At 39.0% G+C, this 143133-nt stretch overlaps 13 protein-coding genes, 2 long non-coding RNA genes and 2 pseudogenes across 15 annotated transcripts in view; 5 read left to right on the top strand and 12 right to left on the bottom strand.

The window, feature by feature from the left end:
* Positions 1–5362, bottom strand: part of LOC144633961 ((E3-independent) E2 ubiquitin-conjugating enzyme UBE2O-like) — a 17117-nt gene extending 11755 nt beyond the window's left edge. The window contains exons 1-5 of the mRNA XM_078492896.1: positions 5153–5362; positions 3382–3555; positions 2901–2998; positions 1966–2026; positions 1–137 (exon numbers count right to left, since the gene is read on the bottom strand). The exon at positions 1–137 is cut by the window's left edge and continues 4 nt beyond it. Of these exons, the coding sequence (XP_078349022.1) occupies positions 1–137; positions 1966–2026; positions 2901–2998; positions 3382–3555; positions 5153–5341 (659 nt within the window). The 5' untranslated portion in view covers positions 5342–5362. The remainder of the gene's footprint in view (positions 138–1965; positions 2027–2900; positions 2999–3381; positions 3556–5152) is intronic.
* Positions 5363–8806: 3444 nt separating this feature from the next.
* LOC144633619 (adenosine receptor A2a-like) lies at positions 8807–9742 on the bottom strand. Its single transcript, XM_078492461.1, has one exon. The coding sequence runs from the start codon at positions 9737–9739 to the stop codon at positions 8807–8809; it is 933 nt and encodes a 310-aa protein (XP_078348587.1). The 5' UTR covers positions 9740–9742.
* A 4025-nt stretch (positions 9743–13767) lies between these two features.
* Positions 13768–15267, bottom strand: LOC144632979 (adenosine receptor A2b-like). Its single transcript, XM_078491735.1, has one exon. It carries the CDS (start codon positions 14847–14849, stop codon positions 13923–13925), a length of 927 nt encoding a protein of 308 aa, XP_078347861.1. The 5' UTR covers positions 14850–15267; the 3' UTR covers positions 13768–13922.
* Positions 15268–21908: 6641 nt separating this feature from the next.
* On the bottom strand, positions 21909–22822 carry LOC144631282 (melanocyte-stimulating hormone receptor-like; annotated as a pseudogene).
* Positions 22823–28191: 5369 nt separating this feature from the next.
* LOC144631565 (adenosine receptor A2a-like) lies at positions 28192–29121 on the bottom strand. The gene has a single exon (XM_078490015.1). It carries the CDS (start codon positions 29119–29121, stop codon positions 28192–28194), a length of 930 nt encoding a protein of 309 aa, XP_078346141.1.
* Positions 29122–77447: 48326 nt separating this feature from the next.
* LOC144632142 (polycystin-1-like protein 2) lies at positions 77448–107174 on the top strand. The gene is made up of 12 exons (XM_078490743.1): positions 77448–77973; positions 93005–93830; positions 95343–95922; positions 96295–96501; positions 97269–97394; positions 97813–98037; positions 99714–99956; positions 100349–100921; positions 101771–102001; positions 102649–104340; positions 104877–105042; positions 105712–107174. The coding sequence occupies exons 1-12, from the start codon at positions 77448–77450 to the stop codon at positions 107172–107174; spliced, it is 6858 nt and encodes a 2285-aa protein (XP_078346869.1).
* LOC144632008 (adenosine receptor A2a-like) lies at positions 79054–80830 on the bottom strand. The gene has a single exon (XM_078490592.1). The coding sequence runs from the start codon at positions 80538–80540 to the stop codon at positions 79593–79595; it is 948 nt and encodes a 315-aa protein (XP_078346718.1). The 5' UTR covers positions 80541–80830; the 3' UTR covers positions 79054–79592.
* On the bottom strand, positions 81990–83438 carry LOC144632009 (adenosine receptor A2a-like). Its single transcript, XM_078490593.1, has one exon. It carries the CDS (start codon positions 83036–83038, stop codon positions 82106–82108), a length of 933 nt encoding a protein of 310 aa, XP_078346719.1. The 5' UTR covers positions 83039–83438; the 3' UTR covers positions 81990–82105.
* Positions 84064–85156, bottom strand: LOC144632010 (adenosine receptor A2a-like; annotated as a pseudogene).
* On the bottom strand, positions 86353–87397 carry LOC144632144 (adenosine receptor A2a-like). Its single transcript, XM_078490746.1, has one exon. It carries the CDS (start codon positions 87283–87285, stop codon positions 86353–86355), a length of 933 nt encoding a protein of 310 aa, XP_078346872.1. The 5' UTR covers positions 87286–87397.
* On the bottom strand, positions 90628–91757 carry LOC144633740 (adenosine receptor A2a-like). The gene has a single exon (XM_078492601.1). The coding sequence runs from the start codon at positions 91609–91611 to the stop codon at positions 90679–90681; it is 933 nt and encodes a 310-aa protein (XP_078348727.1). The 5' UTR covers positions 91612–91757; the 3' UTR covers positions 90628–90678.
* Positions 93181–107479, top strand: LOC144632143 (polycystin-1-like protein 2). The gene is made up of 11 exons (XM_078490745.1): positions 93181–93830; positions 95343–95922; positions 96295–96501; positions 97269–97398; positions 97817–98037; positions 99714–99956; positions 100349–100921; positions 101771–102001; positions 102649–104340; positions 104877–105042; positions 105712–107479. Exons 1-11 carry the CDS (start codon positions 93181–93183, stop codon positions 107172–107174), a joined length of 6156 nt encoding a protein of 2051 aa, XP_078346871.1. The 3' UTR covers positions 107175–107479.
* A 2264-nt stretch (positions 107480–109743) lies between these two features.
* Positions 109744–116796, top strand: LOC144633944 (monocarboxylate transporter 13-like). The gene is made up of 4 exons (XM_078492873.1): positions 109744–110026; positions 113194–113780; positions 114463–114832; positions 115421–116796. The coding sequence occupies exons 1-4, from the start codon at positions 109837–109839 to the stop codon at positions 115684–115686; spliced, it is 1413 nt and encodes a 470-aa protein (XP_078348999.1). The 5' UTR covers positions 109744–109836; the 3' UTR covers positions 115687–116796.
* Positions 116797–117227: 431 nt separating this feature from the next.
* LOC144633996 (uncharacterized) lies at positions 117228–118975 on the bottom strand. The gene is made up of 2 exons (XR_013567132.1): positions 118646–118975; positions 117228–117408 (listed from the first exon to the last, which is right to left on the bottom strand). It is a non-coding gene; the product is annotated as an uncharacterized LOC144633996 (long non-coding RNA).
* Positions 118976–119059: 84 nt separating this feature from the next.
* On the top strand, positions 119060–128877 carry LOC144633968 (chitobiosyldiphosphodolichol beta-mannosyltransferase-like). The gene is made up of 15 exons (XM_078492903.1): positions 119060–119409; positions 121004–121084; positions 121747–121853; positions 123375–123526; positions 123939–124028; positions 124590–124656; positions 125364–125413; positions 125513–125634; positions 126209–126247; positions 126510–126572; positions 126677–126787; positions 127249–127310; positions 127423–127475; positions 128209–128284; positions 128596–128877. Exons 1-15 carry the CDS (start codon positions 119211–119213, stop codon positions 128725–128727), a joined length of 1404 nt encoding a protein of 467 aa, XP_078349029.1. The 5' UTR covers positions 119060–119210; the 3' UTR covers positions 128728–128877.
* LOC144634002 (uncharacterized) lies at positions 124280–140614 on the bottom strand. The gene is made up of 3 exons (XR_013567138.1): positions 140473–140614; positions 127243–127391; positions 124280–126278 (listed from the first exon to the last, which is right to left on the bottom strand). It is a non-coding gene; the product is annotated as an uncharacterized LOC144634002 (long non-coding RNA).
* LOC144633967 (fascin-like) lies at positions 136978–142446 on the top strand. The gene is made up of 2 exons (XM_078492901.1): positions 136978–137967; positions 140495–142446. Exons 1-2 carry the CDS (start codon positions 137160–137162, stop codon positions 141151–141153), a joined length of 1467 nt encoding a protein of 488 aa, XP_078349027.1. The 5' UTR covers positions 136978–137159; the 3' UTR covers positions 141154–142446.
* Positions 142447–143133: the final 687 nt, after the last annotated feature.

The raw sequence follows: 143133 nt of genomic DNA, 5'->3' as shown, positions 1-143133 counted from the left end.
TCTACTGTTCCTTTGATCTGAGCTTGGTTGTGAATGACTGGTTTAACTCCTGATATCCATCTGGCTTCTTTGAAGGCCCTAGCAGGACCAGCCACTTTCTGCCCAGGGTAAAAGGATGCTGAATAGAATGGAGAATCCTAAAAGACAAAGAAAAGTCTAATTACAAGTTGTTCACAAGCTAATCAATACAAGGGAAGCTGGGTCAGAAGTGCACTGAAAAAAAAAAGGTGACTCATAAAGAGGTTCCAAGTGTACCAGTACATAAGGGTAGTTCTTGCACCAAAATGCCTGAAGAAACTCCAGGATCCCCAACAGCTGAAGGTCATCTGAGGTATGGTGAAGGTTACCAGAGATGACCTACACACCGCTTTAAGTCATTTTTGAAAAGGATCTGAACAGTCTATTATATAATATTTAACAACTATTCACCAAAGTGGAGGTATGGCACCCACTAGCCACCGACACTAAGGTGAATAGTTGTTTTTGTATATACTCAAATAGTGAGATAATATAGCCCGAAAGCATGACTTTTGACTTGTTAATTACGTTAACAAGTACAGTTTTCACGCGCAAGTTGCTCGGAGGGGAATAGCAAAGGATATTTAGAGTTTGAGTAGCCAATCAGCGGGTGCCAAAAGCGCTATCCACTGTTTAAGTATATACTAATATGCACTATCATTATGTACAAGTAGCAAGTACTGTTATCATACATACATATTTGTATACCATAAGTAGATTTTCCAAAGGCAAGGAAAAGTTCAGAAGCATGGTGAGTGTAGTTTGCAGATTTATATGTGGCTATTTTTTAACTAATATTATTGCATAAGGAAAATTGTCAGGGTGAGACAAACATAAAAAAGGCAGCTTGCCCTTCGGGCAAGCTGTTATTTTATCTTACTAGCCCAAAGCTCTGAGAAGCTAGCCCGAAGGTAATTTGTATAATTAATTATATGCAAATTTAAAATTGTTCTTCCTTTGGAGACAATAAATACATAAATATTCAAAAAGAAAAAGAAAATAATCTTACCACAAGAATTAAAACAAACACATAACGATTTTGTGGCAACTAACTTTGTAGCTTAATGTAGAAGATTGCAAATATGAAGGATCCTGAAGGATACATTTCAAGAGACATAATTCATGTGCATACATGACGTACCCAATGCCTGCAATGCATTTCAGGTCGTTTTCAAAAACGGTCAGCCATTTGCAAGATTTACGAAGTGATGGAGTACTTTACGGCAAAGCAATACCATGGATTGGAGAACTACGACTTCTTTTCTTATTGTGAATGCTTTAGAAGCAAAGATCTTCCAATATAACTTTCTGGAAAGACACAATTCCTCAGAAAATGGCCGTTACTCATCTTAACAGAGAGAAATAAAGTCGCCACGTTCAAGTTGGCGACTATAAAACCAGGAGTTTTTGTCTCCAAGGATGCAGTGAGTCACATTTTTGAGCCCCAAATTTTTCCCTCTAGTCTAATTTGTCTGATGCACATTTATTTCTGAAGGTTGCCATAAAAAAAACAATGTTTCTTGCCCATGTGTTGCTTGCCCGTCGGGCAACTCGTGATCAGAATACGCTAGCCCGACGGATAATTCCACTAGCCCCGGGCTATCGGACAGCACTTTTGTCGCGCCCTGATTGTACAAAAACATTGTACATATTTCTTCCGAACTGCAAATCACATTGTATGACTGCAGTATATAGATAAACAGGAAAGCATAGAGGAGACCCTGCTAGGGGTTATCCATTCCTCTGTGTGAAAGACAAACTTTTTTATGTCACAACTTTGAAAGGTCAGCCCTTTGCTGTTAAGTTTCAGTCTTGTCATTCAAAGTCACTTCTTCAACCTCCATGTTGTACTTGTCGACTTGTTGGAATTTTACCCTAACAGGTCAGGGCCACATAAGATAAAAATAACAATTTTGGAATTACATGTATACAGATAGATGGAATTACCTCATCTCGCTGATCACTGAGGTCGTACAACATAGAAGATTGTTCTCCCTCCAAGCTGCATCTGTATCATACATAAGAAAAAAATTGTTTCATTCATGCAGGTACATTGTATTTGGCATTTGAAGACAGAAAGAGCTAAATAATTAGGAGCTTTGTGATCTTTGTGACATTCTGAGAGAGTTATACATGTACATATGACTGGATTTATGAAAACCAGGTTAGTGAAATTTTCACCATTGTTAGCGCAAATCGACGTAAATGTGTTTTTTTTTCTCGCCAGACACTATCTCCAAAGTAGACGATATAAAAACTAAAGTGAATGTCAGTCTTTTTTTCTCTCCTGCTCTCTCTCTTCTACCTTTCAGCGCTGTAGTTCATTTTTTTTTCCTTTCTCGGCATGTTTTTAGGCCACATCGCAGTGTAATGTACTTGGTCAAAAACACTCAGGTCACCGGCTTTTCTTTGACCATGTTTTCATAAATCCAGTTAAACATGCATTTTATGTAAAGATGCTTATTCCTTCATCGACAAATACATTCCATTACTACATAACATGTATCAGGGTCCACGGTTTAAAGAAACTTGGCCATCATTTCTCATAAACTATTCTGTATACTAACTTACAAAATGTACATGTCCTACAGCTGTACATGTACATTTTCAAGCTTTAATTTAAAAAGTTGAGAATCAATGACAGAAAAATGGAAGCTAAATTTTACACACAAATGTAAAATTTGAGATTTCAAGTCAATAAATCTCAGTGAGCAACATTTACTAACAGAGTTGAATAAGATTGGTGTTGGTATTGTTAACTGTCTTTCGAATCATGTTTTACATTTCATATTAATAGTGTCATGCACTGTTTTGTGCACTACTCTTATCACTTTTCAGAGTAAAGTGTATATTTATTTACACAGCAATGTATGTACAGGTACCTGGAGCCGTTCTTAATCCTGAGTACAACTTCTCGATACACCTCAGTAACGATTCCAAGCCATGGACCCATGCTAACATGCACTCCTGGAATGAAATCCTGAAAAAAATCTCACTGTTTTGATTTCTGGCTTGAACTTGTTTCAACCATATTTGATTTTAATACTTGATTAAGGTTAATTATTGACTGTGGTCAGGTTGCATAACTTAACGTCTTGTGTTCGCATCTCCTCATGCTCAGTCTGTTGTTTTAGTCACGTGCAAACTCTCTGTTAGTTTTGTTTCCCTCCCTCCCTCCCAGGGGACAATAACTTGAGTTTGTAATTAACACAAGTTTGTTTCAGTCCAAATGTGTCCTATCTGAGTCACTCATACATGTAATAAGGTCGATAATTCTAAGTTTTGATTACAATCAAATTAATGGCAATGAATGTGAGACAGGAAAAAAAATTCAAACAAAAAGAAATGCCAACAACAATATACCTGTAGAGGAGAAAGTTCTTTGCAGTCCACATTGTGAAAGATCTGGTTGGCCACAAGGACTTTAACACTGGCAATAACTTCTACATTGCTGACAAATCCTTTCTGGGTTCCTTTATGCACATTGGAAAACTTGACCACATCACCAGGTAGAAGCGATCTGTCAGCTAATTTGACCTGCAAAAGATAACCATTCCCCAGTCAACAGATGTTTGTCTTTGTGCATTCTCAAAATTTTTCCATGGTTATTCACCGAAGTGGAGGTAGCTAGTGGTGGATATACCCCTAAAGATACCAAGCGGCAAAGCGCGAGGTAAATATTCACCACTTGCCAACAACACCAAGGTGAATACTGTAGTTGCTTTAGTATATACTAAAACAGTGAGATAATATATAGCCTGAAAGGATGATTTTTGAGTTTATTCCTGTCAAAGATTACAATTTACTCCCGCGCGTTGCTTGGAGGTGAATAGCAAAGGATATTCCAAGGGAGTTTGAGTAGCCAATCAGCAGGGGCCAAAAACGCTATCCACTGAGTTCTTTTGAGTTGAATTTACCAATCAATCACCACTATTTGATTAGTAAAGAGAGATTTTATGCTGACCAATACATTTGGACTTGTACAGGTAGGATTAAACAGTTCCAAGACAGACCAAGACAGTATCACCTACAGATAGTTGATGACTTTTACTATTTCTTTTACCCGTCAAGATTCTCAATACAATTTCCATTGATATAATTTGTAAAGGTAAAAAGGCATATGATTATTTAGAGGTTAATCAGCTAAAGGCTGGGGTGCATTGTGGTACACCCCATGCCAACGATATGCCAAGGCTCTCAAACGACTATGCCATTCCAAGACAAAATAAGTCATCTGACACACCAACATAGTCCAAAGACTACAATTTACTACATGTACGCCAGTATGTTGGCTACTATTGAAATCCACACCAAAGATCTCTGGTGTAACCTACATAAAATATATCCTGGGCTAAGGGCCTTTTTGCATTTAAGTCTTTAAAAGGTATCTTGTTATATAACAAACCCAAAATAGCATATTTTTCCACTTTGAAATGTAGAATTCACTTATTGAGTGATGCGGCTATTTTTGTGAATCCTGCAATATTGTTTCAATTTATGTGAATTTCAATGAAACTCTTTTTCTTATCTGGCAAGGCAATGAATTATTCTATAAATAGCCACCATATAGCATGTGTCAAAGAGTTTTTTCCTGTTGTAAAATAAGTTCTCCTTTTCTGGCAACATGGCCTTTTTATCTCTGAAAGATTGATTTGAGCTTACACTGAAATTGAAAAAATTATGGCACTTTGTTGAAAATCTACTTCTCTGGTACATGTAGCTATAAATATCATGTTTACATTAGCGTTCAATATTGAATTGAAGTACATAATTATCATATATATTACAAGGTAGAAAAAGTTATTATGGTAGCTAAAGCAACATCGACTAAGCCAAGTAGCATCAAATACGAGGACAATATTTAGCTCTGACGAAAGATAAAAAGAGAGACCTTTTTGAAGTCTTACTAGGAAAGTTTTTAATATTTATCGACCACGTTTCAAAACAATCTCGCAGGGTTGAAAGCACTTTTAATATTAATACCTTACTTAGCGCGAAAAAACACCACATTGATCACAACCAACACGAAAAAAGGTGTAAATCTCGATGTAAAAAAAATCACACGTCACTCTCAAAGTAACAAGATCAAAACAGGTCAATCAATTTAATTTGCCGGGAAATCTTTCCGGCTTACCTTGGAAAGCGAGAGGGTTTCTTCGTTGCCGGAGGGGTACCAACACACAACGATCTGTCCCTTTTTGAGCGCCTCTTCTTCACTGTCTGATTCGTCAGTAGTTTCCTCGGCATCTTCTAAAACCAGGCCTACAATTCCCTGTGAATTCTTGACAATATCCTCAGCGTATATGCCACTTTCCTCCGCCATGACTTTTCGCCAGTGAATAGGGTGCCAGGCCTGCAGCCTTGGTAACCAGGCATATACATGTAAATAGATCCCAGTCCCCCAGCGCATGAAACCCTTCCCTCGTTGGACTCTCAGTTGATATGTCAGGTCGTTGTCATGACAATACTTAATGTTACTTAGCAACCTTTTAATTTGCAGTTACGGTGGACTCGTTTACCGCTGTTCAAGTAAAGTGCTTTCAAGAATCGTGCGAAAGACTTTGAAGTATTTCGTCCCGCCTTTTTATATGTAACAATACTAAGACCAAGAGTTTATACCAAAATGATAAACACAAATTAGAGAGGTACAACAACGACAAAAACACGAACAACAACCACTGTTAACATTTGAAAATAGGAATCACCACAGGCAGACCACCCTATGTATTCGTGGTTAATTATTGTTGTTGACATGAGACGAACAAAAGAAATTTTGAAATCTATAAGGGCTACTGAAATAAAGCTTTAGAAATAAAATATCTAAACTACATTTCGCTCTAAATATCTCAATAAAGTTTAATGAAATGTTTATCGACTCATGTGTTGTATTTTTTCGCCTGCGCGGGCCGTTTTAAGCGCTTTTTTAACTGATTTAGCCGGCCGAAGGCCGGTAAGAGAAGAAAGAGGAGACAAGGCTTGCAAGTCGGCGGCCGCCAGAAGCGACCTCCTCCACTTCAAACCGGAATTAACGCCAAACTAATGAAAAACTCACCTATCTGACGACGGCTGTCGATCGGTGAGTTGTTGCTCTATCTCTTCGCCGAATTTTAGCTTCATCCCTCCAACATTTTCCGAGAAAATCCATGCTGAAATCATGCAAACGGCTTTCTGACTATGATCGGTGCTCGACATAGCGACCAGGGAAATTCCAAACAGGCCGGCCGTTTCAAATTAACCAATCAGCGCTTGGCTTCCCGCGGCAGCCGGCCGCGGTTCAAAACCCCAACCCTGCCCCGCACAGGAGTTTTGACACTTCCGCTGCTGTAAACGGAAGTTCCAACTCCTAGAAAGGAGTGGACTGTTGAAGCCGGGTAAGCTAAATTGCTGTCACCTTTAAAAACTTCGCAAGCTATGCCCGTCGAACAAATAACTTGAAAATCGGAACCTCCGGCAGATATCTGAAACGACCTTGGATTTTCCTGTCCCTGCCTCTCCAAATATCGAAAAATTATGTCCTTCGAGCGCTGCTTTAACACAATCGAGTTGTTCGCTTGTAAGCTCAATTCTAGCCGCCATACAAGTCTGCATACACGTGCATTTGACAGGTCAAAAACTTTCCCGGGACGGTGTTTACATGGTAAGATCAGCTGATTGGCCGAAAGTGACTTCCGTTTACAGCAGCGGAAGTGTCAAAACTCCTGTGCGGGGCAGGGTTGGGGTTTTGAACCGCGGCCGGCTGCCGCGGGAAGCCAAGCGCTGATTGGTTAATTTGAAACGGCCGGCCTGTTTGGAATTTCCCTGGTCGCTATGTCGAGCACCGATCATAGTCAGAAAGCCGTTTGCATGATTTCAGCATGGATTTTCTCGGAAAATGTTGGAGGGATGAAGCTAAAATTCGGCGAAGAGATAGAGCAACAACTCACCGATCGACAGCCGTCGTCAGATAGGTGAGTTTTTCATTAGTTTGGCGTTAATTCCGGTTTGAAGTGGAGGAGGTCGCTTCTGGCGGCCGCCGACTTGCAAGCCTTGTCTCCTCTTTCTTCTCTTACCGGCCTTCGGCCGGCTAAATCAGTTAAAAAAGCGCTTAAAACGGCCCGCGCAGGCGAAAAAATACAACACATGAGTCGATAAACATTTCATTAAACTTTATTGAGATATTTAGAGCGAAATGTAGTTTAGATATTTTATTTCTAAAGCTTTATTTCAGTAGCCCTTATAGATTTCAAAATTTCTTTTGTTCGTCTCATGTCAACAACAATAATTAACCACGAATACATAGGGTGGTCTGCCTGTGGAATCACTTTATTAGTGATAGCTGCAATGTAATCGTGGCAATCAATTTTCAATCGTTAGGCGTGACCGTGATATGCCAATTTAAATAATATACAGAAATAAAATCGTGATTGCCGGGGGGGAGGGGGACTAACCACGGGAAACTGACGCAGCCAGCTTTACCCTGGGAAGGGATTTTGCATTTGACACTACGGCGCTGCCCCTGGGTCGAGAATGTCATGTCTCTAACAGAAACAATTTTCCCAAGGGGTTGAAATTTGACATTCACTAGGTGCCCAGGGGTGGGAAATTTGACTCTGGCTTCCATGGAAATGTTAAATTCCCCGCGCTTTCGACTTCCACTTTATTTTATTTTTAAACAAAAACAAAACTGCAAATAAAATTCGTTTTTATTCAAAAGCGAACAAAACTATTTATTTTGAATTATGGCGTAAATCTACTTAAATTCTCTCTTACCTTATTATAGGAAATTAACGCGTCATGAAATTAACGCGAATTTTAAACATTCGCGTTAATTTAAGTCGCGTTAATTTTAGTTAAGTAAGGTATTAATATTAATATTAGTTGTGGGAGGCGCGGTGGCCTAATGGTTAGCACGCCGGACTCCGGAGCGAGCGTTCCGGGTTCGAGCCCTGGCCAGGGTCACTTGTGTCGTGTTCTTGGGCAAGACACTTAACTCTCATAGTGTCTCTTCACCCAGGTGTATAAATGGGTACCGGCGAAATAATGCTGGGGGGTTCCCTGCGATGGACTAGCATCCCATCCAGGGGGGAGTAGAAATACTCCTAGCTGCTTAATGCTAAGGAAACCGGGATAAGCTCCGGCAGTATGCGCCACTTTGGCTCGAAGCTGACCTTATTAATTTTAGTTAACGTTAATTTCCGCACCATTAATTTAGTGGAGCATTAATTTCCATGACGTTAATTTCCATTATTTTGGCCCCAATTTCTCGTTGCAGTCCAGAAGTTCTTGACTCCAAGGAAAAAGCATTGTTTTATCTGCCACTATCATTGATACTGCGAAGAACGTTCAAAGTGGGAAAAGTACCACGAACATTGTTTGCGTTTAAGATTTTTCGCCTGCAAGTGTTGAAATAAACTTGTTCCAGTTGTGTACGTCGCGTTAATTTCCTTCATTTTGAAATTTTACCCCCTCTTTCGCGTTAATTTCCTTTATTGGGAAGTAATTTTTCCTTCAATTCGCGTTAATTTAAGTCGCGTTAATTTCAAATACCTTAATTAACACAAGCGTTAATTTCCTATAATAAGGTAGTTTCTTTTTTCATAGGAAGAGACAACTGAACTCAGTCCATAAGCAATATAAATGTCTTCAGGGTATCACTGCCAGATATACTCAGATTAAACACGCTATCTTGAGACCAAATGCAGCCCGAGTTGTCTGACTGGCTGCTTGCAGTCCTTGTATTATACACAGGGTGATTATCGTATCAGCAACATCAACGAAGAATTCTGGCAGAACATGGCTAACCCTGCCGTTATTGTAATGCTCGATTTCTGTGCCAAGGCATGTTACGCAGTATGTCCATGATAGCGTGTCGAATGTGTCTCATCTTCCAACAGTAAATTACAGGGTTCAAGGACGAATTAAGATAAAAAAGAGTAACTGAGAAAAGAAAAAATCTCTTTAGAGCGATACTTGGGCCGTTAATTTTAATGCTGACAAACCAGATAAAAAAAGGCAAATAACAAACCAAAAACACGAGATAAACATAAAATATACCGACTGCAGATTTAACGAGGCTAGCAAAATGTGACATTTCGTCAGACTGTGCTACTTGCTGTACTTGCAGGGCCTGAATCTGATTCTTGTGGCATAGCACGGCTATATAAATCCTGATGTAAACCAGTGTTGTAAGAACGAATCCAACAACTCCAATAATTGATATAATACGGAAGTAAATATCGAGTGGAACCCATAACATTAACAAAGAAACAAATACACTTATTACCCATACTGAGATCACCACAGCAACAACACGCTTGTGAGTCACAAGTTCCTGATATCTGAGATGAAGATGAATAGCTAAGAACCTGTCTACACTTACAGCCACAACACCAAAGAACGAAGCTGTGAGAAAGAAATAGGTAATGATGTAAATCACCTTATACGTGCTACATCCAGCTCTGTTTTGTTGTATCCACCTGACCTGAAGTGAGATATTAAGTGGTTGGACCAATAAACCAACACCAACATCAGAAACAGCAAGACTCAGGAGCAATGTTTTTAAAGTCTTCGGCAACGACGAAGTTTTTCTTATCGCGTAGATTGTAACAATGTTCAACATGATGGCGGTATAGCATAGAAAACTGTTGAAGACACAGTTTGAGATGAACGTCGAGTGAAGATCTTCATATTCTGATATTCCGGGGTGGTACTCCAGCAATACTTTGCAAAATGATTTTTCCATGATATTGACTCAAGGGTTTTAACACACCAAGGCAAGCGTATCACATAAATATTGTCCTATGAAGCTAATCAGTTTCCTTTCTAAGCGCCGCAGACAGACTAGATCACTTTGGCCTTAATGATCCTTTTACATGCTCAAGTGATGATTCTGAGGAAACGAAGGAGTAAAGTATTCCGAAACTCGCCTTTCCAGAAACGTTTTTCAACAGGAAGACATTGTTCAAATTTATGAAAATTAAATTAATTTTTCCGGCTAAGTGAGTGGCGTAGAATTCAGTTGTCAGGTGTATAAAGTGACGTGAGTGTAAGGGTTTATCAGAAAACAAGCCATGTGTTTGTTAACCCTTAAGAGCTGTTTAGAACAGTTAAGTTATTTTAGACCCTTACAACATGGTAATTGTGATATCGTTAAGAATACTTCCTAAAAAACTGAGCAGATCCTTAGCTACGTGTTTGATCAAAAAAAGTTAAGTTAGCAAGTGCATCTTAAAATTTTGTACGTTATGGTTGCTGTCAAAAAAATACAAAACAAATTGAAAGTGACTCTTAATTAAGAGTCACGCCGTATGCTAATCGCTACAAGTGGCATATGCCGTGTAGCGAGCGCGACTGAAAACAACGAGAGAGATCCAGTGTGGCTGGGTATTTTGCTGGTGGTAATGCACTGTTCGACGGTGAATTCTGGGTATTTGTCAGGACATTAATCGCAAAGCTTGTCAAAAAAAACAAAACTGCTAAGGTCTTTTCAAAGACATAACAGAATGAATAAATTGAGCACTAAAATAAGACTTGTAACTAGATCATCAGCACGTCAAAACCTGACAAAACCAAAACTTAATGAAATATTTGTGTCATTCTCAGGTTTATTAAATAGTCGAGAGAGATATCAATAAGAAGTTTTACATGATAATGTCTGGTTAACCTGCCAACTTATGTCAAACATGGTTTCTCCAGAGTTCTTTTAGTTCTTTGTTTCCGTCGAAAATTTCTAAAGTCAGACAAAAATAATACATAATACAACTAGTAAACGAAAATTAACTGAAGTTAAATGTGAAGCCGATGGGAAGCACGGGAAGCCAACTCACGACCGGTTCCGATTTGCACTTGATTGACGGAGAAGACAATACTTTGCCCTGATTGGTTAGTGCACATTGCGGAAGTTTTATTAACCAATCACGAAGCTCGGATTGGGGAGCGCACAGACCGCGTACATCGTATCACGTGATCATGGGTAATTGGCGAAGGCATTAACATTCGAGGGTCGTGTCGTTCTTTCCGCCGAGTGTTAACTGCGAAAAAACTGGTGTTCCTTGTTAAAAAAAAAACTGGGACGCGGTTATTGCTTTTCAAAAACATGTAAAGAGAACGAAATTAAACCGAGATAGAATTAGAGTAGTAATAATCGTTATAACGCCGCCGCCTCGTCAATAACTGACAAAGCAAGACGTGTGTTATGACTATTTGGACATTTGACGATCGGTAAGCAAAAATATCTTATCCAGCTGCAGCCCACTGCCGAATGAATATCATTTACTTGACTTGGGGCGATTGATCAAATAAATTTACTTATAAAAATGTTGTCCATCGGAAGCATTTCATGAAAATTCCACAATTCTAAACATGGCAAAATTAATAAGAAAAACCCCGAACATGCATTTAACGTTTCACACGTTAGTCGATGGTAAACTTACAAAGACCTGCAAATGTCACTCTGACAAAGTTTCTCTAGAAAAGTAAAGTAGTTCCTCTTTTTGTTTGTTCCCGAATTTTCAAGTGTTTCGTTCGCTGGATGTTTTCAAGCATTAGAGAATTTAGTCGGAAAAATGTCGTGAACGAACCAGAAACGAGCAAAAAGTAAATAGCTGATGGGAAGCGCGGGAAGCTTCACGTAAGCTAACCTGTGACTGTTTCACTTCGCACTTGATTGGCTGAGAAGACAATACCTCGGCTCTACAACTAAAATACCTCAACAATTAAAATGATGCATAGAAACTGAAGGTGCGAATATCAGGCGGAACCCACAACGACATTAAATAAACGTACTTATCCGCCATATTGAGGTCAGACCAGAATTGATGAATAAAATTGCTGAACCAATAAACAAACTCAACATCAGAAACAGCAAGACTCAGGAGCAATGTTTTTAAAGTCTTTGGAAACGACAAAGTTTTTCTTATCGCGTGGATTGTTACAATATTCAACAAGACGGCGGCAACTGTTGAAGACTTAATTTGCGATGAACGTCGAGTGGAGATATGATATTCTGATAACTGATGCATATTCTGATATTCAGGGGTTGTACTGCAGGAACAGTTCACAAAATGATTTCTTTCTGATATTGTCTCAAGATTCTCTAACACACCAAGAGTTTCACAAAAATTGCAGAGTAAGACTTAACTACAACTGGCAAAATATAATATAACTAACAGAATAAAATAAAAGAATAAATAAATGAGTTTAATAAAGCCGGCCACCATGAGAATGAATAAGTATGAAACGATGATAGATGCGATTGCTCGAAATAGGTTCGCAGATAAAAACGTTGACATAGGAAGCATTTCATGACAACTTCCGTTCTTAAAATGACAAAGAAAAAACCGGAATCTTTTATTTAAAAAGCGTTTTAAAAGGTTAAATTGATTGCAAAGCATGAGAACATCAATCAAAGAAGGTTTCCCCTAGGAAGCTTTTCCTCAGTTTTAGTTGTTTCCTTAAGTCAGAAAGTGTCATGTTTGCGGCCTGGGGTATTGTAGAGCATTGTAATAAAGGGATCGAAACTGATAAGTGTGAAAATATGTTGCCGATGGTTAGGGCTTGATAAATTTCGCTTAAGCAAACGAAAGGGAAAATGACTGCTATTCAATCAGTTTTAAAATCCCTGACGAGCGAAACTGTCGGAATTAATCGTCTCTTACGCTGCCATGGCTAAACATGGAACAACAAATCCAAAGCCGTTTACGTTCCGCGCTTTTTACTTCAACTTTATATACAGCTAATTCGAGAAAGGTTGTCGAAAAAAAGCACAAAAGTGCACGCGACAAGACCGAAAGGTATTATGGGTAGGAGTAGAGGGCGTACTGCACGTGCTGAATACCTTATTCTTACTAATTTTCGCGCGTACTTAATTTCGCGAAAATTCGGGAGCCGAATTTCGCGAGTATTAATTTTTGCGATTGCAAGAAAAACTAGAGCAAAAGTGTATAAAATTTCGCGATTTTGTCGGTGTTTTCTGGATCAGAAAGAGACTAATTAACTACTGAAAGGTCTTGACCGATTTACAAGCTAATGGAAACAGTTATCAGAGGAAGTGTGTTAGTCAAAAACAAGACGGAACAACATTTTCAAGGATAGTTAGTTGCAGTTACTAAAAATTATTGTTTTGATATAACTGAAATAAGGTATGATTTTAATTTTCGCGTGTTTAAATTTCGCGCAATGTTTTTTCGCGCGTAATAAATTTCGCGATTATTTTGAAAACGCGAAAATCGCAAAAATTAGTACTCGCGAAAATTAGTAAGAATAGGGTACTAATTATACTAATAAGATGGTGACATAACAAACGCTAATTTGCACGTTTTCTTTCTCTTCAGACATGTGGAAACAAGGTACTTTTAGCCACGCTGCAAAAACTCAAAAACATGCGACAGAAAAAGCAAAATTACAGAAAAAGGCCTCCTGAGAGGAAAAACAAAATCTTCACGTACAAAAATACAAACTTGTGCATTTCCTCTAAGCCACTATACAATATTGAAGTGAATACCCAGACCTCCTTTCGGTCTTGTCGCTTGCACTTTTGTGCTTTTTTCCGACTATCTTTCTCGAATTACCTGAATAATTAAACAAAAAACAAACACATTGCGAATAAATTAATTTTTATTTGCAAAAGCGAACAAAAATTTACCCACTGTTTTTTTTAGTATGGCATAATTCTACTTAAATGGTCTCTTTTTCTAATAAAACTACGCTTTAAGTGAACTCAGTTCATAACGAGTATAAATGTCTTTAGAGAATTATTTCTTCAGCCATATATACTCAGATTAAATACGCTCTCCTAAGACACCACGGACCTCATGCAGCCCAAGTACCGACTGCATATAGTCTTTGTTATATACAGAAGGTGTTTATCAGCAACAGCAACTACACTGATTATAAAGAATTCTAGCAGAGCATGGCTGGCCTGTCGGTTAGTGTAATGTGCGATTTCTGAGCCAAGACATGTTCCGCAGTGTGTCCATGATAGTGTGTCGAATGTGTCTCATCTTCCAACAGTAAATTACAGGGTTTAAAGATGAATTAAGATACACAAGAGTCAATGAGAAAAGAAAAAGTCTCTTCAAACTCCGACCATAAATTTCAGTGGCGACCAAGCATATTAAGTGAGGCGAGTAACAAAATAAAAACACGAGATATACATAAAATATACCGACTGCAGATTTAATGAGACTAGCAAAATTTGCCATTTCTCCAGTTAGTGCTACCTGTTGTACTTGCATGGACTGAATCTGATTCTTGTGGCGTCGCACGGCTAAATAAATCCTGATGTAAACCACTGTTGTAAGAACGAGACCAACAACTAAAAAGATGCATAGAAACATGGTGCGAACATTGGGCGGAGACCACAACGGCATTAAAACAAAAAATGCACTTAACACCCAGATAGAGATCACCACAGCAACAACACGCTTGTGAGTCACAAGTTCCTGATATCTGAGATGAAGATGAATAGCTAAGAACCTGTCTACACTTACAGCCACAACACTAAAGAACGAAGCCGTTGCAAGCGAAAACACGAGATTATGAAAAACCTCATAGGTGCTACAGCTGGGAATGCTTTGTTTTAACCACTTGATCAGAAGTGATGAATAAAATGGCTGAACCAATAAACCAACACCAACATCAGAAACAGCAAGACTCAGGAGCAATGTTTTTAATGTCTTTGGCAACGACGAAGTTTTTCTAATCGCGTAGATTGTCACAATGTTTAACATGACGGTGGTATAGCATAGAAAACTGTTGAAGACACAATTAGCAATGAACGTCGATTGCAGATCTTCATATTCTGACATTCTGGGATAGTACTTCAGCCACAGTTCACAAAATGATTTCTTCATGATGTTGTCTCAAAAGTCTTTAACGCAGCGAGAATATCACAGAAATTGCAGAGTAAGACTTCAGACAATCAGTATGTCAATAACGTATAAAATAAAATAGCTGGCAGAATAAGATTGAGGATAAAAATAAGAGTTTCATGAGGCCAAAAAGGGGAATGGACAAATGATGAAATGATTATGGACGCGATTGATTGAAATAGGTTCGCAGATAAAAACGTTGACATAGGAAGCATTTCATGACATTTCCGTTCCTAAAATGACAAAGAAAAAACTGGAATCTTTATTTAGTTAAAAAGCGTTTTAAAAAGTTAATTGATGGCAAAGCCTGAAAACATCCTGAACATCTGTCAGGTCTCGTTGTTTTCAGGCGAAAGTTCTGAATGCTATGTTTCCGGCCTCGGGTATTCTCGAGCATTGTAATAAAAGGTTTGAAATTAGTGCGAAAATATATGTTGCCAAGGGTTAGGGCTTAGTAAGGGGAAACTTAAAGCTTTTTAATTCCTTTAGAAATCCCCGACGAAAGAAACTGCCTGCCATGACTAAACATTGAACATTAAAAATCCAACCCGTGAGTGTTCCGCGCTTTCAACTTCCACTCTCTTTATTATTGAAAGACCAAACCGCCGTGAAAAAGTAAAAGTTACATAGTCTTGTCCTGCTAGTATACGGGATATATTTCTAAGGTTTGTTACTTATTACGATTTCTCTTCGCAATCCGAAAAAATACTACTGAACTCAATGTTTTAAAAGTCAAGCTAAGCTAAATAAATCCCTTCCTCGTATTTACATTATTTCAGTATTATATTACTGAAGGGCCTGTTTACATGATTCCGGGTGACTTTTTTACGAGTTCATTCCATCCCGATATATTTTTCCTGTATCTTTTGACATGATACCGAGACGAAAGTCGAGTCATTCCGGAATGAGATCATTCTGGTTTTCATTCCGGAATCAAATTTTCGTTCTGGAATGACATTTCATTCTGGCATCATGTAAACACAGAACGAATTTCGTTTCGAGATGAAACCGCATCTCATGAAACCAACTACCGAGGCCACAGTTTGAACTCAGAGCGTAAAAACGTAAAAGCATTTCCTGTTAAGCCCATCGAGGCAGCCCCGCCTCTAGTCAAAATTTAAATTGCATGTTAAAATCGCAGATATGGCCGTTAATGGACACAATAACATGTTTGCTCAAAACATGCGCCACCTTGTTTTGATCTCGCGCGAAAACCGTAGGCCAAAACCGCGCACGTGAAAATGCCTTAAGGTGGCTCTTAATAGTTTAGTCAGAATTACACATTCCCGTCTTGAGTGTTCTATCGCAACTATACCAATAATTTTTAGGAAACTCTTTTAGTTTAAACTTGTACAAGTTTTACCAATGAACAAATCGAGGTCATTGTGAGGTCAAAATCTGTTGCCATAGAAACGTCATATGAAGTCAAATATACCCAATTTTGGACTTTTGGGGCTAATAGCTTAAAAACTACTCGGTTAAAGTTCTTGTTTTTAATGTATTTTATCTCACTGACAAAATGAACATTTTTGCAAATTTTTGGAAACATCTGTAGGTAGGATTCGGAGCTACGTCATTTTTTCATAAATTTAAGGTGGCGCTGAACCCACCTATAGAATATTCTCTAAACTGTTGAATGTGCCTTTATCTTCCAACAGTAAATTAGAAGGTTCAAAGATGAATCAGAGTTATGCAAGAGTACCTGAGAAAAACTCAATTTTCTTTAAAGCGCTGTTCAGACCGTTGATTTCAATGGCGACAAAACGGTGAAGTAAGGCAAATAACAAAGCAAAACCACTATAGATAAACGTAAAATAAACTGACTAACGACTCTAGTAAAATTTGCCATCTCGTTAGTCTGTGTAACTTGTTGTTCTTGCAGGGCCTGAATCTGATTCTGATAGCGTCGAATGGTTAACTAAATCCTGATGTAAACCAGTGTAACAACAAGGGCAAAAACAAATCCAACAATATATAAAATAATGGCCTTAACATCGATCGGCACCCACAACATTAACAAGGAAAGAAAAACGCTACATGCCTATATTAAGATCACCACAGCAACAACAGGCTTGTGAATCACAACTACCTGATATGTGAGATGAAAATGAATAGTTTAAAGTCTGTCTGTCAACACCAAAAACAAACCTGTGGAAAAAAGGCTATGATGTCAAAAATCCTATACTATAGGTATTACAGCCAGGAAAACTTCAGTGAATCACGTCGCACTTTCTTATTCGATACTTTTGGACCTGGATTAAAAATTAGGATGAATCCATGTGATAGCATTTTTCCAGAATGACCCAAACTAAACATTTCAATTCTCAAAATGGCTGGTTTTGCTGGATCTGGAGTGGAAATAGGCTTTTATCTACGTAGTGGCATTTCAACACAATGATCTAAAATCGTCATTTTCAGAAGCTCATGTAGAACTTTCTATTAAAATGGATTCTTTTAGACTTGGAGTAAAAATTAGGATAATCCATGTGATGGCAGTCTTCCACGAAGACACAAACTGTACATTTAAAGTCTCAAACTGGCAGGTTTTGCTGGATCTGGTGTGGAAAGAAGCTTTAATCTACGTTGTAGTATTTCAACAAAAGGGGTGCCAAAATCGTCTTTTCAGTCACTTATGTAGCAGTTTCTTATTCGATTCTTTTGGAAGTGGAGTGAAACTTAGGATGAATCCACGCCATAACATTTTTCCAGAATAACCCAAACTGTTCATTTCAAGTCTCAAACTGGCTTGTTTTGCTGGATCTGCAGTGAAAAAGGCCTACGTCTACGTGGTAGTATTGTAACACAAGGACCCAAAATCGTCATTTTCAGTGGCTCATGTAGCACTTTCATATTCGATTCTTTTAGACCTGGAGTGAAAATTAGGACGCATCCAAGTAATGGCACTTTCCCAGAATGACCCAAACTGTACATTTCAAGTCTCAATTGGTCTTGTTTTGCTGGATCTGGAGTGACAATAAGCTTTCATCTACGCGGTGGTATTACAACACAAGGGCCCAAAATCGTCATTATCAGTGTCTCATATAGCACTTTCTTATTCGATTCTTTAAGACTTAGAGTAAAAATTAGGAAAACTCCACGTGATGGAATTTTACCAGAAAGACCCAAATTGTACATTTCAATTCTCCAACACTTACTGGCCGGTTTTGCTGCATCTGGAGTGAAAATAAGCTTTAATCTACGAGGTGATATTTAAACACAAGGGCCTAAAACTTGCGGCTCATGTAGAACGATTCACGATTCTTTTAGACCTGGAGTGAAAATCGGGGAAGAATCCAGGTGATCGCACTTTACCAGAAAGACCCAAACTGTACATTTCAATTCTCAAACTGGCTGGTTTTCATGGATCTGGATTGGAAATAGGCTTTAATCTACGTGGTGGCATTTCAACAAAGGGGGGCCAAAATCGCCATTTCAGTGGCTCATGCCGAGCACTTTCATATTCGATTCGTATAGACGTGGAGTGAAAATTTAGAAGATTCTACGTGATGGCATTTTACTCGGAAAACCCAAACGGTACATTTCAAGTCTACAACTGGCTGTTTTTGCTGGATCTAGAGTGAAAATAAGCTTTAATCTACGTGATAGTATTTCATCACAATGGCCCAAAATCGCCATTTTCAGTGGCTTATGTCAGTTGCACTTTCGTATTCGATTCTTTTGGACCTGGAGTGAAAATTAGGAAGAATCCACGTGATGGCGGTTTTACAAGAAAGACCCAAAATGTACATTTCAATTTTCAAACTTGCCGATTTTGCTGGATCTGGAGTGAAAAAGAAAGCTTTAATCTATGTGGTGGTATTTCGACACAGGCGGACCAAAATCGCATGTTCAGTGGCTCATGTGGCACTTTCTTTTTTTCGATTCTTTTGGACCTGGAGTAAAAATTAGGATGAATCAACGTGATTGCATTTTTCCAGAAAGAAAAACACCTGTATATTTCAAGTCTCAAACTAGCCGGTTATGCTGGATCTGTGGTGAAAGTAAGCTTGTATCTACGTAATAGTATTTCATCACAAGGACCCAAAATTTCCATTTTCAGTGGCCCATGTTGCACTTTTTTTATCGATTCTTTTGGACCTGGAGTGAAAGTTAGGATGAATCAAAGTGATGGCATTTTTCTAGAAAGACAAAACCTGTAAATTCCTAGTCTCAAACTGGCTTGTTTTGCTGAAAGTGGAATGAAAATAAGCTTTAATCCATGTGGTGGTATTTTTAACACACAGGACCAAAATCGCCATTTTCAGTGGCTCATGTACAACGTTCTATTAAATTGTATTTTTTAGACGTGTAGTGAAAATTAGGATAAATCCACGTGATAGTATTTTCCCAAAAAGACTCAAACACATTAATTTCAAGTCTCAAACTGGCTTGTTTTGCTGTATCTGGAGTGAAAATAAGCCTACATCTACGTGGTAGTATTTCAACACACGGGCTCAAAATTGCCATTTTAGTGGAACATGTGTCACTTTCTCATTCGATTCTATTGGACCTGGAGTGAAAGTTAGGAAGATTCCACGTGATGGCATTATTCCAAAAAGACCCAAACTGTACATGACAAATCTCAAACTGGCTGGTTTTGTAGGATCTGGAGTGACAATAATTAAGCTTTTATCTACGCGGTAGTATTTCAACACAAGGGCCCAAAATCGTCATTTTCAGTGGCTCCGTATAGCACTTTCTTAATCGATTGTTTTGGAACTGAAGTGAAAATTAGGATGAATCCATGTGATGGCATTTTTCGAAACAGACCTAAACTGTACATTGCAATTTTTAAACTGGCCGGTTTTGCTGCATCTGGAGTAAAAATAAGTATTAATCTACGTGATAATATTTCAACACAATGGCGCAAAATCGTCATATTCAGTGGCTCATGTAGAACTTTCTATTAAATTGGATTCTTTTAGACCTGGAGTGAAAATTAAGATGAATCCATGTGATGGCATTTTTCGAGAATGACCCAAACTGTACATTTCAATTCTCAAAAATTTGCTGGATCTGGAGTGGAAATAGGCTTTTATCTACGCGGTGGTATTTCAACACAATGGCCTAAAATCGTCATTTTCAGTGGCTCATGTTGCACTTTCTTATTCGATTCTTTTGGACCTGGAGTGAAAATTAGGATGAATCTTGGTGATGGCATTTTACAAGAAAGACCCAAACTGTACATTTCAATTTTCAAATTGGCCGGTTTGGTGGATCTGGAGTGAAAAAAGCTTTAATCTACGTGGTGGTTTTTCGACCCAGGGGGCCCCAAGTCGCAATTTTCAGTGGCTTATGTTGCACGTTCTTTTCCCGATTCTTTTGGACCTGGAGTGAAAATAAGGATGAATCAAAGTGATGGCATTTTACCAGAAAAACCCAAAGGGTACATTTCAAGTCTCCAATTGGCTGGTTTTGCTGGATCTAGAGTGAAAATGAGCTTTAATCTACGTGGTGGTATTTCAACACAAGGGCCTAAAATCGTCATTTTCAGTGGCTCGTGTAGAATTTTCTATTAAATTGGATTTTTTAGACCTGGAGTGAAAATGAGGATGAATCCACGTGGTGGCATTTTTTCCACGAAGACAAAAACTGTACATTTAAAGTCTCAAACTGGCAAGTTTTGCTGGATCTGGAGAGAAAAGAAGCTTTAATCTACGTGGTGCATGGTGTTTCATCACGAGAGCCCAAAGTCGGCTTTTTAGTGCCTCAGGTAGCATATTTTTATTCGATTCTGTTAGACCTGGAGTGAAAATTACGATGAATCCACGTGATGGAATTTTCCACAAAGACCAAACTGTACATGTCAAGTCTTAAACTAGCTGCTTGAACGCAGGAAAGCGCACTAAGATGGACTGGAGATAGCGGGGAGGGCACGCTCTATGGACTAAATTGACCGCGAGAAAGTGGGAATATCTACACAGCAACAGATATATATGTAGACGGGATCAGATATCCGGTTTCCATTTTGGTTCTCCTCACTCATGAATATTGTGTCCTGGGCGTCGCACCTTAGAGTGAAATAATTGCAATTTACTCTTTTGTATTAAAAGAAAACCATGTCAAGGAAACTATCCGAGCCTACCAATAAAAGCCCGCAGGTCTCCTGTCACAAAGCCGCTTGGGTAATTTCAAAAACAAAAGAAGAAAGGACCACACTGGGACCAAAAAAAAGTTAAAAGAAAATAGAAAAAGGACTTTGTTAAAGCCACCGTCTCGTCTGCAGAAACTGACAAATTAAATTTGCTCAGGTTTATTCAACAAGCGTAGCGTTTGTAAAATCTAAACATGTGTTATGCATTGGCACATTTGATATTCGATACGAAAAAATATTTTTATTTGCCAAGAGAGGCAAAAAACGAATTAACATCATGGTAGTTCCTAGCTCCTCAATTTTTTGTTGTTTCCGAAAGTTATAACAGCTATGTTTCCGGCCTCTGGTATTCTCAAGCATTGCAATAAAGGGATCAAAATTGGTGTAAAGTTTTGTAACCAGAGGTTTGAGCTTGGTAAATTTGGCGTGCGCGAACGAAAGCAAAAATAACTTATTTAAAATCCCTTTGTAAATCCTTGACAAAAGAAAGTATCCGAATGGTCTATTACACCTATAACCCTGTCAAGGCTAAACAGTGAACAACAAATCCAACGCGTGCACGTTTCGCGCTTTCAACTTCCACTTGCTTTCCTAGTTGTATTAATAAACAATAAAACACTGCGAGCGAAACTGGATTTTATTTGTAAAAGCGAACAAACTTATACATACTGATTGTCTTTCGTTTTGAAACCTGGCTTAAATCTACTCAATTTATCGGTTAATTTTTAAATCGTAACACTACCATTGAACTCAGTTCATAAGCTATATATGTATGCCTGTTTAGTGTTATTTTCCGGTTATTATATTGTTCAAGTTAAATGTTATCGCTTGTCCGCCTGTAGCCCGAGCTCAGGCTACCCGCCGTCCTTGTTATATACAGAAGGCGTTTATTAGCAACGACAACACCAAATGTGAGGAATCCTGGCATGACATGGCCGGTCCTGTATTTAGTGTGATGCACGATTTCTGAGCCAAGATATGTTCCGCAGTATGTCCATGATAGCGTGTCGAATGTGTCTCATCTTCCAACAGTAAATTACAGGGTTCAAAGTTGAATTAAGATATATAAGAGTAACTGAGAAAAGATAAAAACTCTTCAAAACAATACTCGGGCCGTTAATTTTAATGGCGACCAAACAGATAAAGAAAGGCAAGTAACAAATCAAAAACACGAGATAAACAAAAAATATACCGACTGCAGATTTAATGAGGCTAGCGAAATGTGCCATTTCGTCAGTCTGTGCTACTTGCTGTACTTGCAGGGCCTGAATCTGATTCTTGTGGCGTCTTACGGATACATAAATCCTGATGTAAACCAGTGTTGTGAGAAGGAGACCAAGAAGTAAACATCGAGTGGAACCCACAACGTCAACAACGAAGGAAATATACTCAACACCCATATTGAGATCACCACCTCAACAACACGCTTGTGAGTCACAAGTTCCTGATATCTGAGATGAAGATGAATAGATTAGAACCTGTCTACACTTACAGCCACAACACCAAAGAACGAAGCTGTGCAAAAGAAATTCGTAATGATGTAAAAACCTTTATAGGTGTCACACCCAAGATCATTTTGTTGTAAACCCTTGACCAGACGTGAGGCGTAAAATGGTTGAGCCAATAAACCAACAGCAACATCAGAAACAGTAAGACTCAGGAGCAATGTTTTTAAAGTCTTTGGCAAGGACGAATTCGAAGTTTTTCTTATCGCGTGAATTGTTACAATATTCAACACGATGGCGGTATAGCATAGAAAATTGTTGAATACACAATTTGTGATGAACGTCGAGTGAAGATCTTCATATTCTGATATTCTGGGGTGGTACTGCAGCAATTCTTCACAAAATGAATTCTCCATGATATGGACTTAAGGTTCTTTAGCGCACCAAGCGTATCACATAAAAATTGTTTTACGTTCAGAGCTATTCAGTTTCTCTTCTAAGCGCCTCAGACAAATTAGAACCGTTTTCTTCAAAATAATTTCTTTCCCTGCTAATGTGCTGATTCTCAGGAAACGAAGGTAGTAAAGTGTTGCAAAACTCCTCCTTCCAGATAATTTTGTCAGCAGGCAATAAATTGTTCAAATTTATAAAATAAAATTAATTTTTCCGGCTAAGTGAGTGGCGTGGAATTGCAGGTGTATGGAATAACGCGAGTGCCAGGTATATCAGTAAACCAGGAAAACTTAAAAAGCTGTTTAGAAGATTTTACAATTATTTTAGTTTCTTTAAACTTGGTAAACGAGATATCGGTAAGAATAATACCGAATAAACTGAGCGGATCCTTAGACATGTTTGAAAAAGAAGTAAGTTATAGGACGTGCATCTGAAATTTTATCCGTCACGGATATTCATTTAATGTTGTCAAAACACATACAAAACAAATTAAATGTCTCTAAAAAGTCGCGCCGCATGCTAATCGATGGTACACCTGCAAACTGCTATAAGTCTCATGTGCTGTGTGGCGAGCGAGAGCAGTTAAAACACCACGAGAGATCCACTGCTCAGTTTTGCCGGCGGTAATGTATTGTTCGACGGAGTGAATTCTGGGTGTTTGTCAGGACATTATTGCAAAGTTGGTCAAAAAAAGACAAAACTGCTTAGGTCTTTTCAAAGACATAACAGAATGAAAAAATTGACAGATACTAAAATATGGAAACGTCATATAAGGTCAAATATACCCTATTTTGGACATTTTGGAGATAATAGCTCAAAAACTACTCGGTGAAAGTTCTTGTTTTTGATGTATTTCTTTCTCACCGACAAACTGAACATTTTTGCAAATTTGTGGAAAAAATCTGTAGGTAGGAGTCGGAGCTACGTCATTTTTTTATAAAGTTAAGGTGGCGCTGAACCCACCTATAGAATATTTTCTAAAATGTGTAATGTGCCTCATCTTCCAACAGTAAACCACAAGGTTCAAAGATGAATCAGAGATATGCAAGAGTACCTGAGTAAAACTCAATCTTCTTCAAAGCGATGTTCAGACCGTTGATTTCAATGGCGACCAAAACGGTAAAGTAAGGCAAATAACAAAGCAAAAACACTAGATAAACGAAAAATATATTGACTACGGATTTAACGACTCTAGTAAAATTTACCATCTCTTTAGTCTGTGTTACTTGTTGTTCTTGCAGGGCCTGAATCTGATTCTGATAGCGTCGAATGGTTAACTAAATCCTGATGTAAACTAGTGTAGCAACAAGGGCAAAAACAAATCCAACAATATATAAAATAATGGCCTTAACATCGATCGGGATAAAGAAAAGTGCGACATTGGCCACTGAAAATGGAAATTGTGAGCCCTTGTGATAAAATACTATTACGTAGATAAAAGGTTACTTTCACCACAGATCCAGCATAACCGGCTAGTTGGAGACTTAAAATATACAGGTTTTTCTTTCTGGAAAAATGCCATCACGTTGATTCATCCTAATTTTTAATCCAGGTCCAAAAGAATCGGAAAAAGAAGTGCCGCATGAGCCACTGAAAATTGCGATTTTGGTCCGCCTGTGTCGAAATACCACCACGTAGATAAAAGCTTTCTTTTTCACTCTAGATCCAGCAAAACCGGCCAGTTTGAAAATTGAAATGTACATTTTGGGTCTTTCTTGTAAAATGCCATCACGTGGATTCTTCCTAATTATCACTCCAGGTCCAAAAGAATCGAGTAAGAAAGTGCAACTGACATGAGCCACTGAAAATGGCGATTTTGGCACCTTTAGAATTGAAATGTACAGTTTGGGTCTTTAAGGAAAAATGCCATCACATGGATGCATCCTAATTTTTACTCCAGGTCCAACATTAAGTATCGAATAAGCAAGTGCAACATGATCCACTGATGTTTTCCATCTTAGAAAATCTTTGGTAAAGTTCGGAAAATGTTCGCAAACACTTGTACGACCTTCGAAAATCTTCGGAAAATCGTCGGAAATCTTCGGAAAATTGTCAAAAACCTCGTTATTAGACGGTTAATATAATAAAAAAATAATACATGGTTGCTCGGAGCTATGAAATTTATCTTCTCGTGTTCAAATCGATATCTCACGAGTGAGCGCAGCAAACGAGTGAGATATCGATTTAAACACTCGAAGATAAATTTCATATCTCCGCGCTACCATGTATTATCCTCTATGTATGCTTCCATAATGTTACTTTCAGTGATTTCTTTGAAAATAAACAGCTTCACATGTAGCCAAAAGATCCCAAAATAGGAATGATTTGTTTTCTGACCCAGCAAACAGAGCGCAGCCATAGCAACACACACATACTTTATGAATAAAGAGTAATTTATTTAGCTATATATAACTGAAAGGAGCTTGATACTTAATTTATTTTCTTTCCGGCTTATGTTAAGCACCCATATTGAGATCACCACAGCAACAACACGCTTGTGAGTCACAAGTTCCTGATATCTGAGATGAAGATGAATAGCTAAGAACCTGTCTACACTTACAGCCACAACACCAGAGAACGAAGCTATGGAAAAGAAATTCATAATGATGTAAAAAATCCTATAGGTGTAACACCCAGGATCGTTTCTTTGTAACACCATGACTAGAAGAGAAGTATTGAAGGGTTGAACCAGCAAGCCAACACAAGCATCATAAACAGCAAGACTCAGGAGCAATGTTTTTAATGTCTTTGGCAACGACGATGTTTTTCTTATCGCGTAGATTGTTACAATGTTCAACATGATGGCGGCATAGCATAGAAAATTGTTGAAGACGCATTTTGCGATGAACATCGAGTGAAGATCTTCATATTCTGTTATTCTGGGGTAGTACTGCAGCAACAGTTCACAAAATGACTCCGTAATCATATTGACTCAAGGTTCTTTAACGCAACGAGCGTATCACATAAAAATTGTTTCACGAAGCTAAACAGTTTCTTTCTTAGCGCCGCAGACAAACTAGATCACTCTGGCTTCAAAGATTCCTTTACATGCTAAAGTGATGATTCCCAGGAAACGAAACTTTCTGTAGAAACGTATTTTAAAACTCACTCTTCTAGATGCTGTTGTGACAGGAAATATTTTATTCAAATTTATACGTGGTTCTTAAACTTTCCGTCTTATTTACTGAAAACCAAGAAGTAAATGTCATTGGTGTGAGTGTCAGGTTTCTTAAAGAAGCCACCTGTTTGTGAAAACCTAAAAAGCCGCTTATATTTATTTTAGACACTAAGCGTGCATAAACCGAGCAGATCCTTAGCTACATGACCTACATGTTTGATCAAGTAATTGAGTTAGCATGTGCCTCTGAAAATTTTATCCGTCATTGACATTCATTTAATGCTGTCAATAAAAAAACCACAAACAAACAAAACAAGTGTCTCTAATATATAACAAGTCGTATGGTATGCTAATTGATGGTACACCTGCAAACTGGTTTCAAGTTTCATGTGCCGTGTACGTAGCGAGCGCGACTGAAAATACCGAGAACGTTCTATCGCTAAGCGTGGCTCGGACCTTCAGTTGCCTGCAGAACTAACGCTCGATTAATTGCAACGGGGTAACAAACCATATATCATTAAATTAAGTAATTCAAATTAGGGGTACTAAGTGAAAATAAGCTAGCACCTGTGTAGGGAAATATTCATTGATATATTCGTTCAGTTAATATTGTTGAGAGGCAAAATTACAGTTCGGCTACTGTTACCCGGGTCACCCAGACAAAGTTAACCAATCACAAAGCAGAACGGAAACAATAAATTTCAGCATTTTTTCCTTCAGCCAATGAAATGTCGAGTACAGAAAATGAAATTTCAACTTATTCGTTCGCCACGAAAACACATCAATGCTAAATTTTGGCTGTATGGCGCTGGATTTTCAATTAACTTCGATTGCATCCCTTTTGAGCTTGAGTAGTTGTGACAGCACGAATTGGAAAGTAATTATCAGCTATGATAGTAAAGAGAAGTTCGAAACTGTGTAAAAACAGGGAAAGCAACGGCCGTGCCATATGTCACCACACGTAAAAGGGGGGCCCCAAAAAACAAAAAAAAACTAAAAAAACCAGAGAGACACTTCTTACTATTTTTACAGTGCGGCTACTGTTACCGGGATCACCCAGACAAAGTTAACCAATCACAAAGCAGAACGAAAACACTCATAATAGGAGATCTAGATATTATAACCTTGATTTTATTTTAGTTAACTTTATATTCGCGGATGTATAGTGTTTTTATATTTTACTTTTTTAAATTTGGCTAATGTTTATTTTGCGGGCCATTACTTTATCAGTTTAATTACTGTCAAACGTCACCCTCGTAAAATTAAGTCTTACTCACTAGTCTTACTATATTAATGATGCTACTCTACATAGCTGATAAAGCTGAACCATAGGTTATGTTTTTTCCCATGTAACCCTTGTTGTTCTCATAACGACCTAAACGTTATTAATAAAAATGATAAAGCAAACGTGTCACTTATACCATGGTCACTTCCGGTTTACACAGCACCATCGTTCTGATTGGTTGGAGCAAGTTGCACGAGCTTTATTAACCAATCGCAAGGTTCAGGGAACGTAAGAGAGTGCTTTGACAGACTGGGGAGAGCACGGACTGGAAGCAAAAGGATCTTGCGAAAAGAGAGAGTATCTATGGAGGGAATACATGCTATGGCAATATCTTTCCACGAAATTCTGCCAGGCATGTTCACAAACCTGCTGGTCGTTTTGGTTTTAGTCCAATCTATTTCTATTCACGTTAAATTTGCGTGCGAACTGTTGTACATGAAAGTAAAAATTAATTGCATATTTCTCCGTTGTAAATCCATGACGAAAGACACTGTCCGATTCTTCCATTTCGAACCCTCACGTTCAGGGCATGCTCAAACAATGAACAACAAACGTTCGCGCTTTTAACTACTAACTTACTAGACAGAAATGTTTATTTATAGTAAAATTGATTTTTATTTTCAAAAACGAACACAACTTTACAGCTTTCTTTCCTTCATTCTTTTATGGGAAACTTAGTTTTAATGTCTGCCATTTACATCTTTTAGAATCACGAAAATACAACAGAAAACTGTGTACGATAAATTACTAAGCTATATAAATCTATTCTAGTATAATTTCTTTAGTATTATACGACTCAGTTTTCATAGGGCACTAGCCCTCGTTTGTCCTCATGCAGTCCTAGTTCACACTGTTTGCTTTTCTTGTTATATACAGAAGGCGTTTAATAAACAACACAGAATCCTGGCATAGCATGTCTGGCACTACGATTAGTGTGATGCCTGATTTCGGAGCCAAGACATGTTCCGCAGTATGTCCATGATAGCGTGTCGAATGTGTCTCATCTTCCAACAGTAAATTACAGGGTTCAAAGATGAATTAAGATAAAGTAGAGTCAGTGAGAAAAGCAAAAATCGCTTCGAAGCGATACTCGAGTCGTATTTTGCAAGGGCAGTCCAATATATTAAGGTAGGCAAGTAACAAAGCAAATACACGAGATATACGTAAAATGTACTGACTGTAGATTTAATAAGACTAGCAAAATTTTCCATTTCGCCATTCTGTGCTACTTGTCCTTGCAGGGCCTGAATCTGATTCTTGTGGCGTCTTACGGCTAAATAAATCCTGATGTAAGCCGCTGTTGTAAGAAGGAGACAAATAACAGTACTAATGGATAGAAAACCCGAGTTAATATTGGACGGTACCCACAACAGCATCGAAGAATATAGCGCACTTAACGCCCATATTGAGAACACCACAGCAACAACACGCTTGTGAGTCACAAGTTCCTGATATCTGAGATGAAGATGAATAGCTAAGAATCTGTCCACACTTACAGCCACAACATTAAAGAACGAAGCAAAAGTAAAGAACAGCGCAATGACGTTAAAAACCTCATAGTTGCTACAGCTGGGAATGCTTTGCTGTAACCACTTGACCAGAAGTGAGGTGTAAAATGGTTGAACCAATAAACCAACACCAACATCAGAAACAGCAAGACTCAAGAGCAATGTTTTTAAAGTCTTTGGCAACGACGAGGTTTTTCTCAACGCGTGGATTGTTACGATGTTCAACATTATGGTAGTATAGCAGAGAAAATTGTTGAAGACACAATTAGCGATATACGTCGATTTGAGGTCCTCAAATTCATATATTCTGGGGTAGTACTGCATCAGTTCTTCACAAAATGATTTCTTCATGATGTTGACTCAAAGTTCTTTAACCCACCGAGTGTATCTTCACATAAAAATTGTTTTACGAAGCTAATCAGTTTGCTTTTTATACTCCTCAGACAGACTACACGACACTTTGGCTAAAATGTTTTCGTTACCTTTTAAAGTTACGATCTTCAGGAAAAGAAAGTAATAAAGAATTTCAGAACTTGCTCCTCTAGACGTTGCTTCACCGGACAGAAAATACATAGTTTTTATACGTGGGTGTAGAACTTTCCGCCTTATAACTGATTAGAATGAAACCAAGAAGTAAATGTCACTGGTTTGAGTGTCAGGTTTATTTAACAATGCCGTGTGTTTGTGAAAAACCAAAAAGCTGTTAATTAAGAACAGTTTACACATTATTATTTTAGATGCTTCAGACGTGGTAAGTAATATATCGGTAACATTATTATACCCAATAAAGATGCTTAGTTACATGCTTGATCAAAAATAAGTTAGCAAGTGTTTTTTGCAGGGAAAAGCATTTAAAGACTAAAAGGTGAACTAAAATGATTGTTGATTGACTGTTGACACGTTAATAAAGTTCTTATTATTATGTTATGCTAATTGATGGTGCACCTGCAAAATGACACAAATATAAGGTGGCGGTTTTGGCACAAATCGAGACAACTCGCTCGGCTCGCCGGCTCGCCTCGCTCCTTGTCTTGATTAGTGACCAAAACCGCCACCTTATATGTGTGTACAAAAATCGCGAGCGGCACGCAAAAATCGCTACTTACGTGAGTTGCGTGACATTTTCAGAGAGAGTCTGGAAACCATATTTCTAGTTCTCAGGCCCTTGGACGAGCAGAAAGAAACATGGCGGCCTAATCAGGATTTAGTGTTTGGGCCGATAAAAAACGAAACAGAACAGATATTACAAAAAAAATACGCTCAGTTAACGCGCTGTAATTTTTTGTGCCCCCACAGAAGCTGGCGAAGTGAAGCGAAGAGAAGAAATCGAGAAATAACAGGATTTGATCACAGAAGTTTATCGATCGATCGAAAGAACTTTCCCGAAACATCGGACTCAATCGGGCCTGTTTATTTTTTTTCTGCTTCAAGCATTGCTTCCACGACTTGATATGTTATCTGTCTGACCTCATTTTGCCAAACGGGAGTAGAAAGTTCGGTTAAAATAAAGCAAATCGCTTGGAAAAGCACCAACATTTTAGCCTATTTACCAAACTTTACCAAGTGTCTAATTAATGATGACATCATCCTGATGCCCAAAAGCGCATGCGTACTTGCTCAAAATGGGTGAAAGGGTACCACAAGTGAAAAACGTGACAAAGTGAACTATATATAAGTAAACGCGGCCGTAACTTTTTGTTAGTTCACAAATTCTGGTGAAGTCAAGGGAGGTAGTGGATGGCCAACCACTTGAATCCTGTTATTATGGCTTGTGCGGATGGTGAATTACGGGGTATAGGGGGACTCCTTTCAGTGGGAGATACCCCTGGGTGAACCCGCCTCGGCCCCACTGATAACGTGGGGGTGCTCAGAAATTCCTCGGGATTTCAAACTTCGGCAGAGGTAAAAATGCGGGACAGCCGCCTTGTCAGCGGCGGGGAAAAAGTCCTAGCCGGGGCTAGGCAAGAAACAGCCAACGAGCACCCCCCGTCCAGGGTTTTGCCCTTTCGTTTGACCTGTCACGCAACGTCACGTGTGACTGTCACGCTCTGTGTCACACAATGTCACGCTGTGTGTAACACAATGTCACGATTTGTGTCATGCGTTAATTTTATTTTTTGCACACTCAGATGAAATTAAATCCAGTGTTTATTTTCTCAAATCTGATTTCGACTCGGCTGCAAGAAGTTTTTTTATCTCCTGTCTCAGCCGTTCAATGTCAGGACTTCTTTGCTTTTTACTTTCTTTTGGAAGTGTGCCTTTTCGAAAGATTTCTTTTTGAAATCTATAACCCTGTTTCTCATTAAGAACGCTCTGAAACTCAGCATCTGTTATTTTGCCGTCAACAAGAGATTTGGAAAGAATTCGGTTGACGGTATCAAACTTTGACATAGCAAGGGCCATGATTTTGCAGTGCTTAATAAGTTTGGGCTCGAGTTTTTTGTAAAAACCGGTTAACACTGCAGCGCTGGCACCGAACGTAGCAGCGACGATGCCAATCGGAATAGCCGCAGGTATGCCAATCCCTGTCATTGCAGCACCCACCCCCCCTGCTGAAAGGGCACCAGAAACGCCACCAGCAATGAAGCAAGCGTAGTTGATAATTGTCTTGGTTCGCTTGTATTTTTTTGCAACCAGTCGATAGTGGTCAACTTCTTCGCTTAAGTATTTCAAAACTTCATTTGCTTTTTGCAAACGGAAGTCATTCGGTTGCGGCAGAGCGGGATATAAAGTTTGTGTTTCATCGTGTTCATTCAGAGCCTCTGCACGAACACCGTAGGCCGGGGCACTCGGGAGAACATTAGCAGATGACATGGTCGTATACATAAAAGTTATTTTTGTATTTAATTTAATTCAATTCCAGCTCATATGTAAGATTTGAGCCGTTAAAATCGAATGGATTTCCATCCTCATCTCTAATCGAAAGAGTCAGAGATGTCACTTGTGCATCAGCCATAACGTCACGCAAGACATTGGGCTGTTCACTTTTGTAATTTATGTTTTCGTAAGCCTTTCCTCGGATGTCGAAACAAGCTTAAACAGAAGATGGTTTACCATTAAAGAGATTCTGTTCTCTGTCAACTAAATCGCAATGAATGAAATAAGTTGTGGGAGAATTTAATCTTCTTATATAAGTTATAGTTCCTAAATGCGAAGTGTAATTGTTTCGCAGTAGTAAATTAGACATATTTGGATCAACAATTAATTTTTTAAACTGGGCATTTGTGATTACAAGCTGGCCAAGTGGAGTATTAATATCTGTGGGCAATTCAATACGATGTTTGGAAAAATTATTTTTCAATTCACTTGCCAACCTTTTGAGAGTGTAATGACCAGCCGGAAAGGGCACATCGACAGGCTTTTCATGATCGTCCAAAAACCTGATAAATCCATTTTCTTTAAGATTAAACCAAGAGTTAGGGATATGAGATGACAGAAGTCTGATATAGCTCGGTTTTGGAATAGGGTGGTCAAAATAAACAGTGTTCGGATTTTCTTTTGTGGTGACTGTCAGCACAACCATTTTTATATTAAATAAAAATAAAAAATGTTTAATATAAAAGAGGACCATGGATGCGAAAACAAGAGATTTTATGAAGTGGATGAAAACCCCAGAAGCAACTAAAATTTCTGAAGCGGCAAAAGACAATGCGTGGAAACCTTTTCTTGCAAAATATCCGAATGCAGACCGAACAAAATTTGAAGCACAGGTTGAATTTACTGACAACCACACAGCAACGGCAGACATTTATTACAAGGCAGGGCAAGGCAATTTGATAAATGTTTTTGGCTCAGACAGCAAATATTGGAGCCCAGAGATGAAAAAAGCACTGGGGGTAAATCAAATTTCAGGCGGTTTTCCACAACAGCTGTCACCAAGCGGCGCAAAAGGCTCATCTTTGCCAATTCCCGCGGTTGGATTTCACGAAGCCGCACCGAGTTTGAAAAAAATATTTAACAGCAAAATTAACATCTACGTAACACCAGATCAATATTTCACAACGAAATTAAGAGAGATTTTTCAAAAAACAAAACTAAAGCATACATCAGCAAAAGAGTCAAAAAGGTGGCTTGCTGGCCCTAATATGTCCTACTGGCCTCAGCAACTTAACTTTGCTGTCTGGTGCGCGACAACAGGCAGTGGGATAAGTCGTGAAATTTTTGATGAAGAACACTCAGCTCTCAGTTTGCCGCCTGTTGTGCGTAATTTTTACCTTTTTCACGTTTATTTTACAATAAGGCGAATATTGTTTCAGATGGGTGGAATTCAGAGCGTAAGCGCCTTGCCTGGCGACCCAACGTTTAGCCAATTCGACAACAAGTACGACGTGGCTTCGTACAAAAGAATATGCGCTGAGTTCGGTGTCGACCCGTCAAGCGATTTTCGTTTCACAAGAGGTGCTAACCACGGACTGGGTGACGTTTATATCTGGATCTCAAATATTGGTCCGAAAAATTCTGGAGCAAAATACCCCGATTACGATAAATTTTCGGACGAAGGGGGAGCTGCAAGCAAGGGTAACTTAATTCAATACATCGAGCCGGATGACGCTGCATATGCACAGGCAGACTGGTTTTGTCCTAACGCCGCGGAAGGGTTGACCCAAGCAGGTTTGTCGAGAGTAAACCAGTCGATAGAGGCTTTTGTCTACTGTATTTTGGGTTCGCAGGTCAACGTTCAAAGTAGCATACTTGGCACAGGCGGCCGTGCAAAGGAAGCGCAAAGTGAGTTCCTTGTGTTGGTTGAAGACGCTATAAGGCAACCTGATCTGGCAAAGTCGGTCCAAAGATACCAACTCGCCATCGACGAGGCTAAGGTTCGGCTTAACCTTGCAGTCTGCCCAGGTGCCTGGCTGATGCCCGCTCGTAAGGTGATAAAAACACAGAAAGCGTTGTTGGCTACAATAACCAGCTTAAGCAGGCTGTTGTTGGGATGAAATTAGGAGTGAATGATGAGGTTAATAAAGCTACAAAAAAAGCAGCTCTTAAACTGATGGCGGGAGGAAAATCAAAAATCAACCCACCAAACAGCCACCCTTGAAATCCTATACACAAGAGCGCCACAGCAAAAAAAAAATCAGGCACCCGCCGCAAGCGCTGCTGAAACACCAGCTAGCAACGCGCAAAGCGCTAAAGCTACGAAGGCCGTAGCCAATGATTCACACGAAATAAACAAAGCAACTGTCGCTGTTGGCGCGGTTGGAGCAGCAGCTTTGCTCTACACCCTTATGCGCTAACGTCTCTTTTTGATGTATTTTTCAACAAGAAAAGCAACCACAGCAAGGATAAGCAGCCAGGTGTGTTCAGCAAGAAAACCGATGGCTTGACCAGCGGTTTTGAAAAGAAAGCTAACAATCGAGCCAATAAGACCGGGCAGAGCTGACGCAACCTTTGAGCCAACATCACTTAGGCCTTTTCCCAACGCTTTGCCGGTGGCCTTCAACGCGTTTGTAATGGCTCCAATAACAGAACCAATCGTGACACCAGCAGCAAGAAGTATTGCTGTTACTGTCACGCCATATTTTTTGAAGATCTCTTTGATCCTCTCACGAAGTGGAAGCGCCCTTTCTCTTTCGGCAATCTGCGTTTGCAAACGCCCGAGCTCCTCGGTTCTTTCTGCAACTCTGTCTTCAGCCGCTTGTTTTTCTGATGGTGAGGCATTTTCATCTTCAATAATTTTTTGGTCTTCCTCGTTTTGGCGCTTGAGCTCATCTTCTTGCTCACGAAGTTCATCAAAAGTTTTTGTTTCGTTAAGCCTTTCTTGCATTGTGCTTATTTCAGTATTTTTTTCTAAAATGCTTGCCCTGAGTTGGTCGACTCGTGTTTGATCTTTCTCTTTCTGCTTAGCTTGTTTTTCAAGAGCAGCAAATTCTGTTTTTGCGTTTTCAAAATCCTTCTCAAGATTTTTTTTCAGTTGCTTAAGTCTGCGCAATTCTGATTCATTTTCAACATTTGACCCAAGTTGATCCATCTTGGCATTTGTTCGCTCGATTCTGATTCTCAGATCTTGCGCTTCTTGGGCGGCTTTTTCTTTTTCAAATTCAATTTTTTGTCTTTCTTTAAGTTGTTTTTCGGCATCTCTTAATCTTTTGCGTTCATTTTGTATTTTTTCTTTTCCCTGTGAAATCAGAGTTTCGGTTTTTGGACCAAGTGCTTTTTTAACGAAAGTTTTGTTTAAGAAATCAGAACGCAAACCGCGTCCGTCATCTAATACTATCTTTGTTTCACCACCCTTTGGACCTGCCACAACAATTTCCATTGGCTTTTTTGATGAAAAACGAATTGGCCCTAGTTTTCCAAAATCCACTTTTTGGTACTTTTTCTTTATAAAATCTTTTACATTTTGTATTTCTTTTTCTTGATCTTCAGGTGATAAAATGTCACTCGTAATATTTGTAGGAACGTCTCTTATGTCCAATAATGAAGTATTTGAGTTCCTTCTTAAATTTTTTAGTCTTTCTTCTATGTCTTCGACATAATTAGGTAACAATGGTGTTTCTTCGTATGATGTGTCTGGCAGCCCGCTCTGTTCGTGCTGCATCGTTTGCATTTCATGTTGTTCACCCCCATGGTAGGGTGTGGATACAATCCCGGGCTGAAATGGTCGGGTTGTGTCGACCTCTTGTTCCTCTTCATCATCGTTATCACTGTTGTGGTCAAGATCTTGGTCCAAATCAGGGTCCTCGAATCCAAAATCACCAACACCTTCCGCCATCACGTAATTTATATATATTTTCAAATTAAACTTTTCAATTTAACAATAAAACCAATCGAGAGATGGCTGCTGTTCAAGAAAACCTTCGACCGGGACGCACAGAGAAAATACTCGGCGCACTGAAAGCCGAGCGCGCTGTAAAACGAATCACTTTTTACCGCACTGAAGCCAATCCAGAGGAAACGTTGTATGTTTCAGTGCCCAAGCTGAACGAAAACGAGGTCATTGTGCCTGGCTCGCTGGCGCTGCGCTTCAACATCGACTTGAGCGGAGGCCATGCCAACAACTTTCTGGTCGACAACGTCAGCAGAGCCCTTGTTGACAAGTTTGTTGTAAAGTACGAAGGCACCGTCATGCAGGACACGGTTGGCTATGACATCTACAAAATATTCGAAGATTTTTTCCTTTCGCAGGAGGAACGCGACGACAGGGTGCCAGAGGGCATTCAGAGCGAGGACCTCAACAAAATTCGCTCAAATGCTGGCGATAAGAAAACTTCAGATGTGGACGCAGAAAAAAAGCTGAATGAGATATATGGAAATAAATACCGGATCCGCCTGGATCACCAGATTCTTACTGACCACGGGGCATTTTATCCTCAGGCACTATACAACTATCTTGTTTTTGAACTGAAGCTCGCGGCAGCCGAACATGTTGTAAGAGGCTCAGATGCAACAAAACTGAAATACAAGCTGACAAACATACAGCTGGAGTACGAAATGATAAGAAGCAAGGAAATTGCAGATGAGGCGTTCAGCGCTTACTCGGGCGGCAAAGAGTTCGCTTACGACCACATCCAGCGTCCAGAAGTTGTTACTTTTGCAAAAGGTTCAGAAACACGTCTGAATCTTAAGGTCAACCCTCAGAGGAGGTCCCTAAAAGGTATCTTGCTGCTTTTTATAGAGCAATACGCCAAAGGTTCAAGGATCTCAGAAAAGTACATTAACCCAGACATTACAAAAGTAAGCGTCACTGTCAACGGCTCGCCAAACATGCTGTACAACAACGGAATCGAAGGAATGGACATATGGGAAGAAGTTAAAAGATTTTACATGAAAGAAAAAAATAAAACGCAGCACATTACACTGCAAAAGTTTTATACAGAAGACAAGTTCGGTCTTATGATTGATCTGCGTTCCATGGCTGACCACTCGATGCACGGAAGCGGCAAGCGCCTTGTGAACACAAAGGACGGTGTTCAGCTTGAGATAGAGAGGAAAGCAGCGGCTCAGGTAATTTGAACTGCCACATTTACGTAATCTGCGACGCCCAAATGAATATAATTGGCAGGCAGTTAGATTCTGTGCTTTTATAATATACGAACGAAGATGGATCCTGCTAACATACCCTTTAACGCCCTCATTGTGGGACCGACAAACTCAGGAAAAACAAGGTACGTGGTCAATCAGCTTTGTGGCCCTTTCCGCGGCAAGTTTGACTATATCGTGCTCATCTGCCCGACTTTCGCGCACAACAAGACTTATTATCGCTTTGCTGAGGAAGATCTTCGATTTTTTGTTTTAATTTGCGAGCAGCACGAGGTTGAATCTTTGTTAAGGCTTTCAAGATTTCTTTTTGAGGGAATGAACACGCTTATCATCCTCGACGACTGTGCTGCTTCGAAAGATGTAAAAGGAAGAACAGGGGAGTTGGTGAATCTTGCTTTCTCTGCTCGTCACGCAGGTTTGAGCGTATGGGTGTTAACTCAAAAATTGACAAGCATAACATCCTCATTCCGCGAAAATGTTGCGGCAATCGTTTTCTTTTACACCCCCTCTGCCAAGACCACAAAGGCAATCTTTCAGGATTACGCTGGCGAACTTGCCAATGAGGATTACAAAGAAATCATTTTAAAGCTAAAAAAAAATAAGTTTTCGCATCTTGTCATTTCTCATCGCCACCCTTACGGCACAAAATTTTTTTATTGAACATATTTTTTAGAGTAATAAATGGCTGACCCGTTCCCAACAACCTCACCCGATGCTGCATGTGAACAAGAATTAGCATTAGCTTCCGTAATGGAACTGCTTGGATCTGAACCAGAAAGTACACAAAGCGCAATGGACACCAGCTTAATTCAAGCGGCTATGCAAGGACCAAACATTCCTGCTTTACGCGAGAAGCTTGCAATCCTTGTTTCAACAGGCAAGTCCAAAGAAGCAATCGGTGTGCAGCTGACACACGAGCAGGTGAAGCGCTTGACAGATAAAGAAGTTGAAAAGTACTTCAAGAGATATGAGGCATACGTTGGCACCAAGACAACGGAAAATCTTATTGACAGCGCGCTAACTCTTTTAACAAAATTAGCAAGTCTGTTGGTGCCCATGAAAAATATTGAAGCTTTACAAAAAGAGCTTAAAAATGACTACATTATAAACAACGAGCTTTCCAATCTTGTCGGCAGTTTGTCTTTCAATTACGGCAAGCTTCTTGCTCCTGCTTCTGCTGCTTTGATAACAGCCAAATATATTGATTACGACTCAGCAAGTTCATCAAAAAAAGAAACACCTACTACTGAGGATTTTTCTGAGCAATGCTAAGAAAATGCTAAGTAATTACTGAACAATGCTCATTAAATGCTGACCAAAAACGTTTGCTAAGCATTTTTCATTTAAATATTAATTTTTTTCTCATTATATAATGGCCGAGCTCGAACAACGTGAATCGCAAACTCCGATTGCTCAAGAAGTACAGAACAGCCAAAATGGCTTGAGGGCTTCGCCCTCACAAGTTACTTCAACAACTCCTGCAACAAAGCCTGCCAAAAATCCAAAGCGAGTAGCTGCTGGCAAGCTTGCAGCTGAAAAAACAAAACAGGCTCGTGAAGCACAAAAAAAAGCTGCTGTCGAGACTGCTGCAATAATTGCAAAAGAAAAGGAAGAGAAATCTGCTGCTGCAAAGCGAAATGTAACACCACCGGCCGTAACGGAACCTGCTCCGCCAGAGGCTGAAACTAAATCCAGCGGTCTCAGCACAAATCAATGGATCTCTTTGCTTGGTATGGGCGTTGCAATTATAACAACTTATGTCAAACGTGAAGACATCAAAGCCTTTTTTAATAAGAAAAGCCATAAAGGCGCTGAGTTTCAAGTTACACAAGATAGTGCAAGTGTTGAAAACTCAGTAAGAGAGAGCTCCAAAAGCGAAGCTGAGGCATCAAAAATCCCAAAAACAAAACAAAGAGGAATCCGCCCGATGGATTAAAATCTTTTAAATATTTATTTTTATTATATATCAAAACGCCATGTCGATCAATAAGCCCTTGAAAACCTCGTTTTTAGTGCAGAATGCACTATTGTGATGGTTTGGTGGGTTGGCGTTTGCTAAACCCCTAAACCACTAAACCACTAAACCACTAAACCACTAAGCCACTAAACCGCTAACGCGGTGTAAACTTTTAATCACCAATTAATTAATTAATATCAATTAATTAATTATTTCTGTAAAGGGGGGAGGGGATGGAGAGCACCTGACCGTGTGCCCTTGGTAAATCGGGGAGTCCATTACGATACTTACAATTGAAGAACTCAAGGTATATATTTGTTTCAGAAAGCACTATGCTCTCCTTGTGGTACAATTCTTTCTGGAAAAAATACTTTGTGCTAAACGCATGCGCAGATCAGTCTTCATCACGAACATTGCGTTTTTCTTCTGCAGAAGGATTCGTGTAGACTCCGTGGCCCCAAGTTAAAACCACAAATTAATTGAATTAGACAATAAGGCGTCATAGCAGATCATGTGAAATATTTCTTGATATGGCAATGCTGTTTTCTTAGAAAAGGTGATCTAGCATCTCATAATTAATTGATAACCTGATAACATCTGTGTTATAATCAATGTCGCCTTCTTTGCAGAAAATAAATCACGTTACCATAAACATCATGTTACATCCGTTTTTGACAAAAACAAAAGTATGTTACATGTTTTTGACAAAAACAAAAGTATCTCGTTTGCTGTTTCAATAACAAACTGAAATTCAAGCTATCGAAAATTAAAATAACAGTGACGTGTTTAGAAATTTTGTATTAAAGCCTAACGTGGTGTGCTTTTCAATGCGGTTGAAATCCTGTAGAATCCGTGGCGTTAATTTAATTAGACTTAAAAGGCATCACAGCGATCTGCGAGAAAAAAACAACAATATCATGTTACATCCGTCACTTCCTTTCCTTTTATTTGTTCTCCATCGGTTGAACTAACCTCCGTTTTATTTTGTAAAACCTCTGCCGCTTTAGTGTTTGAACATGCTTTCGTGACGGTTCCGACATTTCTTGAAAGAAATCTTCACACTACGTGCTTCTCGGCTTCATGCTTGAGTGAGCGTGTGACGTGTTCACAGCGCTTTCGTAAATCGTAATTAGGTATGCAAAAACTTGCACCGGGATTTTCGGCGTGAACACCTGATAACCAGGAAACAAATATCCTAGCTGTACTGCGTTTTAAAAACCCTTTCGAAAAAGATGTTTTTTGATTAGATTTGTTCTTTAGTTTTGAGAATCGTCTTTCGTGCAGTTTAAACCGTAACTTAATTAAATTAAACAAATGTCATCGATGTCGCCGTAAAACAAACAAAAAACAAGAGTTTCATGTTACGGCATTTTCAAGGAAAACAAAAGTATTTTGTTACAAACGAACGAAAGTGTCGTGTTACGTTTGCAAAGATTAACGTAAGGAACACCTAGGAAAGAATACAAGTAGCCTGTGAACAGTTTTTCCGAAAGTAAAGTAAAGCAAATAAACACGAACATATATAAAACATCATACTTTCAATTGTTCCATATTGCATTCTGCACTTACCAAATCATCGAGATTTTTATTTTTAGCAACCGGTATTTTTTCGATTTGGATTGGTGGAGTCTGTCTTTTTGTTGAAAAAAATATTTTGCCTCAAACATCAAGTGAAGTTGAGGAAGAAGAAGAAGTTGCCGACGAAACCCTCGAGCGCCAACGAATCTATAATGAAGGGTACAACGCAGGCATCGAAAGCACAAAAAACGTTGCAGCAGGCGCCGCATGAACAAGCAACTTTTTAATTAAACATTTGCGATTGTTAGGTAACGAAACACTATGACTGACACGATGACCGACACGAAGCCGATGAATTGGGGACAATTTATTTCTTTTGGTTTTGACCTGTTTGAAGAAAATAAGGTAAAAACGGCAGCTGATTTTAAAAAAGCAAAAGACTTCATGGAACGAATTGATCCAGAAGAATTAAAAAATTTAAAGGATTCAAACAAAAAGTTAATTGAAAGTCTGAATGTGATATATAGTAATTCAGAAAAACAGGAAAAAGAGAAGCTTAAAGAAATAAAAAGTTTGTTTGATGCTACATTAAAAGACCTAATAGACCAAACGTCTTAGGGTGCTTGGTTTTTACCTGCAAAAGTTTTACTTTTTACTTAGACAATTTACCTTTTTTTTTTCTTTATTAGAGCAATTTAAGGAGATCAAAAAATTCATAAAATTATTTTTCAATTTAAATATTTATTTTTATTTTATATCAAAAGCCATGTCTGACAACAAGCTCGTAAAAACACTCATGGATGCCGCCACTCTTACTGGCCTAGCCGCCGGAATCGGCTGGGCTGCCAAAAAAGGTGTGAAAGAAAACTTCACATCCGACCCAAGCGGCAGTTTTATGAACTATGTAAAGTTCACAGCCGTCATGGCTGGCAGCGTTGCACTTAAGCAGTATCTCGAGGACCAGAAAATCCTCCCCACCAATTAAAAAAAAAATTCGCATAATATAAGAACAAAGACACACAATGGCAAGCATCGCGATTATGGCTGGCGGAGCTATCTTGAACGCTGCTGCTTTCATTGGCGGCAATTACCTTGCTCGAGCTTTGGGTGGTGGAGATGACGCCGCTTTGAAAGAAAAAGAAAGGCACGACAAAGCTCTTGAGGCTTACCAGGCAGCTTACGCTAAATACTCTCGAGACCGCACCAAGCTCCTCGACTGGATACAAACCAACGCGGAAATAAAAGAGCAGGCCAAACAGAACTTCACAAACACTGACTACGCTTTCAAACTCTACAACCAGGCACATCCTGACAAAAAAATTATTCCTCCGAAAGAACCCAAGTTCTCTGACTTTTATCAGCCAAGTGAGCAGCAGAAACAAGGTGAACTGATGTTTGTTGGCGCTGGCGCGCTTGCACTTGGGTGCGCTGCCTTTCGGTTTCTTTAAACTTTTCTTTTTTTCTTGTATACACGCATGGATGCAAAGATCTCAAAAGTCTACTATAGCCCCCAGGGCTACTGGAAAGGAATTGCCGCGATAAAAAAATTAGCCGAGGCCGCCAAGGTTTCCGAAGATGCTGCAAAAAAGTGGCTAGTTAAGCAGGCCCTTTGGCAAATCTACCTTCCGGCACCACGATACGTTCCTCGCCCAAAATTCGATGTTTCTACTCCAAACGCGGTCCACCAGGCGGACCTTCTTTTTCTGCCACACGACAAACTGCCGAGAGGGCGAAAAGTTTACAAATACGCGCTGACTGTTGTTGACGTTGCCAGCCGTTTCAAAGAGGCCGAGCCTTTGACCTCCAAAGATTCAACTGAGGTTGCAAAAGGTTTTCAGACAATTTACAGGCGAAGTGCACTAAAATGGCCACAGATGCTTCAAGTTGACCCTGTTCGCGAATTCATGGGAGCTGTTACCAAAGAAATGGAAAATCACAAAACCTATATTAGACGCGGGCGTGTTAATATCCACAGAGATCAAGCTATTGTTGAACGTTTCAACCGCACACTGGCAGAGCGCCTGTTCGGTTTTCAGTACGGCGAAGAGATGAACCTGGCATCTGGCCAGCGGTCGACAGCGTGGGTGAAACGGCTTCCTAAAGTTGTTATCGCTCTGAACAACGAAGTTACCAGTCTTACTGGAAAAAAACCTTCTGCTGCAATCAAAGAAAAGGCTGTTTCGTCTAAACCGTCCTCAAAATATACAAGGCCTGTTGGCAAGAAAGAAAAAAAAATACCCTCTCTCGTTAATGTGCGCTATCTCTTCCAACCTGGCGAGCTAGAAGGCGGCGTAAAAAGGGCAACAGATCCGATTTGGTCATTAAAAGTCTACAGCATCGAAAGGTCTGTTACTAAACCTGATCAGCCAGTGCTTTATTACTTGCACGATGGTCCAAAGCGCGGCTTTGTGCGTGAAGAATTGCTTATTATTCCTCCAAATACACAGTTACCACCAGAAAAGCTCTAAACGTTATGTTTATGTAGGCTTATACCCGTAAGCATTTGTATGTATCCCATCATCCGCTATCCATCGCTTTGAGTCAAAAGGCGACAGCGAGACCTTGTTGAGATGCATTCCGTAAATCTCATGACCCTCGCTTCTAAGTATTTTCATTCCATGCCATAACTGCTTTGTTCCAAAAAGCGTTTCTAAATAATTTTCGTGCAAGATTTTCTTTTTTACTACACACTTTTTTACTCCTTTTGCTTTCTTTATTTTTTTTGGTCTTCTGTCAGTATTGAATACATTTTTGGCCTCAAACAGACACACTCTGCAATGGGCTTTCCTGCGCATTCGTCTTTCATTTTTCCCAATACCTTTTTGTTTTTCTCACAAAAAAGTGGATGATCTTTGGGATAGTCGCTTGTGTCGTATTTTTCTTTGTCAACCCTCATGTCTTCGTAAACGTCTTCTGTTTCTATCTCTACCAAAAGGCTGTCTGTGTCTGTATACAATAGCTCGCAACGCGAGCCGTATATCTTTTTCAGATGGTTGTAAAAGAAATCATACATCAGTATCTTGCTGTTGTCAAGGATAGTCATACCAGTGTAGACAGGCTTGTTAAGAAAAAGCAAGCTTTTTCGCATTTCAATTCCGACCAGATCGTTTGAAAACAGAAAGTGTCTTGAGTATAATGGACTAGCAACTAGTTTTCTTATTTTGTTATTTTCGTCGCTTCGCACTATTTTTATGTCAACACGGTTACGCAGGTTTTCCATTGTTTTTCCGAAAACTGAGTTATTCATGAGCTTGTAAAAGTTCTTTTCAAAGTCGTTTTTCGCTTTTTTCCTGAATTCTGTGTTCATCCTGATGTAAGGCTCCATCCAACATTCTTGTTCGAACTCTAACACCCTGTGCACCTTTTTCAGCTTCATTCCTTGTTTCAGATAAAACTGCAAGTTTCGATAATGTACAACATAATTAGTTTTGCCCTCAAGAGTCAATACGAGCTTTTCACTGTCAGGCGGATCCAAATCAAGGTCTTTTATTAATTTTTTTTGGTAGGGTGAAAACAAGTCCTTATTTATTTTCTTTTTCTCTGGTGCTAATGGGTAGCTGTTGTGCTCTTTATGCAGTTCTGCAGGGTATTCGAGGTCAACTTCCAAAATCCAGCCAGTTTTTTCAAACTCCTTTTTTCTCATAATTTCTTTTTCTGTTGGCATAACTCTTTTCCATCTAAAACCACTTTTCGGCAGTGGCTTGCTCATTGCCCATCCATAAAGGTTGTTCGCATCAAGGTACATTATGTGTTTTTTTGGCTTGCTTGGGTCGTAGCCTTCAACACAAGGATTGTTTGCCTTTGCGTATCTCTTGCTTACCATGGAAATTCCTCCTCTTATTCCTCTTTCCACAAAAAGATGCATGTCGTAGTCTGTCAGTAGCTCAAGCTGTACTCCTGTCTTTTTCAATAGTGCGTCCCAAGAAAGTCCAGGAGAAGTAAAATAGTTTGCTGGATCGAGCTCATACTTTTCTTTACATATATTGCGAAAGTTCTCAAAAACATCAGCTAAAAGAGTTACATCCGTTTCAACATAAAGGTCATGGTAATCTCCAAGCGTTTTACACCCAAAAGTTTTCCACACACTATTTGCATGCTCGTATTCTTCGTCAGTTACGTGTTCATCGTTAAGCTTGCTATAAAACTTTTCTTTTTCAGGCAAACTTGTCTCATTAAATCTTTCCCATGAGTCCATGTATTCGTAAGGATAGATCCCCTTTTTGAAAAGAAGTTCAAAATTTTGTGAAGAAAGAGATTTTGTTATTTTTAATGACTCCTTTGGTGTCGCACTTACAAGTGAATCCAGGCTTCCTTGAAGAAAGTTTAAGCTGTCAATAAAACGCAAACCACCTAATGAAAATGTAATGTATTTCTCCATGTTGTTGGCAACACATTTCACCTCTTTCTGTGTCGCTTTCGACAGCTTCGACATCGCTTGCATTAAATGGTGGGCATCATAGCCCCTCAGGTTGTGAAATACAACTGGTATTTGGTCCGTTTTTGGTTTTATTCGCATTTTCAGGTTGCATGCGTTGTGCGCGGCTCCGTGGTACTTGCCTGTTATGTGGCAATGGTCCTTTACTGCATCTCTGAAGTTTTGCCTGAGCAAAGGTTGTCCGCAGCATAAGCAGTCATCTTGTTCTTCAGCTTCTTCTTTGTGTTCCTCTTCTGTCAATCTTTTCAGAATCATTCTTTTCTGAATAAAAATCGAACTGTCTAGTTCTTTCTTTGCATTGTAATAACATTTTTTGTGCCATTGTCCGTCGTAAGTGTACACTTCGCTGCCTTCTTCACTTACCCACACAGGTAAAGAGTCTAAAAAGTAATCTTTTATCAAACTTTTTTCACAAATATGACAATCAGTTGCATTTTTAAATTTTCTCCAATCTTCTGAATTCATAGTTAGCGGTTTTGGTTTTAACAAATCATTTCTTATTGTTTTCTCTTCCTCTTGAAGGCAGTTCAAAAACACTTCAACAGCGTTTTTGCCTCTGTAAACCACTGGCCGTTTGTCTATGCCATCGCTCCTTACTACAGTGTAAGCAAAACCACATGCTTCATGCTTTTCTGTCTTTTCTGTGTAGCTTTTTTGATTGTTCTCTGGACTACGCTCGCAGCCAGGAATCTTTCTAACCAATGCCTCAAAGTCGGCATAAATTACGTAAGGAACTTTCATCTGTTTGTTATAGTTATGAAAATAAAGGTAATTTTCACCTTTTTCAGGCATCTCGATCCTTGTCGGCCTGCCATTAACACCATTGCAATATTTTTTGTGGTTCTCGAGCAAGTCCTCTCTTGTAAAACCTGTCAAGCACATCATGCAAAAGTGTTTTTTATGTTGATGTTTGCTCTGATCGTAAAGCAAAGCGCTTTCTTTTTTTACAAAACAGTAGTGCTGGATTTCTCCTGACTCAATCAAAATAAGGGAAATACGAGGAATGGTTTTTTCTTTTTCGCTCATTCTGTGCACAATCACACGATTGTATCTCCAGCCGAACACATTTATCGCAAAATTGCTGTTTTGCGCCTCAAGCTTGTCAATCTGGTTTACAGGTGTAGGAAAGACAATTCCTTCATAGTAAATTCCGTCGTTAACAGGGTATTTGCTTGTTCTTTGTGGATTTTTCCCATCACTTGGTGGAAATAAAGCAGCTCTCAAAGCCCACTTCAAACATTCGTTATCCCTGTTTTGCACGTTAATAATTGCTTTCTTTTTTGCCAATTTGGCAGGAAGAGGTAAGTAAGTTCCTCCGCGCAATGGCTGATATCTTGCAACATTTAAGAGGGCGTCTTTCTTAGAAACACCCACTCAATTTCGCGTAAAATATAATTTTGCCTGAAACTCTGTCAACTGAAAGACGTTACCAAGGTAAGAACTAAAACAGATTTGGTTTGATTTGAAATGATATTCTGGCCGCGTTAGAAGCCATAAAATATTTTCCCTTGTCAGCCCCCGTCACAACGTCTCGAAAATTGAAAAATAGGCACTTTTCGTAACACTGTAAAATATTTCTTTCGCATCATCTAGCCGCAAATTTTATATCAACTTGCTCATAAACCTTTCTAGTTTTCCAAGAAAGTCACAATTTGCCTCTCAATTCTCCTGGAAAGGCAAAATGGAGCGTAATATGACCACTACTAATCGCCTTCGAGCGAAGACTGTAAATTGGCTTCGATTTAGAGGCTATTTTTTAAATTTTGGGACCAACCTAATACTTCTAGCCTATACAGCCGACTAGAGTAGTCGTTAATCTACAAATATGTGCAAAATCCCATGTACGTTTTCAATATTTCAAAAGTTGTGACCGTTTTTATCAGCACATGTACCAGCATTTTCGATTTTTTCCCCTATATTGAAATCGAACTCTCTCGAGCAGATTTTGACACACATGCAGCCTACCTGCTTCTCATCTCGGTTTATGTCCAACGTTAGACGGTTAAAAATCCCCAGATTGCTAAATCCCATAATAACTCCAGCAAATTGGTAGGTATTGCCTTCAAAACTTTAGCACCACGGCATCTATCGAGTCCCTTGTTGGCGATCGAAAGCCTGAATCCAAGGCTGCATTTGGCACTAAATAGCCCATTAAACACCGTTTCAGAGCCGTTTTTCTTCAAGAATCAGTCAAAAGACACTCCGACACTGGTATTCAGAGAACATAGCCGCGATTTGAGGTCTGAATTCCGAAGAAACATCACCATTTACAGCGTACATCTCGACAATATCGATACTGTGTGATGCTGCTTCCGCAGAGGTCCGCATAAATGGGGAGACCGCTGATCGCTTGTGCCAACAAGGCAATATCACAATATATTTTTAAAATCAAAATTTGGAAAGCATGCGCAATTTCGAGTTTTAAAGAAATCAATCCTATAAATAAATATATTTTAAAAGCGAAGCCTCGAGCCAAATGGCCCATACTGTTTCAGCTTATCCCGGTTTCGATAGCATTAAGCCGCTAAGAATTTTTCTACTCCCTCCTAGATGGAATGCTAGTCCATCGCAGTCCCCCCCCCCCCCCAGAATTATTTCGCCGGTAACCATTTATACACCCGGGTGGGTAGAGGTGCTATGAGAGAAAATTGCCTTGCTAAAGAACACAATATAGCAACCCTGGCCAGGGATCGAACCGCGGACAGTTCGATCTGAAGTCCGGCCGACTGTAAGATATAGCATTTTGAATTTCGGAGTTCACGCCACACAAGACCTAAGATGGCCGCCAGAAGGCTGTCACGTTTTCTTAAAAAAAAATCCTCATCTTGCCATTTTTAATACTCTGGACACTTGAGCGTTGAGGTTTTGCGGAAAGAGTTTATTTGAATGTTTACTTTTTCGTGAGGGTGATCGGATTTGTAGCAGAATTTAATGCCAGATCACATGTCTGTGCTCTTCAAATTTGCGTGAAACAATTTGACGGATAACTAGAGTACAGAATAATATACAGATCTGAGACTTGGACAAGTAACGGTAGTTTATATAGCAGTTTTCTACAACCTGTAATATTTTTTTTTACTTAATAGTTTTGGTTTTATTTTTGGCGGCGTGACAGTGAAATCACTTATAGGATGTAGTATTCTTAGCCTGCCTGCCTTTTGATGAGAGGGATGAGAGGACTTAACGTAATAAAGCACAGCTATGTCAAGACTACTCAACAACTGTCTGTTACTCGTACGGGAAGTTTAACATGGTTTAGTCAAAAACACATTCACATTCACGAATCATATCCGTCCCCTTATCTATCAGAAGTGGCTTTTTTTCTTTTGATTTTACATGAATCTCAAAGTGGCTACAGATGGCTTTCAGCATGACCACATTAAAATTTTTGAAGCTTGTTGCTGTGGTAACGTTCACAGAGGTCATACGTGTCGTAGCAGATGGGATGCGAGACGTTGATTTCTCTATTAACCTCGTCTACCAGAACTTGTCTGTCGGAATTTTCCTGGAGGCATCGGACATCTTTCTCGTCATCGGGTGACATTCCGACCACACCCTGATCCTTGCGACGTTTTGCTGCTAGTCGGGAGAAAAAGCGCTGGATTTGGCTCTTCGTCAGCCACTCTGTTCTTGTAAACATACGTTCATTGTCTTCATTTTTGGTATTTCGCATGTCTACTGCAACTTGGGAAGGGCATAGGCGTACCGGAAATTTTTGCCAGGGGGGACGGTGAGACATTTGCCCAAACTGAAAAGTTCTCACAAGTTGCATGCCCAAATTTTTACGAAACAGTCGAGAAGAAACGAGGTTCATACGATGCACTAACATAGGCTTTCAAATGAAGTGAAAAATTCTTATATAAGAATCTATCATATGAGCTCATACAGCACGTTAAAAGAAATAGCTGTCTCTACCATTTCAACGGCCGAAGATATTAACCATACAATCCATGTCATTGTTGACTACAGAGTTGGAACATGCCCATTAAATGCTAATAAGTGCGATGGCAAGTAATAATTTAGGCCAAGTAAAAAAAAACAAATGTTTCTCGTCCCGATTTCTATAAAAAAATAGAGCGGCCGGGTGAATTTTTTTTATTTTTTAATTATTTATTATTTTGTTGCATTCCATACCTGTGTTGATCGAATATGTGAATATTGATGTAGAAGTAGTAAACTTGATTTAAGTGTCAATCGCTCTAGTGCTTTAAACACCTATTGGTGGCACTAATGTTTTTTCCTCCATCGTCAAATTCTCCAGGCTAGAAGCGAACTTCCAAAATAAATCCTGCAAGGTAATTGACTTATCCAGTACAAACCTAGTGTAACGAGGATTTAAAGTTTTGGGCCTTAGTTTGTATTAAACGCAGACAAAAGATAGTCTTTCTCCGTACAAAGTGAAAGTAAACATTGTTGGGTTTTGTTCGTTCTAACTTTTCCAAAAATAAAAAAGAGAGGCGGCCCCCAAAAATGAAGCGGGCGGAAACGAGAAACACTTGTTTTGTTTTTGTTTTTTAATTGGCCATACTGACACATCGACACGTTGTCTCCCCATCACATGCTGCGGAGGTAAGTTTTCCATCTGCGCAATGCTCTGAATGATCGTTCTGCAGAACACGATGTAGCAGGTATCACTCACGGATATGAAGAACGTAAGGAAACTCTGAAAACTTATCAAATAGATCATTCTCTTGCATTTCTGAAACAGACATGTAGCCTAATCCGCGCACACGACGAAAACTCGCGCACATTTTCTGCTCGGCTTCCAGAATGTCTCCGTCGATTTTATAAAATTTAGTAACGCAGAGAAGCTTTCTATATCAGGTGTTTAACTGTGACAGATATTTACAGTACAGTGCCCAACAGTAAAAAAATTACAAACATGTATATCAACAAATGATCCCCTTAAAATAGAAAATATCTATCTCTTCGAAAAAAAAACTTCTTTAAAAACTGGCTTTGCCCAAATTTCTCTTGCTGCCCAAAAAATCTGAGTTACCCAAAATTTGAGGGGGGTGCAGCCCCCCCTTCCCCCCTACCCGGTCTGTACGCCTATGGGGAAGGGTCCTCCTTTCGCCAAGTTCTTTCTCCTAGTGTAAACCGTGCCGTAAGGTATTCTTTAACCTTCTGTTGCTCCTCGGTTTGCTTAGGGCCCATCCTGTTTGTAAAGGATTGATTTATTTAAAACTCGAAATTGCGCATGCTTTCCAAATTTTGATTTAATTGCCTTGTCGGCACAAGCGATCAGCGGTCTCCCCATTTATGCGGACCTCTGCGGAAGCAGCATCACACAGTATCGATATTGTCGAGATGTACGCTGTAAATGGTGATGTTTCTTCGGAATTCAGATCTCAAATCGCGGCTATGTTCTCTGAATACCAGTCTCGGAGTGTCTTTTGACTGATTCTTGAAGAAAAACGGCACTGAAACGGTGTTCAATGGGCTATTTAGTGCGAAATGTAGATGGATTCAGGCTTTCGATCGCCAACAAGGGACTCGATAGATGCCGTGGTGCTAAAGTTTTGAAGGCAATACCTACCAATTTGCTAGAGTTATTATGGGATTTAGCAATCTGGGGATTGTTAACCGTCTAACGTTGGACATAAACCGAGATGAGAAGCAGGTAGGCTGCATGTGTGTCAAAATCTGCTCGAGAGAGTTCGATTTCAATATAGGCGAAAAAATCGAAAATGCTGGTACATGTGCTGATAAAAACGGTCACAACTTTTGAAATATTGAAAACGTACATGGGATTTTGCACATATTTGTAGATTAACGACTACTCTAGTCGGCTGTATAGGCTAGAAGTATTATGTTGGTCCCAAAATTTAAAAAATAGCCTCTAAATCGAAGCCAATTTACAGTCTTCGCTCGAAGGCGATTAGTAGTGGTCATATTACGCTCCATTTTGCCTTTCCAGGAGAATTGAGAGGCAAATTGTGACTTTCTTGGAAAACTAGAAAGGTTTATGAGCAAGTTGATATAAAATTTGCGGCTAGATGATGCGAAAGAAATATTTTACAGTGTTACGAAAAGTGCCTATTTTTCAACTTTCGAGACGTTGTGACGAGGGCTGACAAGGGAAAATATTTTATGGCTTCTAACGCGGCCAGAATATCATTTCAAATCAAACCAAATCTGTTTTAGTTCTTACCTCGGTAAAGTCGTTCAGTTGACAGAGTTCCAGGCAAAATTATTTTTTACGCGAAATTGAGTGGGTGTTTCTAAGAAAGACGCTCTCTTAAGTAGGCAGCCATTATTCTTTCAACCTCCCACCCTGAGCCACGTTGTGACCAAGCCTCAATTTGTCCCTTTATTATATCGATATATTTATCATACTCTTGTTTTATCTGTTGTTTATTATGTTCGCTAAAAACATGCGGTTGTTTATCTTTAAAAAAATGATTCATCTCTTGTGTTGCACCTGTCTTTAAATTTTCTTTTTTAAACCTCATTTTTGTTTCAAAACTAACTTTTGCGTTTCCCAAATCACTTATTTCATTGTTTACCAAATTAACATACTTTGGTTTTGTTTTCTTTTGAAAAACAAAAAGGTCTTTGCTGGACGGGTCACCTTCAGGTATGGTCATTTTCCACACTCGTAGCCATTCGTTGAAATCGGATTGGGCCAATAAACAGGTGTTGTTCCTTTGTGGATTTCTTTGAAATTCACGGAGGTTTTCCTCCATCATAGCTTGCAAAACTTCTGAAGAATATCTTGCGGCAGCCATCTTGGTTAATATACACAAAGGAAGCAATTGTTCAATAGGAATTTTTTCTGGCACAGCAATTAAGCTTGATATTTTTGAGCGCTCAAGCCGCAGAGATTTTGCGTGCCGCTCGCGATTTTTGTACACACATATAAGGTGGCGGTTTTGGTCACTAATCAAGACAAGGAGCGAGGCGAGCCGGCGAGCCGAGCGAGGTTGTCTCGATTTGTGCCAAAACCGCCACCTTATATGTGTGTAAATGCTTTAAGTTTCATGTGCCGAGAAGCGAGCGCGACTGAAAACACCGACAATTGTGTATCAACTTTATTGGTCTCAAAATTCAAAATAGAAATGGTGGTATTAAAAAAAGGACCAAATAGGAATTGCGCGAAAGGGAAAAGTTACCCATGCGAGCCGCAACCCTAAAAACTAGTAAAAAGTGTGATAAAAATTACGATAAATTTAATTAATTACTTAAAGTTAAAAACAAGTGCAGATAATATTAGTCAGATAAAATTAAGAGCGGTGGCTAGGGCAGTTACGGAAGAGAAACCAGGTGCAGGGCATGTCAATATCATATGTAGTCAATAGTGTCTAGTAAAGTTAAATAAGTGGCGCGCAGAAAATTTTAAATAAACTTAGACTAGAAAATTTGTCTTGAGGGGCGAGATTACAGATAGTCCCGCAGATAGTGTTCCAAGGTTTTACAATTCTTTTTAAAAAAGAAGCTTGAAAAGTTGCGGTTTTACAGTAAGCAGGTTTTAGTACGGGGGAGGGATTCTCTGAGCTGGATCGGGATGTGTGACAAAAGTAACATATAGATCTATATTTAGGCCAGTATATCTAGAAATACAGTTATAGAGAAATAAAAGATCTCCGAGTTTACTGTTCCACAGTGCTCCGGTGGCTGGAAGTGTGGCTGTACGTTTTTTCAGCGGTAATGTATTGTTAAAGTGTTTGCCAGGAAACAATTCGCACAGTTAACTAAAAAAGGCAAAACTGGTTAGGTCGTTTCAAATACAAAACAGTGAGAAAAACTTGACAGAATACCGTCAAAGCCCTATTAAAGCCCCATCTTTTTAGCGCCCCTTTCTAATAACCCTCCCCCCCCCCCCCCTGCGAGGGAGTGGACTTCGTGCTTTTTACCATGTAATGGTCACAGGCGAAGGCATAAATATTCAAGGAATCGCTCTATCCGACGAGTGTATTTGTTGCGGAAGAAAAGTCGTGTTGTTTGTTGAATGCGCTCAGTGGTTTTAATATAAAACATATAAGAAGAATGAAGCGGAATAAAATTAAACAAAAATAGAATAAGTCCTGGAGTAAGACCACCCTCCCGTCAATAAAAAGAAATTGCTCAATAATTGCTCACGTTTATTAAACAAGCTAGCGTAGGTAAAAGCTAAACATGTGTTATGTATTTGCACGTCCATCGGTAATTAAACTGAAATAAAACATTTTTACATGCCCAGTGACGATGTAGATCATTTTAACAATGAGCTTGGGGCGATTGATTGAAATAAGTTTGCAGATACAAATGTCGTGCTGAGAAAAAGTTTCAAGCAAATTTCAGTTTAAAACTTGGCAATAAAAATAAATAGAACCCTTTATTTTAAAAGTGTTTTATTTGGTATCGATATCAAAGCCTGAAAACATCTGTCAAAGAAGATTTTCCCGAGGTAGTCCCCCCTTTAAAAGGATGAAGTCAATGAACAACAGCATTTTTATGGTATAAAGTAACAAAACATGGCATTTGTCTGAAGAAAAAAACGTTTGTCTAAAAAAAAAATTCGAGCAGAGGGTTTCACCCGAAAAAAAAATTCCTGCACAATAAATGGACAGGAAAAAAAAATTCGTGCAAGCCGAAAATCCCCCCCCCCCCCCCCCCCCCCATCACTTTTCTAATGGTCCGTCCCTTAGTTTTCGTTGATTCCAAAATTCTCGATGGGTTTTTACGGCTGAGATCTCAGTAACCGGTTTGGATATTTTCTCATATGAACACTTCATCCCGTTTACCGCGATGACAAATTATTTTTAAATGCACGAGCGTTCAGTGCGTGAAAGGATAGCCAGTTGACTTGTTTCGTCAATTTTATAGACAGGTATGACACCTATCAGTCGCTGAAGTAAATGAACATGTCAACTCATTAATTAATGTACGAATTTTAAGTTAAAATTTCTTAAAGGGACTAGTGTCACGAGCTTTATTTCAAAACTTGAAGAGCCTAAAGCCGTATAGAAAACTACAAATTGTGGTCCAGTTTTGTTTAAAATTACTATGCCAGTGCACTATAAAAGCCATCAGGAGCGTTAGATCTTAACTTGAAAAAAATAGGCTGACTTTTTCAAGTTCTGCTCTTGCCTGGAAAAACAGCTAAAAACCAATAACGGCTCCCCTCTTCCTTCAATAACAATTTACTTCATATCTTCATCTTGATATTCTAGGTGCATTTCGTCAGTGTACGAGAGTGCATGCTTCGCAAATGTTACTACTTTTTACTGCATAAAAGTAGAAAAATCCTCGTGACAGTGTCCCTTCAACCTTTGAACTCTGCATTGAGAGTGTGTATTTTAAGACTCCTTAAAGTATACGCACGTGCACCTTCATTAAGGAGTCAACTACGCCTGTAGAACTCCTAAATTGCATTCAGAATTACAAATTATTACGTCGCAGGCAGCATATCTGGAAAAAATGGGCCAATTTTTCAAAGTTCTCGTCCGTAATTCATCTCAGTTTTTCTCAACCATAATTATCTTTAATACATTTTCTTCAAATCCAAAGCAATTTTGTGCATCAGGGAAAGACTCAAAAGGATCGTGACATAAAACACACTAACCCTTTCTATGATTATATAAGCCAATTTAATATAATTGTTAAGACAAGTTTTAATGAAAGAGACTTTGCCAAGACACTCTTAATGGACCCTTCTATGTCACGGAAACGTCATGTTTGATAGAAAAATTTAATGGATGCTTTGCAATAGTCAGCAATGTCTATTAATTGGCCTTTCATTTCTTTCATATAAAAGGTTGGTTAATTTTTCATAAGCTCCTTTCTGTGATAAATATTGTATCGAAACGATTAACAAAGACAACAAACAATGTCTAATTGAAGTTTGTTTTTCACGATGAATTTACATACGTTTGAACAAATAAAGAGAGAGTTTTATATGGTATTGTTTGAAAGACTCACGCAGTGAGGCTCAATGAAATGTCAAACTTCTCCTCATTTTACCATACGATTTTACTATTAATTCATATAGTCGCGGACTCGTTGCAGGTTTTGCTGTGCTATGGCCATTTTAATTGATTTTAACCAAGAAAGCATGGGCCTGGAGTAACTGAGGTGAAAGAAAACGTCATTAAGACTAAAGCACGGCACAGCACGTATTGAGTTCGGATGTTGGACCGAATCCGTGCTGAAGGACGCGCATGATCTAAAAAATCAAGCCAAAATTTTCAAAAGTTCATCGTTCGTAAATTCGTCTCTTTTTCCCCGTCTCGGTTGTTATTACCTTTTTGACATTTTTCTAGCTTAGGTGACTATTACTTCAGTTAAGGTTTTCTTAATTTGAAAGTGATTTTGTACTACGTGAAAAAATGTTCCATATTTCATGTCAAAGTTCCTTTAATGTTACGATGTCATAGAAAAATTAAAGTGAAGATACTTAATGTGCATGACGTGTTTTAGAAGAAATAAATGCCCGCAGATAGTGGGAAAAACGTGCGAATGCTAGCGTAGGATTCCTCTCGTTACCCTCATATGCTATGGAAACTCAGACAATGTACAATATTACCCAAATAAATTAAAAACGTCATAAAAAAACTTACTTAACAAAATGTAAATATAAGTGCACTGACATCAAGCACTAAGAATTAAAGCGCGAATAAACCGAGCAGCAGAAAGGATGTGCAGTGGCTTCTAGTGAAAAAAGGGTGAATTAAGTGGAATGAATCAATGTTAACAAGTGTCAGGAGTATTACAAGGAGACAAGAAACGACCCAAAGGTAATGAAACTAATTCTAAGTGTCATTTCTCTAAATCGGTCTGGCATATTGTCATTGATAGTTCGAGGAACTGAATGAAAAACATAAACTCTTTTGACGTTGAAAAAACAGCGATTGTAACTTTGTTGTACAGCGAACGGCAACAAGTCATATAAAGTCTTGATAGTTCAGTATGGTAGAGTCGTGAAGGATCGGTACGTGATCCGTGAAAATTTCAAGGCGTGATTCGTGATCAAGAACAACAAACGCTAACCGAATCATACACGTTCGTGTAGTTCGGTTCATTGTGACTCGGAAGGCTACATCTTCTAAAGAATTTGGATCGTATTTAATTTTTTGAGTTAATGTTTGTGAAAATTGTTATCTAAACTTGGTTTGACCAGATAGCCAGTCAGTATTTAAGTCGCGTCGAGTTCAATACCGAAGCGCGCGAGTGACGTCATGTCTCAGACAAGACTCAGAAAAACAAACCGGAATGACGGACGAGTTTCCTAAAACACATTCTAAAGCAGCCGGTATTACTAAATCACTTTATTACAACGAAAACTTCGCCTAGATTCCCTCTATTTCTCTTAGAACACGCTGATGTTTTCTGACCCTCGTTGGGGGTATAATTTTGCATTCTATTTTTAGCCCTCGCGCGCTTCGCTATTCAAGTCGCAGAAATGGTCTCTGGTGTATTACTTGAACTGATTTGTATACTTGTAAAACACCGTGAAGGAAAGGTGTTGTACCTTGCTTCAGTTTATAAAGTGATTTATATCAGCAAGATTATTTTGGACTTGAAATACACTTGCATGACGCGTTCAAAATGTAACGTATAGAAGCTTAAGCCTGGTTTTCACTATAGCGACGCAAGCACAAGCACAAGCGCAAGGGTAACAGCTCTTATTTCTCCGTGAAAACGGCTTCGACTCAAGCAAAAGCACGAGCGCATTGTATTTGGATGCTTGTACTTGTGCTTGCGGCAAGCACAAGCACAAGGATCAAAATTCGTCCTTTTTGCGTGATCGCGCTTGTGCTTGCGTCGCTAGTGAAAACCAGGCTTTATAGATGGGGTGGAAAGATAATAATTCCTTGCGGAAGATATTTGTATGCAAAGCACCCGTTAGAGTCCTTTAAAGAGCTATGTAACGACTATTTAGGTCGTGTTTGCGATGTACAATGCAAAGCTCAAAATAATAGTTCCTAGTAAAAGATTATAAGAAGGGTTTTAATCGGCGAACTTGAAACATGTAGGCTGAATTTCTTAATGTGGAAACGTATCAAGAAATAACCTTTTCCAGGCGTTCGGTAATTGGAGAACAGCGCAAAACCTTCTCGTCTCCAGAGCCACTTGTCCCTCTTAGCCTTTTGTTGTTTGTCGCGCCATCGGAACTGAGTCGAAGCTCGCCGACGATGAGTTTGTGTTTATCGGCATTAGGGAAGAGGAGAGTGGAAAGCTGCGCGTTTAGATGTTGTTATTACAGGGACACCCAGGAAATAAAATTTGCGTCAATGAGTCAATACACCTGGCCTTTGTAAACTAGTCAATTGAAAACTTATCAACATCACAAGGATTTATTACGATCAACAAACTTATTTTCATAAATTATCATCATTTTTCCTAAAAGTAAATGTTTAAGAAGTATTCAGTCACAATAAGGTCAATAAGGAACCAAACAAATAGCGCGCGCATGCGCAGCAGGCGAACGTGTTATTGGACACCTTTAATTTTACAGAATCTGTGTCGCTTCCGGGTTTGACTGTATTGTTATGCAAATATAAGAAGTTAATCGCGATTATTTCACTATCATGTTTAACTGACAACTGTCAAGTTTTACCCCAAATATAAAACAATTTTCTCACAAGCAATTTCAAAACTGCTAATATTCAGTGTTTTCATTTCAAACTTATCCTAGTTTTGAAATGTGCTATTAGACCACCCATAGTTAGTAGAACTATGGACCACCTAACCGAAAACGAGAAGCGAACGACTTTTAAAAAGTCTAATGTTGTATTAAACTGACGAGTCTTGCTACTGTCTATTCAGAAACCCTTTATCAGTTACAAAACATATATATATTTCTAAGGGGACAGACCCCGAACACAATAGTCGCTCCTGTAAATATCTAATTGCCGTAACCGTTCATCAGTAGGATGCCTACTGATGAAGCAAGTCCACAATTGGTTTCAGCGCCATTAAATAATATTAAATACGATCGTGACAAAAAGTATGTTAAAAACCTTGAAATGTTAAGTATTTTTTTGCACGTTAGTTGAGCTTCACTTCGAATCAATACTGCGATGGAGTATTGATGAAGCCCGGCAAACATTAAAGGAAAAGAGGCCAAGATTTAGGTTGGAAGGTGATTAAAAAAATCGGTCTCCAGCTATGCGGTCGTCCGGTTTTGTCACGATCACTCGTACCGAATTGGACTTCACTCACTCTATTATCATTAATAAACTTTGGTCTTTAAAGAAAGGGACGCTTTTTTGCGGCACGACTTCTTATTTTTAGACCGAGGTGTTTGATTCCAAAAAAACTATAACACAACAGGTAAATTGAGCTTAAATTATTTAAGATTGAACTTTTTACCATCAGAGGTGCAACGTGGATGTAGCTAGTTGTTCCTTTTGTAGTGTTTTCCACATGTTGCTCACAGAAAGCAAAAACTCTGACACTAAGTCAACTAAGTAGAGGATCAATAAGTCAACTTTAACATTTTTTCATATATTTTTATTTTTTTCTGTTTTTTTTTTATATTTTTTTTATTTTTGATTAAGGGTTGACGCTTCAGTCGTAGTGTTTGCATTTCTTGTTAAAGTTATCGAGCCTTAACGTGACAAATTTTCTTCATTGAAGGCCAGCTGCAAAAGGCCTCTTAATAAAGGTGTTGTTCAAATTTATTCCAGTATATTGTGGATTAATTCTGAGATCTTCTTCAAATACTTTCGAAGATGATCTTGGAACATCTTCAAAAACTCTTTAGGTATAGTTGTGCGTACTTCGAAAATCTTTGCGAATCTTCAAGGATATATTTGGAAAGTGTACGAAGATTTTCCAATAATCTTTACAAACCGATTCAAGATAAGCGCGCAGTAACCGCGCTGGGGAAGCTATACAGCCTTGTATAGAGGAACTGTTCGCAAGAGCGAAATTTCGCAGGCTCGCTGTGAGCGCACACAGGAGAGATTGCTATTAAAGGAGCTACATCACGAGGATTCCCTAGATTTTTGGTCAAACCTGTTCTGAAATTAGTGGCAGGCAACTTAACCCATGAAAATCATTATCTCTGAACATCTAACACGAGATATCACCTTAACAAATCGTCCCTCGGCTATAAATATCGATTTTTGTGAGTCGCGTGGAAACAACATGAAAAGTTAAGCCTTAATTTTTCAAGTTGTAATCCATTTCTATCCTAGCCATCCGCAGACATATCCCAGCAAACAGAGCTTTGCCAAAGCAACACATACATACTTGTTTATATGCATAGCATTTAATCTTGGAGGAACAGGATACATAAATATCGATTTTTGTGAGACGCGTGGAAACAACATGAAAAGTTAAGCCTTAATTTTTCAAGTTGTAATCCATTTCTATCCTAGCCATCCGCAGACAAAGATACTCGTTAACAGTTTCAGTGCTCTAACATAGCAATTTTTAATAAAAATGGACCATTATTTTTAGGTGTTTTTGCAACACAAATATGAATTTTGGCTGTTCAAAAATCTGTGAAAATGAGCGCGCTTGGTTCTCATTTATGAGGAAGCTCACGTTTTGTTGTGAGGACATACTTAAAGCATTATTCTTGCATAGTCAATTTTACGTTTATTGAGATTTGCATAAAAAGAGGTGCGTCACTGGGGTAGGAAAAAATGATACGATACAAAACGTTGCCCAAAGCACGTAATTTTAAAAAAAGCCTAAAGGTGGATTTTTACGTGCGTTTACGTGCGTAAAAAAGTTTAGAGACAATGTATGAACGACTTGCGCACACGTTTACGCAAGTCGTTCATACATTATCTCTAAAGGTGGATTTCCACTGTCGCGTTTTTGTTGACGCACGTTAACGTACGTAAAAATTGTAAACCTACGTAAAAATGAAATTTTACGCGCGGGATTACGTGCGTCGAATTTACGTTGTCCAATTTCTTGGTATTTACGTACGTAGCGATCGCGAGTGTTTTCAAAAAAGTTGAACTGAGTTCATTCAGATGTAGAAGCACTTCCCATCGAGAAAGTCCGAACATTTCCGGCAATAATCTATAGAACTGACTACAGAACCAAATTACACGAACGCAGTAGTGAAAGAAAACGCCTGGCGTCAGGTCACGTAGGCTTTGAACTGGCAATCCGGGAAGGTCGCCTCAAAATCTTTTTTTACTTGATGGTGTCTTTCGGTAGTATTTATAAAATGCCTCTTGATCATATTCACGCATTTCTTTTACTAGCGTGTGGTACAAAGTGTTTTCATGGCAGCCATGTTGGAAGAGTCAAACAACAAGTTATTTGCAGAAAAATGTTAATGATTTTTTTCCCAAAGGAAAAACAATTTATTGTTTCACTCCTCCAATATGGCCGCCAATAACACACTCGATTCACCACCTTGATAATTCAGGATGGCGGGCATTTACGCACGTTAAACGCACGTAAAAAAGAAACGCTTTTTATTACTTTTTACGCGATAGTGGAAATTTGCCTACGTATCTTTTTTACGCACGTTTTACGTACGTAAATATTTGCGCGTCAGTGGAAATCCACCTTTAGAGACAATGTATGGACGGCTTGCGCACACGTTTACGCAAGTCGTTCATACATGCATTGAGTTTTCACGCACGTAAACGCACGTTAAATTTTACGCGTCAGTGGAAATCCACCGTTAAGAGAATTCAACTAAAACACAAAACCACACGATTATTCTCAAGCCAATAGAAAACGTTTGTATTGAATGTGTTTCGGTGCAGGAATTTTTTTTGAAGGCCTACATGTCTGAAGGCATTTTTTTCTGGGGCACAAGCTTTGCACGAATTTTTTTTCGCCGAAAGATACAGGTCTTTTTTTGAAACGCATCTATGAATTGCGCAACAATTATCATTATTAAATAGCATATATTATTGTTTCATTTTTCAGATTCGTTCTCTGAATTAAGCGACATTTAGGGACCGTTCATTTTTATAGGGTAGGGAGCTAAAGGGATTTGATAATTTGATAGATAGTGCCTGTTAAATATAACCCCCCCCCTCCTTATTAGAAATTTTTACCCTGTTCCCTCAACAAAAAAGATGAAAAAGATGACAGCTAAACTTATCAAGCTAAACTTTAGAATATCAGACAAAATTGCAGTTCAAAGTGATAATGATAATACTGTTTGTGCTTTTGATTGACTGTTTACTGATGGGACGCGATTGTTAGGGTGGGTCAGGTGTGTTTGCAACCAAATAAATGATAGGATTGAGCTGATGCTGTTCTCTCGGTACATGACAAATTAGAGGGGTCCGGGGGCATGCTCCCCCGGGAAAATTTTAATTTTCAGAACCTCAGAAACGCTATTTTAGCCATTCTGATGGACGTTTATAGATGCCATCACTTTTTTTTCAGGCACAACCGCTTGCAGGATTTTTTTTCGACAAGTTTCCCTTGGTAAAAGTCACCCCCTCCGGTTACTTCTAATGGTCCGTCCCTAAACAAATATGATTATGAACAATCACACCTCTCACCGCGTATATAACACTGTTAAACCGTTATTGTCTTGTCACTTGAAAATGATGTCATGACGACATCAAAACGTTGTGTAAAATTTCTGTCGCTCATTTTTATTCTGAAACAGAACAGTAACTGTGAGAATTATTATCCTGAAATACCATAAGACTTAGTATGATCACAATCCATGGACACTTTAGCAACTTGAAGTATGGCTGAATATTGCCCGCTAAAAATTTTATGTCAAAAACATTTTCCATGGTTAAAAGAAAATTCCAGTTCTATTTTTTTGTGACTGAAATGTCAACATAAATATTCTAATAAGGTCGTAATGAAGAGATCAGACCGACTTATTTTGCATAAAAGCCTCATAATGGGTTGAAGAAGAACATCGTAAACAATTGTAAGTTAATTGGGAAAATGGCGATCTTCATGTATCCATAGCGAATAGTAAATGGGTTAGTGGCCTAATTTTCACATCAATGTTTACCGCTTTATTGGTAAATTCAATGTATTCATGAATTTTGTCCAATTTTATTAGGCTGTTTGTAATTGCTCTAGGAAATCAGGCTGGGAAAGCAAAGCAGGGAAAGACTTCAGTTTGAACAATACAACTTTTTCTAGTTTTTGTTCCCTTACTAAAGGTAAGTCAGAAGTTATGAATTATTTTCGGTTTTCCAGACAGTAGTGAACTGGACAATAGATTTTGTGTAGTGGGTTAAAAAACAAAAGACAACTGAAGAGTTAGCTATGGAGCAACATACAACGTCGTTTCTTTAGAAAGATGTTTGAATAAAAAGCTTCCTCAAATAAGAAAACAAATGACCACTATAAAGATCGCGAAAACACTACTTAAACGGAAGCAACCCGCTTTATGTAAAATGGAAAACGCTGGACATTTCAGTTTTTTTTTTCAAGTTATTTCACCCGTGGTACGACAACTGAAAAATTGTGTCATTCGAGAATCATTTGTCTGAAAAGGATTTTCAGAATAACAAATTAAAAATTTCGATCAATTAGCTCTTAAAAAATTTATTTTGAACACTACTTCAGCTTATAGTATGTTCTCTTCCCTTCCGGAGATGTCGTTGAATGACATGAATCGACCGTGCGTAGTGTAGGGTAGATACCATTCAAATCCGTGTTAAGGCTGCATTGACGCATGCATATGCCCATAAACTGAAAGATTGGACGGGAATATTGTATCGAACTTGTAAAATGATTGGCCCGATTTAAGCTAGAGACGGATCATCCGTCTGGGATGAAGATGGGCAAACAATGTTAGTTCGTCTGATGATTACTCGTCAATGTATAACAGCAGATATTTCGTCTGGATGGATTGAACCGTCTATTTGCCCGTGTTTATACACAGACGAATTAGTAGACGAACTAAAGTTGTTTGCCCAAGTTCAGTCAGACGGATAATTCGTCTTGCTTCAAAACCGAGTACACTGTAGCATCAAAACAGAGAGGTGGTCGCGAACAGAGAAATTTGAATCGACTGTATTTGTACATAAAAACATACATATCATCCTCACAGAAAAAATATTTTGGAAAAAGTCAGCAACAACGGCGCGGTGACCAAATGGTTACTGCGCCAGACTTCGGATCAAGCAGCCCGTGTTCGAGACCTGGCCGGGAAACTGCGTTGTGTTCTTAGGCAAGGACAAAAAAAGTAATGCTACAGAAGCCGGAATAAGCTCGAGCCACTTGGCTCGACAGCAGGCTTTACCAAAGCAAACTGTGTAGAAAAAAGTGCTGTTTAAGGCAGCGAACGCGGAAATTATTACCATATTATATAAAAAACAATAACAATTTTAAATGCTTAGAACTGCAACTATCTACCTTTAAAAATATCTTTCCGTCTTGTTTTTTTACTAGCACCCTTCCTCTGATTACTTTGAAATCGCGAAAATGAGTACGCGCACTTCAATTCTAACTTTTTAATCCAGCTCAAGGAAAAAAAAGATGGAACCTAACGCAGCCAATAGACAAATATAGAAAGCCATGTTTTGCCCCTTTATTGTTATGTATCTAATGTTTTTTCAGTTAATAACTAAGTATCCAACTTCTGTTTGAAGTTTTTAGCTTCTGATATGCTTTTAAGGTCGGGACACACTAGGCGACAAGTCGCAGCCACAGGTCTCTGCGACAAGTCGTTCCGACAACTCGCTCCGTGTGTATTGCTTCAAAGCATGTCGTTGCGACAAGGCACTTGTTCGGTGCACACGCAGCCAATTTAGAAAAGTGGGAATGTGAACTAGCTTTCGAATTCAATACAGCAAAAATACATGATGCTCTCTCATTGGTTTATTCATATTTTGTCGGCAGCGACTTGTCGCAGAAGTGTACACACGCTGCGACAACGCTGTTTTGCTCATTTTGTCGCAGGGGGGAAAAAAAAAAAAAAAAAAAAAAAAAAAAAAAAAAAAAAAAAACAAAAACCCCCCAAAATCCTTCGATTATCCCCGTCACTTGAAATCCCGAGTACCCCCAGGGGGATCCGGTGATGGGATTTACAGCCGGCGATAGACAATCGTTTTCAATACGGGCACTAATTGTGTAAAATTGCCATAAGTGCGTAGACGAATCGCTGTCATAATAATTTTTGCATATATTTTTTCAGTTTCTCAAGGAAGGAGAAAAGTAGCAACTGTAACAATTAACCGTTAATAAAGAAGGCTTCCGATTTTGTTGTTTAACTATGCGCCAAAAATACGCTCAAATGAAACATAAAAAAACAACAACAGAATTTCCTTACTTGCGTTTTAACCCCTAAGTTGGAAACGGTAGCAGCTTCGAAACTTATATTCAAGCAAAAAAAATTGGTGCATATTTAAACAACCCTTGAAATTAATACTCAATCATTTGCGCTACACAGTTTTTCAATCCTTTTGGCTCTTCAGATTTTTTTGTTGCCTTGGCAACATTGATAACTAAGTGAACAAACATGAGTGTCAGAAAATGACGTAGTTGAAGTTTTTAATTTAAAAAAGTCAATGTTTTACCTTAATTTGTTTCGGTTTAGGTAAATGACACACCAAGTTCGTTAAAAGCCTGACGTTATTTTGTAAACCATTGGAACCTAGATCATAGAAAACCCAGCTGAAAATTAATAGTTTTATTTTGCATTTTAGAAAAGAACTCAAAATCATGACAAAAAACTTATTAGAAAGTGAAGCTGACTAACGATGACAAGAATTGAAAATGATTTTAAAATTTAGCAAACTCGTTTTGTTTTTCAGATTTACTTTACGCTTATATGGTTCTGGCATTTTCTATTCCATTAGCATCGAGAGAGCATTTCGTTTATTTATAACAGTAACCAACGAGATGCCTGCTGACAGTGCCCCCTTAAAATATTGTCTCAATGTTCTTTCATTGCATACTAAACAAAATTCATTTAAAGCAAAAAAATTACTTATCACCACTGAGATCTTGCACAGAACTCAAATATAGATAATTTTTCATCGCACTGTTAAATCACAGCTGATGGTTACCTCCTTGTAAATAATATATACAAACTTTAGTTTTCTTCATTTATCATTAGACAAAGAATTAACAAATCCATGACCCCAATTGGAAACATTTCCGTTTTCACAGAACGCTGTAACACTGTTGATATAGAAAACTAGCTGTTTGCGCAGTTTCCAAGCTGTGAAGATGAAGCTCAGAAAATTTCAATTAGCACTGTCTTGTCATAGATGAAAGAAATAATTAGTTTTCCTTGTTATGTTTTTAATTAAAACCATGCGAAAAGATCTTGTTAATCGTCTCCAAAACACTGAACTAGTTCTACCAAGAAAATAAAATCATTACATACTTTTCGCTCGGAAAAACTTATTGAAGGAATTTTTTACCCGTTTGATAATCTACACTTAATACAAGAAACGGGTTTTTTATTTTTATTTTTTTTGAAAGGAAAATCTCTCTTATAATCTCATTATAAGTTCTTAAAAATATCCGGGCATTTTTTTAAGGAAAAAAAAATGAAAAAATGAAGATTTGCTATTTTGAATCCGGCTCAATATTCATTTCGAAGAATTTATTTGACATGTTTAACTGAGGTTTAGAAAAACCAAGTTGAAAAATATGCTATTTGCGGAGATTTGCATATTTCTCTTGTGAAATTCACTTTGCATGATTTCCTTTCATCAAGAAAATATTAATTTTGTACAAATTGCTTTTTTCTCAGCCAATTACACGGGAAAATACAACCGGTGGGAAAGATAAATAATTTAAATAGTTGAAACAACCTTCCTTCAAAAAAGAACCTGATTGTTTTGATAAATCAATTTTACTGCTTTCTTTTAATACTTTTAAATCAAAGATTACTTATTAAAGGAACATTTAGCATCAATAATATTCTCATTTCATTGGCTCACGCTGGTCGGTATTATTAAATACATTTTCTCCTGACGTATCCGCGTATTCAATTCTGCTGGAATTAATGAATTTCTGTCTGCAACTTTTGTATTTTGATTAATGAAAGTAATTGCTTGCCTATTCTTCACACCTTTTTACAATTGCAGGTAATTGAGTCCTGCCAAAGTTGCCGAGCCATGTTGACGATTTCTTGAAGGCTGGAAGAAGTGTTAATACAGTGCTGTAAAACATTTCACTTGGAATTCTTCAGATAACACCCATATTATGTGCTACAGAGATCTGAAAACGGCGCTGTGGTCGTATCAGCAAGATGTGGAGTCGATTGAAGTTCCTCCTGACAGCCTGTCAGATATTTTTCCAAGTAAGTTGCCAAGCTCAAAGAATAGAAGAATATCGTATTACGCTTAAACTTTTCACCTTATTAAAATTATATTAATGCCAGAATTAAAGAAGAAACACTTCTTTCATATCTTATTTTTTATATGGCTTAGGATTTGACAAAACGCAAACTTCTTTTCGAAGATTTTTTGTAATGTTTTAAAAACTGAATCCGCTATGTTTTATAATTTTCAAACGGCGAGAGAATAATTCCCTTGTTTCGGCTCCAGATATATATTTCTAACTAAGGAAACGGGTTTGTATATAGAAAGCTCACGACAACTAGGGTTTATTTTAATCTAAATCTATTCTAAATGTCAGTTCCTTTATTGCTAGATTTGCCTCAGTGTTTCAATTGTGTCTTTTTTTAAGAATATCAAGTGAACATACAACCGGCGAGAACTCCTCGAAGGCATCAGTCCTAAATTGCTCGCTTGGCGCCTTCTATATGCCTTAGTTTTTACATTTCCATGGATATTCTCTCGATTTAGTGTAAAATACATTCCCACTTTTAAAGTTTTATTTAAAATTAAAATGAGATAAACTTTGTAAACGTCAGATAGTCTGAACTGTGTAAATTTTCCAACGATTCACTTTTCAACGTCGTGATCTTCGCGCAATGTTTTAAGGATTTCTGCGATGCAGAAAGATTCAATTTAAATTTATTAATTTTGGTGCTCGATTTTTTTTGAAGTAGATAAAAAATATATAAAACAGAATATTTGGATTTGCCAAGTATGCTGAATGCAGCAACGCCTCGGGGGCTACATCCATAATGAAAAAAAAATCTTTTTTAATCTGCAGTAGTCATCCAACCAACTTCCTTTACTAAATATTATTCAAGGAAGTCTTTTCAAAGACATTCATGAACTTGGGGATAACGTTTCAAGTGCGGGATCACCTCAATTTAAAATCGTTAACGACTTGTACGTGCTCTGATTTGTGACATTTTGATTCAAACCATGGCGTTATTTCCTTACTGTTTGACAGAGATGTCTAAACGTTTCCTTTCTGAGATCACTAGACAGCGAGTTCTGTCATTTCATGAAAATCGTACACGTAGCATTTGGCAGATCGAGACAATACAAATGAAAAAAAGTTTGAAGCTAAGATCTCAGCAAACGTGATTTCGATTGCATTGCGTGCATGTTCTGGAGACCCGGTGATTTACTTAGCTGTGTGTACGTGGAACTTTCGATCATTTATCAGTTCGCTTCAATAACTATTTTGCAGCAATTTGAAGCATGTCTGTCATGAGTGAAAGAAAATGACAAAAATTACATGCACAATCATTTTCAACCGCGTTTAATACAACAGAGAGTAGTTTTTAATAGTACATATATGTAACCTCTCAACTAAGAAAGTCAACTCTCTGAGGAGAATAATTTAGCTTATGTCTACAACTTAGTGGAAAGACTGTTGGTAGAAAATGACATTTTGACCGATTTGTCAGTTGTCCACACGATTTTGAAGTCAATTCTCAGTGTGCGTCAGTTCAGGTCACTAATGGCATCAAGACTGTGAACAGATTTCAGGCCATTTACTATCGAATGTTACGTAGCTAACATTTAAAAAAAAGTCATTGCGCATTTCAGCTCATTTCCAAGATTACACGTTGGAAAAGTATACACCCGTTTTTGTATATAAGAACCATTCTTATAAGAACGTTGAGGCTGAGATTTGCCCCAAAATTTCAAAAAATTTATGGGCTAAAATAAGAACATCCTCAGGCTCAGCCAAATTTCTACGCGTTCTTATTAAAAAAAGAGTGAATAGTACTAGCTACAATCTTGGACAAAACTATTAAAACACTTGGCAAATTTAATTTCCACTAAACCGCCGACCGGTTAGCTTAGTGGTGGCGCCGGCTGTCGTGCGGGGTCTCGGGTTCGCTCCCCCGCCACACTCGGGTCTTATCTGGGGTGTGCTGCCTTGTTGACAACTGCAATGGTTGCATTCTGTCTTCGCGGTGGATGATAACCGTGGCCCCGTCTCCTGCTCTTCGTGTTTAGCGGGCGTTAAGCCCCACACACTCATCGCAGGAAGGGCATGGTTCCCGGTGTTGTGGTCTGTTCTTTCCATGGGTTGGTGGTGGGGTGGATCACACATGGACGGATAGCGGCTGCCATGGCGCCTTATATGCTGATGTCCGTCTCATCCCTTAATTCTGTAAATTGTAAAATGTTACTGAAAGCCCTGTGGAGAGCTGACTATTAACGTTTACATAATAGAGTTCAGTATTGCTACCCCCCTTCCCCCATTCCAATGTTGTTAATGATGTAACGTTTTCAAAACGTGGCTTGTCGAACCGCAAACCCCAAGAAACAACATTGAGTAGGGGGAGTGGGGGATATAATATTTTGACCCGCTTGCAGGTCAGGACATTTGTGAAAAATGCGTGAAATGCGTTTGTTTCAACTAGTCTTGCCCAAGATTGTATTGGTTACAAATAAACCTTGCACAGTTTGAAACTATTTGTTGCTCGGGTAAAATAGCCTCAGGTTATCGAACACTCTTTCGCAAAACAGTCAGTTTAATATTTTTTCCTTTATAGCCGTTAGTACGGAACATACTGTGTGTCGTGATTTATATCTCAATCAATTTAACTATTTCGCTGAATGTACCTATTTACTAAAATATAAATATAAACGAAAAGAAGTTAATGGTATATACCGTTTATTATTTTATAAAGGCTTAGGGGCAAAGTTCAGGGAACTACCCGCCTTGTAATGGTTACTAAAATGACATCAATCCGGGGCACCCATCAATCAACGCTCTTTTCTCATTTAGGCATAGAAACGAGTTCGTACTGAAAAAAAACGAGACTCGCTGAGCTTGTTTACTAATAGACAGAACCATTACCACCGTGGACGATAAATACACAAGACCTCGCACCAAATCATGAAGAAAAGAAAATTATTCAAGGGAATTGATATACTTTGGTTATGAAAAAAATTTTAAAAAAAAAAAGTTTTTAAAAAATTAAATTATGTTCAAAAACTTATGCGCCTTTGGCCATTCCGAAATATGTTTTTGAGAAATACGTTTATGATGCGTTTTTATAAATTTTTTAGGTGTTAAACTCTACGTTCAGCAAGGTGTAAATTAATTTATTTCGTGTTTTACTGTTTCCCTATTTTACGGCTGTAAAATATTGAAAACAACTTTTATAATTTAAACCAATTTAGCTAGAAATTAGATAGACAAAGGAACCTCACGGTAAATGTTTACCTTCGGTTGCAATAAATATTTATTTCAAGTCGTTCGCGTATCGTTAACAATATACAGAAAAAAAAATCTGTTACCATTATTAAGGCGTACTGGATAATTTCTGCCTTTTCTCGTGAGTATCTTAAATTTCCTTTCTTAAAGATTATTTTACGCGCAGTCAACCGATTAACATCACAACAACAACAAAAAATATGGAGTTCCTTACTTTCAACCTGAATGATTGCATTACTAATATTAAAGGTACGGTTTTGTGTTTTGCCGAGACTATTAAAAAACCTTTTACAGTATCTCCATTTTAATCATCTCTGACACCTATATAGTAGCTTGCTTGTTTCCTCTTCTTATTCAATAAGGAAACCGTATAGCTGTTGCTATAAATTTGCTTTAAGATCTTGCAATAGAATGAAACCACCACTGAAAAGTGATGAACGCAAATAAATAAACTAAAATAAAAATAATGATTAAAAGATTATGATTCAAAGTTTCACCGGAATAGCGCTTTTGATTTCTAAACATCCTGTCACAAAATCAAATTTTACGAACTGCAATCCACTTTCATCGTTGTAATCCAGTACTTCTTCCTCACAAAACTTGTTCGTTTTTTAAATTGGTGGAATCTTTTTATCGTATTTATTGTAAATACTTGTAAATACGTGTTCGTTTTTGCTTTGTGGAATCTTTTTATCCAATTTATTTGTAAATTTGGTGTCATTTGCCAATATAATATGGTAAAAACGAAAAAGAACTTTCGGCAATCAGTCTGGACACTCCCTTAAAAGCTTATAACAAATAGAAAAAAAGGAAAAAAAAAAAAAAAAAAAAACCCCTTTTCTCCGCTGACTGTACTTCCGAGTTCTTAGCAATGACCGAACGTATAGAACTTAGTAAATCACTGATAATAGGAAAAATAAAAATAAAATCCAACAGCTTGCTTTATTGACAAAAAGTGAGTTATAGTTATACAAAGAAAATAAGCATTGCTAATACTTCGGTAGAACACTGAGGCGACAGCGGCATGATAGAGCACAAACTGAAAGCCAAAATGCAACCGTGGACAGCTGCTTCGACCTATTTGTATTTTGGCTTTCAGTTAGTGTTTATGTCGCTGTCGCTAAGTGTTCTACGTAGTATCAGCCTTGCTTATTTCATTTCTATTTTTGGCTGATAAGATCTTTCACAGATCCTACGTAAACCAGCAGCATTTTTCACAGCATGAAACATAACTTACAATAAAGCTGCATTTACTCTGGTGTTACCTTTTTGCATTTTTAAAGCTGGCCTTTGAGCCCGCTTTTCACTCATGTTTAAAGGTTGCTTAAAGAGACTTACATTTTTTAGCGAAATTTAAGTTTATCTAAGGGTTAAACGGCCTTTAAGAAAATTTTAGTTAATAGGTAGCTTAAAGTTAGATAACCATCTTTAAGGAGGTTTAAGCCACTTTAATTTTCTGTAAATCTCCATTTTCATGCTGTGAATTTGTTCACGGTCCCATGCTTCATTAGTTCACTTTGTTATAGCTATGCCTATTTCCCGCAGTTAGTCAAAGGACTCTTGTGGCGGGCACAGGAAGTTCGAGATAGCTAGTGTTCTTGATCAAGGGAACCCACTGTGTGCTACTGACCTTTAAAAAACAATACCTCAAAGTTCAAAGAAGAACTAGGAAATGAAGTTTGTTTAAAAAATTTTAACAAGGATAAAAGCTGTTAGGTAATCATGTTCTCCCATTCAATTTGTCGTATTAAATTGAAAAGTAATAAATCTACGGGAAGTCAATTTTGAATAAATTAATAAGAGAGGGAAACCTCCCGGTATTAGGAGCAGGAAGGCCTTGATTATACCCTATAGTTCCTTACAATATGCAGAAATTACTTTATCACGAGTACTAGGTTTAGTTCACATTTCCGTATATTATTTATTTTTTTCAATAGAAATTCGATCATACTCATTTTATAGAACGAAGGTGATTGCTAGACTCAGAAAAATAGATAAAAATGATAGGTTCCGGTACTTGTTTACGAGAAAACAACGATTTATCTCCTCTGCAGAGCCAAGCGGTATGATAAAGCTTCCATTTTCTTTCGATGTACATGTGCGCACGCTAATCACGCATTCTCGTCCCAGAGGCCGCGATCCTTCTGGTGCTGACGAGAAGGATCGCGGCCTCTGATGACAAGAATGGCTAATCACGCATAAAATTATGCGCAGTGCGGGATGCGCAATGTAATACTGAGAAATGACCCTTAAGTTGCTAATTTGCCAGCGTAGATTGGTTCAGGAATCATGCCAGACAAAGAACGCCCAGGCGATATCTTGGATCTTTTTTTGTAGCACAGTATAATTCTGTGATCGTCATCGTTTTCACAAGTTTTGAATTACAAAGGTCCGTCCACACGAAAACACGAAAACGGCGTTTCCAAAAATTTCCACTCTGGAGAGCGTTTTTGGTCACTATTTTCACCCCGGGGGGACTCCTATATGAAAGGGGCGACGGGGATGCTCATTGAAAATTTTGAAAGGAAGCCCTAAAAGAGACCAATCTGGGTGTGGCGCAAGCTCTTTTTGACCCCTACAAGACACCAAAAAACTAAGAATATAATTTATATTAGTATATTTCTTCGTGTGCAGCCCTAAACGAGACCATTGTGACTAAAAATATTGGCATTTTGCCTGGAACACCCTAAGGGAGACCAAAAATCCGAAATTTCACCCCTACTAGCGAGACGACAAGCATCCCCGCCCCTTTAATTTGTGAGTCCTCCCGGGTTTTTCACCGGATACGTGTGGATGGAAGGCAAATCCCCTAAGAAAAAGTTGCGTTTAAAAAGTAATATACTGAACACAAACTTAAATTACAGAAACTTCTTTCCGGCAACAGCTAAACAACTGTTGGTTACGTATTCAAGACCCTTACTTTTTGTATTTTTTGTACCAGGTATCGGCTTTCTCTTCATCCAAGACCATTTATTTACCGCCCGAGTCATCAGGTATGTTATAACTTCACTGCATTCTACATTAAAATTGTTTGTGATCTGAGCATTTCTGAGGGAACTGTCATGGTTTCTAGTTAAAAGTAGTTAAAAGTTATAACTGTATGGTAAGAACTTTTTAAAGTTTAAACGAGAGTATTAAAATACTCTTTTCCTTGTAGATGATTTGTACCTAGGTTGTTGTGAAAAACAGAACAACGAGTCGATTTTTTACCAGCCAACCCTAAGTACGTTATCTCCATACGAGTGCATCGAAGCCTGCGCACACGAGACGTTTCCGCTAGCTGCAGTGCTCAACGACACACAGTGTCACTGTGCGAACGAGAGCATAATTCCGCTGATCAAGGCTGATCCGTGTGGCGGCTCAAATAATACCACGTGGAAATTTCGAGTATACAACACCACCTGCCTTTTGGCGGAATTTGTTGAAATTTACCAAGAACTGACATTCACAAGATTTCCATCAAAGATAACGCCATCCTCTTCTGTCACACTTGTCACGCCATCAAGCGTGACAACATTGAACTCATCAGAACCCATGGTTTATTTAGTGGATTTTGGTGATGGAAGGAGTAACACAACTTGGCAAAAACAATTTGTCCTTAGGCACCATTACCTTGCTACTGGTGAGTTCAACATCACTTTAGTGGCATCCCGAGGCAACTCGACAATCTTCGTATTGTCCCGCAAGGTTCGGGTATTATCCCGAGCCAAAGTTGATGGCATGTGGTGTCCCGCCATAAGACCTTCTCGTCAAGCCGAGTGTTCTTTGAGTGGCCTGAGAGGGAGTGGCATCAAAGCATCGATAGCAATGCACAATTCAAACCAAACAGTGGCACTTTTGGTTCCAGGTATGTTTGAATAAGTACGTGGTGTAAGACCCCTTGATGATCAATTCCCTTATTCTCTTGACCTACACAGTGACCGAGTCAAATGTGTTCAAAATGAAAAGGAGAAGAGAGTGAAGCGGCAGACTAAAAGTGAGAGTTTTCTCGCTCCAATAAAAGAGGAGGTTTTCAGCCCTTTGGTATTTACTTTTTTTTTACACAAAAGGGATAAGGGAACTTGGCCTCCTTCCCTAAATCCATCACTGTTGTGTGGTTAAGTTCGTAAAGACATAGTTTTAAAAGACTTTTGTTATGTTGATCACTGATGGACGCGTTTATAATTAGGCAAATATCTTATTTGCTGTTATACGAATACGAGACATTACTGGTGATCTGTAGGTCTGATATAGTGAATTAATAGTTGTCAGCTAACTTGTCGGGCCATGCATTTGTCAGTTATTTAACACACCAAGCCCAGACCCTACCGCTCTTGTTGCTATGCAAGAATCAAAGTTAATGAGTTAAGGGCGTTCTGATCAAGAATTTCTTTGTTTTCTGGCAAAGTTGTAGCAACAGCCGTTATTTCAAAACACCAAATTGAAACGAGAACAAGAGTCGACGAGCGGTTAGGAATGGGAATCGGACATCCGATTTCTTCAACTTCCATCGACTATCCGATTAACGCTCCCTCAAAACATAGTTAATAGAGGGAAATGGTTAGAAGCCCGGCAAACATCAAAGGAGCAACAAAGAGCCCAAAAGATGTGCAGGGTCCACGACCCTGCACATCTTTTGTTTGCGCTCATCCTATCATGAAGTTGAATGTTTATTGGTTAGTTGCATGACACACGAAGCCACCTATTGTATTTTGTCAGGTGGCACTGTCACCCCCAATCAACAAAAACATACAACAAAACTTGCCAGGCTTCCAACCATTTCCCTCTATTAACTATGCTCAAAATAGCTAAGAGTACAGGAGATTTTACAACATTTTTTATGTCGAACGTCACGAAACTATCGTTCACCCTTATCGCTATTGTTCCCTATCGCCCCCTTGGGAACATAGGGCGTCCATCCTCCAGCGCACACGGTTCTTTACTAATGCTTCGGCTCTTTCCCAAGAGTAGCCTACTCTTTCCAACTCCTACAGCATAAATCGCTTCCAATTGTTCCTTGGCCATCCAACTTTCCTCTTTCCTTGTTGGTGCTAGTGCAAGGCTTGTTTCACCCTTATAAAAAGGTTAAAATATAACTCATAGAGAACACACAAGAGTGGAAGAGAGCCACCATAAAAAAAAAAAAAAAAAAAAAAAAAAAAAAAAAAAAAAAAAAGAAAGAGCAACACTTGGTTTTGGACGTTGAGAAAGGTCTGGGAATGTAGCATTGGTACAAATACACTGACTGCAATAAATTAGGCATAATTAACAATAAAGCGTATACTTAATTATTGACTTACATAATTTCTTTATCTATTTCCTTCTAGACGTACCACGAATAGTAATAGGGAGTATGGGGCTTCCAGAAACCAACCAATCATACGCCAAGAATGAAGAACCTGGGACGTATCTACTTCCTTCACTCCTGTTCCCAACAGAGGCCACAGTGGAGGCCTGGGAACTATACGCTGAGTACCCTGGCCGTATTCAGCTGCAGGTGAGCCTATCAGTGTTTTCCGCCACATAAACTACTTTCATTTTGTATTAGAGAGTAAGTAGCCGTGATTTGTCCCCAGTCTTCTCTTACGAGAACACTGTTAGACGTGCAGAATAATGGGAATGGTGGTTTTCTTCTCTGGCCCCTTCCCATCGTCCCCCGCGCCGTTCAATTGTCTCTTAAGAGATGACTAGGAAAGAGTGAGGGTAGAAGCCATTCAAGATGGGAGGGGATCAACCAAAGTAGAGGGGGGCAAAGGGTTTATGCGTGACACGTGAAAAGGGCAAAGTCCGTGACGCGTGAAATAGGGCAGAGCCGGGACGCGGAAAATAGTAGAAAAGAAACGTGATCCGTGATTTTGCTGTTCGTATACGGACACGTGAATTTGGTTAAAACTGTGCGGCGGGATCACGAACCCCCTTGGTACCCTCAAAGTAGTACTTGAATAAACGTAAAATACTAACAAGTGGACTATTCGCAGACAAATGTGCGATCAGTTGAACAAAAACATTCAAATTACTGATGTCAGGTTATTCATCCCTCTCTACTAAAGGAATTTTCCTACGGCGCAAAATTAGCGTTAAGCCATGTGCACAGTGTAGCTATTTCAGCTTACACAAGTTTCGTTACCTGCAACTCTGGATTTACGAATTTGTTTGCTGTCAAATACAACGTGGAAGGATGTGGTGGTGAGAGAGTTCATACGATATCCGCTTATCGGTCTCTGTATCTACCGTTCTGAACGTTCGTTAAAGCTACCTATCTCTTGTTGCCTTGTTGGGTTGTTCTTTAAATCATCGTATTACTGGTGTGACTAGCCTTCCCAAGAACACTTGAATATGCACGCATTTTATGGGACCTTTCCCTAATTGTCCAAGACCTTTTTTTAAAAAACAGAGACTTTTGGTATGATGCTTTTTTATTTTTTTCATTAAGTTTTGAGCCTTACTCTTATTGTAGTTAGATAATTCAACACATAAGAGCCACCTGGTAGATCTGTTGAAAAAACCGGTATCATCATCATCATCATCATCAGTATCATCATCATCATCATCATCAGTATCATCATCATCATCATCATCATCACTAGCACTGTCATTTCTAGATTTATTTTTGTGATCATTTTCTATTTTCTAACAGATTTACAGGGCAGCTTTGAACTTGACGAACTGCACAGCAAGCCGCCTTCATTACTCGGCCTGTGGGAACTGGACTCAACCCAGCGGTCAGTGTGATCAAGTGTGTGTCAAAGTAGAATACTGGCAAAGGCTGTCCATCATGTCTTGCGGGCGTACACTCAGTAGTTATTCCAAAGTGTACAGCATGGATGCAAATCTGACCGTGGGGTATAACTTGATTGTCATACCGGAAGAGCAAAGGTTTACAACGCGTGAGGGGGACATAGTAGGATTTGAGAGAAACACTTCCGGTGCTGCTCTTCAGAGAATGACCGCTGGCCAAGATACTGGTGTTTATTTTTACCCGCCGCAGCACATGTCTAACTTGACAATGGATCTCAAGAATGCGGTCGCTATGAACGTCTCGTTTCGTGTAAAGCTTCACAGCTCAATCAAAGTGAGAACTATGCTCTCTGTATCTTGTTTGAACTCGGTCGGATTGTATTCTCTGATGACGACTTTTACAAATGTTATCAGCTCATACAACGAAAGCAAAGATCTTGCTTTCCGATCTCTTATTGCGGTGCAAAACCCGATCTCACAACTAAGAATCGCATTTAAAGTTGGATCAATGTATATTAAGGTGAATTCGACAAAAGGAATCAGGGCAACAGTAACCCAAGGCACGAACGTCTCGTGCGAATGGTACGTTCCTAACTCTAGTATAACGGTGTTACAGTCTCCTTACCTCAAAAACAATAACACCACTGAAGCTGGAGTTTTCCTATACAGCTCTTTATATCGTTACGCTGGATTCATTCCCATCGTGGTAACCGTGTACAATCTTGTCTCTAGAGAGCGCAGGACCATTTATCTCTCCGTACGCCAGCCGATCGAGGGATTAAAAGTCAACATGTGTTATGGCGCGTTTGCTTACGACAACGCGCAAACATGTTTTAATTCCAGCGTGACTCACGGTACTCTAGTCGGCTGCACGTGGGTTTTTAAAAATCCAAATACTAAAAAGGACCACTATATTGCAAAGGAAATCGGTAAAACCATAACTCATGAACTCACCCCGGTTGGAAACAGGACTTTCACTTTGCATTGCTACAATAAAATTTCCATCGTGTCTGTCAATTATTCTGTTAAAGTTATTGTTAACCCGCTGTCCATTGACGCCCCCCTGAATGTTCCAGCCGGTGAGCCTATAAAAATAACATGTCAAGTTAACTGGTCCGGGGGGACACCAGCTTCGTTCTTTGCGCAGGAAGGGGTGACCGGAAAGAAAGGAACGGACATAACAGCAGATACTATTTTGACACTGAAATCGGGTAGAAACAGTATTAGCAGCAGAAGTACAGTGATTTTATACAGGGCATTCAAAAGACAACTCTACAATAAACAAAAAGTAACGTGCAAAGTAGACAACTACCCAGACTTGAATACTTTTCGCCTGGTGAAAGCAATTTACCGCATCACAGGAATAAACGTCACTTTTGACTGCCCCTCGAGAGTCGAGGTCGGAAAGAAGTGTACGTTTCAAGCTCAGCTCTCTCGTGGCGATCATCCAAACTTCGCGTGGACTATTTCTGAGAGTGGCAAACGTGTCTCTGTGTACACAGGAAGAAAAATTCAACATCAATTCCTCAGAACATGGGCTTGGCCAACGTTACAGTGAATGTAAGTAATGAAGTGTCCTCGCGCGAAAACACGACTTACTTCTTCGTGTATTCGCTCTCCACGCGCGAGCCACACGTTACTACGTCTCCTTCTATTCCAATCATTCAGCCGTCCTCCATGTTGACATCTTCATCAGCTGTCACGGAAGCTTTATATTCCATCTCCAGCGTTTCAAGGCACTCCATTTACGGTACAAAGACATTGACATCTATCCTACCTACCAGTACCGTCAGTTCCAATTCTTCAACTGGCATTCCAAATCAGATTCCGTCGCTCGAAGATGCCCGACTTCGTCACGCTTCTGTCGGGTTTGTTGGTCACGCAATCACGTTCTCTGTGGGTCACGTACAAAAGCCACACCTTTTTCGCTTTGTATGGAACTGGGACGATAAATCAGCTTTAGAGGAAGCTGGTTTAACCATATCGCACACCTTCATTGACCCAGGTCAATATTTCATCGCCGTGAATATTTCTTCTGTGGTTGATCACGTGGTGCTACGTGGTCACGTGACTGTTCAGTACCGTATTAAAGGCTTACTTATCAGAGATGTAGCTGTGAGAGCTTCAAATGTTCTACTCGTAAAGTTTGAGATTTTGCAAGGGACCAATGTCACGTACTCAGTGGAATACGGCGATGGTACTGGTGAGTAAAAAGCCTAGTTTAATTGCGTAAAATTAACGAAAGCCACTATTTAATTCTAGAAATTTTGAAGGAGCTTTAGTCGCGGGGATTTCGTGGATTTTTGGTCTAAATTCTTTTGAAATTAGTGGTAGGCAAATTAACCTTGACCCATGAAAAACATTATCCTTGACCATCCAAATGAAGATATAACGTTAATTTGCGGAGAAAAATCAAACCACGGCTATAAACATCTATTTTTTGAAGGCGCAGGTAAACAACTTGAAAAGTTGAGCCTCATTTTATCAGTTTTTAATTCTTTTCTATCCTAGCCATCAGCAGCCAGAGACGCTTGTTAACAGTTTCAGTGCTCTAATATGGCAATTGTTCAAGACTGACCGTTAGTTTTAAGTTTCCTATGACACAAATATATGGTTTGGCTGTTCAAAAATCTGTTCAAATCCGTGACAACAAGTGTGACTTTTGATAAAGCACCCTTCAAGCACTCGTAAAGCTTCGGGTTTTGATTAATCAATCAAGTAGCGAGAACACCCGAGAGTACCCGAGAAAATTGTCACGCAATCCCAGAGCAAACGGTTGCTTAGCAACAATGGCACGAAACTTACGGGCTCAGTCCGGTCTTGGGATTCCAAATCAACAACATGGAATACTATAAGACTGGATCCGAATCTCATGAAACAAATTTAAATTTGTGAAAGAATTCCTAATTGAATATATATCTCACCTTTTATACAAAAAAGATTATTACGAACCGCACGCACCATGTCGTGGCCAAAACAGTGTACAACAAATCCAACGCGTTTACGTTCCGAACTTTTAATTTCTGATTTGTTTAGCAAATCAGAAAAACTAGTTAAAACTGGTTTTCATCTTCAAAAGAAAACGGAACTTTTTTCTAATCATAAAACTTCCTTTGAACCATAGATAGTACTATCCATGTTTGAACTACGTGTATCATCCATACTAAATAAGCTTTTTCAATACATTTTGAGTATTTTATCTACATGTTTATATTAATGTTAGATATACACTTAAGTTTGACCTCATAAAGTCTCAATTCAGACTGCTAGCGGTCTTTGTTAAATACAGAAAGCGTTTGTAAGTAATACAACAAAGCGTGGGTGGCTCTACAATAAGTGTGATGCGCTATTCCTGTGCCACGACATGATTAAGAAGAACACTATTGGCTCGTTTATGTCTGCGCTTAAACTTGAAGATATTTCTTAACTCAGTGGTCCTAGCTTGATTTCTTTTTATCTCCTGATGAACTGAGGAATCTTGTTCCAGAGGTTTTTTGCACGAATCGAACTTAAAAGGAACGACGCCCCTTATGTTTCCCTGTTATAGTAAGGACACAGCAAGTTATACGTCCCATATCGACTAGTTCTACTTTGACGGTCTGAGTTCCTAGGTAATTAACAGTTGCGTTATATAGCTTGGGCAGTAGTTCTCATTATTGATGCGTGTACATACATACTTTAGTTTGTCTTCATAAAGTCCGCATTCAGACTGCTATAGGTCCTTGTTATATACAGAAAGAGTTAATATAAACGGCTGAACAGAATGTAAAGCATGCAGGAAAGAAAGAACGGAATAGCAACATAACATGTCCAGCTCTACGGTTAGTGTGAAACGCGATTTCTGAACCAAGACATGTTTCGTAGTATATCCATGATAGCGTGTCGAATGTGTCTCATCTTCCAACCGTTAATTTCAGGGTTCAAAGATGAATTAAGATATACGAGAGTACACGAAGATAGTAAAGATGCCTTCAATGCGATTTTTGGGCCGTATATTGCAAAGGAGACCAAACCGCTAAATAAAGGGAAATAACAAACCAAAAACACCAGATATACGTAGAATATACCAACTGCAGATTTGACGAGGCTAGCAAAATTTGCCATTTCGCCAGTCTGGGATATTTGCTGGAATTGCAGGGCCTGAATCTGATTCTTGTGGCGTCGTACGACTAAATAAATCCTGATGTAAACCAGTGTTGTGAGAAAGAGGCCGATAATAGTACCGACGATTGTACAAAACGAGCGAATTTCGGGCGGAGCCAACATCGGCAACAAGGAAAAAAACACACTCCACACCCATATTGAGATCACCACAGCAACGACACGCTTGTGAGTCACCAGTTCCTGATATCTGAGATGAAGATTAATAGCTAAGAACCTGTCTACACTTACAGCCACAACACCAAAGAACGAAGCTGTGGAAAATAAATTTGTAATGATGTCAAAAGCCTTACCGGTGTCACAGCCATGTTTGTTTTGCTGTATCCAGGTGACCAGAAGTGAGGTGTAAAATGGTTGAACCAATAAACCAACACCAACGTCAGAAACAGCAAGACTCAGGAGCAATGTTTTTAAAGTCTTCGGCAACGACGAAGTTTTTCTTATCGCGTGGATTGTTACAATGTTCAACATGATGGCGGTATAGCATAGAAAACTGTTGATGACACAATTTGTGATGAACGTCGAATGAAGATCTTCATATTCTGATATTTTGGGAAAGTACTGCAGCAACAATTCACAAAATGATTTTCTCAGAACTCGCTCATCCATCCAGATATTTTTGTTTTCATGAAATATTAAGTTCAAATTTATACGTAGGTTTTTAACTTTCTATATCGAGATTAAAGAAGACACAATTTGTGATGAACGTCGAATGGAGATCTTCATATTCTGATATTCTGGGAAAGTACTGCAGCAACAATTCACAAAATGATTTTCTCAGAACTCGCTCATCCATCCAGATATTTTTGTTTTCATGAAATATTAAGTTCAAATTTATACGCAGGTTCTTAACTTTCTATATCGAGATTAAAATATAAACAAGACATCAATGTCACTGCCTAAATTAAAGCGTCGGGTATATTAAGCAGTCCCTGTAAGAGCTGTCTTCAAACAGCTCTTGTTATAGGCTCGGAGATTGACCAAAAATTAATTCCAAATAAAAAAGTGCTGTGGACAGGAAGTATTTCAAAGACATTGTCTAAACATGACAAACAAAATTAACCGAACTTCACATGGTTGTAATTAAAAAGCGTTTAAATGTACAAACGATGTCTCTCAAACAAGTTAATCTGAAGCAGTTTCCTTTACTTATTTCCAAAGTTGCAGATGTTCTGTTTCTCATGATATCTCAAGCTTTCAGACGAATTTGAATTAATTTGACTATGTGACTGCGTGATGCAGTTCTAGTGAAGACCCACATTTCATCCTTGCTAGCGCTCACCATAGAGTCTCCAATAGCTCAGTGGCTAGTGCATCTGAATAGATCACGGAGGGTCGTGGGTTCAAATCCCATCTGGAACTAGGAACTTTTCTTTCCGACTTTTTCAGTTCATGCAAAATTAAACATGCTATGAATCTGCATTGAAGTGGGTAAAAATAGCTGTTGACAATCACCAGAAAACGTCTTGTAAAGGTGATGCTACACGAGACTATTTAAAAAAAATCATTGCCGTGTAACATGCATGATGCGTTGGTCGAATTTAAGGAGGCTCGATGTAGTTTTTTTAGCCGAAGGGTGGTTGTTTTGAAAATTAAAATTATCTAGGAAGCCAATCTTCGATTTTTGCCAAAATACACCATAATGATCAAATATGACCAAAGTTTAATTTTTTACCCGTCACTTTGTCACAAAGGTTATCATAGCAACCATTGACGTTTTCTTTTGTTCTCAAATAAGCTTGATTTTCTCGAAATCTAGATTGACTCTTGGTATTCATTTTTTTTATATGTTCAAGTATAGTAGATTGACTATCTGTACACAAAATTTTAGGAAAATCTGTAAGAGCGTTTTAAAGTAAATCAAGAATGAAGTTTTCAGTAAAACACCGTTTTACTATAAAATAGGCGCTTTAAAATTGAAATTTAAAAATAAATACCAAGAGTCAATCTAGATTTCGAGAAAATCAAGCTTTTGCTTTCAGTGTCTGAATAACTCAAATATGAGCTCCATGGCCCAACATGTCATGACAAAGCGTTTGGCAAAGTTATAAAAATTCTATCAGAGAGGGTCACCGCGAGAGTCACCTTAATATTTTAAAATTGCAAAGTATACCTACTGCACACGATTTAATGCCCCTTGCAAAATTCGAGATTTCGCCATTGTTTGTTACTTGCTAGTGTGGTGCGAGATTTCTGTACCAAGAAATGTTCCGCAGTATGTCCATGATAGCGTGACGAATGTGTCTCATCTTCCAACAGTAAATTACAGGGTTCAAAGATGAATTAAGAAGTATGAAAGACATTGAGTAAAGAAGTAGTCTCTTTAAAGTGATACTCGGGCCAAGGATTGCAAATATGGCTGAACAGCTAAAGATCGGCAAATAACAAACCAAAAACACAAGATATACGTAAAACGCACTCACTGCAGATTTCACGAGCCTAGCAAAATTTGACGTTTCGAAGTTCTGTTCTACTTGATGGAATTGCAGGGCCTGAATCTGATTCTTGTGACGTCGTACGGCTAAATAAATTCTGATGTAAACCAGTGTTGTGAGAAGGAGGCCAATAATAGTACCGACGCTTATACAAAGCGAGCGAATTTCGGGCGGAGCCCACATCGTTATCAACGAAGAAAACGCACTTGAAACCCATATAGAAATCACCACAGCAACAACACGCTTGTGAGTCACAAGTTCCTGATATCTGAGATGAAGATGAATAGCTAAGAACCTGTCTACACTTACAGCCACAACACCAAAGAACGAAGCTGTGGAAAAGAAATACGTAACGATGTCAAACACCTTATACGTGTTACAGCTTGGATTGTTTTGCTGTATCCACGTGACAAGAAATGAGATGTAAAATGGTTGAACCAATAAACCAACACCAACATCAGAAACAGCAAGACTCAGAAGCAATGTTTTTAAAGTCTTCGGCAACGATGAAGTTTTTCTTATCGCGTGGATTGTTACAATGTTCAACATGATGGCGGTATAGCATAGAAAACTGTTGAAGACACAATTTGTGATGAACGTCGAGTGGAGATCTTCATACTCTGATATCCTTGGAAAGTACTGTAGCAACAGTTCACAAAATGATTTTCTCATGATGTTGACTTTATTTTCTCTGACAGAGCGAGCTAAGATAGTTGTCTTTCCTGGCGCTATAGATCGGCGAGATTAAACTGGGATTACATAGGCTTAAACGTCGATTTCTCCACTGCTTTTAAGTAGTTACTTAAAAGTTACGATTCTGAGCCGTAACTTTTAAGTTTCAGAAGTCGCTCATCCATCTTGACAGTTTTTATAAACATGAAAAATTTAGCTCAAATCTATATGCTGGTTTTTAACTTTCTATATCGTGACAAGAAATAAAAGACAAAGACAAAAAATCACTGCCGGAAATGTCAGGACTATTAAGCAGGCCTTGTGTTTGTAAAAAAAACTAAGAGCTGTCTTTAAACGTGTTGTTATAGGTTGCGAGATAGACCTAAAATTAATTTTCAAATAAAAAAGTGCTGTGGACAGGAAGCATTTCACGGAAAGTTTCAAAACATGACAAACAAAGTAAAGAAAACTTCACATGGTTGTAATTAAAAGCGTTTAGATGAACAAACGTTTCTCGAACAAGGTTCTCCTGAGGTAGTTTCTTTTTTTTTTGTTTTCGAGAGTTGCAGACGTTCGTTTCCCGGATATCTCGAGCTTTAGAGAGTTTACAGAGCAAAAATTAATTAAAAACGAATCTGAATTGAACTCGAAAAATATAGCCGTTGACTATCACCAGACAACTTCTCGCAAAGGCAATGTTACACGAGACAATTTTTAACGCAACATTGCTACGTTAAAAATCATAGTCGTGTTACAGAGTGCGTTGGTCAAATTTAAGTTGGCTGTTAACGGTTTTCTGCATTTTCCAGACCTTACACTTTGATGGGTCAGTACTACAACTCTTTATCAATTGCTATTACAGTAATGAAATGAAAGAAATGCCCAATTATTGGTCAATTAATGGCGACCATTTTCTTGACAGAAGTGGTTACGATAGCAACAGTATATCCTGTTAAAACACCCTTAATTTTTCCTTTCAGTATTAATAACTCAAAAATGAGCTTGGTAACCCCCATTATTTATTATTGAGTTATGATCAGCATGTCATGATACAACTTCTGGCAAAGTTTAAAAATCTATCAGAGGGGTTCAGAGCCACCTTAATATTCCAAACTTTTAAAGTATAGCTACTGCACACGATTTATTACCACTAGCATAATTAGACATTTTGCCATTCAGATTCTTTGCTACTTGCTAGTGCGATGCGAGATTTCTGTACCAAGAAATGTTCCGCAGTATGTCCATGATAGCGTGTCGAATGTGTCTCATCTTCCAACAGTAAATTACAGGGTTCAAAGACGAATTAAGGTATATGAAAGTCGTTGAGGTAAGACAAAGCCTCTTTAAAGTGACGCTCGGGCCGAAGATTGCAAAGACGGCCGTACAGTTAAAGAGTGGCAAATAACAAACCAAAAACACAAAATATACGTAAAACGTCCCGACTGTAGATTTAACAAGGAAAGCAAAATTTGACATTTCGCGACTCTGCGCAACTTGCTGTACTTGCAGGGCCTGCATCTGATTCTTGTGGCGTCGTACAGCTAAATAAATCCTGATGGAAACAATTGTGATGAGAAGGAGGCTAATAATAGTACCGACGCTTATACAAAGCGAGTGAATTTCGGGCGGAATCAACATCGTCAACAGCGACACTCAACACCCATATTGTGATCACCACAACAACAACACGCTTGTAAGTCACCAATTCCTGATATCTGAGATGAAGATGAACAGCTAAGAACCTGTCTACACTTACAGCCACAACACCAAAGAACGAAGCTGTGGAAAAGAAATACGTAATGATGTCTAAAACTTATACGTGTTACAGCTTGGACTGTTTTGCTGTATCCACGTGACCAGAAGTGAGATGTAAAATGGTTGAACCAATAAACCAACACCAACATCAGAAACAGCAAGACTCAGGAGCAATGTTTTTAAAGTCTTCGGCAACGACGAAGTTTTTCTTATCGCGTGGATTGTTACAATGTTCAACATGATGGCGGTATAGCATAGAAAACTGTTGAAGACACAATTTGTGATGAACGTTGAGTGGAGATCTTCATATTCTGATATCCTGGGAAAGTATTGCAGCAACGCTTCACAAAATGATTTCGTCATGATGCTGACTGACAGAGCGAGCTAAGATATTTCCTTTCTCGGCGCTACGGATCTGCGGAATAAAGCTGAGATTACTTAGGCATGAATTATTCCTTTACTATTTAAGTTACGATTCTGAGCAAGTGTTTCAGAACTCACTCATTCATCCAAATGTTTTTTAACATGAAATCCTAAGCTCAAATTTATTCGATGGGTTTTAACTTTCTATGTCGTGATTACAATAAAAACAAGACATACAGCCACTGCCGAAATTAAAGTGTCAGGTTTATTAAGAAGGCCTTGTGTTTGCAAAAACCTAAAGAGCTGTCTTGAATAAAGACCTTTCAGACGTAGTAAATAATAAAGATGGTAAATAATAAAATAATTCCAGACTTGTTGTTAAAAGCTTGCAAGATTGAAGGAAAATTCACTTTCAAATAAAAAGTGCTGTGGACAGGAAGCAATTTACGGAAATTTTTCAAAACATGACAAACAAAGTAAAAAGAAAACCACACGGTTGTGATTAAAAAGCATTTAAATTACAATCGTTTCCCAAATAAACTCTTCTGAAGTGGTTTTCATTTTTGTGTTTGAAAAGATGCAGATGTTTTGTTTCTCGAGTTTTAGAGAGTTTACAGAGCAAAAATTAATTTAAAAGCGAATCTGAATTGAAGTAGAAAAATATAGCAGTGACAATCACCAGACAACTTCTCGTAAAGGTGATGCTACACGAGACGATTTTTATCGCAACATTGCTGCGTTTAAAAAATCATTGTCGTGTAACATGGTGCGTTGATCGAATTTAAGGTGGCTGATAACTGTTTCTGCGTTTTATAGACCTTATACTTTGATCAGTCAGTACTACAACTCTTTATCAATTGTTAGTACAGTAATGGTATTAAACAAATGCCCAATCATTGGTCGACAAATTGTGACCATTTTCTTGGTATAACTAGTTACCATAGTAACAGTATAACCTCTTAAAACACCCTTTATTCTTGCTTTCAGTATAACTAACTCAAAAATGAGCTCGTTGACCCCCATTTTTTAATATTGAATTATGATCAGCATGTCATGATACAACTTTTGGCAAAGTTAAAAAGTCTATCAGATGGATTCAGAGCCACCTTAATATTTTAAAACGTTAAAGTAAAGCTACTGCACACGATTAATGCCTTTTTAGCAAAATTTGACAATTCGCCATTTTTTGCTACTTGCTAGTGCGATGTGATATTTCTGTACCAAGAAATGTTCCGCAGTATGTCCATGATAGCGTGTCGAATGTGTCTCATCTTCCAACAGTAAATTACAGGGTTCAAAGATGAATTAAGAAATATGAAAGTTGTGGAGATAAGACAGAGTTTCTTCAAAGTGACACTCGAGCCAAAGATTGCAAAGATGGCCGAACAGCTAAAAAGTGGCAAATAACAAACCAAAAACACAAGATAGACGTAAAACGCACTCACTGCAGATTTCACGAGGTAAGCAGAATTGGACATCTCGCGACCTTGTGCTACTTGTTGTACTTGCAGGACCTGAATCTGATTCTTGTGGCGTCGTACGGATAAAAAAATTCTGACGTAAACAATTGCTGTGAGAAGGAGGCCGATAATAGTACCGACGCTTATACAAAGCGAGCGAATTTTGGGTGGAGCCAACATCGTCAACAACGAAAAAAATGTACTCAACACCCATATTGAGATCACCACAGCAACAACACGCTTGTGAGTCACAAGTTCCTGATATCTAAGATGAAGATGAATAGCTAAGAACCTGTCTACACTTACAGCCACAACACCCAAGAACGAAGCTGTGGAAAAGAAATACGTTATGATATCTAAAACCTTATACGTGCTACAACTTGGATGGTTTTGTTGTATCCAGGTGACCAGGAGTGAGATGTAAAATGGTTGAACCAATAAACCAACACCAACATCAGAAACAGCAAGACTCAGGAGCAATGTTTTTAAAGTCTTCGGCAACGACGAAGTTTTTCTTATCGCGTGGATTGTTACAATGTTCAACGTGATGGCGGTATAGCATAGAAAACTGTTGAAGACACAATTTGTGATGAACGTCGAGTGGAGATCTTCATATTCTGATATTCTGGGGAAGTACTGCAGCAACGCTTCACAAAATGATTTCGTCATGATGTTGACTGACAGAGCGAGCTAAGATATTTCCTTTCTCGGCGCTACGGATCTCATGGATAAAGCTGAGATTACTTAGGCTTGAATGATTCCTTTACTACTTAAGTTACTATCCTGAGCAAGTGTTCCAGAACTCACTCATCCATCCAAATGTTTTTTAACATGAAATCGTAAGCTCAAATTCATATGCTGGTTTTTAACTTTATGTCTGATTAGAAAAAAACATACATTCATTGCCGAAATTAAAGTGTCAGGTTTATTAAGCAGGCCATGTGTTTGCAAAAACCTAAAGAGCTGTCTTGGATAAAGACCTTTCAGACGTAAAAAGAGGTAAATAATAAAATAATTCCAGACTGTTGTTATAGCTTGCAAGATTGAACAAAAATTAACTTTCAATTAAAAATTGCTGTGGACAGGAAGCATTTCACGGAAATTTTTCAAAACATGACAAACAAAGTAAAGAGAACGTCACACGATTGTGATTAAAAGAACATTTAAATATACAATCGTTTCCCAAATAAACTCTTATAAAGTAGTTTCCTTTTTTTGTTTTCGAGAGTTGCAGATGTTCTGTTTTTCTGATATCTTGAGCTTTGGAGAAATTTAATTTTAATTTAAAATCGAAATGTAAGTTAAAAATTTAAAAGCTAAGCTACAATGTTAATCCAAAAATTATTACTAAAATATATCAATCTAAAAATTATTATCTAAAAAAGGAGTAAAAATCTTATTCTTGAGCTGACTAGCCGTTGACTATCACCAGACAACTTCTCGTAAAGGCGATGCTTCACGAGACGATTTTTATCGCAACATTGCTACGTTAAAAAATCATTGTCGTTCAACATGGTGCGTTGGTCAAATTTAAGGTGGCTGATAACGGTTTTTCTGCATTTTCTAGACCTTATACTTTGATGGGTCAGCAATACAACTATTTATCAATTGTTGTTCAGTAATGGTGAAAAACAAATGCCCAATCATTGGTCGACAAATGGTGACCATTTTCTTGGTATAACTGGTTACCATAGCAACAGTATAACCTCTTAACACACCCTTAGTCCTTACTTACAGTATTAAGAACTCAAAAATGTGCTCGGTGACCCCCAATTTTTTATTATTGAGTTATGATCAGCATGTCATGATACAACTTTTGGCACAGTTAAAAAGTCTATCAGAGGGGTTCAGAGCCACCTTAATATTTTAAAACTTTAAAGTATAGCTACTGCACACGATTAATGCCTTTTTAGCAAAATTTGACAATTCGCCATTCTTTGCTACTTGTTAGAGCTATGGGCGATTTCTGTACCAAGAAATGTTCCGCAGTATGTCCATGATAGCGTGTCGAACTTGTGTCTCATCTTCCAACAGTAAATTACAGGGCTCAAAGATGAATTAAGAAATATGAAAGTTGTTGAGATAAGACAGAGTTTCTTCAAAGTGACACTCGGGCCGAAGATTGCAAAGATGGCCGAACAGCTAAAAAGTGGCAAATAACAAACCAAAAACACAAGATAGACGTAAAACGAACTCACTGCAGATTTCACGAGGTAAGCAGAATTGGACATCTCGCGACCTTGTGCTACTTGTTGTACTTGCAGGACCTGAATCTGATTCTTGTGGCGTCGTACGGATAAACAAATTCTGACGTAAACAATTGCCGCGAGAAGGAGGCCAATAATAGTACCGACGCTTATACAAAGCGAACGAATTTCGGGAGGAGCCAACATCGTCATCAACGAAAAAAACGCACTTAAAACCCATATTGAAATCACCACAGCAACAACACGCTTGTGAGTCACAAGTTCCTGATATCTGAGATGAAGATGATAGCCAAGAACCGGTCTACACGTACAGCCACGACAACCAAGAACGAAGCTGCGGAAAAGAAATACGTTATGATGTCTAAAACCTTATACGTGCTACAACTTGGATGGTTTTGCTGTATCCACGTGACCAGAAGTGAGATGTAAAATGGTTGAACCAATAAACCAACACCAACATCAGAAACAGCAAGACTCAGAAGCAATGCTTTTAAAGTCTTCGGCAACGACGAAGTTTCTCTTATGGCGTGGATTGTTACAATGTTCAACATGATGGCGGTATAGCATAGAAAACTGTTGAAAACACAATTTGCGATGTACGTCGAGTGGAGATCTTCATATTCTGATATTCTGGGGAAATACTGCAACAACAGTTCACAAAATGATTTCGTCATGATGTTGACTTAATTTTCTCCGACAGAGCGAGCTAAGATAGTTTCCTTTTTCGGCGCTACTGATCAGCGAGATCAACCTGGGATTTCTTAGACCTTTTAGTGATTCCATTATTCTTCTGAGCCACGAACGTCGCCAAGTGTTTCAGAACTCGCACATCCATTCAGATGTTTTTTAACATGAAATGCTAAGCCCAAATATATACGTTGGTTTTTAACTTGATTGAATTGATAAGAATTGATTAGAAAAAAACATACATTCATTGCCGAAATTAAAGTGTCAGGTTTATTAAGCAGGCTTTGTGTTTGCAAATCCTAAAGAGCTGTCTTGAATTAAGACTTTTTAGACGTGTTGTTTAATATAGGCTTGCGAGATAAGACGAAAATTAATTTTAGGATAAAAATTGTTGTGGACAGGAAGCATTTCACGAAAGGTTTCAAAACATGACAAATAAAATAAAGAACACTTCACACGGTTGTAATTAAAAGCGTTTAAATGAACAAACGTTGCTCAAACAAGGTTCTTCTGAGGTAGTTTCGTTTTTTTTTTCGAGAGTTGCAGACGTTTTGTTTCTCGGATATCTCGAGCTTTAGAGAGTTTACAGAGCTAAAATTAATAAAAAACTTATTAATTTGAAGGAGAAGAATCATAGTCGTTGACTATCACCAGAAAACTTCTCGTAAAGGGGATGCTACACAAGACAATTTTTAACGCAACATTGCTGCGCAATTTTTTATTGTCGTGTTACAGGGTGCGTTGGTAGAATTAAAGTTGGCTGTTAACGGTTTTCAGCATTTTGCAGACCTTATACTTTGATGGGTCAGTACTACAACTCTTTATCAATTGCTATTACAGTAATAATATGAAACAAATGCCCAATCATTGGTCACAAATTGTGATCATTTTCTTGACAGAAGTGGTTACCATAGCAACAGTATAACCTTTTTAAATCACCCTTAATTGTTGCTTTCAGTATTAATATCACAAAAATGTGCTCGGTGACCCCCATTTTCTATTATTGAGTTATGATCAGTATGTCATGATGCAACTTTTGGCAGAGTTAAACAAGTCTATCAGAGGGGTTGAGAGCCACCTTAATATTTTAAAACGTTAAAGTAAAGCTACTGCATACGATTAATACCACTATAGCAAAATTTGACAATTCGCTATTCTTTGCTACCTGTTAGAGCGATGCGCGATTTCTGTACCAAGACATATTCCGCAGCATGTCCATGATAGCGTGTCGAATGTGTCTCATTTTCCAACAGTAAATTACAGGGTTCAAAGACGAATTAAGGTATATGAAAGTCGTTGAGGTAAGACAAAGTCTCTTTAATGTGACACTTGGGCCGAAGATTGCAAAGACGGCCGTACAGTTAAAGAGTGGCAAATAACAAACCAATAACACAAGATATACGTAAAACGTTCCGACTGCAGATTTAACAAGGAAAGCAAAATTTGACATTTCGCGACTCTGTGCAACTTGCTGTACTTGCAGAGCCTGAATCTGATTCTTGTGGCGTCGTACGGATAAATAAATCTTGATGTAAACCAGTGTTGTGAGAAGGACGCCGATAATAGTGCCAATGATTATAGAAAGCGAGCGAATTTCGGGCGGAGCCAACATCGGCAACAAGGAAAAAATTGCACTTGACACCCATATTGAGATTATCACAGCAACGACACGCTTGTGAGTCACAAGTTCCTGATATCTGAGATGAAGATGAATAGCTAAGAACCTGTCTACACTTACAGCCACAACACCAGAGAACGAAGCTGTGGAAAATACATTTGTAATGATGTCAAAAGCCTTACCGGTGTCACAGCCAGGTTTGTTTTGCTGTAACCACTTGACCAGAAGTGCGGTATAATATGGTTGAACTAATAAACCAACACCAACGTCAGAAACAGCAAGACTCAGAAGTAATGTTTTTAAAGTCTTCGGTAACGATGAAGTTTTTCTTATCGCGTGGATTGTTACAATGTTTAACATGATGGCGGTATAGCATAGAAAACTGTTGAAGACACAATTTGTGATGAACGTCGAGTAGAGATCTTCATATTCTGATATTCTGGGGAAATACTGCAGCAACAGTTCACAAAATGATTTTCTCATGATGTTGACTTAATTTTCTCCGACAGAGCGAGCTAAGATAGTTTCCTTTCTCTGCGCCACTGATCAGCGAGATCAACCCAGGATTACTTAGGCCTTTAGTGATTCCTTTACTTTTCTGAGCTACGAACGTCGCAAAGTGTTCCAGAACTCGCACATCCATTCAGATGTTTTTTAACTGTGTCAGGCTTTTCTTTCCTTTCGCGCTTCTACCCTTTCTCCCTACCCCTTTAGAAAAGCCTGATACTCAGGCTACAGCAAATGCTAAGCTCAAATTTATACGCTGGTTCTTAACTTGATTGAATTGATAAGAATTGAAAACAAGACATTTATTCACTGCCGAAATTAAAGTGTCAGGTTTATGAAGCAGGCCCTGTGTTTGCAAAAACCTTAAGAGCTGTCTTGGATAAAGACCTTTCAGACGTGTTGTTATAGGCTTGCGAGATAGAACGAAAATTAATTTTCCATAATTTTCAGATAAAAATCGCTGTTGACAGGAAGCATTTCAAGGAACTTTTCAAAACAAGACAAACAAAATAAAGCGAACGCCACACGGTTGTAATTAAAAAGCGTTTAAATGTGCAAACGACGTCTCTCAAACAAAGTTCTTCTGAAGTAGTTTCCTTTCAGTTTTTGTTTTCAAAAGTTGCAGTTGTTCTGTTTCTGGGATATCTCGAGCTTTACAGAGTCTACAGCGGGGAAAATTAATAACAATTAAAACGGAACAGAACTGAAGTCTTGCAAGCCAACTCACGAATGGTTTCGTTTCGCACTTGATTGGTGGAGAAATAAACAGCACTATCGCACTGACTGATTAGTGCACGTTGCACGAGTTTTATAAACCAATCACAAGGCTCATCCCAGGAGTGCACATGCAGGTTCATTTTTCCGAACTGCTAGTAATTGAGCTAAGCAAGTGACGCGTATGTGCCATATTTGGGCAATGCAATTTTCTGCATTAAAGCAGCTTCATCATTTGTATTCGGATTCGAATTGCGTTTGCGGCAGTGATACCAAAATACTGTTATTAATGTCTTCATCCATTACTCTATACTCGGAATCAAGAGACGCCGATCAAACAGTAAATAATGCATTGTCAATCTAACCACTAACGATTTCTAAAAAAAATCTCCTAGCAAATGAAAAATAGCTTGCGCAACATTTTAGTCAGTTTTGAAATAGAGTTTATGTTATTTAACGCCAACAAAACACGTGTCTTTCGATAGGTAGTGGCAGCGATTACAAGAACCTTTCTCAGCCACGCGTGACGAGAAGGCTCTGAGAACTGCCTGAGCTACACGTGCCATTTTAATTTTGATTGAAGTAAAATATAATCATAATCTAAAACTTTGCGGCAAGATTTTATTAAAACCACTTCCGTTTGTTTTTCTTCCAGAAGCTCAAGTGGGATTTTTACCAACGCTACCTGAATTAGAAGCAGTGACACACCAATACAGCAAGCCCGGTACATATCGCTTGTTCATATCCGTCAGCAGTATTGTCGGTCCCAGGACCTCGGTACAGCGATCGGTGATCGTTGGCGAAACTCCTTGTGTCATTGACGAGTTGCGCATGCTCGACGCTGAGGCAAGCAGTGGTCAGTACCCTGAGATTCAACAAGAATATGAGTATTCAATTTACCCTTCGCTGAAAATCAACTGCCAAGCATTCGAAGAACTAAAATATGAGTGGAAAGTTGAAAGCATATTTAACGATTCCATCACTGAGGTTGTCTCGTTTCCGGATGAAATCCTATCTTCTGAAGTACTGTTTCTCGCCGCTCGATCGCTAAAAGGAGGTCTTTACAAATTCACTCTCTTGTTGACCGCAGCGCCTCTTGGGATATCAAAAGTTGCAACTGGATTTCTACGCGTGCGGATGCCGAAACTGCTGGCCGTCATAGACTGCGGGAGCGAAAGAGTAATGCCTTGGAATCAAGAAATCGTTCTCAATGCGTCTTCATCACGTGATCCAAATGATATTAGCATTGGGAAAGCCAGTGGTTCTCTCTCGTTTGAGTGGTTTTGTGACGCTAACCGTAATGTGTCTTGCTTCAAAGGCGTAGTTAATAACAAGAAATCCGTGTTGAAGTTTCCACCCAAGTTCCTTGACCTCAATGAATCTTATACGTTTGTTGTTGTGGTAACAAGAGGAAACAGGCAAGCCGAGGCAAGTCAGCGCATCGAGGTAGCGTCAGGGAGTTTCCCTCCTCTTTGTGTCAGGTTAGTGACATTTGTAAGAAATTGCAAAGGATGGATTATTTTTATTATTTGGGTATCTGTAACAAAATACTCTATTTTGATTGGTTCTGCGCGCGCCTATTTGTATACGTAATTGGACTACATGCTGTCCAATTTGGAAATAATTTGATGAAAAAAGTTCCGAGGACAGCCAAAATTGGACGAGGCCATAGGCCGAGTACAATTTACAGGGCTGACGCTATGCTTTGTGCTAATTGGCTAATATCCGTCATTTTCTTCGATTTGATTGGCTGAGACAAAACTGTCCAATTTTTCTTCGATTGGACAGTTTGTGCATTTTACCTGAAAGTCCTAATTGAAACTATCCAAATTTAATCCCAAATTGGACAGTTCCCAGAAATTAAGGAAAAATAGCTGCGCTGACAAGATAGGATTTACTGACGGCTATATAATTAGTCGCGTAATTGGTGCGCAATCACTTGGGTGTCCAATTAGAGGTATCCAATTTAAACAACTTCAAATTGAATACCTGTAAACGGACACCTACGCCATTCGCGTTTCAATCACGCGCATTAAAATGGGTTCTTTCTTGATGTTTCCTACTGTTTGTACAACCAGATGAATTTACTATGACTTTTTCACACAAAAAAGGTTCTGAACTTGCGGGAAAGGTTCTCAAAATTTTGAAATTACTCGCACGATTACTCCCTGAATTGTACTCCACTCAGTCCAATCACTATAACTTATTAATATTTATTTTATGTTATTAATTAATAGAACTTATTTCGTCTGACGGTTGAAAGCAATTTACGCCGGTTTGCTGAACTCGCTGATTCATTCATAAAACTAACGCAACCTGTCCTAATCATTCAGAGCAAACATACTTTTTAACCAATCGTGACCTTTCCCGTACTTGGCTGTGATTGGTTTATCATTGCATTATTTACGTTTGTAAGGGTTTGCCTGCTGTGATTACTTTATCCTATAGCTGATTTCAGTAATTAACTGTAGGATCTTATCCAATGTGAAGAGATGGTGAATACAGTTAGTAATAAAGAAAATAGCGGTCCTGTCCTCAAACAAATTTAGGGAACTTACAAAACTAAATACAAAACAAAATAATGTTTTCTCCTTGGAAGTGACCAGCAGGCGGTGAATCATTTATTATTTCAGCAATCAATGTTATTATAATAATTTTGCCCCTTTGTTTCAGAAACTTTGAGGAATGTAACTTGAAATTATATTCTAGAAAGTGTATTTTGGTAGATTGCTTATAGAACTCTTGCTGTAGCTACATACACAGCCTGCAGAAAGGCAAAAAAGAGAAATGAAGACTGATTGCAAAAAAGCGGGTAAAAGGACAACAAATAAAATTCAATATAACACTGAAAATTAGGTAGAAACGATGAAAAAACATCTTTTTAAATAAGTTGGGTTTTGCAGGGAGCTAATAATAACTGTTACTTATCTTGGTGTATGTTGTATCTTGATGACAAAATATAATAAAAATCTCGCGTTGCATTCTTTTTGCAGATGTAGGGAAAACTGTGCTTACAAGTTGACAACTTCCAAAGAATTCGTTCTTTCTGGTGAAGGTTGCCAGGACAATAAAAACATAACCTGTAAATGGGAACTGTACGGACCTCCGCCGTCAAATGGAGGAATCTCAAAACGATCCATACAAGATTCAAAGTTAATCAGCGTTTCTTATGCGAAGCAATTCCAGTTGGATCCCGGCAACTTGATTCCCAACAGAACATACACGATTCTCTTCAACAACGACAACAGCGGTTCCTCGGCACAGTATTCGGTAACAATCGACATGTCTCCGACAGGTGGCTCGTGTGTCGTGTCGCCCTCGGAAGGCGTCGTGATCGAGACGCAATTCCGAATCAGCTGTGCGGGTTGGACGGATGAGGATAGTCCCCTGTGGTACGAGTTTTTCTTAAGTCATCCCACACACGGACCCATGCTCTTATTCTACGGCTGGAGGACGAATTCCGCCGGATTGTTTCTTCCACCCGGATCGAAGGAAAACGACTTCAACGTGGACTTATTTGTAAAAATCTCCGATGTTTTGGGGTCTTACAGAATAGTTCCGCTTCAAGTGAAGGTGCACATTTGTTTGTTTTATATTAGTTTTCAAAAGGAGCTTGTTTTAAGCAAAACTAACGCAATGTCCCTTGACTCGCCCTTGCACTCAGACCTTGTGTCCATTTATAATGTGGACCTAATTTTAAGTCAGTAGATGAAATGCAGTGAGACCAATTAAATGAACGCTATTTAGCATTACTCTCGTGGTGGTTTGTTTATTATTTTTCAATATTTTGCAAAGCGATAAATCAGTATTGACATCTGACGAGTGAGAGGGCTTCGCTTGAGCGCTTCACCTTTACAAAGTGCTACTTAAATCGATTAAAATTACCAAGATTAGCGTATTAAACAATGATAATAACTTGTCGATGTTCATTTTGTTTTGTTGTAGGTAAAAAGTTTTAGCCCTGAGGCCGGTCCTGTAAGTTCGATTCTCAAAGGAATCGTCAGCGGACCTGACTCAATGTTGGAGAAACTTCTCTCGGCTGGAGAATTTCAACAGGCAACTCAGCTGATGGCAACGGTCATCACAGTGTTGAATGAAGACTCGTCCCTGGCTCACGAGCCTGATTCTTCGGACACCAAAAACCGTATGGAGGTTGGTAATAATGGTTCTTTTCTTGTTCAGTTGTCGACAGTAGAGATTTCGGCTTACAATAATAGAAAGAAGAAAAATTCAATCGAGACGCCCTTGAGAGAAGACATCGATACTAAACTAAGTGACTGTTCTTCTTCTTCAATACCATTTTGGATATTTAACAACTATTTACCGAAGTGGAGGTGGCTAGTGATATATATTACGTTATCGAGTACAGTTTTCGCGCGCAAGTTGCTCGGAGGTGAATAGCAAAGGATATTTGGACCTTGAGTAGCCAATCAGCGCGCACCAAAAACGCTTTCCACTGTTTTAGTATATACTAAAAATAAGTTTTTGCCAATGGATAATTTTGTTTAAAGCACATCTGTTTGTGGGGTTAATAAATTCCAGGATTCAAATCCTCCTCGCTACCACTGGATGGGTTTGTGTTCGGTCGTCCCGAATTCAACTCCTCTACGCTTTGTAAATAGCCAACTGGTCAGCCAGCCCCCCTTTTCCAGTTTCAGTTTATTTACAATATTTGCTCATTTATTTATTTATCTATTTATTTCATTTTAACTACTGGGACTATGGCCACGCTGTGCATACAAATTAGTTAGTAGGTAAAGTGGGATAATCGAGCTGTCGTGAGTAATTTACAAAGATTAAATTTACCGCGGTTGTTTAGCAAAAAGTGTTGCGGAAAGTTCCTTTTTTCGAGTGGTGCGCTTAACAAGCTTAGCCTCAAAACATGTACATTATATCAGATTTGTATTACATTTATCCAGGTCCGTAGCAGGGTAATTGCAGGACTTTCCCAGATGTGTTGCAGCAGTCCAAAGGGCATCCAACAGGCTTTAGGAGGACTCTTACAGGCTATTGGGGTGACCGCTGAACTTTCGCCTGATGCACTGGTAAGTAATCATTACTTCATGTGAGCCTGCATTGCTATCGTCATTCAGACAGTCCCAGGTTCTTCCTTTGTATGAATCGTCCAGCGTTTGCAGAAAAATTGTAACGCAAATTGCGTGGCAAATGTAACGTTTTTACCAAGAAAGCAGTTAAACTTTTTTCTTTTTCACAAAAAGTGGTTAATAATTTACTTTCAGGTTTACACGAGATAGCTGAAAGAGCACTAGATTTTAGAATTAAGTTAAGTCACCAGGATGACTCTGGATAAGATGCTAGACCATCGCAAATAACTCATTTCTAAGAATTTGTCACTCAGGTTGTTGCTAGACAAATTTCCCAAACCGGGTTTTTTTCTTAACTTCGAATCTCGCTTTCAGTAGCTATCCTTACATTACTTTCTTTGTTTATCACAATATCCAGGTAGATGGTGCTAATGCGCTCACAAACATGGCAAAAGCTTTGGTTATCAAGTTCAAGAGCGTGCGGGCAGCGAATGAAACCAGAGGCATTATTGACGGTTTGAACATTATAATGGAAGCTTCTGTGTCCACGAGCAATGAAGTAAAACGGGAGCAGAATTCAGATGAAATAAAAGACTGGATCGATGACAGCAACGAGGCGAGAAATAAACAACATCAAGAAAAGGTAAGGACATTCCACAGCAATGTTCAATGCAACTGTGCATTTGTGTTCAGCATTGCATTTGCTATCCTATCCAGAGCATTCTTGTACCAAGGACCTCTTAACCCTTCTTTACAAAGGCTGTTACGTTCACGTGAAGCTCTAGGCAATAAATTATATTCGAAGCCTGGAAATTTGACGCCTTAATTTGAGAGTGATAACAAACGTTTATTTCAAACTTGGCTCTGTGGATCCGGCGTTTATTTGAATGGTGCAGTTTATTTGAGAAAAATCTTTATTAAACAAGCGTTTTTAATAATTATTTGTGACATGAACGTATCTTGCCATCATTCCTAAAGTATATTACACCTCAAATAAATGCCTAAAAGGCTTACTTAACACTCTACCTTGGAGACTCGGCGTTTATTCAGGGCCCGGCGTTTAATCGAGGAAATACGGTATATATTTTTTTCCTTCAACATAAACGTTATCAGACATGCAAACAGGTGACGAGAACAGAGAAAATCGTCAACTAAGGGACATTATCTTATTATCTTAATCATGTACCACCAAATTCTTAGAGCTAACGTTCACTGAAATGTTCGAAATTTATTAGTTAAAAAGAGAGAATTGATATTTCCAGCTTGAGCCAAAAGGAGCTTAAAGGGTTTAAGCTTAACAGACCCCGAGATAAGTCTTAAGTTATTTTTCTGATATGCAAATTACATTTAAGTTAAAGGAAACCTCAAAATCTTCGTTTTCTAGGATGGAAAATACCAAAGAAGTAAAAATAAACTGAAACCATTAACCCTTAATATGCTAAGTCCGGATTATTCCGGGATTTGGAGGAATGGCCATTCAACCACTTATGACGTCACCAATTTACACGTCAGCAGAGTTTTGTGATGTGCAACTTATAGAGTTTGGATAGATCTTGACTGCATTCCGACAGAGCTAATCGATAAAAACGTGATCAGTTTTTGGTGTAAAATTGGTGCTAAAACAGGCCAATATACCGTACTTGATCATGGCCTCCTTTCCAGGGTTTTCCATTGTTTAAGATCAAAACTGGCCAGTAAAATGGCCAGTAGAAGATGTGCACACAGTAAAAGCTAGAGAGAATAAGAAAGCAGAGAAAAACGAAAAGGAAAGGAGCCAGGAGAAAAAATCGGAACAGTTCAGCAAAAAAAAAAAAAAAAAAAAAAAAAAAAATGGCTTATGCGCATGCGCCAAAGTTAAATGTTGTACATTTTTACAGGGAAATTGCTTCAAAAAGTTAGTGCAGTGTCAGAAAGTGCATTTCTAGCAAAGTTTAGAGAAATTTAGGACCGTAGAGCCAAGAAAATCGATTAACGGTTAAAAACGCAGCATATTTTAAAAGGGTTAAGAGAACAGGTCAAATTTCTTCCTAATGCGCTTTTTTCATGTAATTGCAATTTATGGAGCAAAAGCAACCCGAATCGAGCAAAATTTCGCATGATTTAGGATTTTAGATATTTTACCTTAAACGTGGATGGTTACGAACGAGAAAGATGAAGACGGAGTACGAACCGCAAAGTTGAAAAATTGGCCTTCTTTTCGAAATGCGCTTTCCGTGACGAAGCTCCATGAACCAAATTCTCTGGTCTACTCCCCATCTTGCTTTCTTCTACCGACGAAGAAATAGTTCAAGTTATAAGACTAACGTCCTTTATTTTTAGTGCGAAAGAGCAACCAACAAATCCTTGAAAGGTGTTAACTATGCTGCGCAAAAAATCCTGGACTATCAGCGAAAGGGAGACCCACCAAGTCACGTGACCTCAGGTTTGATGAAATTTACGCTTACTCGCCAGTCTCCCAGCGACATAGATGACGCAGCTTTGGATGGAGGAGAGGTTACTTTCCAGTGTCCTCGGGAAGTAAAGAAAGACAAGCTTGAACAGTTCGATACAGTTAATACTAAGGTTAGTTTGAATTTAAGTAGTATTCTACTTTTATCTTATGGCCAAGTAAAAAAGATTCATTAGAGACCACATTTGATGTTGTCGCCGCTTTTTTATGTGCACACAGAAATTGCTCAAACTTACAATAAAATTGGCATTTAATTCCTCTAACTGAATGCGCTTAACCTTTTGATGCAAACACAACGTGAATATTATAAACTCACATTCCATAGCAAGTGCCGAGGTTTTCTTGTTTTGAGCTACTTGACATAGCAAACGCCCTCACTCTGTGTAACTGAGTATGAGTCAGAAAATGTTTAGCAGTTTTCTAGAAAAAAAAAAACGAAATAGGAAACATGAATTCCGTATCAAATAGCGCGACAAGATTTTTGTTTTTCTTTCTTTCGTTGCAGGTGATAACTATGTCCCAGACCCCATTCATTTCAAACGATGCGATTCCCATGGACACGCCGGTCTCGACTCTAGAACTCTTGGACACTTCCGGGAAGGAAATCGCAATCCGGGACCTCACCGAACCTGTGTCCATATTCCTGTCGCTCAACCAATCAGAGAACAAAGATAAGAATAACATGACAGGTGTCATTGACTCTCAAAAGAACACCACCTTCTTCAAGATTGAATCCGGAAAACATATGTCATTATATTTCACAGTAAGCTGCTCTGGGGATATAAATGTCGGACAAAAGTTGATTTTTGACGTGAAGAGAAATTCAAAGCCCACTGCGAAAATCTTTGATCTCCGATGGACTCTCACTTTATGTAACACCACTTTAAAGAAGCTGATATCAAGAAAGTATTTGAATAATTCTCAAGGGCTGTACCTCGGTGTGAAGTTATCTGAGGCAAGTAATGTAACCAACGGTACATCGATGCTAAATGAAATACAATATGAAGTATCAGTGAAGGCTGTTGGATGTTACTACTGGAACGAGAAGATGCAAGCCTGGAGAACAGATGGGTGCGAGGTAGGTGTCGTTTTTGGCATATCTTCGTTGAAGTCTCCGAACAATTTTTCATTATTTTTCTCTAATTAGAGCCAGCACGTGCACTCCGTTGTTGGGACGTCGTTGTCGTCATGACAACCTGACGCAGGCGAAAATTTAAGGGTCTTTCAGTTATTGATGTGTTTCAGAGCTGGGCTAGATTTAGTATCAGTAAGAGTTTGTTAATGGCCTTGTATACTCGGGGGTAACCCCATAGTAGATTATGCGGGGAGGCTCCATTCGAAAGGGGGGGGGGGCTATTCAGGCAGGAGGTAAGAGGGTAAGGATTTCAGGAGTTAGAGTATAGGAAAGGGTAGAGGAAAAAACAGGCAACATTTTCGCTTTGACTGGTTGACAATGACAAGAGTTTCCAAACCAATCTCTAAAGCACAGCAAACACAGTGCAAAAACAAACGCAAAATAAAGACATTACAGTGAAACCCCGATATAACAAAGGACCAGGGACTGGGAAATTATGTTCTTTAAAACGGGGGCTCGTTATATCCGACAATTAGTATCTTTGGTCGGGCTGACGAATATCGTTCGTTATACCAGGGGCATAGTTATAAAGGTGTTCGTTATACCGGGGTACGAATACATTTTACTGTTAGTAGCTTTGGCCGGGCTGACGAATATGGTTCGTTATACCGGGTACTTTGTTACTTTGAAGAGTTTCGTTATACCGGGGTTCTGTTCCAATACATTTTTCTGTTAGTACTTTGGCCGGGCTGAAGAATGTCGGGTTCTCTGATTTTCCTCCCTGTAAATTCCAATTCCCTATTAAGTAAGAACATAAATGAATCAAATTTACATTTTATACATTGTTACCAGGTTGGCCCGCTTACCACATTAGAGCGCATTGAGTGCCAGTGTAATCACTTGACATGGTTCGGAAGCCGCGTGTTTGTTGCTCCCAACAAACTTCACATGGATGTCATTGCCATCAGAATACTAGACCCGTCAAACTACGCCCCAGTACTCGCAGTACTCTGCGTCACATTTGGACTGTACTTCCTGGTTGTCATTTGGGCTCGCCGCGAGGATCGAAAAGATAGAAATAAGGTATTTACAGGAAAAAAATTTACTGCAGATCCGCACCACATATTTCGTTACCACTGGCTATCGTATATTTAAAGTTATCTTTTAACAACATAGTCTAAGAGCATTTTGACATTTTTGGCAGTAATTTTGAAGTTTGTTTAGGAAAATCCAGCAATAATGTGCAGAGGCTCCCCTTTTTCTCAAAATTTCCATGATTGTAACTGTAGGATATCAAGTCAGTGAACAGATATCAAACAGTAACAGGACAGAAAATAGAACTTCTGATTAATTGATTGATTGATTTCAAATTTGGGCATGGTATTTTGGAAAATGCAACAGAAATACGTCAAACATTATCTTGTCAAAAAAAAAACAGACATGACACGAAATACAAATGTAAATTCGAATTCAAGTAATTTCTTTAACTTCTGGGTAGCCTGGAAGCAAAATTCAGATCTAATTTGTATCGTCTGTAAAAGTTCGAGGAATAAAAATCCCAGCAAAAAAATGTATGTGAAACTGAAAAAGTGTTCAGGCTATCGTAAATTACAAAGTTGAACTAAAAAAAGGACGTTAATACAAGGAAGGCAAAGAATAACAACAGCGTTATAGTCTGGTTACGTTATATTATTAAGGCACGTCTCTTCTCTCTTTACCGTTTTATACAGACTGGATTAACTGTGAGCCCGAGCAACAGGCCAGGAAACGCCCACGCTTATGAGGTCACCATCTGCACTGGCATGCGCAGACATGCTGGTACAACCGCCAACGTTGCCATGACAATAACAGGAGAACATGGGGAAAGTCACGCGTTTCTACTCAAGAACCGTCAGCGGATGACTTTAGCTCGCGGAAGCATCGACTCCTTCCTCGTGACGACTTCGGAAACTCTCGGAGAGCTCGCTTACATCCGAGTTTGGCACGATAACTTCGGTAAGCACCCAGCATGGTTCGTGAAATTGATATCCGTTCGTGAGATTGACACTGACGAAGTGTGGCACTTCGTATGCGAATCTTGGCTTGCGGTGGACGAAGGCGATGGCATGATTGATAGAATCTTCCCAGTGACGAGTAGCAAGGAGTTGAAAGAGTTTCGACGCTTGTTTTTGACGAAAGCGTACAAGGATCTGACAGACTCCCACCTTTGGTTTTCTGTCGTTTGGAGGCCACCGCTGTCCCCTTTCACGAGGGTGCAACGCGTGTCTTGCTGTTTGTCCCTTCTTTTGTGTACCATGATGGCAAACGCCTTATGGTACGAGGCTGATAAGGATCGGTACACCGCAGTCGAGTTAGGACCGTTTGAATTTTCCTGGGAACAAGTTTCCATTGGAATCTGCAGCAGTCTTATTGTGTTTCCGATAAATTTGCTTCTGGTGCAGATTTTCAGACACTGTCGTCCACGGCCTGTACCAAAACCCACCTGCTTCAATGCAAAAATACGACCAAGGTTCTCTTCTGTTCAAACTGAAATCACCACGGTAAGATTTGGATCAGGTGAGGGCTCAACGCTCGGTATCTACCGCCCAACCGTTCATCACGAGAGTGTGGACAAAACGTCTCCTAAAGAATCCCCGAACTCTCGAGATAAAAAGTTTCACCTAGCGTCTGCCATGCGCTCCACTCATTTGCCGTCGTTTTCAGTGTCATTAGGAGCTGGTGGCACTAGTGATTCTACCAATGATATCAGGTCTTTACTCTCAAGAGACTCTCCGTCTCGTTCACCCACAGGAGACCAGGAGGAGACACTGAATACCACTGGCAAGCGAGACACATTCCATGCAAAAGGACTTCCTTGGTGGTTTGTGTATGTTGGTTGGGTTCTGGTTATAATAACCTCCTTCACTGCCGCCTCTGTCACGTTACTGTACGGCATCGAGTTTGGCTTAAAAAAGTCCTCGCAGTGGCTTTTGTCCATGTTCTTCTCGCTCACGCAGGACATCTTTGTGAGTCAGCCACTCAAGGTCGTGGCCTTAGCCATCTTTTTCGCTTTCATTTTCAAGAAACGAAACAAAGCTGCTTTTACATCGCCGTCACGACTCGGATCTGACGAGAAATGGTTACAGAATCAACTTCAGTACTCAGAGGAAGACTTCGAAGAACACCCCACAGTCCCTCCTGTCGAGGTGCCGACAGAGGACACTCTCCAGCGCGCCCGGGACAGAGCACAAAAAGAGCGCGTGATGCACGCCATCTTGCTTGATATAGGGACCTTCTTGGTGTTTACGTTTCTTGTTCTTCTCATCGCCTACGGATTTCGTGATCAAGATGCCTTTCGTCAAAACGACGCCGTTGCAAAGGTTTTACTGCGTCAAAACTTCAGCGGAAAACCGACAGGGTTCAAGCCGGACAAATACTCTCAGGTAATCAGTTTTCTAGGCATTTCAATTGACAAGAATGATTCCTTTGCGAGTAAGAGATCTTTAACATTTAAACTGAATGAAATCATGTCATCCTGCTTTCGCAAGAAAATAATTTAAAAGTGTCAGGTTTAGAGACTAAAAACCCATTTCAACTTCGTATTATTTTGTGGCCTCAATAGATTAAACTCAACTAAAACTTGAAGGATTTTAGTATATTGTTCAAGCTGTAGAAATACATCGTTATTAACGAGAACAAAAATCATTTAAAAGACGGCAGCTCACAAGGTAAAAAAAGTTACAAATTTAAAAGTCAGGTCTAAAAGAGAATATGGACAATTTTGCTTTCATGTATATCAAGTAAAGGTGTTACATTCTGACATATAATTATGAGGAATAAGCTCCTGAGTTTCATGTTAAAAGAAAAATATATCAATAAACAAGCTGCCCACTAAGGTTCCGGCTCCAAAGCATCCTTTGCTGATACTTGCAAAGTGAATTGATTGATGCATCACATCATTTTTCTTGGTCCTTTGTAGATTATTCGACAGAGAGACATGTGGGACTGGACAGAGAATGCACTGCTGCCAAGTCTGTACAACCTGCCATCATACTTCTACACTGGAAAAGCGCCAAAGTTCATGGAAGGAGAAAGCGGACTGGTAGTGGGCGTGGCTCGGCTTCGACAGCAAAGAGCGAAGAGAGGTGAGAAGAGAATTCTATACTGAACAGAAAACATTGATCCTTCGTCTCTTGGATTTTTTAAAGCAGTAAAAACGCCCAATTGGCCCTTGATACTATTAATCAGGTTCTTAGTTCCGGTTTAGCCTTTTCCAGGCTTTCGGTAGTTGGGGGTAGAGCGAAAAACGCGGGCGAGCGAGGAACAAACAAGGGGGGAACAAGAGCCTCGAACAAGCTAGTTCCTATTGAAATATATTTTAACACGTAGACACAGTCCACGAGCATTTGTAACAGCAGCAGACCCTACCACTTGTGAATTTTTAGCCTGCAAAGGTCACAAAAAAATAGCCTTTAAAGGGGAGTTTTAAGAGAAATTTGTATGTTGGGAGACACCACTTTCAGTCAGTTAAACTGAAAGAATAACCTAATGGCAGCCTGGGCTGGTTCCCTGACTTTCATGACAAAGCTCCTTCAGGAAGGAGCACGAATCCCACAGTAACCTGTGACGTCACTTATAAAACTCGTTTGTAGCTGCTTCCCACAACGAAGAAAAAGAAACAAGCAAAAAACAAACAAAAAAACAAAATGAAAAAACAAAACAGACATCAAGGGCCCACAAACTGAACGGAATATCAAACTAGTTCCAGGTGTACTTTGTACAGAATCTATCCAACTCACTTTTCTTTCTTTTAGATTCGTGTTCTGTGGCGCCGCAAGTACAAGACGTCTTTTCAAGGTGCGTCGCGGAATACGGAATGATGTCAGAAGACAAACAGGCATACACCGCGGGCTGGGAATCGCTCATAAACAATACACAAACACATATTTCATCACCAGGCCCCTGGCACTACAGCTCCGCGAGCGAACTGGACGGCTACCCCTACACGGGCGGCATAGAAACCTACTCTGGGGGTGGGTATGTGTTAGAACTGTCTCACATTTACTACAAAGCCGTACGACAGGTAAAAGATGCGAGGGCTAAACTCTGGTTGGACCGCTACACGCGAAGTCTGTTCATGGAATTTACCTTGTACAATCCAAACAGCAACCTTTTCTGTGCTGCAACATTTTTAATGGAGACGCTACCAACTGGAGGTGTTTTCCCGCGCTCAGAGGTCCTAGCTTATCGCCTGTACCGTTATGTTGGTGATTTTCAACTGTTTATTCTCGCTTGTGAAGTTTTCTTCTTTGCGTTTGTTCTATATTTCACGTACCGCGAGGCGAAGAAACTTTACAGGACAAGACGGATGTATTTCGCAGAGGTGTGGAATCTTATGGACCTAACTGTTTTAATCCTCTGCTGGATCGCAATATCTTATTACTTCATTTGTCTTGGATTAAGGAAATGGACTATACACCTTTACCACAAAAATCCAACAAAGTTCATCAGTTTCCAGTACCTCTCAGCTTGGCAGCTCATGTTTGAGAGCGTGGTCGGTGTCACCGTGTTCGTCACGTGTCTCAAGTTTATCAAGTTATTCCGGTTCAACAGGCGAATCTTTTTGCTCTCGTGTACTTTGAAGCAAGCTAGCGGAGAGCTCTTACAATACCTTCTGGTGTTCAGCATTAATTTCCTAGCCTTTTCACAGATTTACCACTTTTTGTTAGGAAGCAGCCACGATTCTTTCAGGACGCTCCTCAGTTCCATGCAGAAACTTCTCAGTATCCTTCTTGGGAAAATCAGCTACGAAGAACTGATGAGTGCGCACAAGGTTCTTGGAGCGCTAATGTTTTTTCTTTACATTATTGTGACAAATTTCCTGTTTCTTAACGTCTTAATTGCGATCATAATCGAGTCTTTCAAAGTTGTAAAGCGACAAAACGACAAAATGCAAAATGAATTTGAGATGTTCGACTTCATCATGAGACGCTTCAAAGACGTCTTGGGCATGCGTGCACTTGACACACCCGCTGTCACTCAGTTCGCGTGCTCGAACAAGGTCACGTGCACATACAAGCGTGCAAACGGAGGGGCATGCACAGAAAAGCACGAAATGGCGGAAAGGTTAGAGCAAGCCTTGGACAGCCTGGAGTGTTATATTGATGTGATGAAAGACATTGAGTGTGAAGATGACATGCTCTGTTGCTACGTTTCACGGAGAATCCACCACGGTTCTTCAAAGAAAGCAAAACCCTCTGACTATCAATTGTTGTAATGTAATGCTCCTTATTTGCCACACATAGGTCAAACCTACGGCACATGTGCAGTTTCTGCCAAAACTGTCACTTCCAATTTTAAGATTTGTCTCAGATTAATGAAATTGTCTTCAAAGAACATGCTTAGAGAATTATTGTTCCTGGCTCTGCACCATTGGAAACGCTAAAATTTCTTGCACAAAACGCTTGAAACCCTGGGCGCTCTCAGTTCAAATCTATTATCAAAGTTAAACTAGCGATATGCATTGGAACTACGAATGAATGAACCACGCTATAACAGCTCGATTATATATTTTTTTAGATTAATTATCGACAATAGACCATAATTAGAATGCCGTTTTTAATACCTTTAAGAATCCAGCTTGTGCAAAACCTCAATATACCTCGTAAATCAGACTGTGCCAGTCAAACATAGTTAAAAAATGCGGACCAAAGTTTACATTTGTTAGACTACGCATAAAGGAAGACCGTCAGACATCCCATAAATGTTGGAAAGCGACAAAAAATATGCGGCCATAATTGTACTAGTTATCAGTTACGAATACAACAGGTTTCTAATAACAGTCGCAAAACCTAAACGAAAGTATCTTATCCTGGTCTATCACAACATACACAAATATTGTAATCAACCAATCGGAGCTCAAGCAGAAACTCGGGGGAAGGGGCTCCCATATGAAAGCGACGGGGTGCTCGTCGTCTCGCTTTAGGTGGAAATTACTTTTAAATTTGGTCTCACTTTGGGAGTTCAGGGCATTTAGGGTTGTAGGTGACGCAAAAAAAGCGCCATCATACAGTGTCGGGGATCAAACAGGCATGAAAATTTGTCTCTTTTAGGGGTCAAAGAAAGCTTGAGCTAAGCTCAGATTGCTCTCATTTAAGGGTTTAATTTAAATTTCTGACGAGTACCCCTGTCTCTTTCATAGGGAAGTCCGCCGCCCCACCCCCAGAAATAGAAACCTACAACCGAAAATTGGTCTAAAGCTTTAAAAGGCCGGTCGTATGAGAACAAACTTAGATATGGCTATTATGACATAAGTCACTGGTTGAACTCCAGCCTTAATTATGTTAATCTAAAATAAAAACAAAGCATTTTGGTAAGAATAGAATGGGGTGGTTGTAAGTTGTTGCGTATTTAGTATAATATGATTAAAAAAGATCATTGGTGCGTTGATTTACATAACATGTAGAATTAGGAAAAGCTCTTCTTTAAATGCTTCCTTGAGTTTATTGTAATAAAATAAATTAAAATAAATAAATGAATAAATAACTGATTCTCGCCATTAACGTTGCTTTTTCTTTGTTGTTTTGATCATAAAAAAAAGAAACAAATTATTAACACACTTACTTTACTCTAAAAATTCATGCTTCTCTTCAGAGTGCCACTGTTCTACCCCATTGTCACTAGGTTATTCAAATGTTTCACTGGCTCCACTGCTTCAGTATTTCTCTGTTTCAGTGTTTTGCAGCCCCACTCTTCCATTATTGTACTATTCCTCTGTTCCACTATGCCACTGGATGACTGTTCTCCTGTTCCACACCTTCACTGATTCCCTGTTATGTCTATTAAAATTGTCAAACAAAACTGAAGGCAGAGAAGCTATTCAGAAGCCATTCTCGTTCCCAGAGCCTCCGTTTCTTTTCGTCACGTGGTCGGCGTCATGTCATTTTAAAAAATACGAGTGGCCCTGGGGAAGAGGATGTTCAGAAGCAAAACAAAATTACGACAGCAACCGGCCCTGGAGATCACCATTTTCTGTCATTCCTCCGCTTCCTGGGATGGACATGACGACCTAAACTGACTCCATTCAACCTGCCGGTTACTGCCGAGCCCCGCCAGTGGTGCACCAATACCGACGGGACCAATTACTGCCATTGAACAACGAAGTATTTATTTGTTACAGACGTGACGCCCGCTCACTTGTGGGAGACGTGTCCCAACACTCTCAAAGCAACAACAGTTCTTTCTTGAGAATCGAATGCATTGTCTTTTCGAGATTGTAACAAGAGCTTCTGTGTTTACTAAGGCTGAGAAAATGGATGAGAATTAAAACCTGGATAGGACCAGAAAACGTTTGTTGTTCGTTTCTTGCACATGCGTATAAGCGCTTTATCTTTTCCTGAAAAAGTATGTCAATCAAAGCCGAACATATGGAATAGTCCGCCCTTTAATATTTTTGGGTTTAGTTCGAAATTATTAGGCCTAGCGTTCGAAAAACGCGACTAGTCGTGCTTATAGAAAGTTAGGCCTAATGACTGATCGAACTGAACCCAAAAATATAAAGATGAATTCCAAAATGGAAAGTTCCCCTGTTCCACCAGTCCACTACACTCCTCCATTGAACCCTTCCATTGTTTAATTCCATCGTGTTACTTTTCAACTGTGTCATAAGGCACTGCCACTTTGCCACTAGTTCACACTATTGTGACACTGCACAAGTAACAGTGTATCACTCTGACACGGTTCTATTTTTTTTCATAATTTCACTGTTCCATTGTTCCAACAGTTCCATTGTTCCACGTGCCACCGTTCCTTCCTTTATCTGAGCTGTTACGTCACCCGTGAAAACCCCTTCACGTCACGCACAGTGATTTTTCTTTCGTTCTCTCTTGACTATGTGGAAGCGTAGCTCCCTTTGATCTGAGCTGCTCGCAAGTGACACGATGCCTTGTTGTACAGTTTGTAGAAAATGCAGTGATGGCGATCCTTCGCATAAAAAGGACAGTCCATGGGCTTGGATCGTTTGTGCTGCCGCTTCAACGAATCTGGCTTTTTCTCTTGGATTGATCTTTAGCTTCGGAGTGCTTTTACCCGTGTTCATGGATTATTTTGAAGAAAACAGGGAAAATACAGGTAAACGGTTTATCAATCGTGGAAAAAGTGTAGAGTTTATTAATTGGTCGCGAATATATGACTGTATTTATTTAGACAACGCGTGCATTGCTGTCAACACTATAAAGCATGAATTTTAATAATCGCAGTATAGAAATGTAGAGATGCCCATTTATACCATTTAGTATCTTTATAAGCTGGCCTATATGAAGTTTCATACCACTGCTTTGCTTGTTAAGGCGACTTTTAACAATAATTACTCCTAGACTGAATCCCAACTAATCGAAATTGAACGTTTGAATATTAAAATCAGAATAAATATGTAAGCTTTCTTGTAGTAGCATTTAACTAAATTATTTAGTTAATAGTCAGCCAGGACAGCCGTAGAGCCGAACATGTACCTCTGTAAATGGTTTGTTGAAATTCAGTGCGCTGTGATCAGTCCTTCAATTTTTCTTTTAACGCCTCGTCACGGTCGATCATATCATTAAGCCGCCATCTTGAATAATTTGGCGAGCGGAATCTGGGTACCCAGACAGCAGTGTAGTTTTGTCCGCGTTACCCGATTTCAGTGATCTAAGCGAAAGATTAACAAAACAAAACAAACAAGCAAGCAAACAGAAACCGAAAATACTAGAGGGATTGTTCACATTATAAAATTTTATATAGAGTAGTTGGTAACCCTTGGAATGGTGGAACGTGGGAACAGCGGAATGGCAGAATACCCCCGATAATTTTTACAGCAAAGCGCGTGAAAAATGTTGTCTGCAGTGCTTCCATCTTCTTTCTCCGGCCGCTGGCTGTTCTTGTTTTCTCCTGTCCCTGACTGATATGGTTCGTTTGCTGCCCGTGCCGCTTAAACATGAGCAGTAGTTTTGGGGCAAATCAATGCTTAAAACAAAGAAAATCTTATAATTATTAGTAATTGTAAAATTGTAGGTTTACAAACATTTAACAGATCGTGTTTCCTACTTTTACTTAGCACTCAGCAACTACATCTAAAACATATAATTAGCGAATGCGCCTCGTTGACTATCCCTCGTATAAAACAAGGGCGACTTGGCTAATTATTTTAAAAGCCCTAATGAAATTAGCAGTATTTGGGTATTATTAAAGGCCTTTCTATTTGGAATCACACTACGCTCAGCCCGGTGCGCGGAAAAGTACAAAGATATTTGTGTAGGTGTGAAGTATGGTACTTACTTAAACTACTTATAAGTATAAGTAGTTTCAGTAAGAGTCTGCGCAGTATTGTAAGTAATTGTATTGTTGTGTGTTGCAATTAAAAAAATACAGTAAACACCCGCGTGTAAGAACCTACAATTTTCTAAGTTTGGCAAAATAGGTTCTTGTATTTGGGGTAGTTATTGGTAATTTAGGCTAAGCAGGTTCTTAATAAGGTTCTTAATTTCTAAGGAGGAGCCATAGTTTTTTATTGTACGAGAAGAAAAAAAATGGGTTTGGTCCTTCATTATGCAGCATTTATTCATAACTGTATTGCTTCAAGCCTCATGCAAGGTCCAAAGAAGACAATTACAGTCTATGTGAATCTGATCATAAGTACAACTTGCGTGGCGACGGCACAAAACTGGAACAACAAAGCGTCTCAACAGCATGGCTTGAACATTCATTTAGCAATTCGATTAGGCGCATTTGGAACGGTTTACCAATTGAAGTCCGCCAGGCCGAAGATCTCACCTCTTTTAAGAAATTACTGTCCGAATCCAAATTACCTATAGAAGAAAGCTGCAGTTGCTCTTTCTGTTGACTGTAATTTTCAAAGACCTTTTTAATTGTAATTTTAGCTTCATTTTTAATTAAAATTGTAATTTTTAATGAACTTTTTATTGTAATTTTAGATACCTTTTTAATTGAAATTGTAATTACCTTTTAACTAGAATTATATTTATATAGATTTCTATTTATTCATATCATAATCACAATTTTGTACATATACACTTTTTACCTTTTAACCGTCTTTTATTTGTAATTTTTAGACCTTTTTTATTTCACGAGAGCGTTTTAACGAGCTACGGCTCCTGAGCTCTTCGTGGTTAAATAAACTATGTCTATGTCTCTATGTCTATCTGTCTTTTCTTTATTTGTAAATACAGTTTGGGATGTTCTGTTAAAAATGTTCATAAAAATTTTCTATAACCCACACATAAGAACCTGCTGAAATTTGCTTGGCTAAACAGGTTCTTATATTTTGGGGTATTAAAATGGCACATTTCTGCCAGCAGGTTCTTAAACCACTAGGTTCTTACACGCGGGTGTTTATTGTAGCACTTACTTGAATCACTTTGTGAGGTGTCTGTTTAACAAATAGATGACGTCAAAATGATGACGTCAAAATGTGACGTCAAAAGATGACGTCACAGATGACGTCAAAATGTGTCAAAATGTCACAGATGACGTCAAAATGTGTCATCTGTGATGACGTCACAGATGACGTCAAAATGTGGTATTCATACCACATTTTGACGTCATCCTTGATCTATTACTGAACAGACGCACGGCAAAATGAAATCTATTTGTTTTATATAATAACACAAGACTTCAGCACACTTCTGTGTGAGCAATGCTGCCGTACCGATGCCTGAGCTAAGTTGTTTTGATTTCACTATTAAGTTTTCGTTAACACGAAGCATTGTTAATTAGATTGAATAAACAGAAAAATGGTCAATTGAAAGTCAATGAAAAAACTAACCTTTATTCCGATTTGGAAAGTTGTTCAAATCTGTAAGCATTAACCGAAGCGTTCAACCGCAATTCGTTTGTTTTCCGTGGCGTCGTCCAACTGTACAACATCGGTCAAACTTTCATACAGATTTCGGATAATTTCTCGAATAATTCACTGTCTTCTTCAAGCTTGTTTCGCCCAGTTAAATGCTTCGAAAGGTGAACGATGCTTGGCGTATTGTTTCTCACTGAAGATTTGTAATTAAGCTGAACTTTTTTGCTTTGTTGTGGCCCCGCAAGTTTGAAAAACTTTGCCGACAACTCTGATTTGGACTATGAACTCTGATCACGCGCGCGAGTCACACCACCGCGTGACGTCACCCATGTGTCTGTACTCTGATAGATCATAAGTAAGAACCAATCAAAATGCGCGTAGAATTCAGGTAATTATCTATCGATGGGTTTTTGTCTGGGTTTAATCAGTTGCATTGTCATTTCTTTTTCAGCCTGGATTGGTTCGCTATCCATTTCTCTGTGTTTTTTCTCCGGTCCTTTTGCAAGTTCTCTCGTAAATCGGTTTGGCTGCAGAGCAGTGTCTATTGCTGGATGCCTGACTTGCGCAATCAGCTTTACAATAGCATCGTTTGCTAACAACTTGATAATCTTATATGTGACTTTTGGTGTTATCGGCGCTGGAGCGAGCTGTTCTTTTGTATCAAGTTTAGAAATTGTAAGAAAATGTTTTGACAAACGGAGATCAATCGCGATTGGAATCGCCTCAACTGGTCAAGGCCTGGGTACAATGATTCTTAGCCAAGTTCTTCAATCTCTTGTGACTGCTCTCAGCTGGAGGAATGCATTACGGATCATGGCTGCTGCTTTGGTTGTAAACGGCTTGTTTGCTCTATTGTTCGATCCAATGACAGAGCCTGTAAGCAGCGGAGAGCTTCTGTCTAATGAAGAGGATGGACAGAGACGGACCTCCAAGCGCTTTACATTTCATTTCTCAGTGTGGAAGGTTCCTCGTTTTCTTGCGCTGGCAGCCACCGGGTTTTTCTTTATGTTTGGGCGCTCCATTATGTACGTACATTTGGTAAGAATCTTTGAATATTTGTATTTTCTATGGGAACCACAATGTACCCTTCTATCCATAAGAGGGGGAGGGGCAAGACGTTAAATCTACCCTCTCCTTACTTTTTAAGACAATGATTGCATGTGATCGGACAGTGAAAAAGACAGTAATGGTAGAAAAAGGGAAAAAGGGAAAAGAGTACTAGAAAGGAACTGAAAAACAAATGTGCTGATTAAGTTTAGGAAAGATTATGACGGATTGCGAACAATGAACACATTTTCAGTGTCACAAAAACGATTGGCTACGCCTAAAACATAAATGGCTACAGGATTCCAAGAATGAAAAATATAGTTCCCCTGCATTACGTCAAGGCCTGAAGGAACATGAAACAGTCGACATTTTGAACTGGGCTTCAAGGGAGATGTCTTGGGTATCAGACTGCCTCGTCCCCTGGCGTCTCCTCCTTTGACGTGCACGGTTCGCATGGCGTTGTGGAACTGACGTGCACGGTTTGCTTGGCGCTGTGGGCATGAATCTCCGCGCTCCCTAGGCCTGTTTTCCCGCCTTAACCATCCGGCCGATCGGCGCATGGGGACGAGGCAGGGTACCAGAGTCAAAACCAAAAAATTGAAGGCTCCATCGCTCCAGAGGACCCCCTCCTCCTTCTTCATTATAAACTTGGTACATGCATTTTGTTTTTCAGGTTAAGTACTCTGAAGACCGTGGAATGTCTTCTAGTGCCTCAGCGAGACTCATTCTCTTTCTGGGAATCAATGTTGCTATCGGTCGTTTCGCGGGTGGTTTTCTGTGCTCCTTCAAATGGTTGGATAACTTCTACGTTTTACAAGGCGTGTTGCTGGTAAACGGTGTTGCAACAGTCCTCCTTACTTTGGCTAAAAAATACGAACCACTTGTGGCATACGCCGTCGTATTTGGTTTGGGTGACGGATCAATGGCTACAGCTGTTAACATCATAGCTCTGACATGCGTAGATCATTCAAAAGCTGCGTCATCGTTTGGTTTCTTTTTATTGGTTGCATCAGTGACGTCACTGGCTGGACCTCCAATATCAGGTTTGTTCCCATTTTGTCAACATTGTGTTGGTAAAGAAACACTTTCGTGTTAGGTTGGTACGTAATTATAAGATTCATGCATTGCGAACGTGCTGTAGTCTTTAAATATATTTGACTGTGCACACAGTTTTTTCTTGAGGAGGTAAGACTGCTTGACGTGTCAATACAGCCATAAATTGCGTCTGTTCGAAATATTTTAATTAAAGGCCCTTTTAAATAGCCAAATGACAGATTTCCATACCTTTTCATATACGTAAACTCGTGAAATCCCTACCCTTTTATATACCTGAAGCCTGAAAAAGGTACCCCTTTCGGGCGGAGCCTCCCCGTATAGGCCATTATAGGGAGTACCCCCCCCCCCGGGCTTATCCCAATAATTCTGAGAGCAGTTTTTCCAAATTTCTCAAATTGTTTTTATTCCTCAGATAACTGCTGAGCGTTACGCTTTATTTCAGTAGGCAGTAACTTTAATGTGTTAGATGTCAAACCACATTAAAACTGATTGACAACTAGATACAAGTTGTAAGTTAATTTTGAATGTTCAGAATTCCATACGACACCCTATACCACTTGTTCTGTTAATTGCAGGTTTCACCGCTGACAAACTTGGTTCATACGTGCCTGCATTCTACATGGCTGGCGGTGCATATATCGCTGCTTCGTTGACCCCATGTTTTCTGCACTGTGTCAGAAAAAGAGAGGCGAAAAGGGAAGAATTATCCCCAACTGACAAAGAAAACACAGAGGACGCTCTTGAACTTGAGTTGCGGAGCAACCACGATGAAATTTGCATAGACGGACCTTCGGAAAAAACACACAACCTTGGTCATAAACTCATCGTTTCCACAGTATAAAGATTTGACCAGATTTGTCACACACGTCTGCGTGGCCTTCTGTGTGTAGCCTAGCAAAGGCAATAGAGAAAGTCTGTGCTCAGACTTGCTTCTGCGCGAAATCATGTGGTCGTTGCGTCACGCAGTGCGGGTTGGGACAGGGGGGTCTTGTACCTTTTACTCCCGCTTCCCGCCCCTTTCTGTGGTGGTTCCCATCTCTTTCTCCCGTATAGGTCGGGACACACTAGGCGACAAGTCGCTGCAACATGTCGCGGGGAAAAGTTGCTGCAACATGTTGTCTCGTGTGACCATGTGACATGGTGCATTTTTGCGACAATCTTTGTCGCTACGACAGAATTTTGTCGCTGCGATCAGTTGCACGAATTCAACCAGTTTCAATTTGTGCGACTGATCGCAGCGACAAAATGAGCGAAAGCAGCGTTATCGCAGCGTGTGCACACTTCTGCGACAAGACGCTGCGACAAAATAAATAAATAAAACCAATGAGAGAGCGTCATGTGTTTTCGCCAAATTAAACAGGCCTTATGCACAGGTTATGCATGGCACCCACCCCCTGTCACCCTCCCCTGCAGTGCTTCTCGTGGAAAAAAGCATTGTGTGACGGCTGTGGAGATCTGGTTGGCGTCACGCGCAATCGGTTTAAAAGAGGGCAGAGAAACGGAGAATTTCAGTATTCGACTTCTTAGAAGAGTCCCCCAATTAAAAAGATGTTTATAAAAAAAATTACACAAGAATACTGGGCACAACTCGCCTACTGTACCTCACTGTAGGCTCCAACCAGCTGCTGTTCGGGAAAATGAACCTGCACTCCTTCCCCGTTCGGGGAGGAACGAAGACCGGACTCTAGAGAGAGGCAGATATTGAGCTTAACAATAACTCTCTTTCGGGAAATGTGGAAAATAACCCACAGTTAACAGTATAAAACACGATTTTTTCAAAAATACAATTGCTTCCAATAAATTATATAACGCCCTACTCTGGACCTTTTTTATTTTCTTTTTTAATCAATGCAGTATGTTCTCAGAGACATTAAATGTTTATTGGATGACCAAAGAACCTGTTTGGCTTCAGCATGGGAGCTGACAGACTAAACTTGGTAAATCGATTGTGAAAAAATCAGGGGCGGATACAGGGGGGGTAGATAGGGTGGATATCCACCCCCCATTTTTCAGTAAAAAAAATTTCGAAATGTCACTTTATTTGAAATAGAAAATAAAGAAAGAAAAATTAACTCTTGCTCATGTCTGGTTGTTGTTACGCCACGTTCGCCGTCTGCCGCCACTTAGGGTTAGGGTTAGGCCCTAATGGTCTGCCATCCACCCGCCCCTGCGAGACTGTGAAACCATCATTATACATTTATGGCAGTCAGTTACAGCAGCACAATTTTAACTTTAACAACCCAAAAGCTAAATGAAACAAAACAAAACAAAAACAAACAAAGCACATACCGCTGAAGACCAGCTTATTGTATCAGCCTAAAGACTGTTGAACCATTTGTTTAGAAAACCACCCTGGCAAAAGTTAAAAATTTACACAAAGCCTTTAAAATCAAGTTTTTATTCTCACAAATGTTTGCAATTGATTACAACCAAATAGTGTCCAGTCCAAAGTTTTGTCTTCTTCCTTCCCTTGCCATCTTGGAAATTCTCAAGGCACAACACAAACACCAAGGGCAATCAATTAACACAGGTCTTCAGTGATACTTTCTCCACATGGAATGTTCTAAAAGGAAATGAAAAACATTTACCATCAAGCATGCATTCATGCAACCATGCCACATTATTTTAAGAATGGCCAAGACAACAGTACATGTATGTCATCTGATCAAAATTAGTAGCGTAGAAGGTTATAATTCTATTGTTTTTTAAATTGTAATTCCTATTGTTTTGTGGGCTAGGAGCATTTTTCCTGTTGTTTGTTCTAATGTTCTTTCGATAGGTAGAGAGTCAGAGCTGTCAATGTCGAAATTTAATTTGAGCAAAAGCAAAACATTCAGGAGTCATTAGGTTAATAAGGTGGCCTGCTGACCCCAGTCATTTGGTAACTATATTAAATTATTAGAAATCAGAAAAAGCTGGTTTTCACTAGTGGCAGAGTCAGAGTTGTAATCAGGCACAGAGTGTTATGATCTAGTGAAAATCAAACCAATGAAGTCGTAAGTAGAGTTTCCAATTCTGCTTATGATTCTGTCACCTATGATCCAGTAAAACGCAGGCGAGCAGAAAGGAAGCACTTTGAGGGCCTAAGAGCTAGCATTGTGATTGGTTGGTTCTTCTGCTTCTTCTTGCAACTCCAACAATCTAATTTTCACTTGATCATAAGCAAAGATATCAGTGGAAACGGCAGGAAATGGAAATGTTTTGATTCTTCTAACTCCAATTTCAGGGTTGTCAAAATAAGCCGGCAACCGGCGCACTTCACTGGCTATTCTGAATACTGCGCCAGCTACTCCGAACTCCAGTTCTGAGCATGATATTGGAGAAAGTGGGACTGTCGGGTCCCCAGGTGCTGTCTCCTATCATAATATCTCCTGCTACTTCAAATCATTTGGACAACCCTGCAATTCTGTTGAGCTTATGACTTTGATTTTCGATTTTCACTAGGTTGTACATGCTCTTACGACTGATTACGACTCTGAATCGGTTGCTAAAACCAGCCTAAGCATACCATTATTTTATATCTTGAGAATGAAACAAATGTAACAGAGACATGACCCTCCCACCTTCTCCACTACCAAGGTCAATCAACAATTCAGTTTACAACTCAATCACAGTCAGTCAGAGGTGAAAATGGTGAGAGACCAGAAGCTTTAACCACCGCTAAAGTAACAATATCAGCTGTGCTTTTAACTAGTGATGTAAGTTAAATTAATTAAGTTTACAGTAGAAAACCAAATGCTATAAATTATACTTTTTTAATTTAAGAGAATTCGTTTTAACCTTCACTAAACAAAACTCACCTTTTATATGGGGATACTCCATATAGTAATTTAAAGCCATGGCAAACACACAAGCATGAATAAACGGGGTCAATCTGGCGTTCTTGCACACAACGTACTTGGCCCGGTAGCTGTTCCATATCCTGCACCATCCCTTCCACAAAGGATCAGCTCCTCTGGATACGTTAGTTGCAAAATAGTCTCCCACGTTACGAAGCTTTGTGTCTCCCAACGAGGTCATCTTCTCCTCAGCCTTTTATCCTCAAAACTCTCAAACTTCGAGCGTACTTTCTGGCCACAAAAGCTTCAAACGTGATGTTGGTTTGTGACTGAACGAAAAAAAAAATTATGGGTTATGATATCCCATAGTTCATTGGTACTCATATCCTTTGGCGAGTTTCTGCTGACCAAAGTAGCTCGTGTTCATGTGATTTTGTTGGAGAAAGTTGGCAATATTTATATGGTGATGTAGGGCAATTTTTGACCCTCTAAAAACAATAATAGGACAGCAATATTTATTGATCAACCCAGAAACCTTTGTTCTGTTTACACGCTCAAGATCGACCTATCGAAAAGTTTATTTGAGATGTATTTGGCGACGGTGTTTACAGGACTTGTAATCGTGGTAGTCCTTGTAGTGTATTGGCTGAGAGGGCGAAAGAATCTTTCTAAACCAAGGATTTGTATCCTAGTACTTGGAGACGTTGGTAGAAGTCCTCGTATGCAGTATCATGCACTATCCTGTGCAAAGGCGGGGTATTATGTGGATCTGGTGGGATTTGGAGGTACATGTATGCTACATGATATTGGCCATTAAAGTTCTTTGGTGGGGTGGGGGTAGCGATGGTACATTCCAAGGGTGGAGGTCTACACTCCAGTTCAAAAGGGACGGAGAGGTGCAAAAGAAATTGGAGCTGTCGGTGATTTTTTTTTTTTTTTTTTTTTTGGGGGGGGAGGGGGGGGGGCGGTGAAATTTTTGCAAGGATATTTTTTTTTTACTTTTTTCTTGAAGGGGGGGGGGGGTGGGGGGTCTGTGCTCTCCCACATAGGACCTGGTGTAAGAAACAGGGCTGTACCGAGGTACTTGCCTTGTCTAGATGTTTACCCAAAACTAAGAACTATATACCAGTATGTTTTGTTGGGAAAATAATCCCTAGTTAAACAAGATTGATTTTTATCAGGAAATTCCTCAAAAATTGTCTCTGAAAGTGTTTCAGAGCTTCTAGATGTCAAAATTTTCTGAAGGGCCTGCCCCCAGAAACCCCTAGCAAGATCTTGCCTCGTCCATGGCAATGGTCTGGTTACCGCCCTGAGAAACAGGGATATTTTGCAGAACACCAACTGCTCAACACCAAACCTTGGCCTTTTAACCCTTTGGGAGTTAGGATAATATGCGAGCGAGCCAGAAATCCCAAATAAAAGGCTAACCGCGCAAGCTACCTAAACTAACTGTAGGCTAACCAGAGTACTATTTAGGCTAAACGGAGTGATATGTAGGCTAACCGATGTGTTATTTAGGCTAACCTGAATAACTCGCATGGCTCGCATGACTCACGAGGCACGCAAGCCAGAAATCCCTAATCCAAATAAAAGGCCAGGGCTGCAAATAATTTTTTTTCACTTGAAAGGACATAAATTATGTCCTACTAACACACTATCTTGGTCAGACAAAACAAAATTTTGGCCAGACATCACCAAAAACAAAAGGTTGAATTTTATTCATTGCTGCCGTAAAATGATCTACAATCAAAAAATTTTGTCTCACACTTGGGATTTAGTCGGACATGAGCAAATTTTGGTCGACCAATGTCCAATGACTGACTGTTATTTGCAGCTCTGAAATGCTAACTGCAAGCTACCTAACTGTAGTCTAACCAGAGTGCCATTTAGGCTAACCAATGTGCTATTTAGGCTAACCGGAATGGCTCGCATGGCTCGCTGATTATCCGGACCCACCCTTTGGGATCATTATTGGTGTTCAGTGTGCAGTCTGCAGTTGGCATTCAGATTTTTTTCCTGAAAATTATATGTTTTTATTATCACACCCGATAACTTTTGGAAAAGAGGCATCTCTCTTTTGGGACCTCACTTCCTTTATCACCAAGAGAGACTGGATGTATGTGATTCAAGCTAAAAAAAAGTTCAATTTTGATGATACAGTACTACAGAAAAGTATGTAGTGTTTGGGTTGGTCCTATCATTTCCCCAATGAGAGAGATGCCACAGGGTCACTATAGTGCACTTCACCAGTAAAGAATTTTGGGGGGCAACATACAAGGGTACCTCTAACTGGCATTTGAAGTGCCATTTATCTCATGAGCACAATCTTTGTTGTAGTGAAATCTCAGTTTAGTAATAAAGGTGAATTTTATTATTCAGGCTCCAATCCCATCAAGGAATTAGCAGACAGTGATAAAGTCACAATAAAAACGTTACCAGAATTTCCAGAATTCTTTAGAGGTAAGAAGTTAATTATTTTCGGGATCCTCCCATAAGCAGATCACTTTTAGCTTAGGACCACTTACTGACAAGAAGTGCCCTGTTATTGGAGGTTACAGAATAATGTAGTGTGTGTATAATTATGGCTACTCAAGGAAAGTATCATTATTTTATGGACATTCAACTGCCTTTTCCATGACTCAGAGACCACACAGGTGGGTACTAGGACCCACTACCAGGCCATGGTTTCTTGGGAAAAATTTGAATTTAGGGCTAACTTCTGAAATGGCTATAAATTATATAAACTAAAACTGCCAGTTGGAAAAAAAGAGTAACTGTTATTGATTCCTATCAAGTTCCCTTGATTAAAGAAGAAAGATGTTCAACTGACCATCATACTTCATAAAGCTTTAATATGACAAATGAAACTAATAGTGCTTAATACATTGTAGGTGTGGCACTATAGTTTTGAGATGTTTGTGTATTGATCATGTAGCAGTGGGGGATTTGTTTATTTGGGGTTTTTCCAATATTCTTTGAATTGGAACTGAATTTTAAAGATTTCATATCGATCATCTGAAGTAATGTCGATTGACCCCCCAAGAGTGGTGTTAGGGTGAGGAGATGGCTGAACACTTGTTTTGTTTAATGCTTTTCTAAACTTTCTATCCTCTTCATTATAGGTTTGCCAAGGCTACTGTTTTATGTTACAAAAGCAATTATCCAGTTTCTTCAGCTCTTTGTAACGCTTCTTCGCTGTGGATCAGGATGTACACACATATTAGTTCAGGTAATTGACAGCCTCTTAGTGGTAACATTGCTTAGCAACCATATGCAACTTTAAATGTTGCACTAGTTAGTACTAGTTGTACTAGTGCTGTTACCTGTTGCATTAAAAAAAAACCAACTGTTTTAGGACTACACCTATATGTGTGCTTATTTTGAGTGCTGGTATCCTCCTAATACTGGTAATGGGAATGTAACTACTTGTTCATTGGCGGCTGCAACCAAGACTTGCCAATAGATTCTATAAATTTATACATGTTAGAGTTTAGGGCTCAATACAAATATCAAGCTTTGAAACACAAAATCAACAAATTTGGTTGCCATTAAATTTTGCCTGAACTGAAAACTTGTTTCAAGACTGCACATAATACTTATTGAGCTTACTGTACCTTGACCATTGCCACCTCAAACTTGTGCATGTTTATTTGTAAGGGTGCGTTTCTTTGGGAAAAATCCAAATCCGGATTCTTGATCCAAAAACGGATTTTGCGTTTCTTTACCTATATCCGAAAATGGATTAATCTTGGATCAATGATCTGAAGAATCCACACTTCGAGTGGATACATCAGATCATATCTGAATCCGGATTTTTAGGATTCATGATCCGTGCGTTTCTTTGGGAAAGGATTTGAAAAAAGTACCTTGGCCCAGCGGTCTTTGCTGTGAAAATACAGGTTCGCTCTTTGTAAACACTGCCATACGGAAAGTTTTAGGCGGTTATTTTGATCAAAATACAAAAATATTTCACGATAAAAGGAAACGGTAGCTTCAGATAGGTATGTAGTATCATTTTAAACGAGATACAGGTTTTCTAGAACAGCCGGCACTGTGTGCCTACGGAAGTTGTATCCTTTTGAAATTGTCACGAGTGAAATTTGCACTGATCATTTCGCAATCATTCTTCGCTCTCAGATGCTTTCTCGCCACATTGTGCTTAACGCTAAAGAAGATCTACTTCGACGTGTGGTTTTTGTAAAAGATTTTTTATGCTTTAATTATTTTAGTTAGGATACATTCGACGAAAAATAAATTTGTGCTGATCAGTTTTATGTTCTGTGTTTACGGGGTTGTCATGGCAAAAAATCCGTTTTTCGATTCTTCGTTTCTTTGGGAGCAAAGTATCCGTGTGATCTGAGATCAATGATCCAATTTTGGATTTTCCCAAAGAAACGCACCCTTAGTTGTATGTTAGTGGTGAAGTCCTAAGTACCTGACCTCTTTTAAAATTACTGATGTAAACACTAAGGATGGCTGCCCAGTTTCTAATTAGCCGATGGTGGTCATTTGGGGTAGCCATGTACTCATTTTATTTTATTCTTCCTAGTTTTGTAAATTTAATTTAATTTAGGGTAAAAATAAATTAAGTTGTTGTTGTTGCTCCAAGGGGACAGTTGGGTGTAAGTAAAATTTAACTGAATGAGCCTGCATGCATGAACAGTATGCCACTGCTGGCATCATTTACTGTCAAACCATACATGTAATTAAAAGTTTAGGTCTACCATATTTTTTTTACTTAATATAACAGAATCCTCCAGCTATTCCATCCTTGGCAGCAGCCTGGTTCGTAAGTCTGCTGTGTGGCAGCAAATTTGTTATAGACTGGCACAATTATGGGTTCACTATACTGGCCCTTGGAGTGAAAAATGTTCAGCATCCACTGGTGAAGATAGCTAAATGGTAAATATCTGATCTTCATGATGTGTAACAGAATAAAACTGAGTACAGTATGCATGGGGGGGGGGGGGGGGAGGTATGGTGGCTTAATGGTTAGCACACCGGACTCCATATTGCGCTGTCCAGGGTCGAGCCCTGACTGAGGTCACTGCATTGTGTTCTTGTGCAGGACACTTTACTTTCATAGTGCTTCTCTCCACCCAGGTGTATGAATGGGCACCAGAAATATTTACCATTTTGTTGGGGGTTACCCTGCAATGGACTAGCATCCCATTGAGGGGGAGAAGAAAAACTCCTAGATTTACCTCATGCTATGATTACCAGTAAAGCTCAGGCCAGCCTAATGGTTCACTAAGCTTACCTCACTTTACAATGGCATTTGTTTATTATATTGGTGACATTTTTTTGTTTTTAGGTATGAATTCTTTTTTGGTGGCATGTCATCAAGAAATCTGTGTGTCACTGAAGCAATGCAAAAAGATTTGTGGGAACACTGGGGAATAAGGTTAGCACATAGTGTTTTACACATGCAGTATCCAACGATGTATAGAATCAGTCACTTGAACAGTCAGTTGTCAGTTTTGGGTTGTAATACTGTCTGTGAACCAAGTAAGCATGACATGATCTTATCATGGTGACTGGCTAGCATATCATTTATTACAATTCTTTGGAGTGCTGCTGTCAATTTTTACCATGGAGAATACTACATAATTTACAGCCCTACTGTAGTTTAAGATAACAGAAGTTATTATAGATTATTATTCTAACAAATCTTGCACCAATTAAATTATAATATTAATTTTAACAACAAGGAAATGGAAGAAAATATGTACAGTACAACAAAACAAAATTAAAATGTGCTCAGTGACCTAAGGTAGTGATGCTAGTCAGAGTAGAAAGTAAATGATGGTTTGGAACACAAACAGTTCATATAAGAGTGACCCACACTTCCAATAGTTTATAATAGAACTGCAAGAATTTTTGATTTACACAGTCAGATTATATCCCAGTGGAATAGTATGATTTTTTTTATTCAAGGACTAGAGTGTGTCCGATTTGTGTTTAGGGCACACACACTGTATGACAGGCCTCCGTCACGGTTTTATGAAATGGATATTTCTATACAACACAAGGTCAGTCACATTGGTGCCATATAAATATTAAATATTGTTATTTTGTTTGGAATGTAAGCTAGAGAATATGCACGTACATGTGTACAGTAATTTTTATTAGCCCAACACAAACATTCATGACAGTGAGTTTGTACAAACCCAAGCTGCAGGCAGAGTTGAAACAAAGACTGTCAAGTTCTCCCAGCAAAGTCAAGGTGTCTGCACTCAGTTATGTAAACACAAAAAAGCCATGTACATTGTATTTCTTCAGCCAGCCAGCCAGCCAAACTCAATTAACAGTGAGAAGTTGTACTTTATTGACTAAAAAGAAGATGTAGGGAATAAGGAAACTTTATTCTCACTGCCTCTCTTAACGCAAATGCATTAAGACAAGTACCTGGTACCCTTTTTAGCCTTTATCCTTTTTGTTACACTTATGTATCTGAATATAACATCCAGATAGCAGTCTGCAATACAATTTTAAAAGGAAATTTCAGTTTTGTGTTCAACTTATTTGTTGTTTTTAATAATTTTATATTTGATTGTTTTGATTGTTTTTGCTGCTGCTACATTGGCATGTTTTCTAACAAATTTATGCCAGCATTATGTCATTTACAAACCAGTGCACTTCAATGTCATGTCCATCAATGTATAAATAACTAGACATTATTGAGGTGCACCACTTACACCATGACTTCAACCGACACGTTTTTGCCATTACTTTCCAGCTTTTTCAAAAACTTTCCAAAGAATATGAAGTTTTTGCTGCAACAGAAAGGTAACAATGTATATATTTCTAACTGTCATGCATGATTATAAAGAAAAGAGGTGTACATTAATTTTATTGTATAATGTGTAACATGTTTGTTCTCCTTAGTCCATCAGAATACAAGAAAGATGTTGATTCTATGACAGCATTTACACTTCAGCTAAATGATGGAAGAATTCTTCATAAACAACATAGGTCTGCTCTTCTAGTCAGCAGTACAAGCTGGACAGGTAAAATTGGAAAAAATGTTTTGATACAGTTTCATTGATCTTGAAACTGTTTTATGGGTTTGGTGAAATCTATTCAACATTTTTCTTGTTTTCAGAAATGTTGAGTTCTGAAACCTGTCTGTGACAGCTTGATCCAAAATTTGTTTAATACACATTTTATGTGCCTATATTTAATGCGATGAAAACCACATTTAATGATATAGTCCTCTGTATGCATTTTGTACCTTAATACCAACACTTAGCTTCATAGCATTTATGCCCGTATTAGGTACCCGAGGGCAATGACAAAAAATCTATATGTAAGTTGAGTTCAAGTCTCACACTCTCTTCTAGCTGAGCTGAGTTGAAATATGACAACTTTCCACCAGGTGGGAATTTTAAACTGATTACAAATACAGTGGCTTATTTTTGCCAAATACAGTGGCTTATTCTATATTTTTCGTAATTTACATGTTGTTTACTTACATGTACTTGTACTGGCAGCTGAAAAATGCTACACATTCAAACAAGTTGATGTTAAAATAATTATTCGAATGAATTGTCTTATCATACATATTTGTTTTAATATTTGCAGAAGATGAAGACTTCTCCATCCTACTGGATGCTCTTGAAGGTAAGAGGCAAGAACTTGCAAAGCTCTTGATCTGTTTTGAGATAAGTAAAAAAAAAACACATTATTTTTCTAAACAAAATGTTAGGGAAATCTTGTGATGAACTAGCTTCCCATGCATTGCAGGTTGAGGATGTTGTCCTTTCGATTTCTAGAAACCAAAAAGACTAAACTTTAAACTACAGCTACAAAGCTCTTTTTATGGGGTTTGGTACATGTTTTTAATTAATACCAATTATTATTTTTTTGTTTGCTTTTGAAACAGCTTATGAGAAATTTATCATTAAGGACCAAGAATCCCTTCCCTCAGTAGTTTGTGCAATAACTGGTGAGTAAAAGGATAAGCACAAGACAAATCAGATAACTGAATTTTCTGTTAAAAAATGAATAAAGGGCTGAATGCAAAACTCTGTTTCTGCATTGATTTTCTAGGCAAGGGACCATTGAAGGAGTATTATCAAACAATCATCAGTAAAAAGAACTTCAAACATGTAAAAATCTGCACCCCATGGCTAGAGCCAGAAGATTACCCAAGACTACTTGGTAAGTATTATAGCTTAAACTTGCTGAAACTTGGATACTGCGATACCTCTTGCAGATTGGGCACTTAATTCTTTCAAGTCTGGTGGGCGAACCAAACAGAATTTAACTGTTTCAGGACATTTACGATTGATTTTTGCTGCCGTCAATCATAATAAACGAACAGCCACCAAACCTTGACAGAAACACAAAATGGATCGAAATCTGCCAGTCACATCTGACAGACGTGACTTTTTGAACCAGTTGAAGTAAACTTCTGTTTCTTGAGCTTAGGTGATTGATGGCAGTGAAAAACGTAACCGTTGATATTGAGCAGAGTTCATTTGTCATTGAAAGGTGCAGTACAGATTGTATGTGCTACAACCAGATCTTCTTGTAACAGTATTATTGCTTTAAAATATGACAACCGTTACTGTAATATCCCAAAAATAAACTATTAACATTGCATTTATCGGTACCTTCAGGTTCAGCAGACCTTGGTGTGTGTCTTCACAAGTCGTCATCAGGACTTGATTTGCCCATGAAGGTTAGGCAGTACATCAGTCAGCAATCTTTAATGTTACTTTAGTTTCTTCATTCTTTGATCAACACTTGTCTACAGTGGTATCTATAATAAAGATGATTGTTTTGTTTGTCAGGTGGTAGACATGTTTGGCTGTGGCTTACCAGTGTGTGCTATACACTTTGAATGGTAAGTAACTAACTTTTATATTTAATTTTAGTGATTCTCAGCAGTGTTACAGTTAACTCTCTCTTAACGGACACCTCTGTAAATCGGACATCTCCATAAGATAGACACCTGCTGTTGGTCCCACCCCTGCCGTTTTTCAGTCATTTTACTGTAACTTAAACTCCCTATAAAACAGGCAGTTGGACTGAGCCAGTCCCGAAGGTGTCCATTCTAGAGAGAGTTGACTGTATACATTATTGCACGATCATTCCGTTTCTTGCCTACAGTCAAAGTAAGCAGTACTGTAGATAGCATACTGTGGTTACATATTACAAACACTACAACTTGTGATGGATAAGGATCCCTTTCAGGGAAGTTGCAATCTTCTTAGTTTCACTTTTCGTGTTAAGCAAAATAAACAGATGCTTGGTAAAGAGTATTTAGCGTCACGGTGGTAAATAAGTGTGCCCTGATTAGTAAGATCATTCCCGTCTATATCTACGTGTACATAAGGGGGGTCCTGCAAAGGGGGAGGCTGTTCATATCAAGCTATGAACAGCTTCTTATAAGGCTTTAGTGTGATGCTGACTGTCAAGGACCAACCAAATTACTGCTGGTTGACTTGCAGTCATGAATGAAAGACGATTGTAGCGAGGGTGCCTCGGAAAGAAAAGTTCTTAGTAGCATTTTTAGACCATTTACAACACTGATATAAAGATTTAACCTACATGTAACAATTTCATCATTACTTTAGCTTGCATGAGTTGGTCAAACATGAAGAAAATGGGTTGATATTCCATGACAGCAAAGAGCTAGCTCAGCAACTAAAGGTAAGGTGCACAAATAAGGGTTGTCTGTTCCTGTCAAGACGTTATCTCATGCACTTGATAACACTTGACAGGTGTGTATATATCCTGAACTACACACAGGTCAGCAAAAAAGTCCGTATTCCTTGTGACATTGGTTGTACTCAATGAGATTCCATCGCGAATAATGAGTGCTATTTTTAATGAGTCTTATTTGATGAGAAAAATGTTTCATAGAGTAAAGAACGAAAATTTTGAGGGAAATGTTGTTAGATGATTTGGATCGTGTCTTTCTCATCTGATTACCTTTTGTTATTTCTCTTTTTCTTTTTCAGAAACTCTTTCGTGGCTTTCCCGTAAGCAAGCCGCTACTCACAAGTTACAGAGAAAACCTGGCAAGTTTTCAAAGGACTCGATGGGATGCAAGTTGGAATAAAATTGTCTTGCCGTTATTAAAAGAAAGATGACGCATCTTAATAAAGATATCGACTTGTTAAAATTTTTCATAATGAAATAAATAAATAAATAAAATATTAACTTTGCAAAGTCTATTTAAACAGGTTGTGCATGTGCACTTCTGTTAGAAGAGGTCTACATATATTTTGGGGCTGAGCGAAGTCTTATCCTGGAGTGTAACAAAGTGTTTAAGTTTAATAAAGTTATGCTGGAAATACCTGTTTATAAAGTTGTGTTGCATTTATAATTTGCGCTTTATTTTGGAAAAAAACTTCTTAAAGTCAACAGACTTTTAGTCTGGCCTTCTTATACTAAGGTTAGGAACGTCAACTCGCTTAAATAAATTTTAAAAGAAGTACCTTGTCACGCTAACTTTGTCCGAGAATATAACTGTTCTAGTTTCGAAATCGCATGATTTCAATGAATAGAATTAAGACTCGGCTATTACAAAACAATGGTCTGACAATCTCCACGCTTGCAAGGAAAACTGTCACATGGTGGCAAACGAAAGCACCGAAGGGGTCGAGATGCAATGGATTTCCAAAAATGAAAGTCGCTTTTTCAAATGTAAATTGTATAAGGCACATTTCCTGATATATAATCTTAAATCGATTGGTTTACACAAAGTATATTTCCTTCGGCTTCCGATCTGAAACTAAGATGTCTCAAAATAGTTTTTTACTGTCCCTCAAACTTACATCACACGTGAAACTTTGCAAAGACACACCTACTGTATTTCGTTGTGTCACATGTGACTGTTTTAAGACTACATCAACAAACACAACCCTAAAATATAAATACTCACAATCGAAAACGTTCTCAAAAAAAAAGAACCGCTGAGATTTTTTAATAATTAGAATGTTGAGAAAGAAGATTATTAAAATCAGTAAAAGTCAATCTCGATCCACTCGACCAACAAACACCCGGAAGTGACGAAACTTTCATATCGTTCTCACAAACAATAAATCTCACAATTACCAAATCTATTACTATTAAAACTTGAACCGAGCTTTCATATTTTCCCTCACAGAGTCATTACCAAAGTTTTTTAAACTGAGCAAATTATACAAATCAAGCAAGTACATACTTAGGTCACTTAGCACGTGAATTACAAATGTTCGTGGCTAGTCTGGCGCAGCGTTTCGTTCCTGCCAACGGACTTTTCACCTAGCACGTGCTTCCGTATAATTTTTATCCTTTTCACCAACAGACAAAGTCATCATTTAACAACTTGACAGGCAAAGAAGTAGCAAACGTGAAGCTTAGTTCTCCGATACATTAAACTACCCTTTGAATCTACAATCTTCTTCAGCCGTCGAGAGGCAGCTTGGTAAGTCCATGATTCTTCTCGTGCGGGTTGCTCACCAATAATCTCAGTCACCTCCTTCTCCATCACTTGGGATATTCAACTGTCCGAATTCTTCGTTTAAAAATTCCGCCTCTTGTTCGTGTTCCTCGAAATACATCCTAAGCATATCATAATTAGGATGATCACCGTTTGGCCTGAGATGGAAGGTACTTTTCAAGACAGATACGAATGGCCTTGCTGTGACGACCAATCCCTGTTCTGACTCGTCCATCAAGGTCACTGTGAGATGCGCATTGATTTCGTACCTTTGGTTGTTTGGGAAATCGATCATGTGCAAAATTGGTCCATCAAGGGGACCGTATGGCAATGTATGGAAAAGCTCCAACGTTTCAAAATATTGCTTCAGCAGTACAGGAAGGAAAATCTCGTCAAACTGCTTCGTGATCTCCTCTGCTTCACTTTTGTCTGCCGTCACATTGAAGCGGTTTCCAAATTCCTCCAAATCTGTCAGGTGTTGCTGTGGAGCTTTACCCGTTTGTCCACAGTGTTGTAGCATGCCAGTGGCTTCAAGCATATGCAGACGCATGACAACAGCCGCTCTTCGTGCAAAATCGTACCATGTTTTCCACCTCAAAGTGTTTTCCTTATTACCCTTTATGTTGTTCGAGAAGACATTTCGAAAACGGATGCTTTCAACGTCCGTGTCAATTTCATGTTGGATCATGTCTCTAACCGTCGTAAACGAGGGCTGGTTCCTTGCAATCTTCAGCAGGGGCATCGTGAATGCTCATTCTTTGACTGAACGAATCGAGTTTTGATGAAGGAAGTAAACAAACTTTCAGACGAGAAAAGTGGCCTGGGAACGAGTCCTTTGAATGTTTCAGTCGAACCGGATGTTTTTTGATGTGAACTCTGCAATGTTTCGGCGAAATTGCGGCGCAATGATTCAATACTGATTGACAGTATTCTCGGCGCCACTTTCAACTTTCAATTATCCAAATTTGCTCAAGCAAGTTTCCAAGTTTCGGTTTTTATTTTTTCCGAATAAATCTGTTTCTAAGCTAATGGGGAAATAATTGTCCCATAGACAAAGGACGATAAACCGTAGGTCCCGTCTCCTGTATCTTCAGTCTTCTAACAGGACACGTTAAAGAGCCCACACACTATTCGTAAAGAGTAGGGCACGAAGCTCCCGGTGTTGTGGTCTGACCTTTACAATTGTATCTTACAGTATGTGTAAAGCGCATTTGAAAATATGAATATGGAAAATGCGCTATAAAATGCATTATCATTATCATTATAAAAAAACTGTGAGAATTTTGTGACAGGCTTAGTTCAAATCGCCAAACTGGGAATCGTGTTTAAAAATTCAAATTTGCTCCCCAAGTCACGGCTTACGTTTTTAATTTTGAAGCGCAATTCCCAGTTTGGCGATTTAAACTAATCCTGTCGCTTATGTTTTTGCAGTCGACTAAGGGGAAATTTTAGAGCATCCGAGCATGTGATAGGGCTTTGTACTTTGTGGTTTGGGTTGGATACACTTTCAGAAATAGAGATGTTTCTGTGCCGGTGATTTTGTCCATTTTCAAACCCGATTAAGTGCCGTGATCAATTTAATTCAAGAACGAGTCAAATTTACTAAAGATACTAATTTTGAGCTGCCCCTTCACATGCGACAAGCCTATTTTTTGTAGTTAATCGACTTTCGTTTTGAGTTCATGCATTGTCCTTATTCCTCGACTATCAAAAGAGTCCAGCGCACAGGCATAAAGTTTAACTCAGGTGAGTCGCCAGAAGTGATGGCAAATATGCACATATGCGCAACAGAAAGAAGTGATTAACGACGAAGCCACACAGCACTCGTAGTATGGATGAAAGAAATGACATACTGGTAAATAAAATTGCTAGAATGCATTACCCAACCACCTGTTCCAGTCTTGCCTGCTTCGTATATCTTTATAGTCGGTAGAGCAACGGAAGATGAAAATGAAAATGTTTCATAATGAAGTAAGATAAATTTTATATAAACTTTGCATCCACTCCATCCAATAGTGCCGGACTATTGTGACAACAATACCTGCAGGCCCGGGGGTTCTCTCCGCCCTATAGCCTTCGCTACAGTCCCTTTCACGCTCTCTAATTAGAGATGGAGATATGCGACCGCGCTTTAGTGAGTTGGAAGCGAAAATGGAAAGGGTAAGGGAGGGTGGGAAATAAAAAAGCACCGTAGCATAAGGAAGCAGGCGCGAAAGAAATAAACAACAGGTCTCGCCTACCGACAGCCCGGATTCTCACGCGAACTGGGCCGAAATGAGATGCAGCGCTCTTATTTATACTCACGCTAGGACTGGCGCGAATAGTGGACAATACGGGGAGGCTCCGCTTGAAACGGATGGAGGATAGAAAAGGGTAGGAAAAACTGTCATTTAAGTATTTGAAAGGACCTTTCAAAATAACTTTAACAGACCCACCGAACGGTTGATTCATCAAACTTTACAATGCCAACCTTCTCCAACTTATTTGAGGGTAACCAGTCCTTGGTCGTCAACTTATCACTCTCGCAGTATATCGACTATCTTTCGTGCATTCTACATGGACAACCCAAGTTCGTTTCATTTTAGCGGTTTATCGTAGTGTGTATTTTACTCGTGATTGTGTGGAAGGTAGAAATTTATATTTACCATTCCATAGTGAAGTGCTTGCACGCAGCCCAATTTAGAGACATTGCGCGCACATTGCGTGCACTCTTTTATACGTGCAAATGACCATGACTCGCTGAGGTGACGAGACGCAACTTTCCATCGAGAAGACAGTAATTACAACTAATGCAATTTCTTCTGTTTGTGCTTATTAACCCGTTAAATAGGTCGGGAATAGGCCACTGGAGGCAAACGTGCAAGCTAACAATATTACAAGAGTTTTACACTTATATATAAGCTAGAAATAGAATGTATCGTGACTGAAGGGATAATGAATGTCCAAGAGAACTGAACCAAGACAATATCTGTGACCTTGAGATAAAAAAAGGTACCACATGAAACACGTGTGCTAATGTTACCATCTGTGGACACTTATTGAATTGAACTGAGATAAGAAGCCTGTATTTACTGACATTTCAAACAGCTCTATTTCGAAACCTTTTTTAAGCTCAGGGTGCGGTCGTCTAAAGTCTGGTTAAGCTTATTCACTTAGAAGATAAGCGCCTTTATTAAAATTATTCAGGTTTGTTAGTTATCGACAATCATTATACTCATCTATCTTATTTTGCCCAACATTTTGAGCTATGAGCTATCTCACGTGGAACTGCAGTCACGTGAATAAACTTGCTTGGAAATACGAAAAATAAAAACTATGGTCAACTTAGTGTTAATCGACTTATGAATAATCGGATCCTGGCTCTTAACTCTCTTCCTCGTCTTGCTCAAGTTGGATTAGGCGGGGGAAAAAAGAATGACCACACACCAACCCATACGCGCCTGAATTTGAGTTCATTTTGTCACTTGTTAAAAAATCGTCAATCAAATTATATACGTTATTAAAAATTCTCCAAGGTACACATCGGCTCTGTCTTTGAATTTGTTACTCCGCAACAAAGAGATTCCCTTTTCTTCAATAATCGTGGCGCCGCATTCCAAACCCTCTCACCCCCAGTCTCCTTCGCAGCTGTTTTCCTGACATCCCAAAAAGCGGGTGCGAAGGAGACAACCCTTCCCCCTCCCCCTCTCCCTGACTACACACACGGTGAGGCCGGCTGGTAAAGGGAATCCGACTATGGTGCGGTTTTACGTACGGTTTGGAAAACAAGCTTGAGATACAAAGTTTCCCGCCTCCGCTTTTGGGCTGTATTGCATTTTTTGTATTTCTCGTCTTTCTACCAGAAAGGGCTGCGGTATAAAACCGTAATTGAAGTACAGAAATTCCAATTCAGACCGGTCTGAGGAAAGGCGTTCACGTTGTCACAAGTGATTTGTCATAACAATATGCATAGTGGATACCGTGAGGAAGGCTCTGAATAAACAGCGATGCCTAACCTTCAAAATAAACACTTCAGATAACAGAAGGAAACGTCTAGATAGGTCAGATTTTCAGTCAAAAAACTAGCAAGGGAATTACTTAGCTCCATGAGAAAGACCGGAATTGGGGATTACGTGTTCACCCAAACCTCCCTTGAATGGTCTTGAATGAGCAGTTGGTAAACCAAACAATGGCACTTAAAAAACGCCTAAGAACTAGTGTACCACAATAAAAAGCAATCAATTTACGAGGTAGGTATGCTCAGTCGCCGCTTTCTGTACAAAGGGAAAGGTGGCGCCTGTGAAGCCCTGTGAAGAAATCTTCCATGGCTAAAAAAGGCGCGCGTTTTAGATACATATTTGCTCACAAAATAAAATCAACCGACCCTGAAAGAGGATTTATAGTCTCACTCTTATCTAAAGCCAACTTTGTTTTATACTTAACCCCAGCCAGGATATTGAGAATTTTATTCTAGATCAAAACAATTTCGCCCTTGGTAACCTCCAGGTTTGACATTTTGTTGATATACTGCGGAAAAAAAATAAATTGATTACTGCTGACGCTGAAAAGGTGATCCAATACTTAATATGGAGAACCTTTCGGTTTTTCAGTAGAATTATTAAATTGTTCTACAAAAACCTCTTTGTTAGTCGGCGTGTAGAGTGTCATAACATGATTTTATATTACCGCGTTTTTGTCACTGTTATATGGCAACTTTATGAATCGGTTTTAACATCAAAATTGACCGACATTTTTACCCGCGTGGGCGAGTCTTCAGCTGTACAAACTAACCAACTTTTCCTCCCTCGCATAAAAACTATCGTCTCCTTTTGATATGGCTGATAGAGCCATTCTGTTAAGGATTAGGGAATTACTTCGTCTTAAAAATGGCTTGTCACGTTGTGACAAGTTCGAAGGACGAGCCGGATCAGTCTATAATCGATTCATTATTGGTACATGCTACCTTCTTTATTTTTTAGCCCCCAAAAAAAAACCACTATAAACACATATTAGCTGAATCTACTGTCAAGGCCTTCCAGAATGGCATTGTTCCCAGTTTGAAGTAAATAATTTTTTGCTATCTTTTACAAACACCCCCTTTTTTTATAGTTTGGGGATAAAAAAAAGGAAAAAAAATTTTTTGAAAAGAGCGTTACTGTAAAAAACGTTTTGCAATTTACTAGTAGAATGTACTCTATTCTGAACAAAAATATCGTAAGAAAAAGTTCTGTATTGGCAAGGCTTTTTTAAAGTGGCTTCGTCGCTGTTCTTTACAAAACAGCTATTAACGAGTCCAGGTTCTGTGATAAAAAGTCTGAAGGAGACAGCCCCTCTTTCTCTGCCCGGCAGTGCTATTATTAAAGCAAAACAGGTGCACGGCTTAAATGGATCTTATGAAACCCAAATTAAAAGTTAAATTAAAAACAATTTAGCTCTTCTGGTCTAAGCATGGTCTTAGCAACTAAACTTTTTGATTATTAATAAGAAATCTAAAACAGATAAGAGAGAATAAACTAGGTATTTCAGAGATGAAGCGAGCTGAAAAAAAAAACGCTATCAGCAGTCAGAATGGGAAACCACAAAATTCCTGAGCAAAAAATTGTTTTGTTCGCAGAAACCGCAGTAAAGCATTCACTGATATTGCATGTGGTTTCAGTATCGTGGTGTTTCCCTTTCGCTTTTGAAGTCTGGCATACACAAAGCACGGATGTTCAGACAAAGAGAATGAAGTGAGGTCACTAACAAGTCGCCATGTTACCATAGAACCAAAACCGCACGGTTGCCAATTCAACTCGATGACAAACTTGACAACCTGTGTAAATGTTAATAAACAGCAATAAAAAGATGGTTCAAATGTGTGAACAACAAACAAAGGCTCGCAAACGGGACAAAACATGATTGGCTATTAAAAATAGAGGTATCTAACGAAGGAAGTTTTTAACAAAAACAATGTGTAACGAAGCTTCGATCGACAGTGTTACACAAACCAGTCAAAACAGCATGCTGTGATACCCTCAGCCTCCGAGCTATCCTTTTAATCCAGGGTCCCTTCCAGGGATTAACCACACTGGCGAGATTCTCGGAATTCGAGCAAAAACATTTCCTTTTGAGGTAAAAAGGAAAATGTCGACTGGTGTTTTGAAAACAAACATCCTTCCAGACCGCAAGAGGACCGAAAGATTACCATACTGTATCTGATTTGAGGAGAGCTGCGATTTAAGAATCGTACAAGAGAGTGCAACTGATATTAGATTAGAATGATAAAATACTATTTGAGTACGCGGTTTTACACAAATTTGGTGGAAAATAAAAATAAAAAAGTAGAGAAAGGCAGGTGTCGGCGACTTCTATCGCAAATTATGTAAAAAAAGGGAAAGGATGAAACCTATTGTTAACGAACTGAGATAAACAAAGAGTAGGTAATGTTGCCCCGGGCGCACAATTAAGATAACGCAGTAACGAGCCACATAAGTTATATTTTCGAATTAGCAGTTCGTGACTTTTGATGGCTATAATTCAAGACCTGTCATGGTTCATTGGATAAGTAATTGACAAAGCCATCTGTCGGCAGTAAGCAGCACTCAACAACAACGTCTGGTTCGTTGTCTCTTGACTGTCCCTGTGTGCGTGTTCTGATGAAAACGAAAATAAAACGGGCGTTGGCCGGACAACGGAAGCCAAAACGATTTGCGAGGATTTTTGAAGTCGCGACCACGGGTTTAAAGGATCGAAAGGCAGCAATTTTAGAATGAAAACAAACCGACCGCAGTTTTGTTCAGTGAAAGCAGGATCAGCTGACTAGAATACCGCCGACCACATGCTGTCAGAATTAATGATGCATGACAAACGTGAGACAAATGGCTTTATTACAATGACAAGCCACGCAGCGAGAGGGCGTCACCCCGTCTTATTTCCTGCAGGCCTGGCCGCACATTTAGTTCACATAGCTACACATTTACAATAGCTGCTGGTCATTACACGCCTTCTCTCTTGCTCGGGCGCGTTTTTTGATCGCTCGCTGATTTTCGTCGCTCCGTGCATACGGTTGAATAATCGCACACCGTTACTCGCCGCCGTTTAAGATTTCTCAAATCGAAGTCGATCCCGTGCGTGAAAATCATGGCTCCCAAGACGTTTACATGGAATCTCGGGCTTATAAACCACGCTACTAAGAAGTACCTCACGCTCGAGACGTTCGGGTTCAAGCTGAACGTGGACGGAACTTCGATGAAGAAGAAGCAAATGTGGACCCTGGAGCAGGACGAGGGCAGTCAAATCTGTTACTTCAGGAGTCACTTGAAACGATACCTGTCCGCGGATAAGAAAGGCAACGTGAAGTGCGAAGAAGAAGAACGCAGCGAGGAAACGAAGTTCACAGTCGAGACGCAAGCCTGCGGAAAATGGGCCATAAAGAGTGTGCACGGCGCTTACTTTGGCGGATCAAGTGATCTGCTCAAATGCGTGGCCAAACCAAGCGACTCAGAGCTCTGGTCTATTCAGCTCGCCATGCATCCGCAAGTCAACGTTATGAGCTGTAGAAGAACACGCTACGCGCATCTCGACACCAAAACTGAGACCATAACCGCTACTGAGATCATCCCGTGGGGAGCGGACGCGATGTTAACGCTGGAGTTCGACGAAAGCCAAGGAAAGTACGCGTTTGTGACGTGCAACAAAATGTACCTGAATAGCGACGGCTCGCTTCACGAAGACCCCGCCAAGAAGAGTCTCTTTACCATCGAGTTCCACGAGGGGGAGGTGGCCTTCAGGACGGACAAAGGCAATTATCTCGCGGCTGTGGGAACGGGTAAAATTCAGGCCGGCAAGAACACCACCGTCGGTAAAGACGAGCTGTTTATTATTCAAGATAGCCCACCGCAGGTTTCATTCATCGGGCAAAGAGACCGACGGCTGTCGATTCATCAAGGTACGTATGTACAATACGCGGTTGTTTTGATTTATTCCTAAGACTAAACTCACTTTATTTATTGTACAAACACGAAACTTTTACCCATCTCGGTGACTCATCGATAGTAACAACGTGGATCGCGTATTTCATTCACTAAAATGCAAATTTGCCCATGTTTGCTGATAAATCAACAGGTCTGAAGATGCTTTGTGTTGAGCCCTCTATTTGTTTGTTGTGGAGGCTGAATTGAAAGGCGAAGATAAATGGATTTACGATCGATAAACTTAAACACGTGCAGGGTCGCGAATCGCGAAGAACAAAGGGAACGCTAGTTTACGAATAAAGAATTAAGACATAATAGCGAACACTCTTATAGCAAGCTTCACTCGGTAAACGAATATCACCCGGACAAAATTGGGTCAAGATCGAAGACAAAAAGAACCAAAAAGATTAGGTTTCCTACTGGGTTTCCACGCGGCGCCATTGAAGCAACTGTGTACACAATAATTTGACAGGATTTTAAGACCTCAGATCGTTCATCCGTGAATAAAGATGAAAAGCAATAATTATAACTTTGTGCGGAAACACGGTCCTTCCGCGGATTAAAACAGGGCATGGGCGATTTGTTGCAAACTTCACAAGCATTTCCGTGCACAAAGGAATCAGCTGATGACCATAGCGCCAATAAATGATATTGATCAAGCGTTCGATCATCAGTAAATTGATCACGGAATCTCTTTTCAATTTCAATTACGAACAGACGTCGCGCGCGATCGAACATGCATCGTTCACTCAAATGGCTTCCACATTTTCAGCGATCAATTTTGCTGCGCACACTTTTGATGTCTGAAATTTACTATTATTCCTTTGCCACATTGTCTTCAAAAGGAAACCTTCACTCGTTCAGGGTCGAACTCGAATTTTATGTAGTTTTTTTATTATTATTTTTTTACATTCCTGCTTTACATTGATATTATAACAAGAATTGTAGTCGTTTTCAACCACATTTAAATCTGCGCGAAACATTTCTCAAGAGCACTCGACTGTCAAACCGGCAAAAAGCGACGACACTAAAGAATTGAAAATTAAACTTCACATACGAATTTCGATAAAATAACGTGATAAAACGCGAGCGATGACAATTTTAAATGCAAATTAATTAGCCCGAGGAAAGGGTGATTGTGTGTATTTTTTTGGCCCCTTGGGTACTGCAAGTGTCTTGCTGAATTCCACGCAATTTCGTTACCTTAAAAGGCAATAGAGGATGCGGGCAGGATAAATCTAAAGCTCTTAACCAATCACTAAGCCGTACATTAAATAATTATGTCTTTTTTTGTTTATGATAATGCATGATAAGGTTTATACTGAAAAGTGTCTTGGGGTATATAAATAGAACCACTGATTTACATTATAAGTAAATCAGCAGACAAAAATTAAACTGCAATCTAGTGTAAGTTCCGACTTTGATAAGAGTGTAAGAAATGTTTGTTATCTTTGTAATGTGTGGTCAGTGCTTAAAGCTAGGAGTTTTGGTAAAACCACATTGTTTTATCATAACATTGTGGCAGCTTGATGAAATTTGATCATGGTTAAACAGTTCATTCAGAACTAGCAAGGCATTGTCAGTTGTAAATATGATCCACAATTTTCATTCAAGAATGGTTATAATTAATAAATAACCGCAAAACATGAAAACATTTTAATACAATGTAAAACAGAGTTTGGAAATTATTCTTTTATAATTAAGAAGTTTTGGCAAAGGATCAGTTTTCTTTCGTGATAGTTTTCTTGGAAGTTGCTTCCTTTCAGTGAATGCAAGGTACATCAAATCTTAGGGGGATGTGGAGAGAGCAAAAAATTGAGAGGAGGGAAACAAAAATTGCTATAAGAAGTTGGGAGGTTCAAGAAAATGGGGGTAAAATTACAGAGACGTACCATCCAAGGAAAAAAAGTCTGGTTTGAGAAATCAGGAGTTTTCAGAAACTAAGGGTTTTAGAAATTGGGATTTTACTGTAACAGTCTTTAAGAGCCCCGCCCCGGCTCCTAGGGTGATGAGCTGCCCTCTGCATAAATTTTAAACAAATTCTCCCGACTGATCTTCATACATTTTCTTATAGTTTCAGTTGGGAGAATTTTATAAAAGATCAAAGCAATTTCCCTTTGGTGGTCGATTTGTCGTTCCAAGGGTGTTGAGCTACCCTCTACATTTATTTTATACAAATTCTCCCGACTGATCTTCATACATGTTCTTATAGTTTCAGTTGGGAGAATTTAGTAAAAGATCAAACAATTTCCCTTTAGTGATCATTTTAGTTATTCTCATAACCTTTTCTCATGATTAAATATTGGAAATTGCAAGGAAAAATTTTATGTTGGTCAATCTTGGGGCTTTAAAAGGGTTAAACTCATGATTAGCCTGCCTGACCAGTCAACACTATTGATTTCAAACAATTATTTTTGGAAGACCCCTTTAGTCCTATAATAATCATGACAAGATAAGATTAAAGTTGCATTTACACATACCCCTTGTTCCTTTCCCTGTTAGGTATGGATGTGATCCTTAGTCGCCGTATGGAAATGGAAGACACAGAGATTTTCCAGGTGGAATTTGACAAGACCAGTGACAAGGTGGCAATACGTGGAACCAACGGCAAGTATTGGATCCTGGGCGACTCTGGTGTGACCTGCTCAGCTGATAAACCAGGGCCTAACTGCTGGTTTGGGTTTGAATGGCATGGTAAACAGATCGTCTTCAAAGCCCCTACAGGCAAGTACATCACAGGCAAGGACAACGGCCATCTCATTGAAGGCAGTGACGAAATTGATACAGAACGAGGGTTTCACACTCCAGAGCTTGTCAACAGACCAATGTTGGTACTCCGTGGTGAGCATGGCTTTGTTGGTGTCAAAGCTGGAACAGATCGAATTGAGAGTAATTATGCTAAATACCATGTCTTCAATGTGACATGCAAGAATGGCATGTACAAGATCAGTACCGACAATGGTAAGTTCTGGCACGCTGACGATAAGAATAACATTGTGTTGTCTGATGAAAAAGGGGCTCATGAGTTCAGCATTGAACTACCAAAGTACAACAGATTGGCCATAAAAGCAGCTAATGGATGCTACATACAGGGCCATCAGAATGGATCATTCAGTGCCACGGGAAAAGAGCTTGGAAAAAGCACTCTATGGGAGTACTAAATTGCTGGATGATTTAATACTCTGACAGGAATGCTGCAAGATTAAATGGCAATATTTTTGAAAACAGCAAGCTAAAACTTATTATAAATAAGAACACTTTCTAAAAAAAAAAACAATTAAAACTAATCCTCACCAAATCGTTTCAGCTCCTGGACCAAGATAAAGATTCTCCCTTTGCTATGTACTATTTTATTATAGTGCAACTTGGGAGAATCTACTTGAATATGTATGGTTGTTGTGTAGATAATATTGATAGAGGTCTCTAAGTGGTCTTTTCAGAGCTGAAAATTATAGTTTAAAATTGTTTAGTTTACTAATCTGAATGTTTCAGGCCTTCATTGACCTAATGAATGAAATTTAGATTTTAAATGCATCACTAAAAAAATGCCATTGTGTTACAGCACAACTTAAAAAATTTCTTAATATAAATGTTCCTAAGGTAACTTAATGCTTGTTTCCACAAAAGCATTGACAGTTAGCATTTACGGAAATTCATTAAAAAAGCTAAGTAAACCCTACTTTTTTTGTAACTGTACAACAGCAATCAATAGTTTTTTCATTGAAACAGTTTCTCTTTGGTTCAAAAGAGTGTGGGCAAAAGCTTAAAATTCTAGCAAATTATTACATTATCCAATTTAAAACACAAGAATTATGTATTGCATAAAAAATGAAATTAATGTTTTTATTAATATAAAAACAGGGTTTTCAATTAAGTGTTAGTCAGAGTAGATGACAAAACTTGTGAACCCAAAGAAAGACAGAGACAGACGGACAGACAGACAGACGGATGGATGGACAGAGAAACCAGCAAACTTTGCTGGCCTCTGTCTCTTGTTGAGAACCCTAAAATGTCCATTAAATTATTCAGAATATATCTGCTGTTGGTGTAACAATTGAATCAGTAAAATGGAAGGCTTCTTTATAGGTTTATAGCATTTTCCTTTGTGCACAAAAAACAATAATATTGCTCAAATTTGTTGCAGCACAATTAAAGAATACTGCATTTAAGAATGAAGGGCAGTAAGAACTAATAGATTCCAATTCATAGAATGTGTACGTTGTAAAGGCACTCTCTACTTGATCCAGAAAGTCCTTTTAAGTGTATGTAGCAGCTTGTCAACTTGAAGGTTAAATGTAGTGTCATGACCATTAAACATACTATTTGGGTTCAAAATATTGTTGAGCTAATTCACATCAAAAGGAATGTTTCAAATATCATGAATGAACAGTTTTTTGTGGCTATGTAAACTTTGCCATATGTTCTGAACTGCGAATAAAATTGTTACATTCCTAGTTTGTCTTGTTACCAGTGAATTTCAGAATATCACTTAAGGACAGCCTTTTAAGCAATGTGATGTCAGGGCTGCACTAAGATTTAAAGTTGCCAGATATTGGCTACTTGTGGGTGGGGAATTGAATTGCTAGGAAGCTCTTTTGGTTCTATTTTTCTTTTCTTTTTTCGACTTTTTTTGCTTGTTTACAAGCAAAAGGAAGGAGAATAGCGGTTAAGTTGGGCAATCTCAAACCACATCCTTGTTAACTCTCAAGGGATTGATTTTTATTTCTCAAGGGATTACTTTCTGCTGTGGGTGATCACTTGCGATCTCGTAGAAAAAACACGACTTGTCACATTTACAAACGTTATTATATAACAATTTTAAAAGTGACATGTCAGCTTTCTTTCTTATCTCAACGCACGTGTGTCTGGAAGGCGATCTATAAAAAACGTCGCACTAGCAATGGATTGTGTAACTAACGCTAAAACACGAATAAATAATCACTAGCACTTACATCGTTTAAAAATTACAAACGTCAAAAATAAACCATACCAAAAAAACTCGCTCTTTTCAAAGATATTATTGAAGTTAAAACAAATGCAAGAGATGGGGGCTTCTTTTAGCTTAGGAACGGTTAAAAATTAGGCCAAATTTGGTTGCTACAAGCGCCATTTTGCAATGTTAATGATTAGCGCTTTGCAAT

This window comes from Oculina patagonica, chromosome 12 (assembly GCF_052425735.1).
Source record: "Oculina patagonica isolate OP01 chromosome 12, crgOcupat, whole genome shotgun sequence".
Taxonomy (NCBI): domain Eukaryota; kingdom Metazoa; phylum Cnidaria; class Anthozoa; order Scleractinia; family Oculinidae; genus Oculina; species Oculina patagonica.
Note: the sequence above shows the minus strand (reverse complement) of the source record. Positions and strands in the feature narration are given on the sequence as shown.

Coding starts and splice junctions, on each gene's coding strand:
- LOC144633619 (XM_078492461.1), bottom strand. CDS start 9,739: ATGGAAAAATCATTTTGCAAAGTATTGCTGGAGTACCACCCCGGAATA.
- LOC144632979 (XM_078491735.1), bottom strand. CDS start 14,849: ATGAAGAAATCATTTTGTGAACTGTGGCTGAAGTACTATCCCAGAATG.
- LOC144631565 (XM_078490015.1), bottom strand. CDS start 29,121: ATGAAGAAATCATTTTGTGAAGAACTGATGCAGTACTACCCCAGAATA.
- LOC144632142 (XM_078490743.1), top strand. CDS start 77,448: ATGTTGACATCTTCATCAGCTGTCACGGAAGCTTTATATTCCATCTCC. Junction 77,974..93,004: donor GGAATACGGCGATGGTACTG/GTGAGTAAAAAG, acceptor TTTTTCTTCCAG/AAGCTCAAGTGGGATTTTTA. Junction 104,341..104,876: donor AGCCGGACAAATACTCTCAG/GTAATCAGTTTT, acceptor GGTCCTTTGTAG/ATTATTCGACAGAGAGACAT.
- LOC144632008 (XM_078490592.1), bottom strand. CDS start 80,540: ATGGATGAGCGAGTTCTGAGAAAATCATTTTGTGAATTGTTGCTGCAG.
- LOC144632009 (XM_078490593.1), bottom strand. CDS start 83,038: ATGAGAAAATCATTTTGTGAACTGTTGCTACAGTACTTTCCAAGGATA.
- LOC144632144 (XM_078490746.1), bottom strand. CDS start 87,285: ATGACGAAATCATTTTGTGAAGCGTTGCTGCAGTACTTCCCCAGAATA.
- LOC144633740 (XM_078492601.1), bottom strand. CDS start 91,611: ATGAGAAAATCATTTTGTGAACTGTTGCTGCAGTATTTCCCCAGAATA.
- LOC144632143 (XM_078490745.1), top strand. CDS start 93,181: ATGCTCGACGCTGAGGCAAGCAGTGGTCAGTACCCTGAGATTCAACAA. Junction 99,957..100,348: donor TCGATACAGTTAATACTAAG/GTTAGTTTGAAT, acceptor CTTTCGTTGCAG/GTGATAACTATGTCCCAGAC. Junction 105,043..105,711: donor ACAGCAAAGAGCGAAGAGAG/GTGAGAAGAGAA, acceptor TCTTTCTTTTAG/ATTCGTGTTCTGTGGCGCCG.
- LOC144633944 (XM_078492873.1), top strand. CDS start 109,837: ATGCCTTGTTGTACAGTTTGTAGAAAATGCAGTGATGGCGATCCTTCG. Junction 110,027..113,193: donor AGAAAACAGGGAAAATACAG/GTAAACGGTTTA, acceptor TTTCTTTTTCAG/CCTGGATTGGTTCGCTATCC. Junction 114,833..115,420: donor GGCTGGACCTCCAATATCAG/GTTTGTTCCCAT, acceptor TGTTAATTGCAG/GTTTCACCGCTGACAAACTT.
- LOC144633968 (XM_078492903.1), top strand. CDS start 119,211: ATGTATTTGGCGACGGTGTTTACAGGACTTGTAATCGTGGTAGTCCTT. Junction 119,410..121,003: donor GGATCTGGTGGGATTTGGAG/GTACATGTATGC, acceptor TTTATTATTCAG/GCTCCAATCCCATCAAGGAA. Junction 127,311..127,422: donor GACTTGATTTGCCCATGAAG/GTTAGGCAGTAC, acceptor TTTGTTTGTCAG/GTGGTAGACATGTTTGGCTG.
- LOC144633967 (XM_078492901.1), top strand. CDS start 137,160: ATGGCTCCCAAGACGTTTACATGGAATCTCGGGCTTATAAACCACGCT. Junction 137,968..140,494: donor ACGGCTGTCGATTCATCAAG/GTACGTATGTAC, acceptor TTTCCCTGTTAG/GTATGGATGTGATCCTTAGT.